This window comes from Scardinius erythrophthalmus (genome assembly GCF_964197995.2).
Source record: "Scardinius erythrophthalmus genome assembly, chromosome: 15".
Classification (NCBI taxonomy): Eukaryota; Metazoa; Chordata; class Actinopteri; order Cypriniformes; family Leuciscidae; genus Scardinius; species Scardinius erythrophthalmus.
The window spans coordinates 159899-304077 of NC_138235.1; the positions used below are offsets into that span (position 1 = coordinate 159899).

A 144179-nucleotide genomic window follows, 5' to 3' on the forward strand; every position below is an offset into this window, starting at 1 on the left:
ATTAGCAGGCTCTTCCAGCATTAGCAGGCTCTTCACTAGCCTCAGGCAGAGAGTGGAGGATACGTGTAACTCAGCATTAGCAGGCTCTTCCAGCATTAGCAGGCTCTTCCAGCATTAGCAGGCTCTTCCAGCATTAGCAGACTCTTCCAGCATTAGCAGTCTCTTCCAGCATTAGCAGGTTCTTCACTAGCCTCAGGCAGAGAGTGGAGAATACGTGTAACTCACAGCATTAGCAGTCTCTTCCAGCATTAGCAGGCTCTTCACTAGCCTCAGGCAGAGAGTGGAGGATACGTGTAAATCACAGCATTAGCAGGCTCTTCCAGCATTAGCAGGCTCTTCCAGCATTAGCAGACTCTTCCAGCATTAGCAGTCTCTTCCAGCATTAGCAGGCTCTTCACTAGCCTCAGGCAGAGAGTGGAGGATACGTGTAACTCAGCATTAGCAGGCTCTTCCAGCATTAGCAGGCTCTTCCAGCATTAGCAGGTTCTTCACTAGCCTCAGGCAGAGAGTGGAGAATACGTGTAACTCACAGCATTAGCAGGCTCTTCCAGCATTAGCAGGCTCTTCACTAGCCTCAGGCAGAGAGTGGAGGATACGTGTAACTCACAGCATTAGCAGGCTCTTCCAGCATTAACAGGCTCTTCCAGCATTAGCAGGCTCTTTCAGCATTAGCAGGCTCTTCCAGCATCAGCAGGCTCTTCCAGCATTAGCAGGTTCTTCACTAGCCTCAGGCAGAGAGTGGAGGATACGTGTAACTCACAGCATTAGCAGGCTCTTCCAGCATTAACAGGCTCTTTCAGCATTAGCAGGCTCTTCCAGCATCAGCAGGCTCTTCCAGCATTAGCAGGTTCTTCACTAGCCTCAGGCAGAGAGTGGAGGATACGTGTAACTCAGCATTAGCAGGCTCTTCCAGCATTAGCAGGCTCTTCCAGCATTAGCAGGCTCTTCACTAGCATCAGGCAGAGAGTGGAGGATACGTGTAACTCAGCATTAGCAGGCTCTTCCAGCATTAGCAGGCTCTTCCAGCATTAGCAGGCTCTTCCAGCATTAGCAGGTTCTTCACTAGCCTCAGGCAGAGAGTGGAGGATACGTGTAACTCAGCATTAGCAGGCTCTTCCAGCATTAGCAGGTTCTTCACTAGCCTCAGGCAGAGAGTGGAGGATACGTGTAACTCACAGCATTAGCAGGCTCTTCCAGCATTAGCAGGCTCTTCACTAGCCTCAGACAGAGAGTGGAGGATACGTGTAACTCAGCATTAGCAGGCTCTTCCAGCATTAGCAGGCTCTTCCAGCATTAGCAGGCTCTTCACTAGCCTCAGGCAGAGAGTGGAGGATACGTGTAACTCAGCATTAGCAGGCTCTTCCAGCATTAGCAGGCTCTTCCAGCATTAGCAGGCTCTTCACTAGCCTCAGACAGAGAGTGGAGGATACGTGTAACTCAGCATTAGCAGGCTCTTCCAGCATTAGCAGGCTCTTCCAGCATTAGCAGGCTCTTCCAGCATTAGCAGATTCTTCACTAGCCTCAGGCAGAGAGTGGAGGATACGTGTAACTCAGCATTAGCAGGCTCTTCCAGCATTAGCAGGCTCTTCACTAGCCTCAGGCAGAGAGTGGAGGATACGTGTAACTCACAGCATTAGCAGGCTCTTCCAGCATTAGCAGGCTCTTCCAGCATTAGCAGGCTCTTCCAGCATTAGCAGGTTCTTCACTAGCCTCAGGCAGAGAGTGGAGGATACGTGTAACTCACAGCATTGGCAGGCTCTTCCAGCATTAGCAGGCTCTTCCAGCATTAGCAGGTTCTTCACTAGCCTCAGGCAGAGAGTGGAGGATACGTGTAACTCACAGCATTAGCAGGCTCTTCCAGCATTAGCAGGCTCTTCACTAGCCTCAGACAGAGAGTGGAGGATACGTGTAACTCAGCATTAGCAGGCTCTTCCAGCATTAGCAGGCTCTTCCAGCATTAGCAGGTTCTTCACTAGCCTCAGGCAGAGAGTGGAGAATACGTGTAACTCAGCATTAGCAGACTCTTCCAGCATTAGCAGGTTCTTCACTAGCCTCAGGCAGAGAGTGGAGGATACGTGTAACTCAGCATTAGCAGACTCTTCCAGCATTAGCAGGTTCTTCACTAGCCTCAGGCAGAGAGTGGAGGATACGTGTAACTCACAGCATTAGCAGGCTCTTCCAGCATTAGCAGACTCTTCCAGCATTAGCAGACTCTTCCAGCATTAGCAGGTTCTTCACTAGCCTCAGGCAGAGAGTGGAGGATACGTGTAACTCAGCATTAGCAGGCTCTTCCAGCATTAGCAGGCTCTTCCAGCATTAGCAGGTTCTTCACTAGCCTCAGGCAGAGAGTGGAGGATACGTGTAACTCAGCATTAGCAGGCTCTTCCAGCATTAGCAGGCTCTTCCAGCATTAGCAGGCTCTTCACTAGCCTCAGGCAGAGAGTGGAGGATACGTGTAACTCAGCATTAGCAGGCTCTTCCAGCATTAGCAGGCTCTTCACTAGCCTCAGGCAGAGAGTGGAGGATACGTGTAACTCACAGCATTAGCAGACTCTTCCAGCATTAGCAGGTTCTTCACTAGCCTCAGGCAGAGAGTGGAGGATACGTGTAACTCAGCATTAGCAGACTCTTCCAGCATTAGCAGGTTCTTCACTAGCCTCAGGCAGAGAGTGGAGGATACGTGTAACTCACAGCATTAGCAGGCTCTTCCAGCATTAGCAGACTCTTCCAGCATTAGCAGGTTCTTCACTAGCCTCAGGCAGAGAGTGGAGAATACGTGTAACTCACAGCATTAGCAGGCTCTTCCAGCATTAGCAGGCTCTTCCAGCATTAGCAGGTTCTTCACTAGCCTCAGGCAGAGAGTGGAGAATACGTGTAACTCACAGCATTAGCAGGCTCTTCCAGCATTAGCAGACTCTTCCAGCATTAGCAGGTTCTTCACTAGCCTCAGGCAGAGAGTGGAGAATACGTGTAACTCACAGCATTAGCAGGCTCTTCCAGCATTAGCAGGCTCTTCCAGCATTAGCAGGTTCTTCACTAGCCTCAGGCAGAGAGTGGAGAATACGTGTAACTCACAGCATTAGCAGGCTCTTCCAGCATTAGCAGGCTCTTCCAGCATTAGCAGGCTCTTCACTAGCCTCAGGCAGAGAGTGGAGGATACGTGTAACTCAGCATTAGCAGGCTCTTCCAGCATTAGCAGGCTCTTCCAGCATTAGCAGGCTCTTCCAGCATTAGCAGGCTCTTCCAGCATTAGCAGACTCTTCCAGCATTAGCAGGTTCTTCACTAGCCTCAGGCAGAGAGTGGAGGATACGTGTAACTCACAGCATTAGCAGGCTCTTCCAGCATTAGCAGGCTCTTCACTAGCCTCAGGCAGAGAGTGGAGGATACGTGTAACTCAGCATTAGCAGGCTCTTCCAGCATTAGCAGGCTCTTCCAGCATTAGCAGGCTCTTCACTAGCATCAGGCAGAGAGTGGAGGATACGTGTAACTCAGCATTAGCAGGCTCTTCCAGCATTAGCAGGCTCTTCCAGCATTAGCAGGCTCTTCCAGCATTAGCAGGTTCTTCACTAGCCTCAGGCAGAGAGTGGAGGATACGTGTAACTCAGCATTAGCAGGCTCTTCCAGCATTAGCAGGTTCTTCACTAGCCTCAGGCAGAGAGTGGAGGATACGTGTAACTCACAGCATTAGCAGGCTCTTCCAGCATTAGCAGGCTCTTCACTAGCCTCAGACAGAGAGTGGAGGATACGTGTAACTCAGCATTAGCAGGCTCTTCCAGCATTAGCAGGCTCTTCCAGCATTAGCAGGCTCTTCACTAGCCTCAGGCAGAGAGTGGAGGATACGTGTAACTCACAGCATTAGCAGGCTCTTCCAGCATTAGCAGGCTCTTCACTAGCCTCAGACAGAGAGTGGAGGATACGTGTAACTCAGCATTAGCAGGCTCTTCCAGCATTAGCAGGCTCTTCCAGCATTAGCAGGCTCTTCCAGCATTAGCAGATTCTTCACTAGCCTCAGGCAGAGAGTGGAGGATACGTGTAACTCAGCATTAGCAGGCTCTTCCAGCATTAGCAGGCTCTTCCAGCATTAGCAGGCTCTTCACTAGCCTCAGACAGAGAGTGGAGGATACGTGTAACTCACAGCATTAGCAGGCTCTTCCAGCATTAGCAGGCTCTTCACTAGCCTCAGACAGAGAGTGGAGGATACGTGTAACTCAGCATTAGCAGGCTCTTCCAGCATTAGCAGGCTCTTCCAGCATTAGCAGGCTCTTCCAGCATTAGCAGATTCTTCACTAGCCTCAGGCAGAGAGTGGAGGATACGTGTAACTCAGCATTAGCAGGCTCTTCCAGCATTAGCAGGCTCTTCCAGCATTAGCAGGCTCTTCACTAGCCTCAGGCAGAGAGTGGAGGATACGTGTAACTCAGCATTAGCAGGCTCTTCACTAGCCTCAGGCAGAGAGTGGAGAATACGTGTAACTCACAGCATTAGCAGGCTCTTCCAGCATTAGCAGGCTCTTCCAGCATTAGCAGGCTCTTCACTAGCCTCAGGCAGAGAGTGGAGGATACGTGTAACTCACAGCATTAGCAGGCTCTTCCAGCATTAGCAGGCTCTTCCAGCATTAGCAGGTTCTTCACTAGCCTCAGGCAGAGAGTGGAGGATACGTGTAACTCAGCATTAGCCGGCTCTTCCAGCATTAGCAGACTCTTCCAGCATTAGCAGGCTCTTCCAGCATTAGCAGGCTCTTCACTAGCCTCAGGCAGAGAGTGGAGGATACGTGTAACTCACAGCATTAGCAGGCTCTTCCAGCATTAGCAGGCTCTTCACTAGCCTCAGGCAGAGAGTGGAGGATACGTGTAACTCACAGCATTAGCAGGCTCTTCCAGCATTAGCAGGCTCTTCCAGCATTAGCAGGCTCTTCCAGCATTAGCAGGCTCTTCCAGCATTAGCAGGCTCTTCACTAGCCTCAGGCAGAGAGTGGAGGATACGTGTAACTCACAGCATTAGCAGGCTCTTCCAGCATTAGCAGGCTCTTCCAGCATTAGCAGGCTCTTCCAGCATTAGCAGGCTCTTCCAGCATTAGCAGGCTCTTCACTAGCCTCAGGCAGAGAGTGGAGGATATGTGTAACTCAGCATTAGCAGGCTCTTCCAGCATTAGCAGGCTCTTCCAGCACTAGCAGGCTCTTCCAGCATTAGCAGGCTCTTCCAGCATTAGCAGGCTCTTCCAGCATTTGCAGGCTCTTCCAGCATTAGCAGGCTCTTCACTAGCCTCAGGCAGAGAGTGGAGGATACGTGTAACTCAGCATTAGCAGGCTCTTCCAGCATTAGCAGGCTCTTCCAGCATTAGCAAGCTCTTCCAGCATTAGCAGGCTCTTCCAGCATTAGCAGGTTCTTCACTAACCTCAGGCAGAGAGTGGAGGATACGTGTAACTCAACATTAGCAGGCTCTTCCAGCATTAGCAGGCTCTTCCAGCATTAGCAGGCTCTTCCAGCATTAGCAGGCTCTTCCAGCATTAGCAGGCTCTTCACTAGCCTCAGGCAGAGAGTGGAGGATACGTGTAACTCAGCATTAGCAGGCTCTTCCAGCATTAGCAGGCTCTTCCAGCATTAGCAGGCTCTTCCAGCATTAGCAGGCTCTTCACTAGCCTCAGGCAGAGAGTGGAGGATATGTGTAACTCAGCATTAGCAGGCTCTTCCAGCATTAGCAGACTCTTCCAGCATTAGCAGGCTCTTCCAGCATTAGCAGGCTCTTCCAGCATTAGCAGGCTCTTCCAGCATTAGCAGGCTCTTCCAGCATTAGCAGGCTCTTCACTAGCCTCAGGCAGAGAGTGGAGGATATGTGTAACTCAGCATTAGCAGGCTCTTCCAGCATTAGCAGGCTCTTCCAGCATTAGCAGGCTCTTCCAGCATTAGCAGGCTCTTCCAGCATTAGCAGGCTCTTCCAGCATTAGCAGGCTCTTCCAGCATTAGCAGGCTCTTCACTAGCCTCAGGCAGAGAGTGGAGGATACGTGTAACTCAGCATTAGCAGGCTCTTCCAGCATTAGCAGGCTCTTCCAGCATTAGCAGGCTCTTCCAGCATTAGCAGGTTCTTCACTAGCCTCAGGCAGAGAGTGGAGGATACGTGTAACTCACAGCATTAGCAGGCTCTTCCAGCATTAGCAGGTTCTTCACTAGCCTCAGGCAGAGAGTGGAGGATACGTGTAACTCACAGCATTAGCAGGCTCTTCCACCATTAGCAGACTCTTCCAGCATTAGCAGGCTCTTCACTAGCCTCAGGCAGAGAGTGGAGGATACGTGTAACTCAGCATTAGCAGGCTCTTCCAGCATTAGCAGGCTCTTCCAGCATTAGCAGGCTCTTCACTAGCCTCAGGCAGAGAGTGGAGGATACGTGTAACTCACAGCATTAGCAGGCTCTTCCAGCATTAGCAGGCTCTTCACTAGCCTCAGACAGAGAGTGGAGGATACGTGTAACTCAGCATTAGCAGGCTCTTCCAGCATTAGCAGGCTCTTTCAGCATTAGCAGGCTCTTCCAGCATTAGCAGGCTCTTCACTAGCCTCAGGCAGAGAGTGGAGGATACGTGTAACTCACAGCATTAGCAGGCTCTTCCAGCATTAGCAGGTTCTTCACTAGCCTCAGGCAGAGAGTGGAGGATACGTGTAACTCAGCATTAGCAGGCTCTTCCAGCATTAGCAGGTTCTTCACTAGCCTCAGACAGAGAGTGGAGGATACGTGTAACTCACAGCATTAGCAGGCTCTTCCAGCATTAGCAGGCTCTTCCAGCATTAGCAGGCTCTTCCAGCATTAGCAGGCTCTTCACTAGCCTCAGGCAGAGAGTGGAGAATACGTGTAACTCAGCATTAGCAGGCTCTTCCAGCATTAGCAGGCTCTTCCAGCATTAGCAGGCTCTTCACTAGCCTCAGGCAGAGAGTGGAGAATACGTGTAACTCACAGCATTAGCAGGCTCTTCCAGCATTAGCAGGCTCTTCCAGCATTAGCAGGCTCTTCACTAGCCTCAGGCAGAGAGTGGAGGATACGTGTAACTCAGCATTAGCAGGCTCTTCCAGCATTAGAAGGCTCTTCCAGCATTAGCAGGTTCTTCACTAGCCTCAGGCAGAGAGTGGAGAATACGTGTAACTCACAGCATTAGCAGGCTCTTCCAGCATTAGCAGGTTCTTCACTAACCTCAGGCAGAGAGTGGAGAATACGTGTAACTCACAGCATTAGCAGGCTCTTCCAGCATTAGCAGGCTCTTCCAGCATTAGCAGGTTCTTCACTAGCCTCAGGCAGAGAGTGGAGGATACGTGTAACTCAGCATTAGCAGGCTCTTCCAGCATTAGCAGACTCTTCCAGCATTAGCAGGCTCTTCCAGCATTAGCAGGCTCTTCCAGCATTAGCAGGCTCTTCACTAGCCTCAGGCAGAGAGTGGAGGATACGTGTAACTCACAGCATTAGCAGGCTCTTCCAGCATTAGCAGGCTCTTCCAGCATTAGCAGGTACTTCCAGCATTAGCAGGCTCTTCCAGCATTAGCAGGTTCTTCACTAACCTCAGGCAGAGAGTGGAGGATACGTGTAACTCACAGCATTAGCAGGCTCTTCCAGCATTAGCAGGCTCTTCCAGCATTAGCAGGTACTTCCAGCATTAGCAGGCTCTTCCAGCATTAGCAGGCTCTTCACTAGCCTCAGGCAGAGAGTGGAGGATACGTGTAACTCACAGCATTAGCAGGCTCTTCCAGCATTAGCAGGTTCTTCACTAGCCTCAGGCAGAGAGTGGAGGATACGTGTAACTCACAGCATTAGCAGGCTCTTCCAGCATTAGCAGGCTCTTCACTAGCCTCAGGCAGAGAGTGGAGGATACGTGTAACTCACAGCATTAGCCGGCTCTTCCAGCATTAGCAGACTCTTCCAGCATTAGCAGGCTCTTCCAGCATTAACAGGCTCTTCCAGCATTAGCAGGCTCTTCCAGCATTAGCAGGTTCTTCACTAGCCTCAGGCAGAGAGTGGAGGATACGTGTAACTCAGCATTAGCCGGCTCTTCCAGCATTAGCAGACTCTTCCAGCATTAGCAGGCTCTTCCAGCATTAGCAGGCTCTTCCAGCATTAGCAGGCTCTTCCAGCATTAGCAGGCTCTTCCAGCATTAGCAGGCTCTCCACTAGCCTCAGGCAGAGAGTGGAGGATACGTGTAACTCACAGCATTAGCAGGCTCTTCCAGCATTAGCAGGCTCTTCCAGCATTAGCAGGCTCTTCACTAGCCTCAGACAGAGAGTGGAGGATACGTGTAACTCAGCATTAGCAGGCTCTTCCAGCATTAGCAGGCTCTTCCAGCATTAGCAGGCTCTTCCAGCATTAGCAGGCTCTTCCAGCATTAGCAGGCTCTTCCAGCATTAGCAGGTTCTTCACTAGCCTCAGGCAGAGAGTGGAGGATACGTGTAACTCACAGCATTAGCAGGCTCTTCCAGCATTAGCAGGCTCTTCCAGCATTAGCCGGTTCTTCACTAGCCTCAGGCAGAGAGTGGAGGATACGTGTAACTCACAGCATTAGCAGGTTCTTCCAGCATTAGCAGGCTCTTCCAGCATTAGCAGGTTCTTCACTAGCCTCAGGCAGAGAGTGGAGGATACGTGTAACTCACAGCATTAGCAGGCTCTTCCAGCATTAGCAGGCTCTTCCAGCATTAGCAGGCTCTTCCAGCATTAGCAGGCTCTTCCAGCTGTACACACTTACAGGGTTCAAGCAGAGAAGAGGTTGATGGACAGCTGTGACTGCGAGTGAACTGCAAAAACACAATTCCCACACTTGTATATTCACCACACACTGTAAGGTTTCACTCGTGCTCATTTCCACAATAGAACTGCAATTCAACAGACTCACGGTGCAAACAACGGCTTACACCCGCAATCCAGCTGAAATCTCCCGTCTCTGTCTCTCTCTCTCTCTCTCTCTTTCCCTCTTCTCTCTCTCCCGCGGCCTCCCTCTGCATCTGCGGCCGCGGCCGCTCACGTGCTGCGTGCCCCACATGTCCTCTCCACTCATGCCCTCTTTTCTCACACCGAAATGCCTTTTTATATCCATTATTAAGACACGCGTCCCAATTGCTGATCACCTCCCTCATCTCTCACAGCTGAAACTCGTTTCTCCCTTCACGACCATCACGCGAACACAGGAACCGGCCCGGTGTCCCACCGGAAATGCTCCGACAGGGAAACGCCCCCTCAAGAAAAAAACGTTCCGCCTGCCTTTTCGTCACCCCGTGACAATGACATAAATAATCCATTTTAACCTTGTTTCTATTAGCGGCTAAAAAGAAAACACTGTTGGTGTGTCCTCATACACTTAGTGCGCATGACCGGTGACCTATGCAAAATCGGAATTAGGAGAACGCTTACTCTACAACGTCACAGATTTTAAGCTGTACTGAAACCCCTGGAAATAAGTGACTGCCTCCGCTGGACAGGCTGCCTCTGCCTTGCATGCTACGGCCTTTCTGCAAGTCCACCAGGCCAAAACACTAAAGAGCAGCACGAGGGTATTTCTGAGCCGGGGTTGATGCAGGAACTGCAGTACAGTCACAGCGCGGGTCCTTGGCCAGACGATGTCCACCTTGGTGGAATGGGCTGGGGCGCTATATGCCACAGGCACGTAGTCTCAGGCTCCTAGACAGGACCTTGACTGCAGTGACATATCAACTGCCTCGTGCTGACAGCAGTTCTGCTGGCTCTGCTCCGGTTTTGACCGTTGCTGCAGGACAAGCACATATTGGTTCAGACAGACAACACTGCAACGGGTGGTCTACATTCACGTAGCAAGAACCAAATCTTCTATACTGTAATTTTAAAAATGATAACTGATACTGTTTCAGAATGAAGTGTTTAAGCTTGTGTTTCTGTTTTTAAAATTATATAAAGCATCATTACAGATGTTACACATGCCAAATATTAAGTTTTATGTTGTTGTAAATTTAATTGTTGTTAATACTGTGATAGTTGCAGTAGTTTAAACAACTTTCTGAAAGAACTGAATCAGGCTAGTTATTGTTATATATCACAATAGTTATTGTTAACAATGTCTGACGGAGAAGATCATCAGCTCTCTTTGATTTTTATTTTTATTTTTTTTTGGTGGGGGTAATATGTTTCTCTGTACTGTTGGCACCTGCACCGAGAGGATTATTTTGTAAATCTACTTATCGAATAAAAGTTCTACTTCATTTACTTTTAAAATACATCAAAACAAAATATGATGTAACTGACCCCTGAATAATGAGCAGCAGCTATTGCATCAGTGCCTTCACTGTGTGTTTAGATGTGTTGCTTTCACACCTCTAATGAATAGATCATCTCTGCATTCAGCACAGGTGTTAACAGCACCCTGAGGTGCACATTTACTCAACAGCAAACCATAATGGCTATAATTGGTCTTCACAGTTCACTGTAGCTGTAATGAATAACCTCAGATTGCTTATTATCAGGAGTAAATGAGAAACTTGCCATTGCATGTTTGACAAATCAACAGCTTCAAAGAAACAGACAAGTGACCAATCCTAAGTCACAACTTCACTTCATGCATTCTACCAGCGCTGCTTCGTACTGTTTCTTTCCTTTTTCTGCTGTGTAACAACAAAAGGAATATGCACCACCCAATGGTCAAAGTTGACACAATGAACCTTAGATGGCACGAGCCGAAAAAAAATATATTGTTACAACCCTGCAACTAAAAAGGGAGACTTCATGCAACAATTCTAAATGAAACATTTATTTTAATGACATAATGTTGCAATAGGAGAGAAAGAGTTACCGAGGTGGTGGTAGTGCAATGGATAAGACACATGCCTTTGGTGTGAGAGACCCGGGTTCGAATCCACTGTGAGACACCAATGTGTCCCTGAGCAAGACACTTAACCCCTAGTTGCTCCAGAGGCGTGCAACCTCTGACATATATAGCAATTGTAAGTCGCTTTGGATAAAAGCGTCAGCTAAATGAATAAATGTAAATGTAAATACCGAATAAGCTACTGAAAGAGATGCTTCCTGAGGTCATAGATCCTCTCCTTAATATCATTAATTCCTCTTTGTCACAAGGATATGTATCGAAAACGTTTAAGCTGGCTATTATTAAAGGTGGGATCAGTCAGTCTGTCTTCTGTGCAGTGCAGCTGTGTCCGGTGACCGCTACCTATTGGAAGGGGGATCCTTGTCTCTCCTCTAAGGCCTGTAAGTTTTCGTCCATTCTCACGGGCAAGGCTTACAAAGCCTGTGGGCAAGCCACTTCCCTGCATGCCATGGCGTTGCTGCAGGTCCACCAGGCCAAGGCACTCATGCACATGCACAAGGTTAGCACAGCAACCGACCTCACCCTTCGGGGCATGAAGGTTGCAGCTCACGCTATCGGTCTGGCAATGTCTACCTTAGTGGTTCAGGAGCGCCATCTCTGGCTCAACCTGAATGAAGGGCCTCTTAACCCTTTAGGCGCCAGAGGTTTTTTCCTAAAACGTTCGATTTTGACATCTTAATTTCAAAAGGCTATATCTTAAAAGTGATAAAAAGTCTCTTGTTTAAATGATAAAATGCAGCACTTCTTTCCCCAAAAAATGTCCCTCACCTTCTGAATGCTATATTGCACAATACTGAATGCTCAGGTAAATAGTAAGTAGTAAACAAATTGTGTAAATCATTACTAATAAATGGTAGAAACAAACCGAATGCATGTAGCGGTTGGCCTTTTGCTGTAGAGATTTTCCATTTACTACATAGAGTAGGCACTCTGATTCCATGTATGGGGCACATATATATTATTCATATGACACACAAACACAAGTAGACAAGACCTGTTTAGTTCAAAAGCTCACTTGCACAGATCATGAGTGAGATGACGAGACAAGACGAGAGACAATGTTAGTATATATTTTTTTCTATTTGTGGTTTTGTTGATTTTTTTCGGTTGTTTTTTTTTTTTAGCTGACAAAGACGCACACATCACAAGGACATGAACACATAAAAAAGAACACTACTAAATGGTCAGGGAAATAGATAGTAAATCAACAGTGTAAATCATTACTAATAAATGGCAGACAAAAAAAAAAGAATTTATGTTGGAGGGCTTTTTCTGTAGAGATAATGACTCCCTATCCATCCAGGTGACATTTCTTGTTGTGTTTCATGGTGTGGTCTTGCGATAGACCAGGGTTTCTCAACCGGTGGGTCGCGACCCACAAGTGGGTCGTTGATAATTCTATAGTGGGTCGCAAGACTTCTGTGTTCACTAGCACAGCTATGGGCTTCACAATAGTCTCATTGCAATAGACTACGTTTACATGCAACAAAATAATCCGTTAGTAAACGCATTGGCGGCTCAGTCGGACTAAAAAGCCTTAATGTAAACACATAATCATAAACGCGCACAGATTGAAATAAAAGTTGTGCATGTAAACAGCCCTCCAACGAACCTGATTTTCGAATGTCGTACTTCATTATTGCCGTGGCTTCTAACGCTGTATTCAGGGTGCGATTTGTGAGAAAAAATGGATGGATGATTTGAAACATTTTCATAAAAATAAATCATGAGAACATGAACTTCATCACTGCATTTGCAGGAATTGTAAAATATGTTTTCTTATTAACTCATGAAGTAATAAAAAGCAATATTTTTACTTAAAAACTTTTACTTTAAAAAACATGCAAGAATTAAATCTCCCTCCCAGTACCCTGGATAGTGCCACTCGGCTAGACATGTCAAAACACTTATTTATGAATGGCAAAATTAAATGGCCCAGTTTTACTGCTGCTGTTAAAGTAATAACGTTAACTTTACATCGCGATGCTGAGCTACAGTGAAATTATAGAAAAGACAGATGCATAATCTCATGTTTCGCCCATAGACTGTAAAAAAATAGGTTTCGCTTCATTCGCGCGAACTGGACGCGTCCGCGCCGCGCTAAACCAGGCTTCATTCGCTCCGCAGGACCTCTAGACGCGCGTAAACGCGTCTTTACATTGAATTGAAATCACTCGCGCCAGACGCTCAAGAGTGAGTGAGTAATCAAATAACATTTGCTTTAGCCTCAATTGAGTGAAACACCTAATGTGTAACTTCTCAATGGTGTTACTGGGACACTAACTCTGCTTGTCATCATAGAAGCAGAAAATCAGATTGTGATGTTTATTCCCGCTTCAGTAATATGCTGAATATGCTGCCTTCCAGCTATATCAGAGCCAGCCAAAGTAGCGCATTTTAAAATTTTTTTTTACTTTAATCAAACCACGGATCCGTGATAAGTTTTGTGATCCGGATTCCGTCTCGCCACTAGTGTCTCAAGTGTCACATTAACGTGAGTAAAAAAAAAATCAGTTTGCCTCATAGTCTATCTATTGAAAATGTTTCTGTGTTTTTGTGAAATTAATTATAATAAACATATAGGCCTATGGAGTAGTAGCCTATAGATCTAAGAGGCATTTCAGTTATTGAATTATTTCCAGCCTTAGTGGGTCGTATGACTGGCATAAAAAAAAAAAAGTGGGTCGCAGTAGGCAAAAGGTTGAGAACCCCTGCGATAGACTATGCATAATAGCCCCTCTGCCCCGTGTCACACCGCCTCTTCTCCTGCTACGAGCAGCAGCGCGGGCGCGGCCAGGTCTGCCTCGCGCGCGCGCCGAGTGTGCACAGCTCGAACTACTGTCATTGTCATTGCGACTCCCCACCCTGCCTCCACGTTGCCCCCTAACTGTCCTATGAATACTTCGACCTCGTCTAACATACCCAGTGGCATTAGACATAGTCTCCACCACAATACTGTCGCCGCGATTGCGGAGAGGCACACGGTCACCATGGCTAGCGCGGTAAAAATCTCCCGCCTCGTTCCCCACAACACTAACACGCCTGCTAACTTCGCGATGAACACTCCGACCCCGGGAAACATTGTTCCCACCACTGACATCGGGCAAAGGACCATCTATATTGGGCAAAGGATTCACCGTTTGTGCTTGGTGTAGGGCTATACTTTCACTTTCAGAATCACCGTCATTTTCTGAAGGCAGATAACGTTATTCCCTTTCAGAATCAGGGTCCGCGAATAGAAGACACAACACTTCATTGCGGGTAAACTTTATTGATGCCATTAGATAATAATAATAATAATAATCTAATGCAAATACTCGCTGATGTTGACAATATTGCTCTGATAAAATGACTCACTCGTGCACTAGCTCCGCTTTTGTTCACACTGATTCAATGCGCTCTTGCTCGAAGATTTTGTATAGAAGCATGACGTTTTTTTGAGTCGGGGATGAAGTATGACATGTCTGCCAACTAGTGGAGGGGAGGTCGAACAAAATTTGACACCCTATTTGACAAAATCGGCCGTTTTATTCAGTGCCGCATCTTGTCGAGTAAACTCGACTGTGGCGCCTAGAGGGTTAACCCCCTGGGGTCGACGGTATCGCTTTTTTTCAGTTCAGTTCAAAAGAAATTAATTTTGCTCTGTGGACTTCGATATTACAAGCAAGTTTCATACATCAATCGATTCTGTTAAATGTGTATTATTTTTGTGTATACTGACAATAAAAACAAAGTGTTGTGCTTTTTGCCAAATAAAGAAAAATAAACACGAAGCGAGTTCTGCCTTCTCTCTGTCAGTGAAGTCCATTCTGAAACGCGTCCGAAAATGAACAATAACTCAGCGAATACTCAATCAATCAGGCATACAGACACACAGGCATGAAGCTTGAATTCTCTTTGTTTAAATGAAGTAATTTATATAAAAAACAAATATTCTCATCTTGTGAAATCTGTATTAAAAGAGAGCGATCCCAGTCGACCTCATTAGAGCTCATTCAAATGTAATGTGGCCCGCCCACTGAGAGCGCGCGCCATTCAAACGCAAATGACTGAGGCAAACCTGTGAACGCCCCCATATCAGCTCGAGAAAACACACGTTTATTCAGATCATTACTTGTTTACACCGTCTCGCAGCGCTGTGAGGAATAATAATAATGGAAAAGGTCCCTCAGAAGTGTGGGTATATCGAGGAGCGAGCTGTCCCTCAGAAGTGTGGGTATATCGAGGAGCGAGCTGAGGAATACTAGTACGTTTTTTTCCTTCTCACGTGAATCGGGTTTCTGTTTATGAATGAATGAACGGCAGAGATGCGCGCTGTTTACCACAGCTCGCAAAAAGACAGTTAAAATTTAAATTGCGTGTGTGAATGAATGATGATGTTTTAGCAAACTATTGCTATACTGAGATGAGTAAAAATCGACTGAAATATGTTGAAATAAAATGTAGGCTATTTGTATAAGCAACTATTAAACTGCAAATTAACATTATGCCCTATATTTCATAAAAACAACGTTACAGTCAGGCGAAATATGAAAGATAACATTTTGTTGACTAGTCTAGATTTGGGTCCAGTTTTTACTGTATATACTGCCACATCAAATAAGCTTTTGTTTAGCAATTTCTATATATATATATATACTATCTTTGTCAAAAATAAAGTCATCAACTAAGATGTTAGCTGTTCCAATATTGACTATATTCAAACTAATGAATACATAGATAAAATGTAGGCCTATAATATATTTTTTTTTACAAAGAAAGAGTACACTTGAAATATTGTTGAAATTGTAATTATTGTTGTAATTGTAACCTTTTTAATAAAATAGCAAAACATATTTACAAGATAGATGTAAGAGAAATCTTAAATGGTCAATATAAGTCTTCTAAATATATCTTTTGTCCTTGTATTGTGGCTCAGTCAGTGTCACACCTGAATGAATGGCTCATTATTATGCAGAGTGGGTGTTGACACTACATCAAAAACCTGTGGTGAGTATCAGTCAACAAACACGGTGAGTCATGTCATCTCCTCTTATTGTCACCTGCACCTCATGTAACATGTATAGCATAGCCTTCTCTGCCAGCACAGGTTTTACATGTGATAAATGCAGGGAGATAGTTAGGCTGGCGGAGAAGATTTCAGAACTAGAAACACGCATCCAAACTTTAATCGAGGTTAATTGTAAGAGTGCAAGGGCTTTAGATACGGCTTTGGATGCGACTAGCTTAGTGACCTCTGTACATAACACGGTTCCGGCTGTAGAGCCCTCGCAGCAGGGCAAATGGGTGATGGTGAGACGCTGTAGTCGCGGGTCAAAACACCGCTCTTCCGTTCCGATTACAACATCAAACAGATTCTCCCCACTCAGTGAAACACCCACTGTGAATCCTGTTGATTGTGCCCTAGTTATTGGCGATTCTATTACACGGAATGTGAAAATAGAGACATCAGCCACCATAGTCACATGTTTACCGGGAGCCAGAGCGCTTGACATCAAAGCAAATTTAAAAGTGCTGGCTAATGCTAATCGTAAATTCTCTAAGATTATTATTCACGTCGGCACTAATGATGTTCGACATCGCCAGTCGGAGATCACCAAAATTAACATTAAAGAGGTGTGTGAATTTGCAAGTACGATGTCAAGGACTGTAATTTGCTCTGGCCCCCTTCCTGTTCGCAGGAGGAGTGATGATATAGTTAGTAGATTGACCTCACTCAATGGCTGGCTGTCTAAGTGGTGTCCCCAAAATAATATAGAATTCATAGACAATTGGAAAAGTTTTTGGGGCAGACCTGACCTGTTGAAAAGAGATGGTATTCATCCCTCCTGGGATGGTGCTGCTCTTCTCTCTAGTAATATGGCACATTGTCTTAGAGCTCAAACATGACAATCTGGGGCTCAGGTCAGGAAGCAGACAGACTGGCTAAACCGACCGTCTGCTAGCGACCTCGCGTCACCAAGGTCAGATAAATCCCATCACATAGAGCCTCTTTCACCTAGCTATCATCATATAGAGACTGTGTCTGTTCCCCGAATGAGGACATATAAAAAACTCCTAAACCCATTCAAGGGTAAAAATTTTATTGATGTTCAACAAATAAAAAACAGATATAATACAGATGAGCAAATGATAAAGCTTGGGTTGCTGAATATTCAATCTCTTTCTTCAAAAGCACTTATTGTTAATGATATGATTACAGACTATAATCTAGATGTGCTGTGTTTGACAGAAACTTGGCTAAAACCAGACAATTATATTACTTTAAATGAGACCACCCCGCAAGATTACTGTTATAAACATGAACCTCGTCTGAAAGGCAAAGGGGGAGGAGTTGCTGTAATTTATAATAATATTTTCAGAATTGCTGAGAAGAGTTGTTTTAAACATAATTCTTTTGAAGTGTTGTTGCTAAATGAAACACTATCTAATGTAAATGATAAATCACGTTTAAAATTTGTGCTGGCAACTGTATACAGGCCACCAGGGCACCATACAGACTTTATCAAAGAATTTGCTGATTTTTTATCAGAGTTAGTACTGGCTGCAGATAAAGTCCTAATTGTTGGTGATTTTAATATACATGTGGATAACAAAAAAGATGCGCTGGCATTGTCATTTAAAGACATTCTGAACTCTATTGGAGTTAGACAACACGTGTCAGGACCTACTCATCGTCGTAATCATACTCTAGATCTGATATTATCACATGGAATAGATGTTGATGCTGTTGAGATGCTGCAGCAGAGCGATGACATCTCAGATCATTATCTAGTCTCGTGTAATTTGCATTTAGCCAAGGCTGCAAAGCCGACTCCGTGTTTCAAATATGTTAGACCTATCAATTCTGCCACTAAAGATTGCTTTATTAATAATCTTCCTAATCAGTTTCATCATCTCAGCATCCCGGATAGTTTAGAAGAACTCGATATTGAGACAGAAACTATTAACTCTCTCTTTTCCAGCACTTTAGACACAGTTGCTCCGTTGCGCTTAAAGAAGATTAAAGACAATAGTCCAACGCCGTGGTACAACGAGCACACTCGGGCCCTTAAGAGAGCAGCCATAAAAATGGAGCGCAACTGGAAGAAAACACAACTAGAGGTATTTCGCATTTCATGGAAGGAGAGCTCAATTACTTAGAGAGGCTTTAAAAGCTGCTAGATCTGCTTATTTTTCAACCCTATTAGCAGAAAATAAACATAATCCTAGGTATTTATTTGAAACGGTGGCTAAACTAACGAAAAATAAAGCTTCAAGCACCGAAGTTTCCAAGCAGCACAGCAGTAATGATTTTATGAACTTATTCACTTATAAGATTGATAATATCAGGGAGAAAATTATAACTATGCAGCCGTCTACTACAGTATCGCATCAGGCAGTGCATTGTAGTCTCCCGGAGGAAAAATTTGATTCGTTCGTTGCTATAGGAGAGGAAGAATTTACTAAACTCATTAAATCATCTAAATCTACAACATGTATGTTAGACCCTATACCGACTAAGCTACTGAAAGAGATGCTTCCAGAGGTCACAGATCCTCTTCTTAATATCATTAATTCGTCTTTGTCTCTAGGATACGTACCAAAAACCTTTAAGCTGGCTATGATTAAACTGCATGTTAAAAAACAGCAACTTGATCCTACAGAATTAGTCAATTACAGGCCGATCTCGAATCTACCTTTTCTGTCAAAGATATTAGAAAAGGCGGTATCCTCACAACTGTGTTCCTTTCTAGAAAGAAATGATATCTGTGAGGATTTCCAGTCAGGATTTAGACCGTACCATAGTACCGAAACAGCTCTCGTTAGAGTCACACATGATTTGCTCTTATCATCCGATCGTGGTTGTATCTCGCTATTAGTGTTACTCGATCTTAGTGCTGCATTTGACACTATCGACCACAACATTCTTTTAAATAGACTCGAAAACTATGTTGGCATTAGTGGAACTGCATTAGCATGGTTTAAATCATACTTATCTGACCGTTATCAGTTTGTAGCAGTAAATGAAGAGATGTCTTATCAATCACAAGTTCAGTATGGCGTGCCACAAGGCTCAGTACTAGGACCGCTGCTGTTCACTCTGTACATGCTACCCTTAGGAGATATCATTAGGAAGCATGGAATTAGTTTTCACTGTTATGCTGATGATACTGATGGCACTGGCTGCCTATTAAACATCGTATAAATTTTAAAATATTGCTGATTACTTACAAAGCCCTGAATGGTTTAGCTCCGCAGTACTTGAGCGAGCTCTTAACGCATTATAGTCCTTCACGTCTATTGCGATCTCAAAATTCCGGCCAGTTGATAATACCTAGAATATCAAAATCGACTGCTGGCGGTAGATCCTTCTCCTATTTAGCACCAAAACTCTGGAACAGTCTTCCTACCATTGTCCGGGAAGCAGACACATTCTGTCAAAGCAAGATTAAAGACACATCTCTTTGACCTAGCATTCAAATAATACATTATAGACTTCTATAATTCAGTGTTAGGCTGCATAGATTAGGTCAGCCGGAACCGGGAACACTTCCCATAAATCCTGATGTACTCGTTACATCATGAGAAGAATGGCATCTACGCTTATTTCAGTGTTTTTGTTTATCCCGATGTTTTCCCGCAGCCTGCCGGATCCAGGCCGTATCCAGATCTGATGAAGGACCTTCGCCTGGACCGATGACAACGCAGTGCTGAAGTGCCAACTAGTCTCTCCCTATGGAGGATCCCACTACCACTCTACAGATAAAGCGTTGTCGGGAAACTCAATTCGCGTACCTACCCCAAATTGATAAAATAAAATTCTTTATCAAAATTTATAAGGAAAGACCAGTACTTTGTTTAGGCTTGGCTTGTAGGGAATTCCAAACCTGTGTACATTTATTCAAACGCACATAACTACAGAACCAATTCCTAATGCGCATGTGAACGCCATCAGCGTTTCTCACAGGTCTGCGTTTAAAGTCTGTGTAGAGAGAATGGTGTCGTCTTAGCGGCCCCTAATTTAATAACAAATGATCGTTGCCACGGAAGCAAATCAATCAAAACTAACTTTAGCTGGAAAATAACTTTATTAAAGAACCGCTATAAAGCCAAAACAATCTGTTACCTTAAATTATACGTTTATCTCTGTAAAGCTGCTTTGAAACAATCTACATTGTTAAAAGCGCTATATAAATGAAGATGACTTGACTAAATGTAATTGTTATTACATTGGGACATTGTGAGTAAAAAAGAAATGGAATAATTTACAATTCTCATAAACTTATATTTTATTCACAATAGAATATAGATAACATATCAAATGTTGAAAGTGAGAAATTTTGAATGTCATGCCAAATATTGGCTCATTTTGGATTTCATGAGAGCCACACATTCCAAAAAAGTTGGGACAGGTAGCAATAAGAGGCCGGAAAAGTTAAATGTACATATAAGGAACAGCTGGAGGACCAATTTGCAACTTATTAGGTCAATTGGCAACATGATTGGGTATAAAAAGAGCCTCTCAGAGTGGCAGTGTCTCTCAGAAGTCAAGATGGGCAGAGGATCACCAATTCCCCCAATGCTGCAGCCAAAAATAGTGGAGCAATATCAGAAAGGAGTTTCTCAGAGAAAAATTGCAAAGGGTTTGAAGTTATCATCATCTACAGTGCATAATATAATCCAAAGATTCAGAGAATCTGGAACAATGACTTCCGGTGTAGCGCTGAAGCAGATGGCTGCTTGAACTAACGTCTCCAGACCGGTCGATTGTAATCCCCTGGAAAATACACGTAGGAAGTTAAAAACAAGCTTAAGTTTAACATGGAAGGGGAGAAGCAAAAAAGGGTTAAAAATAAAGCAGGCTCCAAACGGGAAAAAGGAGAAACAACCGAAGATATGGATGGCGGCGAAGACGGTAATGGAAATAATGGCGAGGCCGGGAAAGTAAGCGAAGCAGTAGCAAGCTCTGGAATACAGACTATTCGAGACGAAATACGAGCGTTTAGAGCGGACTTCAAAAATTATATGGGTGCATTTCGACTCTCACTTCGGGATGATATGCGGAATGAGTTGAACGAGCTTAGAGAAGAAATTAATCAGAAATTTAAAGACTTCTCAGGCGAACTGCAAACCACGAACAACAGAGTGAGGGAAGCTGAACAACGCGTCGCAGACATGGAAGAATGGAATGTAGCGGCAAGTGACGCACTCCTTGAAGTGTTGGAGAATCAAGATGCTCTGCAAACAAAGTTAACCGACATAGAAGCTCGCTCTAGACGGAACAACCTCCGCATTTACGGAGTCCCGGAGGGATCCGAGGGAAGCAACCCACTAGAGTTTGTGACGAGGCTTATAAAGTCGGAGCTTGGCCTGTTGTCCACGGAAACGGAGATTGGAATACAGCGCTGCCACAGAGCACTCGCGCCAAAGCCTCCCCGCGACGCACCACCCAGATCGCTGGTTCTTTGCTTCCAAGAGTTTAGAGTTAAAGAACAAGTACTGCACACAGCATGGAAAAAGAAAGAAGTTCGATTCGAAGGAAAGAGGATATATTTCGACTCGGACTACCCTCCAGAGATACTGAAAAAGAGGAAGGAATATGTGGGGATTTTAAAGGATCTCAAAGCCAAGGGGATTCGATTCCAAACCCCATACCCGGCAAAGCTGAGAGTTTTCTTTGAAAATGGTACCCAAACTTACGAGAATGCAGCAGAAGCAGTTAAAGACTTGAAGAAGAAAGGATTCTCGTTTGATAATTTCAAGGAGCCTGAACCAAAACAGCGGAGACTTGCAACGTGGGAAAGAGCAGGTGCAAACCGACGCCGCCAAGCAACCGTAGATCAAGAACGGATACGGGAGAAGTTACGAAGTTTTCACCGTGTCACTCCGGGATTAACTGATGATAATATTGATGCGTGATATTCGCATAAAATCAACGGGAATTGATTTTCTGATTAGGATGTCTGCAGCAGGAGCCATAAACCTTTAAGACAGCACATCCAGATGAGCGATATTGTGCAGTAGCCTGTTATTAAGGTAGACCCATAAAGCTCTTTTAGACCATCTAAAGTTAATCCCGAGAAACGTTTACAAGTCTTAAATAAAGGGTTAATATTCCGTTAATGTATCTCCTTTCTAATTTATTATAGGTTAAATATTATTATTCCCCCCCCCTTTTTTTTTTTTTTTTTTTGTGAGCCTGCCTGAGTTGAATCTTTAAACCGGTTAAGTGGGGTCAGCTAGAAATTGCATCGAATATCTAGAGAGAGTATCTTCTTTTGCACTGATGAGAGGCCCTTGACGGACACAAGGATTTCCTCTCAAATTGAGGATCTAATTTAAACCTCGGACTTGGAAGTCTTTTTTATTTTCATTTTATTTTACTGTTCTCTTTGTTAAGATGGTTCGTACATTGTTCGCTCTGTTTATTATGTTGTCATGGGTGATGTTATACAAAGTTATACGAATTGAAACAAGTAAATGCATGGTCAGGAATATAAAATAATTACACTTAATGTCAATGGGCTACATAATCCGATTAAAAGGAGTAGAATTATTGCAAAAATGAAACGAGAAAGAATACAAGTAATTTTTTGGCAAGAGACCCATTTATCTCCACCAGAACATGATAAACTAAAGAAACTGGGTTTTCAAAATACTTATTACTCATCCCATAAATCAGGACGAAGGAGGGGTGTGGCTATCTTGATTCCTAATATAGTGAATTTTGAATTTAAATCTGAACTTAAAGATAAAGAGGGAAGATATATCTTAGTTAAAGGTAAATTAAAGATAAAGAGGGAAGATATATCTTAGTTAAAGGTAAATTAGATCATAAAGAAGTAACGTTACTTAATGTATATGCTCCACCAGGAGACACTAAATCCTTTTTTAAGAAAATATTTGATTTAATAGCCACAGAATCCTATGGAACCCTTATATTTGGTGGAGATTTAAATGTGCAACTTCAGCCTGGACTAGACACGACTAATCCTTCCAAAAAGAAAAACTCAAATACTAAAATGGTTCAAAGAATGCTTAAAGAACTGGGTTTGATGGATATATGGAGAGAATTACACCCAAGGGAAAAGCAATTTACATTTTATTCTGCAAGCCATTATATGTACTCAAGAATTGATTATCTATTTATGTATAACTCAGATAGACATAAAATTAGAAATTGTAATATTGGTGCTAGAGATGTATCAGATCACTCAGGGGTATACCTTACTCTACATCTAGATAATCAACAGAAAAATACACTTTGGAGACTTAATACGAGTATCTTGAATGATACAGTGATACAGAAGCAGATCGAGAGTGAATTTGAAATGTATCTCCAATGCAATGATAATGGGGAAGTATCTCCAAGTACTCTGTGGGATGCTGCAAAGGCTGTAATTCGAGGCAGAATTATTGCCCTAACTGTTTTTCGTAAAAAAGAGAAACAAAAAAGATTATTAGCTTTACAGGAGGAAATGAAAAACTTGGAGATCAGACACAGCAAACAGAGAGATCCACAGATACTGATTCGGTTAAGAAAAGTTAAACAAGACCTAAATGGGATTTATGATGAGTAAATAGAGAGACAGATCAAATTTGCTAAACAAAGGTATTATGAAACAGGACCTAAAGCAATGAAACTTCTATCCTGGAGGATAAAGAAACAACAGGCAAAAAATACAATTTATAAAATTAGAAACACTAAAACCCAAAAGGTATGAAATAGATTAAAAGATATTCAAAAATCTTTTGAATTATACTACAAGGATTTATATACTCAACCACATAGGGCCGATACTCCAACTATTAAAAGATTTTTGGATTCTTTAGATCTTCCATCAATAGGGGAACAACAGAATAGAACAGGGGTTCTCAACCTTTTGCCTACTGCGACCCACTTTTTTTTTTTTATGCCAGTCATACGACCCACTAAGGCTGGAAATAATTCAATAACTGAAATGCCTCTTAGATCTATAGGCTACTACTCCATAGGCCTATATGTTTATTATAATTAATTTCACAAAAACACAGAAACATTTTCAATAGATAGACTATGAGGCAAACTGATTTTTTTTTTACTCACGTTAATGTGACACTTGAGACACTAGTGGCGAGACGGAATCCGGATCACAAAACTTATCACGGATCCGTGGTTTGATTAAAGTAAAAAAAAATTTTAAAATGCGCTACTTTGGCTGGCTCTGATATAGCTGGAAGGCAGCATATTCAGCATATTACTGAAGCGGGAATAAACATCACAATCTGATTTTCTGCTTCTATGATGACAAGCAGAGTTAGTGTCCCAGTAACACCATTGAGAAGTTACACATTAGGTGTTTCACTCAATTGAGGCTAAAGCAAATGTTATTTGATTACTCACTCACTCTTGAGCGTCTGGCGCGAGTGATTTCAATTCAATGTAAAGACGCGTTTACGCGCGTCTAGAGGTCCTGCGGAGCGAATGAAGCCTGGTTTAGCGCGGCGCGGACGCGTCCAGTTCGCGCGAATGAAGCGAAACCTATTTTTTTACAGTCTATGGGCGAAACATGAGATTATGCATCTGTCTTTTCTATAATTTCACTGTAGCTCAGCATCGCGATGTAAAGTTAACGTTATTACTTTAACAGCAGCAGTAAAACTGGGCCATTTAATTTTGCCATTCATAAATAAGTGTTTTGACATGTCTAGCCGAGTGGCACTATCCAGGGTACTGGGAGGGAGATTTAATTCTTGCATGTTTTTTAAAGTAAAAGTTTTTAAGTAAAAATATTGCTTTTTATTACTTCATGAGTTAATAAGAAAACATATTTTACAATTCCTGCAAATGCAGTGATGAAGTTCATGTTCTCATGATTTATTTTTATGAAAATGTTTCAAATCATCCATCCATTTTTTCTCACAAATCGCACCCTGAATACAGCGTTAGAAGCCACGGCAATAATGAAGTACGACATTCGAAAATCAGGTTCGTTGGAGGGCTGTTTACATGCACAACTTTTATTTCAATCTGTGCGCGTTTATGATTATGTGTTTACATTAAGGCTTTTTAGTCCGACTGAGCCGCCAATGCGTTTACTAACGGATTATTTTGTTGCATGTAAACGTAGTCTATTGCAATGAGACTATTGTGAAGCCCATAGCTGTGCTAGTGAACACAGAAGTCTTGCGACCCACTATAGAATTATCAACGACCCACTTGTGGGTCGCGACCCACCGGTTGAGAAACCCTGGAATAGAATACTGCGGGCTGAAATAACAATAGAAGAATTAAATTGGGCCATATCAAAACTGAAAGCAAACAAGGCACCAGGCACAGATGGTTATCCGTCTGAATGGTACAAAACATTTAGATCCCAAGTAACACCTATATTGCTTAACTGCTTTAATCATGTATTAAGAATAGGTGAAACCCCTCAGTCATGGAGAGAAGCGGTAATTTCAGTTATTCCAAAGGAAGGGAAAGATAAGGAGGAATGCAGTTCATATAGACCGATATCAGTCCTAAATGTGGATTATAAATTATTTGCTTCAATCTTATCTAAGAGATTAGAGGTTATTATCCCTGAGTTAGTGGATCTTGATCAAACTGGCTTTATACAAAACAGGCAAACGCAGGATAATATAAGGAGAGCATTGCAAGTAATGAGTCATGTTGTAACAGAAAATATAAGCACAATGTTGATGAGTCTAGATGCTGAGAAAGCTTTCGACTCTGTTGGATGGGATTACTTGTATCAAGTATTGGCAAGATTCGGGTTTAATGATCATTTTATTCAATGCATTAAAGCATTATACTCCTCACCAGTAGCTAGGATAAAAATTAACGGTCACTTGTCTGAAATAATTCATTTGGAAAGAGGAACACGTCAGGGATGCCCCTTAAGTCCGGCTCTATTTGCCCTGTTCATTGAGCCTTTGGCTCAAGCAATAAGAGAGGATTCAGAGATAAAAGGGATCTCGATTAGGGGAGATGAACATAAGATCTGTATGTATGCAGATGATGTCCTATTGTTTCTGACTAATCTAAAGTCGAGTATTCCTAAATTGATGACCCTTTTAAAAACATATAATTTATATTCTGGGTATAAAATAAATATACAAAAAACTCAAACCCTTATTTATAATTTTAGACCTAATCTGCATATTAAAAGACAATATGATTTCAATTGGAAATCTCGGTCAATAAAATATTTGGGGATAACTCTAACAAAAGATATATCGAAACTCTTTGAAAGTAATTATGGTCCTATTAATAAGGAGGTAAAATCTGATATTTCTAAATGGACCCTGCTCCCATTAGATATGAGTAATCGAATAGAAATAATTAAAATGAACATACTACCACGGATACTGTATCTTTTTCAATCATTGCCTCTGGAAGTATTGCAAAAACAATTTAATGAATGGGATGGTATGATTTCAAGGTTTGTCTGGAATGGTAGAAAACCTAGAATAAAGTTTAAAACATTGCAGTTGACAAAAGAAAAAGGAGGGAGAGCTCTACCATGTCTTCAAGACTATTATTATGCTGCTCAATTGAAACCCTTAGTAAATTGGTGTATTCCAAGCTATGAATCAAGATGGAAAACCCTAGAAGTTTCACAGACAGATACACCTATACAGTCGTTACTTGGAAATAAAAAACTAGCTGAAAGGAGCTATAACAGATTGAGTACTTGGACTGTATTTTCATTGAGGGTATGGTTCAGAGTATTGAAGAAATTGCAATTAAAGGATAAAACTGGAGTTTTAAGTTGGATAGCATTTGACCCAGGTTTTGAGCCAGCTAGGGTAGATGAGAGATTTAAACAGTGGGTTTGGAGAGGTATCACATCTTACTGTTCAGTCATCTCTAATGGGAAATTACAGAGTTATCAGACACTTTCAAATACATTTGGACTAGAAAAGCAGGATTTTTATAGATATTTGCAGGTCAGAGATTATTTTAACAAAAAAATTAAAAGGACATTGCCGGAAGATCATAATCTTATTACAATATTCTCAAATGCGTACACATTAAAAGATAATAAAAAGCTGGTTTCAAGATTGTATGGAAGTGTGCAAGCTTCCAAGAATCATTCATCAGTATACATTAAACAAAAATGGGAGAAGGAGTCTGACTCACAAATAACAGATGAAGACTGGACAGATATATGTGTGATACAGGCAAATACCACAAACTCAAGATCCTGGAGGGAATTTGGATGGAAGAATTTAGTACGATTTTTTATAACTCCCAAATTAACAGCACTTCATACAGGCTCACAGAGCCGTGGCTATTGCTGGAGGCAATGTGAAACCCCGATGGCTAATCACTATCATATTTTATGGGCATGCCCAAAAATACAATTATTTTGGCAAGGAGTAGTGGCAGAGATTGGGAAAATATTAGGAGTAGAGGTTGATTTTTCATTCACTACTATATATTTAGGTAAAATACCAGGAAATATTTTAGACAAGGATAAATATTTATTAAAAATATTGTTAGCAAGCAGTAGGAAAGCAATAACCCGTAAATGGTTGCAGGTTGACCCCCCAACTAAGGATCAATGGCTAGGGATCGTAAACGAAATATACAGTATGGAGAGACTTACATTTATACTAAGGCTCAAATTTGACAAATGTAAAAAGTTGTGGGAGAAATGGCTTATGTATGTAAACCATTGAGGAAAGTGTGATATTGTATATCAAGATGTTAAAATTATTTTGTGATACTGTCTGATATTGTAACATCCATGATAACTTTGTGCTCTTTGTTCCAATAAAAAAAAAGTAAAAAAAAAAAAAAAGAATCTGGAACAATCTTTGTGCGTAAGGGTCAAGGCTGGAAAACCATACTGGATGCCCGTGATCTTCGGGCCCTTAGACGGCACTGCATCACATACAGGAATGCTACTGTAATGGAAATCACAACATGGACGACACCATTCTCTCTACACAGACTTTAAACGCGAGCCTGTGATAAACGCTGATGGTGTTCACATGTGCATAAGAATTGGTTCTATAGTTATGTGTGTTTTAACATATGTGCGCAGGTTTGTAATTCCCTACAGACCAAGCCTAAACAAAGTACTGGTCTTTCCTTACAAATTTTGATACAGAATTTTATTTTATTTTGTCACACCTGACCATAACAGTATCATAAAAGCCGCTTACACATGCCAAATATCTAGATTTATGTTATTGTAAATTTAATTGGTGTTAATACTGTGATAGTTGCAGTAGTTTAAACAACACTTTCTGAGAGAACTGAATCAGGCTGCCACAAGAGCTATTGTTAACAATGTCTGACGGAGAAGATCATCAGCTCTCTTTGATTTTTTAAAGGGGACATATCATGCTAAATCCAATTTTTTAGCCCTTAAATGCATTTTGTTGTATATTTGGAGTGTTTAGAAGTACAGAAAAGTTGAAATTATTCTCTTCAGGTGCTTCGTTGATATCTTTATATTCTGTCTTGGTCATATTTTTCAACCTGTTCCGATTTTTCTGTTCTCTATGACGTTTTTTGAACAATTACGTCACAGTATTTGCAGCGGAACTGCCAAATAAGGACATTGACTTCCGGCCCAACACTTCGAGCAATCCGCCATTTTTATTTCTCGCTGCAATTTTGTAGTCCAAGCTCAAGGATGCAGAAGTTACGAGGGGGTAAGTTAAAATGTTCGGTTGTTGGATGTAGTAACCCACACGCTTAGACCGTCTAATGTAGATGAACTGCAGTGCTTGTGACAGGACGCATGTTTAACTGAAAGAACGAGCAGAGAGAGAGAGACCCGGTCGCGCCCGCGCTCTCTCTCGGAGCCAGGCGAAAGTGTAAACAAGACTTCACCGTCTCCAAACTAGACGCTGTCTTGCTCTCTCTCCCTCGCACATATTAATCAAAATAAATCGACACGGTGGTAAAAGGTCGGAAGACCAAAGTTTCATGTGTAAATACAGTAACAAACCATTGCGATACAATTTGTTCTGCAGGTTCGTCGTCTTCATTTTCATCTCGCTCCGGCTCTGGCTCGAACATGTAAGGCTGGCTGGACAAGTCTTCCGTTGTTTACATTTTGTTAATAACGTGTAAATAAATTTTTTTTGTGCTGCTAGATAATCGTATCTCTGCTATCAAACTACAAAAATGGCCGAACGGGGTGGAGTTGAACCGAGTGTCCCCGCTGCAAACTGGAGAGGGGGCGGGGGGGGGGTATGAAGTGTCTCAATTGTATTTAAAGAGACCGCACCAAAACGAGTTGCTCTCAGACGCACATCAGAAAAGGGGTAGAAAAGGGGCCTGTGGAGCTATAATAATGAGGAATTCAGACCCAAGCATTGCAGTTCCGCTTTATATGGACCACAAATGTATGATTTATATGTAAAAAGGAACGATTTAAAAGCATGATATGTCTCCTTTAATATGTTTCTCTGTACTGTTGGCACCTACACCGAGAGGATTGTTTTATATATCTACTTTTCAAATAAAAGTTCTACTTCATTTACTTTTAAAATACATCAAAACAAAATATGATGTAACTGACCCCTGAATAATGAGCAGCAGCTATTGCATCAGTGCCTTCACTGTGTGTTTGGATGTGTTGCTTTCACACCTCTAATGAATAGATCATCTCTGCATTCAGCACAGGTGTTAACAGCACCCTGAGGTGCACATTTACCCAACAGAAAACCATAATGGCTATAATTGGACTTCAGAGTTTACTGTGGCTGTAATGAATAACCTCAGATGACTTATTATCAGGAGTAAATGAGAAACTTGCCATTGCATATTTGACAAATCAACAGCTTCAAAAAAACTACTTTGTCAATAATAATGTCCTGAATGTGCAGGTTAAAAGATAAAACCAGGTCTAATGTATGGCCCAACCTATGAGTTGGCCCTTTGACCCACTGTGTCAGAACAAAAGAATCAGTCATATTTACAAACTCTCTGGAAACCACATCCTGCCAACAGCACATCAATCTCCAACAATTAAAAAACAGTTGAATTGTGTAATCAACCTACTCACAAAATCAGAAATTCAGAAAATTCATTCACAAAATCCTTATTTGGCTTTGGAGAACGATACACAAGCGCCACCAGCACAGGATTTGTAAACATTATCTGAAATGTTTGTAGCTCAAAGCTATTATAAAGTTCTTCTTCATCTTTAAAAATAGACATAAGGCCCCCACCTCGACCAGTTAACCGAGGGGAATTATATTAGGAGTAACCCAATGGTAAAAGTTCAGCCATTGGAGTGAGATCTCCTACCTTTAACCAAGTTTCCAACAGAAAAAGGAAATCCAACTTAAATCGTTGAGCATGAAAGTTTTGTTTCCCACGGGGCGAACATTAAGTAAAGCCATTTGCATTGTGGCATTTTCTTTGATTATTTGCCGCTCGCAGTGAACGGAGTGAAGATTCCGCAGCTCAACGCCTCTCGTACAGACTCGTGACCATCCCATTTGTCTCACAAAGGCCGGGCCTTCAGGAACTATCGGGGTGAATCGCCAGATAAATAAAGCCAGATCCCTTAAAATCATTTTTAAAAGCAGCATCCACAGTCGCCTGCATCGTCAGCAGTTGAGTCCGATCATAAATAAATAATGAAGATGCATATTGAGTACAATAGGTTATCAGCAACAATAACAAAACAAAAACAAATGGAGCAGGTAGATGGCATGCCATGACCACCGGCGCCATCTTTTTCATATGCATAGAAGCCAGTCAATACTGTAAGCCCTGCTTGAAGTGTCGGCTTGCTGTGCCATTCCCCTCCTATGGACTGGATACGTGCGCCATTCCTGCTCCAGTAGAGTTCCTCTTTAACCGTACCCTGTTGAGTTCCTCCACACCCTTTGGCAACGGACGTGACAGAGCATCCAATGCCAGGCCTAACACTCATATGCACTGGTGGAACCTGTGCTAAGCTGAGTCCCATATGTTGTGATCTCTATGATCCCATATGTGTATTCTTCCACGCAGAGATGGGGGACTCGAGTCACATGACTTGACTCGAGTCAGACTCGAGTCGCAAATTTAAGGACTTGAGACTTGCTTGACTAAATTAAGAAAATGACTTGACTTGACTTTGACTTGAGACCCAATGACTCGAGACTTGACTTGACTTGAACTGTGTGACTCGAGAATGACTTGATATACATTTTTATATAAATCATCGCAACATCAATTGATGAACAAAATGAAAGCAACGGAACCATTGACGCCAGTCATCAGATTCTGCGCGATTGCGTGACGCTGCACAAGCCCAGAAAAAACATACATCGCGGTGAGCGCGCTAATACAAAAACATCTCCCAGCATCGTTTCTTTTTGGATATAAACACTAGAAATTGACCATATTCATACAAGAAGATTTGCTGTACGCATGATAACAGGCAAGGGTTATCGGACGACCATCACAACCTCAAACAGTCGAACTTCATTCACCAACCACGTCTAAAATTTAATTGACTATCTATCACGTTAATTTGACTATCTTTAAATCTAGAGAGAATATTGGTCAAAACAGCATGCCTCTTTATACACAATTATGTTTTCAAATGTACCTTAATGTTGACAATATTCAAATGATAATTAATGATGGCATATGTTTTGTATAATATTTGCCACATTTATTTCAAATCATGCTTTAAAGCCATATATGTCGTTCTTTTCAATGACAAAAAGCAACACAGAAAACTGTTAATGTTTTGTCGTGTTTTATGTTTCTCTTAAAGGGGAGGTAAAATGCTCATTTTCACTCAATCTCCTGTTAATCTTGAGTACCTATAGAGTAGTATTGCATCCTTCATATCACCAAAAAGTCTTTAGTTTTTTTATATTTATAAAAGAAAGATAGGCTGTACCGAGTCTTTCCGGAAAAAAACGAGCGTCTGGAGGCGGGCCGTGTGGGCGAAGCTAGAGCCATAGAGCTACGCTGTGCTGACGCGCTGATAGCTAACAACAACACACAGAGACATTTGAGATTTGTTTTACTCACTGCCTGCGACCGCGAACCTTTATCATTGTGACTGCTCGATCCTTAAGTATTAGACGATCTGCAAATCCGTCGATCTGGGCTTTGTTTATAAAACATCCTTCGTCAAAATGCAGGGAACAAACAGTTTTACACAACTCATTTTTGCTCCGGAAAAACCATATGCATCCACTGTTCCTAACGCTGGGTTCTTTTGGGAAGCTGAACACGGTAAGCTTTCCCTCACATCCAAAAACACACTTTGGAGACACTATGCAGCGCTGCCGATGATTTCCTGTTGAAGCGCGTTGATGTGCGCGGTCTCGCTCTCCTCTGGTCGACGTGTGCGCGGGCGCGCTTTTCCGGGAGAAATGCTCATAAAAGGAGTTCCACTCTGGTCTACGTCATTAGATCCACGATCGAAAAAAATCAGCCGAAACTTGTACCAACCCGGAAGTAAGATTTTCGGCACAGAAATTCTCCGTTATTCGTCCAAATTATTTTTTAAAAACTTTAGCCATGTTAAGCATGAGAATCCATCTCTTTAACACTGTAAACAAATCTGAATACATGAAACACCATTGTACCCCCCCTTTAAAGCAGGGTTAGATGTTATCAGGGGGTTGGGGGCAAAATGCCATCAGAATTACTGTAATATGCACCCAAAATTCAAAATGTGGTGGAAAAATTGCCCTAGTAGTTATTTTTATAATTATAACTTAAGATATTAAAAAATATTTCCAGAATATTGGCGCGATTGCAAATGTGATAATGATTTTATAAAACAGTTCAGTAAACAAAGAGTGAATATTGTGATGTGACATTTTAGACATAATATTCCAAATATTCTCTATTTTTGCTCTATTTCTCCAATGACAATAGTTCCAAACAAGCCACAGAAAGAGTTATGCGTATTTGTGATTCAGTGACCTAGTTGCTTAGTTCCAGAACGAATCTGCCGTTTTGAACAAATCAGTTGAAAGAATGCTTCTATGACTCGTACATTAAGACAGTGATTTGCCGCCACCTTTTGGCGGTTTTAACTTCATAATTAAAAATATATAACTTATTTAAAGGGGATGCCAGTTTGAAGAATGCCATTTGGTGGCATAGGAACCATTATACTTGAATTGTGAATTGTTTAATACCTTTTAATGGTCTTCTGCAATGTTTGAGGCATATTTATTTTTTCACACTTTAATGCTGGCCTAATTTCAGTTACATTTACATTTTAGGCTATGTAGTTTGAAATTTTATTTATTTTTTAGATTTTTATTGTAGTAACCACTCAGCTGTATGTGAAAATGCATATTTAAAAAAAAATGTTGCAAATAAAACAATGGTCCACAACTTCTGTAGTTTTAACTTATTTCAATATATAAATTCAGTGAAATCATCAAACGTTTGTATGACTTGCCAGTGACTTGTGACCCAAGCTACTTGACTTGACTTGCTTGACATAAAGCAGTGACTTGACTTGACTTGCTTTTCACAAAATTGACTTGGACTTGCTTGAGACTCGAAGGTTAAGACTTGAGACTTGCTTGTGACTTGCACGTGTGACTTACTCCCACCTCTGCTTCCACGGTACGGCTCCCTACGGCGAGCCCGTGACTTTCCCTTGGCAGAGCCCACTCCACCTTCGCTGACTGGTCTCATCCCTGTTATAGGCTGGAGCCACCTCAGTGACATTTCATATGTTGTACTGCCCGGTAACAGGAGATGGGGACTCAAGTTTGAGACTTGGACTCGAGTGCGACTTAAGTCGCACACACAGTGACTTCAGACTCGACCCCAAGCTTACGATGAATGGCACAGCAGCCAGCGGCCGGTGCAGTCGACATGTTTGTTGTCCTCGCTGTTATTCCCCTCCCTCCGTTACCTATAACCTGCCTACGTAACACGTGAAGTACTACATAACTGCTGCACGCGGCCACACATGAGAGGACAACAAACATGTCGACTGCACTGGCCGCTGGCTGCTGTGCCATTCATCGTAAGCTTGGGGTTTAACCTCTTAACCAGCACCGGCCCGCGGGCGGGCCGTGGGCGTGGCTATAATTTTATTAAATTTTTTTAATAACAAATATTCAACTGACTATCATAAACTATACATCATTTGAAAGCTAAAACACTCAAGAATCATGTTCTTAACCTGTTTTTGCAATCAGTACACCAGAGAGGAAAGGGTTAAGTGAAATGTTGAAGGACTCTTCAAAATGCATCCCACTTTTTAATCCAAAACAACGAAAAAATAGGGAAAAATATGAAATATCCTCCTTTGTTTGCATGTGCGTTTTCGAAATAGAGTTCGCGTCATGTTCATTTTCAGTGAAATATCGATTCTAAACCGTATTCCAACTCTCAAAAGCCAGCTCTCCCCCGTAGTTTAGCTCTCCCGGATCAAATAAGACATTCCACTTCTCTCTCCTTCAATCACAGGCTTTGTTATTGACCAAAACAGTAAGTCAGCGCCTGACAGGCTCCGCGCGCTGTCAATCACGCACCTGGGTTTTCGACTGGATAAAAGCCTGGATAAAGCTAGCCAATGTGTATGAGTGAAGTTTGAGTGACAGGAGTATTAGCCAACTAAAATCGATTGCTGTGATTGACAGTTCTCAAGCAGATTTGTCAAATACTAGTGCGCAATGTTGTAACACCTGATTTTAAAATAATGTTTTTGATGTTATAGGGGTGGTGTGGCGCAGTGGATAAGACACATGCCTTTGGTGTGAGAGACCAGGGTTTGAATCCACTGTGAGACACCAATGTGTCCCTGAGCAAGACACTTAATGACCATAATATGCTATAGCACATTAGTTGGCTAGATAAAAAGAGCTATAGAGAGTATTTTGCTAAATGTGTACTAGCCTATATTAGCCTACGTATTTATTATATTTTTACTTGATGTATTTTATTTAACTTTTACTAGAGTTATTATAATAAAATAAATAAAACGCATTATATTTAATTTGAGTTATTTTTAACCTTAAGTAATACTACCAGCTGATAGGGCTCTCTGTTTACATCATTAGGTGAGATTTTTTTTTTCTTGAGAAAAATTAACGCCTATCTTGTGTAGGCTACTAGCCTGGCTAACGTCAGACCACTTTCTCTTTGAGACGTGGTCTGGGAACCACATGTGCATTTTCTCGTATTTGAGCGACAGATATTCAACAAAGAAGAAGACGACGATGGGTCAGAGATTTGTGTGTACACCGGAGTCCTGCACGGGTCCGATTTTGTAAATCCGCACCCGCCTGTACCCGCACTGTTTAAAACCGCACCCGACCCGTTTTCCGTCAACAGCACTAATTAAAATCCTGACCAGGCCAGCTTAAAATAGAACCGACCACCCGACCCGCACCCGAAATAAAATCAGTTTAGACTAACATCACATTATAGACACACTTACAAAAATGTTTATTGCCAGGTCATACAGAAGTTATTACACAACAATTAACAGCCGAAGCTGTCAAAAGGCCGGTACATGAAGAACATGGCTAACGTTACCACAAAACTGAGTAGCCTTGTCACATTTTACCAATCGAACAGACGCGGCTACAACACTATATGCTGCGCAATTTCGTCTAGCTAGCCTACATTTGACCATTTTGGGTTCAAACACGCCCTGCACACCACACATACTGTACTTAACAGTGTTAAATATGAAAAATACCGTTCGATAGAACTGCTTTCTTACCACAGTTTCTGCGTGCTCCGGGATGAAGTTCCACATTTGCAGCTATCCAACATGAAAATGTTTGCAGCAAAGCCTTTCACAATATTTTCTTCACATAACTGCGAATTTCTCCCACACACTAGACTTTATTTTTGATGACGTATTGTCGACAACTTTACAATCTCCACTAGCTATTCTTTTCTTCAACTCCTCAGCATCTATCTCGACAACTGGAAGCAGATCGCGCGCGCGCGCGTATGTGAAGAATTTTTTAAAAGTGAAAGTAGCCTAGGTAACGTTATAGATCCTGGGAGGGCGTGGCGCGTGGGCACAAATAAACTGATGATGTTGATTTTAAATTATTTTATCAACTTGAAATACAGGCATATTTTTGTAGATGTGTTCCTAAAAATATGCATATATTTTTACGTCTCATGTTAGATCCATAGATATAAACAAACTGCTTCGGTGTGTCGCATAGATGTCGTCATCGTCTTGCTGCTCCCTCCCCGTTCTGTGATTGGTTCCCTATTTGAGGCGAAAATCTGGTCCATGGAAGCCAGACTAGCCTAGCAGCGTGAATAAAATCGGGCTGCGCAGAAGGCAGGATGGGGAAACCCAGGCTAGAAGGCTACCTTGCTTGTGTCAAGCAATAATAACAAAACGTAGCTTACCAGATATTGTACCATGTAAACATTGTAACATGTTGCCACTAAACCTAATAAAATTCAGTTTAGTTACTAAACTGTTTTGACAATCACAATACACTTATGACAATAACCATTGTTATTGCTTATAAATTTAATAGTATATTTTTATAATAGTATATTTCACATCATTTGGTTTGTTGCAATAGTGTTTTGCATTTAGCTACAATGTGATGTTTTGCAGTTTTGCACTAAATAGGAGTATGTCAATTTTAGTACTGTAAGGTATAACATTTTCGATATTTGGTCTTATATGGCTCCACAGAGCCAGCACAATAGGAGCCAAGGCCTTTCATTATAATTCAGCGACAGACAAGGGAGTCCTTTTTCTTCAGAACCTCAATTTCTGGTCTGTACTGTACTGTATGTTCATGCTACAAGGCAAAATACAGATATTAACTTAAAAGAAAAGCATTCTTGGTGTTTTTGTCATGTTGCAATAGCCTGTTTACAACTGATTATATACCAAAATCAAAGCTGATACTGTATGCTAATAAATAAAGGTCATAATAACATATTACATGCTTTGAATACCTTATATATAGCTATGCAGTGTTCTAAGCAGCCTGGATGGGTCGCTGTACGTGATGCAACACTTATAACCACAAGAGACTTGAGACTTGACTTGGACTCTAGCTCAAAGACTTGAGACTTGACTTGGACTTTAGCTCAGAGACTTGAGACTTGACTTGGACTCTAGCTCAAAGACTTGAGACTTGACTTGGACTCTAGCTCAGAGACTTGAGACTTGACTTGGACTCTAGCTCAAAGACTTGAGACTTGACTTTGACTCTAGCTCAAAGACTTGAGACTTGACTTGGATTCTAGCTCAGAGACTTGAGACTTGACTTGGACTCTAGCTCAGAGACTTGAGACTTGACTTGGACTCTAGCTCAGAGACTTGAGACTTGACTTGGACTCAAGCTCAGAGTCTTGAGACTTGACTTGGACTCTAGCTCAGAGACTTGAGACTTGACTTGGACTCTAGCTCAGAGACTTGAGACTTGACTTGGACTCTAGCTCAAAGACTTGAGACTTGACTTGGACTCTAGCTCAGAGACTTGAGACTTGACTTGGACTCTAGCTCAAAGACTTGAGACTTGACTTGGACTCTAGCTCAGAGACTTGAGACTTGACTTGGACTCTAGCTCAGAGACTTGAGACTTGACTTGGACTCTAGCTCAGAGACTTGAGACTTGACTTGGACTCTAGCTCAGAGACTTGAGACTTGACTTGGACTCGAGCTCAGAGACTTGAGACTTGACTTGGACTAGAGCTCAGAGACTTGAGACTTGACTTGGACTCGAGCTCAAAGACTTGAGACTTGACTTGGACTCGAGCTCAAAGACTTGAGACTTGACTTTGACTCTAGCTCAAAGACTTGAGACTTGACTTGGACTCTAGCTCAGAGACTTGAGACTTGACTTGGACTCTAGCTCAGAGACTTGAGACTTGACTTGGACTCTAGCTCACAGACTTGAGACTTGACTTGGACTCTAGCTCAGAGACTTGAGACTTGACTTGGACTCTAGCTCAAAGACTTGAGACTTGACTTGGACTCTAGCTCAGAGACTTGAGACTTGACTTGGACTCTAGCTCAAAGACTTGAGACTTGACTTGGACTCTAGCTCAGAGACTTGAGACTTGACTTGGACTCTAGCTCAGAGACTTGAGACTTGACTTGGACTCTAGCTCAGAGACTTGAGACTTGACTTGGACTCTAGCTCAGAGACTTGAGACTTGACTTGGACTCTAGCTCAGAGACTTAAGACTTGACTTGGACTCGAGCTCAGAGACTTGAGACTTGACTTGGACTCGAGCTCAAAGACTTGAGACTTGACTTGGACTCGAGCTCAGAGACTTGAGACTTGACTTGGACTCGAGCTCAGAGACTTGAGACTTGACTTGGACTCTAGCTCAGAGACTTGAGACTTGACTTGGACTCTAGCTCAAAGACTTGAGACTTGACTTGGACTCTAGCTCAAAGACTTGAGACTTGACTTGGACTCTAGCTCAGAGACTTGAGACTTGACTTGGACTCTAGCTCAGAGACTTGAGACTTGACTTGGACTCTAGCTCAGAGACTTGAGACTTGACTTGGACTCTAGCTCAGAGACTTGAGACTTGACTTGGACTCTAGCTCAGAGACTTGAGACTTGACTTGGACTCTAGGTCAGAGACTTGAGACTTGACTTGGACTCTAGCTCAAAGACTTGAGACTTGACTTGGACTCTAGCTCAGAGACTTGAGACTTGACTTGGACTCTAGCTCAAAGACTTGAGACTTGACTTGGACTCTAGCTCAGAGACTTGAGACTTGACTTGGACTCTAGCTCAGAGACTTGAGACTTGACTTGGACTCTAGCTCAGAGACTTGCCCGGTAATGCCCAGTCCATATGTGTACATATGTGTGGCCTCCGCAGCGTCTCCCTTTCCACCGAAATGGCACGCTTTCCCAGTGTTATCCAAGTCTGACTGAGTGGGTCTTGCGGAACAGCATTGACTTCCCTGGCCTGAGCCCTGTCCCATCTCCACCTCAATAATGCGAAAGTGAAAGTCAGTAGGGGAAGGGCAAACTCTGTTTACATGGCTGCAGCGCTGCACGCGACCGGTGTAGCAGTCGATTCTGTTCCCTACCAGAATTCCTGTTCCCTTTACGCAATCATACTACAGTACAAATCATGCGTAGTTGCCCAGTTACCATACGTTCCATCAGAACTGAATACGAGCAAGAAGCACAACTGAATGTATGGGATGCCAAAAGGTTAAAAAAGGATTGTATTTTTTCCCGAAATTTAAGCTTTTTTTTTTTTTTATTAGAAGCGAGTTTTTCCCAATCTGTCAATTCAATCCAGATTATTTCTTTTCAAATTTAAAACAATAAAAAAATAAAAAAAATAAAAAATAAACAATAATATGATGAACTCTTTTTCTCATGTGTATTTTGGTGACATAACATTTACATTTTGGCTTCGTTCCCTCCTTGCATGGTTTTGTACTTGTACTAAACATGTGCTAAACAAATAAACTAAACTAAACTAAACTACATTTTGTATACTGTTTACAAAGTTGTATATCATAAACCTGTCATCTCTGATGTTTTGCAATCTTTATAAATAATAATAAGACCATAATATGAGGCATTGAGTTTGGACATAAACACGGTCAGATAAGGCAATTTGTATGCAATTTGCAAAATTCAACTGAATATATTCAGACATAATACAAAAACTACAACAAGTGCATCTTGAACAAGTGCAAGATTAATTAGTAATAGTTAAGGTGATTGAGTGCTGTATTTCAGTGTTTTACTTCTTTGAGTATATATATTTTAATAAAGACCCTTTTATTCCCAGTCCTTCATATAGCCTGTGAGTTTGTTTGTTTGTTTTTTTTTTTTTTTTTGGGGGGGGGGGGGGGGGGTTCTTTCAGGTCAGAGCAACTGCCCCTCAAAATTCCTGTGCACGTCCCTGCATGCCAATGTGCATTGGCTCGTTTTATCAATATTCGTAGATGACAGGCTCCCTAAGCGTGATCCCAATCAGTACGGTACGTCCAACTACATCTCTGTTCCCTCCTTCAGGGAACAAGGGTTACATACCTAACAGAGAGGTTCTTACCAGAACCAGGAAGTATGACCATATTATCCCGGTTCTGTCAACACTGCATTGGCTCCCTATTAAATATCATATAAATTTTTAAATATTGCTGATTACTTACAAATAAATTGTTTTAATGGCACTAAATGGTTTAGAGCCCCAGTACATGAGTGAGCTCTTAACTTAACATTATAGTCATTCACCTCTATTGTAATCTCAAAGTTATGGCCAGCTGATAATACCTAGAATATCAAAATCGACTGCTGACGGTAGATCCCTTTTTTTATTTAGCACCTAAACTCTGGAACAGTCTTCCTAACATTGTCCGGGAAGCTGAAACACTCTGTCAGTTTAAATCTAGACTAAAAACACATCTCTTTAACCTGGCATACACATAGAGCATTATACATTCCTATTATTCAAATCAGTTAAATGATTATTAGGCTGCATATATTATGCCCGGCTGCATATATGAACACTTCCTATAACACCTTATGTACTTGGTACATCATACGAAGAATGGCATCTACGCTAATGTTAGTCTTTCTGTTTATTACGAGGTTTACTGCAATAAGCTGGTTCCGGGCCGTATACCGATCAGATGGTGGATCTGCATGTAGCCCCGTCGCCACGAGTTGATGATTGATTGGACTCTGTAGATGAGCTCTTCTTTGGCGACTTCGGGTTGAGGAGGTATGTCAGCTTCACCAGGTTCTGTGTGAGGAGGAGACAAAGGTTCAGAATAGGGTTTCAGGAGGGAAACGTGAAAGGATGGTGATATATGATATACGACGTTGTTGAGCTGCCTCTGGATGGTACATGGACCTATGTCCATGTTGCTTCCTGCTCAGCTACTGTTCGGACGCTCTTGCTTACTGCTCCGCGCTTTGCTCTATTGCTTTTACATTTTATCTCCTATATTTTTATATTTTATTTCCTTTTATCACCTACTTTTAACTTCAGCAAACCAGCACAGTGCTCATACGACAAAGTTTGGATTTCTACAAAAACGCAGAATTCTTTTACCCGACCAGCTTACATTCTGGGAAAGGAAAACACACTGCCTACAAGGATAAGAGAAAATGCCTCTTCTGGTTCAAGAATCTACTTGCTGCACTAACTGCCACAGACTTTTACAAAGGATTGCAGTTCTTGAAACAAAGTTACTTACGGGACCACCAAACCAGACGGAGGACACAACAGAGCTTCGTCATGGACACCCTCAGCATACAGCCGGTGAGTCCCATGAAACTTGTGCTCCTCGACAGGTAGAGAAACAAGCCGATTGACTTACAAATCGATGGCACAAACAGGGAGCGAGACCCAAAGGCACTCGAGACATCAGATTGTCACAAGCATCACATATTACCACAGTAGCATCCTCTACCCCAGATACAGCTCTGACAAGGACTGCAAACACTGGTCTACTACCACCGCCTATACATCTTGAGAACAGATTTGAAGTTCTAATGAATATAAATGAGGAATCCCCAAACATGATGAATGTGATCGAACACAGATTGAATGAGCCAGTAGCTAACACTGATGCTAACTGGGGCTCAAGGTCGAGCAGACAGCGGCACTCATCTCAGAGCGCAGCCGGGCCCAGGACTTTGATAGTGGGGGACTCCATAATCAGAAACATTAGCAGCAGGGATATAACTACGTGCTGCCTTCCACAAGCAACAACTTCTGATGTAAACAGGGAACTTCAGAACATTCTGATGAAACATAAGACTCCAAATCGACTCATAATTCATGTGGGGAAGAATGATATTCATAAAAAGCAGTCAGAACTCCTTAAGAAGGATTTCAATGAACTTTTTGAAACACTTAAAAGACTGAAAGTTCAAACATTCATCAGTGGACCACTCCCAGCAAGAGGAGCAAACAGGTTTTCACGGCTGCTTGGGCTAAATACATGGCTACAAAAATCCTGCAATATAAAAGGAGTAAACTTCATCGACAACTTTAATCTTTTCTGGAGTCAGAGACAACTGTTTCATCGGGATGGCCGTCACCCAAACAAACTGGGTTCAAGAGTGTTAAAGGACAATATCTACTTCTCCCTCAATCATCCTTCTGCAGTGTGTGCCAATCCACTCAATCTGAACGGCACACACACACCTGGACACAGTATGAATGACCACGGGACTTCACTTCAGCAGCAAAATGGACATGCGGTTGACATATCACGGACTCAATCTCAGCTAAACCCTGCCCACAGAGCTCACCACAGACAGACATATCAGAACTGCTCCAGGATTTAGCACCCAAGGACGACTTCCTGGAAAACAGTCAGGGAAGCCAGGACAGCATATCACAGCCTCCAATAACACCAGAGCAACATCCCCTTTCACCAGACACATTATCCCTCTCTCCAGCGTCGCCACTTCTGTGTTTCTCACAGAAAATGGAAGAACTAGTGTATGCTGGAACCAAACTATCCCACTCTTTTACTGGAAGCCCCCAGATACCAACCAGAAAACGGCAGGCACCTCAACCACCCGCACCAAAGACTGCACCAAAGCCTGCGGGCCCAGCTCGCCCTCCTCCTCCTCCTGTGAGAGCTCTTCGGCCTCTGCCACAACGCCAGGGCCCACACCCCCCTCCATCTGCTCTAGGTGAACCAAAAACAACTGATACCAGCTCTCAGTGATGTGTGTCGGGTCCCCGCTCTGATAACAGTAACTCTGTCAAATGTTTACAGAACAAGCAGGGACCCAGTGTGCCTGTATCTTTCTCTATTGCTGTTCTATTACAAGATAGAAAGTCTAAGGCCTTCAATAGCCGTACGGCAAACCCAACTAATCTGCTGCCTGTTACACGTCAAACTAAGATTGATGTGGGGACAAAAAGTAAGACTGTTAAGTTAGCACTTTTAAACATTCGTTCACTTAAAAATAAATCACTTCTAGTCAACGACTTAATAACCACAAACAACCTGGATTTTATGCTCCTAAATGAAACTTGGCTACACGACAGCTTTAGTGCAACAATCCTCAATGAAGCAGCCCCTCCTAACTTTACTTTTATGAGTGTCTCCAGAGCTGGAAGGAGAGGTGGGGGTCTAGCTGCTCTTTTTAAAGATATCTATCAATGTAAGCAAATATCATTTGGGAATTACCCGTCTTTCGAAGATCTGGGTATTGTGTTAAAAGGTGCCCCAAGCATTTTACTTATCATTATTTACAGGCCTCCAAAATACTCTCCAGCCTTTGCTGAGGACTTTACAGAGCTGTTATTAACAATTACTAGAGCCCGACCGATATATCGGCGGGCCGATATTATCGGCCGATATTAGGCATTTTCCTAACTATCGGTATCGGCATTTATAACGGCCGATAAATTAATATTTAAAAAAATGCAGCGTGCAGTGATTTATGTAAGGATGGCGCTGTCAATAAAGCAACTAAAAGCTGTTACAAAGAACTGGCAAAAGTGGCAAAAAAATAACAGCGTGTCTGGTGTAGTGTTAAAGCTCATTCTGCTACAGTACAACATCAAGCAATATTCCAATAATTTATGTAATTATAACACTTTATATAGGGCCATTTTGCATTAAAAGTAGCCAGATGGAGACACGACACGTTCAGAATTAATACACTTTTAGTAAACTACAGAACAGCACGAGCGAGAAGCGGCACACCTCACGCGGGCAGAGAATGCGTCCGAGAATGGACACTGTTAGTGATATAAAATGCACACACACAGGTCTGTTAAATTAAGCAATACTTTTAAGGTAGTCTAATATTTTTCTGACTAACAAAATTACTGACACAGTAAAGGGTAGATTTAAATAAAGAAAAACGAAATTTAAATAAAGAAAAACGAAATATAAATAAAGAAATTAAACGAAATTTAAATAAAGAAAAACGAAATTTAAATAAAGAAATTAAACGAAATTTAAATAAAAGAAATTAAACGAAATTTAAATAAAGAAAAACGGAATTTAAATAAAGAAAAACGAAATTTAAATAAAGAAATTAAACGAAATTTAAATAAAGAAAAACGAAATTTAAATAAAGAAAAACGAAATTTAAATAAAGAAAAACGAAATTTAAATAAAGAAAAACGAAATTTAAATAAAGAAAAACGAAATTAAGTTAAATTAAAAAACGAGATTAATTTAGATTGATAATAACGGGTAAAAAGGCTAATATATTTTGTTTCTATTATTCTATTTTCCACAATGTCAAAGCAACACAGCTTAATCCAAAACACAAGCTCAGACATGCACTTCCTCCATACAAACTCCGCTGTCCTGCGCTCTTGCCAGAGAAGACTCCAGTTGCTGGAACACGTGCGCGTCGACCGGTTCTATTTCTCGCATGCATGCGTTTTCCGCGTGGCTCGAGCCACGCCAGTGAGACGCGTGTCTCACGCAGGCAGTTTGCAAACTCCAACCTGTTAACATGGGAGCCGAAATAAAAACGGCCATGCCACGCTGTCAGTGTGTCAGTGTCTTATTCAATCAAATGCGAACCGTTTCGCGGGGGATCCCAGATGTGAAAAAAAAAAATAATATTTGAATGTCAAATTTTCAAATCGAATACCAACCCACCGAACGAATATTCGAATATTCGGGTCCAGCCCTAGTTTCACGTTTAGTACATTTTGCTTACTACTTATTTTAAATAGTATAAAACTACTGTACATATGTAATTATAAACGTTTTCATTATGATATTATTAATTTTACTTTACTAAAAAGATCTGAGTTCTTCCTCCACTGGTAGATATTAGAGAAATTAAGATTAAAAATAGAAGAGTATTTATAATATAATATAATATAAAATGCAATGCAAACTAGTTTGGTTACAGCTCAAATTCTCATTCTATCATTCACCCTGCCTCCATTAAATATCTTTGTCACACAAGTGTTTAATCACCACATTTGAGTTATCATTGCAAAACGTTTATATACTGTATTTATTCTGTTTATACTGTGTATTCTATATACAGTACCCATCAAAAGTTTGTACACACCAATTGGAAAGTGTGTCCAAACTTACTGTACTATAATACACATAAATAATATTGCTACCGTATTATAATATACACATAAATAATATCGGCCGATATATCGGTATCTGTTTTTTTTTTTATCGGTATCGGCGCCCAAAAATCCATATCGGTCGGGCTCTAACAATTACCTCAGAGTTTGACTGTTTTGCCATTGCTGGAGATTTTAACATCCACATAGATAGTGCAGCAAACAATATGGCAAAAGAAATCAAAACTGTTTTAAAAACTTTTGATCTGACTCAGCATGTTCATGGACCCACACACAATCATGGACACACTCTAGATTTACTGATCAGTAAGGGTCTAAACATTTCATCGATTGCTATTACGGATGTAACGCTGTCTGATCATTTCTGTATTTTCTCTGATATATTGATTTCTCCTGCCACTGAATCTAGATCTGTGTCTGTCAAGAAGAGGTGCTTAAACGAGAACACTAGTGTACTATTTATGAAGGCTATATCCTTAACACCAAGCATATCTGCAGACTCTGTTGATTTTCTCCTTGATTCTTTTAACTCAAAAGTTAAAGGTATAATTGATGATATTGCTCCTGTGAAAGTCAGGAAGAAGAGTGGCAGACAAAAAGCACCTTGGAGAAACTCAACAGCAGTGCAAGATATGAAAAGACAATGCAGAAAAGCAGAGCGCATGTGGCGGAAGACAAAACTTGTAGTCCATTATAACATCTACAAAGACAGCCTTCATGCTTTCAATATGGAACTAGGCAAAGCTAGACAGACTTTCTTCTCAAATATTATAAACAGCAATTTAAACAACACACGCACATTTTTGCTACTGTAGAGAGACTGACAAATCCCCCAAGCCAGATTCCCAGTGAAATGCTCTCAGACAACAAGTGCAGTGAGTTTGCTTCTTTCTTTTCTGAGAAAATCAATAATATTAGAAAGGTGATCAGCACATCCTTGAGTTGCTCTGGGGTCAGACAGATCAGACCACCTGAGAAAGTAGTTACTATGTCTGATTTCAAAGAAATTGATGGCAAAATTTTGGAAGAAACCGTACAGCACCTTAAAACATCAACATGCGCCCTCGACACACTTCCCACATCTTTTTTCAAAAGTGTGTTAAACAGTTTAGAAGCAGATCTTCTAGAAGTGGTAAATGCCTCACTTCTCTCTGGGAGTTTTCCAAACTCCCTGAAAACTGCAGTTGTCAAGCCCCTCCTGAAAAAGAGCAATCTGGATAAGACCATATTAAGCAACTATAGGCCGATCTCAAATCTTCCTTTCATAGGCAAGATTATTGAAAAAGTTGTCTTCAATCAGCTGAACAAATTCTTATGCTTGAATGGATACTTTGACCATTTTCAATCTGGTTTCCGACCGCACCACAGCACAGAGACAGCACTCATAAAGATAATACACGATATTCGCTTAAATACTGATTCAGGCAAATTATCGGTGCTGGTATTACTCGACCTCAGTGCTGCATTTGACACTGTCGATCATAACATACTTCTGGACAGGCTGGAAAACTGGGTGGGGCTTTCTGGGATAGTCCTAAAATGGTTCAGGTCATACTTAGATGGGAGAGGTTATTATGTGAGTATAGGAGACCATAAGTCTGAGTGGACATCCAGGACTAACCCTAGGGGTAAAACAACTAAAAATCAAGTCAGGAATCTTGGTGTGACACTAGAGTCAGACCTTAGCTTCAGTAGTCATGTCAAAGCAATAACTAAATCAGCATACTATCATCTGAAAAATATTGCAAGAATTAGATGCTTTGTTTCCAGACAAGACTTAGAGAAACTTGTGCATGCTTTCATCACCAGCAGGGTGGATTATTGTTATGGACTCCTCACTGGCCTTCCCAAAAAGACCATAAGACAGTTGCAGCTCATACAGAACGCTGCCGCCAGGATTCTGAGCAGAACCAGAAAATATGAACATATCACACCAGTCCTCAGGTCTTTACACTGGCTCCCAGTTAAATTTAGGATAGATTTTAAAGTATTACTACGGGTATATAAATCATTCAATGGCCTAGGACCTCAATATATTGCAGATATGCTCACTGAATATAAACCCAACAGATCACTCAGATCATTAGGATCATATCAGCTAGAAATACCAAGAGTTCACTCTAAGCATGGCGAATCTGCTTTTAGCTATTATGCCAGCCGCAGCTGGAACCAGCTTCCAGAGGAGATCAGATGTGCTCCTACTGTAGTCACATTCAAATCCAGACTCAAAACACTTCTGTTTAGCTATGCATTTACTGAATGAGCACTGTGCCACTGTTCGTCCGACTGTTTGTACTGTACTGTATTTTATTTTTCTAAACTGTTTTAATTATTCTTATATCCTTTTATTATATACCTTATATTATTTTTATTATTTAATTTCTTCTATGTAAAGCACTTTGAATTGCCATTGTGTATGAAATGTGCTATATAAATAAACTTGCCTTGCCTTGCCTTGCCTATGTAGCGGGGACTCAGCTTTCGGCAGGGCAGGCGAAGACGGATATCTCAAGTGGATGACCATACTTTTTGTCCAGGTTGATACTGTGGTGTCTCAGATCTTCAAGCGTTGGCTTGAGCTGTGTGTCTTCGCACTGCCTGCTGTAGATGTACATGAGCTGAGTCCCACACCCTCTCGCTCTGATCGAACCAGTGGTTAACAGCTGGAACCTCAGATGCACTGATGGGCAGTAACGCGTTAGAAGTAACGCGTTACTGTAATCCGATTACTTTATTCAAGTAACGAGTAAAGTAAGGGATTACAATTGCAAAAACAGTAATTGGATTACTGTTACTTCCCCGATAGCAAGCTGCGTTACTGCGTTATACTGCGAGACTGTCTCGTGACGCGAGTCGTGACTCGTGAGTGACAAATGACATGAGCGCCGCAAAGTCAGTGGTAAACACTATGGCAGGCGATCACGTTCAAAAGTCTTTAAACAAAACGTGTGAATTTTGACGCACCAACACGCACCGTTTGTCCGTGTTCAGACGTCATGTTTATTCAATGGTAAACCGGTATGCACGTATGCAAACATCAGACGTTATATTTGTTCATGAGGGATAATGCATTTGTACGTTGTGAGTGATGTCAGTCTTATGTCATGATTTGTCATGCCTTTTTAAGTTGTTCGTTTAACGTTCTTTCTCAAGGTAGAAAAGTCAACAGCTTAAACGATGGTTCTTAGAATGGCTCTTTTATTTTAGCAAACTGCCAAAAAACCTTTTCAGACTGTGTGGAGCTGAACCAAGAAAAGCTTAAGATTGCATGGAGCTGATAAGCATGAATGGCAGAAGAAAAAGACTGCAATTAAATAACAAAACAAGAGAAAATTATTTAATGCAAGCAATAAAAAACTGCACACATCAGCTGTGGAATAAAAGAAAAGAAATGCATGATCAACTAGATTAAGGCAAACTCCTGTCTTAATGTAAACCCTGTCCACCACCCCCAAAGGTTTCACAAAGGTATTCTTGCCACTGTAACTTATGGCTTCCTAAAGACAGGTTTATGCGTAAATAAATGAATAATAATAAAAAATATATACCAGGGTTCAACATTTAAACCTTTTCATTTGTCCTTTTCATTTGTCCCTCGGTCGGTCATTCACTTGTCAGTAAAAACATTTGTTTGAACAGGAAAAAAAAATAGTTTTTTTTTTGTGTGTTGTAAATATAATTTATTCCGAATCAGTATTCTCATTAGTTCAGTCAGCTTTAACATACATAAATCGGCATATTTATATTTTAACCTTTATAAAGGGCATTTTTCCCTAATCGTTTGCTTCATCTTTCATTTAAAATTATTAAATTTGATCAATAAATTAAAATAGAATGATAAGATGATAACGGGCTGTTACCAATCAAATTAAACTGCATTAAATAATGTAATGAGATTATTTAAAATATTTTTTGAATATACAAATAAGAAATATTATTTGTGCATAGAAATAATATTTATAAACCGCCAGTAGGTGGCGGCAGGCGACCATCTTAATGAGTGAGTCATTGATGCAATGTGGATAAAGTTAAAATACTGAAGCTAATAAAACAAGTTTTAAAAAAGAATGTTTCATTTGATTCAATTTTAGATGATGGAATATGCAGAAAGAATAGAATTAGGCTGAAATGTCTATTGCTTTATAGTGTATTCATTTCGTGCATCATGTTTTTGAAAAGTAACTAGTAAAGTAACTAGTAAAGTAACTAATTACTTTTGAAAATAAGTAATCAGTAAAGTAACTGGATTACTTTCTTGGAGAAGTAATCAGTAACTAATTACTAAGTAACTTGACCAACACTGCTCAGGTGACTCGCCGGACCAGGGAAACAGGGGAGGTTGATATCCGAGGACACACTGAAACGGGAGTAAGCCCGGTGGTAGACTGGCGAAGAGAATTCTGAGCATACTCCGCCCAGGGAAGGAACCGACTCCAGCTGTTCTGGTGCTGGTGGCAGTATGACCTCAAGTACCTCCCGATCTCTTGGATATTACGCTCAGTCTGGCCATTGGTCTGAGGATGATAACCGGAAGATAAACTGATGGAGACTCAGAGGAGCTTGAAGAAGTCTTTCCAGACACGGGAGGTAAACTGAGAACCTCGGTCGGATACAATATCTTCAGGAAAGCCAAAATGACGGAAGACATTGTGGAAAAGTGTTTGGCTGCTTCGAAGGCTGTAGGCAGACTCTTTAGAGGGATACATTTGCAGACATTAGAAAATCGGTCGACAATGACGAAAATGCAGGTATTGGATTCAGAGGGTGGAAGGTCGGTCATGTCAATTCCCAGGTGCCTGGGAACCAGTTTGCCTGCTGGCAGTCAATGGGGGGTGTTGTTGATGGCACAGACTGAGCAGCCCTTGAGATATCAGGAGATGTCGTGGGTCATAGAGGGCCACCAGGATTGAGACGATGAGCTTCTCTGAGATATTCAAGGTTTCTATAGTCGGTGATTAGATAGACAATGACAAATCGATGAAGGAAATCTCAAAATATCTAGTTCATGTACCCCTGGAAGACTGAAGGAGCATTGGACAGACCATAGGGCATGAGCCAGTATTCATAGTGCCCAGAGGGTGTTACGAAGGCCGTCTTCCATTCGTCACCTTTGCGGGTACAAATTAAGTTATAGGCGCTTTGCAGATCCAACTTGGAGAACACGCAGGCCCCACGTAGCTGTTCCAGGGCAGAGGGAACCAGAGGAAGAGGATAACTGTACTTGATGGTCTTTGAGTTAAAAGTCCGGTAATCAATGCATAGCTGCAAGCCTCCACCCTTCTTCGCCACAAAAAAGAAACTGGAAGTGGAAGGAGACGTTGAGGGACAAATTAAATCCTGTTGAAATGCTTCCTTGATGTAAGCCGGTAGGTGACGTTGTTGAGCTGCCTCTGGATGGTAAATGGACCTATGTAGCGGGGACTACCGACTTTCCTTGATTCCTCCATGGCCTTCTGTTCCAGGATGGACAGAGGATAGATTTGACCCTTGGGTAGAGTCGCCCCAGGTAGCAGGTCTATAGCACAGTCCCATGGCTGATGTGGTGGTAATTCCGTTGCCAACCGCTTGCTGAACCCATCCTGGAGCGCCCGGTATTCAGTAGGAATCTCCATCTTCTTATCAGAATCAGGACTCTCAATCGAGGTGGAATTCAAGGCGATGGACGACGTTTCTGAACAGAACTGAAGGAGGAAGAGGAACTTTGATCACAGGCGTTAAGCAGGCTAGGTGACAGGATTTGCCCCACTGAAGAATCTCACCAGTATTCCAGTTGATTAGCGGTTCATGTTGGAGTATCCACGGGCATCCCAGGATGATGTCTGCAGTGGGTCCTTCCAACACCAAGAACAAGATCTCCTCGGAATGAAGGCAGCCGATGCGGAGCATCATGGTGGGGGAGAAGTGACAGATGCGACCACGACCCAGCGGCTTACCCAGGATGGTGTGAATCTCTAGATTCTGGGGACAGGGTTTTCTCTTGACATTGAGCCTTTGTAGGAGGTTGTGGGAGATGAAGTTACTCGCTGAGCTGGAATCGATGAGAGCTTGTGCTGGAACAGTTGAACGGGATGTTACAAGGGTTACTGTGGTACGGGTCAGAGATGCAATTTTCTTAGAAAGTTGGATGGTACTCACTGCCGGGCGTGGAGGTCGAATGGGACAGTTGGAGATAATGTGTCCTTCTCCCCCACAGTACAGACATAGATGATTTAATCACCTCCTTTGACGCTCTGCCGGTGTAAGATGGTAACTATCTACCTGAATGGGTTCTGGTGTTGGAAGGGCGGTAGATGGTACTAGAGGCGGAGGATGCAAAGCGGGTTGGAATAATGAACAAACAGAAAGTCGTTGGGAAACTCAGATGTATTTCTGGATGAAGTTCTCTAATCCCATATTATCATCATGAACAACCATTAGTTGACGAATCTCAGGATCTAAACCTTGACGATAGGCTGTGAGAAGAGCCGTTTCATTCAATCCACTTGCCACGGCAAGTGTATGCAACTGCAAGGCATAAGAACTCAGAGTTTTTATCTTGTTGAAGGTGAAAAAGTTGATCATGGACGGATGGAGTGGACGTGGTTTGACCGAAGACGTCTTTGAAATGCCTTAGAAATGGAGACAATGAATTAGTAATGGGAACTTCGGCTTGCCATAGCGATTGAGCCCACTGAAGAGCACGACCGGAGAGGAGTGAGATCACAAAAGCAATGCACGCTCGATCAGTGGTGTAAAGATGAGTTTGTATCTCGAAGTGTAGGTTGCACTGTAGAATAAACCCACTGCAATCCTCCGCCTCGCCGCAGTATGTCGCTGGTCGGGCCATGGAACTGGCAGAGGCAGCAGATGAAGAAGTGGTGGGTGGTGGAGAAAGTGCATGACAAACGGCATTCACCGGGAAGCAGACACACTCTGTCAGTTCAAAGCTAGACTAAAAACACATCTCTTTGACCTAGCATACACATAACACATTTTAGACTTCTATAATTCAATGTTAGGCTGCATAGATTAGCATGCATAGAATGGCGTCTATGCAAATATTAGTCTCTCTGTTTATCCCGAGGTTCACTGCAGTCCGCCGGATCCAGGCCGTATCCAGATCTGGTGAAGGACATGCGCCTGGACGCGACGACAACGCAGTCCTGAAGTGTCAACTAGGCTCTTCCCTATGAAGGCCTCCCTCCTCTCCCTTTACCTCTCTACAGATAAAGCGTTGTCGGGATAATTCCGGTTCGCGTGGCTACGTGGAAGCTATAAAAATTCTGCATTAAAAATTTTAAGGCCAGACAAATAGTTTGTTGAGGGTTGGTTTGTAGGGAAGGACTACACGCCTGCGCACATATATTCAAACGTGAGTCCCTATAGACTGAACTCGTAATACGCATGTGCACGCCATCAGCGTTCTCACGGGTTCGCGTTTTAACTTTAAGTTAATAACTAATGATCGTTGCGATGGAAGTGAATCAATCAAACTAACTTTAGCTGGACAATAACTTTATTCTAGAGCTGCTATAAAGTCAAAACAATCTCTGTTACTTTAATTTCCTATTATCAATGTAAAGCTGCTTTGGAACAATCTACATTGTTAAAAGCGATATATAAATGAAGATGACTTGACTTGACCAATTCAGCTAATGGATCCGTGACAGTGGTGTGTACCCATATGTTCAATTCAATTGCTTTTTCACTGTTCAGTATAAAGATTATTTCACCATTTTTGATAATGTGTTCTGTATATGGGACAGTTATTGCCCACCTATTACATTGCAATAGTTAATTTACAGGGTAAACTGGAAGGGTTATGGACAGCTCAAGCATTCTTGAGTTCCAACAGATGACATAACCCCTCTATTTCTGGACCCCATTCCTAATTCACAGAAATCATCTTAACCACACCAAGGGACCCCTCAGATGAGTTCCAGGAGCCACTCAAAGGAAGGTGTCACGGGAACACACGGAAAAATAGGTAGATCCAAAATGCAGCATATTTATTATCAGGGCAATCCAATTTGTAGTCATCCAGGCAAGGTTCAAAATCCATGATAGCCATCCAAAACACAAAACAATAAACAGGCAAAACAGAGCGGAAACAGAGCGGAAACAGACCTCAAAAGTGTAGTGACAATATATGACGACTCCGTGACAAGGACTAAAACAGACAGGGTATTTATACACAGAAACTAAACAATGTAATGGAAAACAGATGCGTGCAATGATGAGTGATGAGAACAGACAAAGGATCGTGGGAACTGCAGTTCCAGAATGAATGGTGACAGTAAGGGAGAGAGACCTCTAGTGGACACCCGGGGAAACACAAACCAGACACTGTGACAGAAGGGTGATCTACAGTGGCTGATTACTGATTACAGCAAAAACCACCACACGTGTGTACAGTTCAGTTCCACCTGTGCTTTGCTTTCATGTGGAAATAATTAATACCAAAACAGCGAAGAAATGAAGCAAAAAACAAAACAAAAATGTATCAAGTTTTGAAAAATGTAAGAGAATTCTAATCTGGACAAGAAATTAATTGCATTTCAAAGCTAATGTTCAACAAAAAAAATATTTTAAATAATAATTAATTAATAAAAAATAAAAAATGTTACATCATCAGTGGGCAGTAGATGGGTGGGCCGTCTGATCCAGACACTGTATGGGCCCTATTTTAACGATCTGAAACGCAAGTGTCAAAGCGCAAAGCGCAAGTAACTTTGTGGGCGGGTCTTGGCGCTGTTGCTATTTTCCCGGCGGGATAAATGACTCTTGCGCCAGGCGCAAATCTAAAATGGGTTGGTCTGAAGTAGATTCATTATTCATAGGTGTGGTTTGGGCGTAACGTGAAATAAACCAATCAGAGCGTCATCTCACATTCCCTTTCAGAGCAGGCGCGCTTGTTCTGAAGCGGATTCCTATTATAACGGCGGATTTGCCAGGCGCGCGCCAGGATCGGTTCACAGCCGAGGAGACCGACGTTCTCGTCAGGGACGTTGGGGATGGAGAAACCCACCCAAGTTAACTTCGGTTAAAAAGGCGTATGATAATTTGGGTAAATGTGTAAGCTAGATGTATGCTTTTATGATAAATTGTCTATCTATTGTCTGTCTATCTATCTATCTATCTATCTATCTATCTATCTATCTATCTATCTATCTATCTATCTATCGTAATAATGTATGATTTGCAAAAATGAAAACTGCTGCTTCTGTGTAGATGAGAGAATCAAAGTGTATGCGCGTTGTGCACACGCTACATTGATTATGGCCAAGCATGCGCCCTTAAAATAGCATATGAATAACATGAGCAACGCGCCACTGACTTTAAACTATTTTTTCCTGGTTAGTGGCGCAATTGTTTTCTAAACCTGCAAAATAGCATGAAGGAACGTTTGCGCCGGAACACGACTCCTCTTTGCGCTGAACCGCCCAGGGAGCGCAAATTCATTCATTAGTTTAGCGACGTGCTTCTGTGGAGGGAAAAGCGCGCTTTGCGCGGGTGCAAAATAGGAATGATACATGCGTCGGTGTACAAAGTCAATTGCGCTGGGTGCAAGATAGGGCCCTATAAATTATATGACAAGAAAGAGAGCAGAACAACAGGAGGAGACTCACTCATGGCCAATGAGACAGAGTATCATGAGACTTTTTACTGCTTTCCTGGCATCAACTCATCATGTATCAACTCTCCAGACATGAATACATTATTATGCATGTGTTTTTTTCATTGCTGTCAGCATGGACTGCGTATCTGAACCTGCTGGTGATCATCTCTATCTCTCACTTCAAGATGCTTCACACTCCAACAAACCTGATTATTCTCTCTCTGGCTGTGGCTGATATGCTTTTTGGACTTTTTATAATGCCCATAGAGGCCATCATACATATTGAGGCTTATTGTTGGTCCTTAGGAGAAACTTTGTGTAGTCTGTATCTTTTAGCCTTTACATTTCTCTCCACAGCAGCTCTCAGTAGTTTAGTTTTAATTGCTGTTGATCGTTATGTGGCTGTGTGTTACCCTTTAAACTACCCACAGAAAATAACCACAACTAAAACTTTAATAACCATCTGTCTGAGTTGGGTTTTTTCATTTTCTTATTCTCTTTCAGTTATAATTGTGTATAAATATTTTAACATCAATTCATCCACAGCCGAAGTGTGTTATGGATATTGTGCTGTTTATGGGGGAATTCCCTTGTTTATCGTTGATGCGACAATTACTTTTATTTTTCCATGTATCATATGCCTAACTTTATATATGAGGATTTTCTATGTAGTACATCAGCATGTGAGTTATAAACTCTATGATGAAGGGTGGTAAATGTGTAACAGAAGGTTCATTGAAGAGGAAATCTGAGAGTAAAGCTACTCTGACATTAGGAATCATTGTGGTAGTTTATATGGTTTCCTATGTTCCATACTATACCAGTTTTACATTTGCAAGCTCTGACATAACCAGAATTATTTTATCATGGATGTGGAACCTAAACCAAGGTTTGGATCCTCTGATCTATGCTATATTTTATCCCTGGTTTAAAAAGACAGTTAAACACATCTTAACTCTGAAGATATTTCAGCCAGGATCCTCTCTGGTCAATATTTTTACAGAATAGAATAGAATAGAATGAGGCATTTATATAGCACTTTCATATGTACTACTGAACACCCAAAGCACTTTACAATCATATCAGGGGATCTCTCCTCAACCACTGGGATGATGTGAAGGCAGCCACAGTACAACGGCCCCAGTGCGCTCACCACACACCAGTTATAGTGGAGAGAGGAGAGAGAGTGATAGAGCCAGTTCAATTACAGAGCATCAATTGTAATAAAACTGGTAAAGCTGTCACTCATAAAGGATATGATTATCTTTGTAGGATTTATATTTGTAATTTACACTACATGTATCTTTGTTTTATTTCAGAGAGTATGTTTTCTGCATTTGATGTTCAATTTGAACAATTAATTAAACTGAAATTAGTTCATAAATTGTATTAAATTAGCTCATTAAATAAACTAAATGGTAAATGTAGATATTATGTGCTTTATGCTTAATCACTTTCATCAGTCATGTTGCATCTGTGTTATCAAAAACATAATGACAAAAAAGGGACAGTCATACAGAACTAAACTCGGTAAAAAAGTGATGTCCTCTAACTTTCAACTGCTTTTATTTCCAGAAAATGTCTTAATGTATAAATATTGGAATAGAATAGAATATTAGCTTCCATAAAAAGATTCAACAACATAAACATAAAATAAACAAGTTCCGCAGACATTTGACTGAAAGAAATGGAACAATGAGTCCCTGAACAATATGAAAATAAGCCGTCATATGTGGTGTAGCCAGGAGCTGCTGTAAGTCCCACAGATCATCCTCATGGACTGCAGCAGACTGGCCTTTTCTGTTGAGTTGGGTTCTTAAGATAATAATAAAGACATAGCTGGACGGATTCACATAGTATAATTTTTTTATTCACTGGCAAACTACGTAGCCATCCCACCCTGTATACAGCTGCCACACCGTTATACAGCTGACTAGTGCCCTGGCAGTGTAACAATATTATAGATCACACCAAGTCAAGTCATCTTCATTTATATAGCGCTTTTAACAATGTAGATTGTTTCAAAGCAGCTTTACAGAGATAAACATATAATTTAAGGTAACAGAGATTGTTTTGGCTTTATAGCGGTTCTTTAATAAAGTTATATTCCATCTAAAGTTAGTTTTGATTGATTCGCTTCCGTCGCAATGATCATTTGTTATTAAATTAGGGGCCGCTAAGACGACACCATTCTCTCTACACAGACTTTAAACGCAGACCTGTGAGAAACGCTGATGGCGTTCACATGCGCATTTAGAATGGGTTCTATAGTTATGAGCGTTTGAATATACGTGCGCAGGTTTGGAATTCCCTACAAGCCAAGCCTAAACAAACTGATACCTTTTAAAATTTGATATAGAATTGTATTTTATTTTGTCGCTTCGGGGTAGGAATGCGATACGAATTTCCCCGACAACGCCTTATCTGTAGAGTGGTAGAGGGATCCTCCATAGGGAGAGACTAGTTGGCACTTCAGCACTGCGTTGTCATCGGTCCAGGCGAAGGTCCTTCGTCAGATCTGGATACGGCCTGGATCCGGCAGGCTGCGGGAAAACCTCGGGATAAACACAGACACTAAAATTAGCATAGATGCCATTCTTCTCATGATGTAATGAGTACATCAGGATTTGTGGGAAGTGTTCCCAGTTCCGGCTGATCTAATCTATGCAGCCTAACATTAAATTATAGAAGTCTATAATGTATTATGTGAATGCTAGGTCAAAGAGATGTGTCTTTAATCTAGCTTTGAACTGACAGAGTGTGTCTGCTTCCCGGACAATGGTAGGAAGACTGTTCCAGAGTTTTGCTGCTAAATAGGAAAAAGATCTCCCGCCAACAGTCGATTTAGATATTCTAGGTATTATCAACTGGCCGAAATTTTGAGATCGCAATAGACGTGACGGACTATAATGCGTTAAGAGCTCGCTCAAGTACTGCGGAGCTAAACCATTCAGTGCTTTGTAAGTGATCAGCAATATTTAAAAATTGATGCTATGTTTAATAGGGAGCCAGTGCAGTGTTGACAGAACCGGGCTAATATGGTCATCCTTCCTGGTTCTGGTAAGAACTCGAGCTGCTGCGTTTTGGACCAGCTGTAGTTTGTTTATTAAGCGTGCAGGGCAACCACCCAGTAGAGCATTACAATAATCTAGCCTTGAGGTCATGAACGCATGAACTAACTGTTCCGCATTTGTCAATGAGAGCATATGGCGTAATTTAGATATATTTTTAAGATGGAAAAATGCGGTTTTATAGATGCTAGACAAGTGACTTTCAAATGAAAGATTGGTATCAAAGAGCACACCCAGGTTCCTAACCGACGACGAAGACTTAACAGAGCAGCCATCGAGTGTTAGACAGTATTCTAGGTTATTACGTGAGGAAGTTTTTTGTCCAATAATTAGAATCTCTGTTTTTTCAGAATTTAGAAGTAGGAAATTACGAGTCATCCAATTTTTTATATCCGCTATGCATTCCGTTAATTTTGTGAATTTATAAGTTTCGTTAGGTTTTGAAGAAATATAGAGCTGAGTATCGTCAGCATAACAGTGGAAGCTAATTCCGTGTTTCCTAATTATATCTCCTAAGGGTAGCATGTACAGAGTGAACAGCAGCGGTCCTAGCACTGAGCCTTGTGGTACGCCATACTGAACTTGTGATCGATGAGACATCTCTTCATTTACTGCTACAAACTGATAACAGTCTGGGGCCGTATTCACAAAGTTTTTTAAGGCTAAAAGTAGCTCCTAACTGGCGAATTTAGGAGCAACTCCTAAAAATAATGGGCGTGTCACTCGTAACTTTAGGACTCCAAATTTTTTTCACTAAGAGTAATTCACGAAGCATTTTAGCCCTAAAAGTAGCACCTAAGCCTGGGACCGCTTAAAAGAAGTTGAGAGGACTCCTAACTCACTAAGACCTGTTCACAAACCGCTGTTGTGGCATTTCACGCTGCAATGTTCTGAAATGCGGCGGCTACAGGAGCTTCCAATCGCGAGGGAACAATTTTGCATTGTAGGCATAACTAGGGATGAAATAACGCCACAAACAACAACCAAAACTAGGCTACTCATTGCTAGGCTACTCGCATGTAAACCAATTGTAACGTATCATTGTGGATCAAATTAAAATGTTCTTCTCTTTGCAAACGTAGGCAGAGGCATATAGTGACAGATTAATTCAATAATGTTGCAAAGATATTGCATCAATCCATATGTTTCATTAGGCTACTAGGCTATTTGTTTTGCCTTACTCTTTATTCATTTAGACTATTTATTCAGTTATTCATCATCTTCCGTCCTTCGCACTACTTGTGTAGCGCACGCATTCTCAGACCTGTCACTTGTCACTCATCATCGTAGGGGAGGAGTTTGGAATCATTCCCACGTTACAATCATCAGCCAATCAAGGTGGTCGCTTCAGTCAAGCTCGTGCATGAGTAATGACGTCATCCATAGCAACGAAGACTCACTTAGTTTAGGAGTTGTCATTTTTCTTTACTAAGAGTAGGTCTGAAAGGCGTTGTGAATAACTTTTAAGAGAAAACTCCTAGCTAAAATCTTTTAGTGCGATTTAGTAGTACTCCTAGTGGTAAGATAAAATGCTTTGTGAATACGGCCCCAGATAAGTACGATTTAAACCATGCTAGTGCATTTCCACTAATGCCAACATAATGTTCGAGTCTATTTAAAAGAATGTTATTGTCAATGGTGTCAAACGCAGCACTAAGATCGAGTAACACTAATAGCGAGATACAACCACGATCGGATGATAAGAGCAGATCATGTGTGACTCTAATGAGAGCCGTCTCAGTACTATGGTATGGTCTAAATCCGGACTGGAAATCCTCACAGATATCATTTCTTTCAAGAAAGGAACACAGTTGTGAGGATACTGCCTTTTCTAATATCTTTGACAGAAAAGGTAGATTCGAGATCGGCCTGTAATTGACTAATTCTGTAGGATCAAGTTGCTGTTTTTTAACAAGCGGTTTAATCATAGCCAGTGTTTGTTGGAGATTTAAAGTTTGTTTTTTGTTTTGAACATTTCTTACTGTTTGAAGTGGATTAAGCTTGCTGGTTACGTTATCCCACCCCGTATCTTGTCATGAACTTCATATCATTATGGATACTGTTCTGCTGCATGGCATTTGTGCCTGGGAACAACTGCTGGACGGATCGACAAGAAGTGCTCATCTATACACATGAGGATTTGTTGTCACTACGCTTTGCTGGCGAGTCCTCATCCGTAAATCTACCAGAGAACTGTAGCGCTATCAGACGGCATGACAGATGGCCGGAAAGGCCGAAGAAAGAGAAGAAAAAACAGGGTTCAAGAGGAGGTGTGAGACATCGACTTTTGAAACGTCAGAGCAGATTTCCTCTACCCGTCATAACCTTATCAAATGTGCGTTCGGTAAGCAACAAATTAGACGAACTTATTCTAAGAGCTGAACATGATCGCGAGTTTAGAAAGAGCAATCTTGTCTGCCTTACAGAAACATGGCTTAAAAATCACCACTCAACCCCGTACTTAAGGGGATATTCAACAATAAGAGCGGACAGAGACGAGCGTTGCTCATTTAAATCCATTGGTGACGGTATGTGTGTGTTTGTTGATAACAGCTGGGCCACACAGTACAGTGTACGGGAGGAAGTGTGCACGTCGGACTTTGAGATTTTAGACCATTTTATCTCCCACGGGAATTTGGCCAGATTACGGTCATATTCACCTATGTACCTGTTCCTAATTTCATGGCAGCAGGGGAGAGAATAGCGAAAAACTACAATGATGCTCTCACTCGCTGTTACGGCCGTTGGCCTTTCTGGTCGTTCTCCTGCCCCTCCTCTCTTTCAGGCCTGATTGCTGTCACCTGGGAAGTTGGCGTTTAAATAGGAGCTTCTCTGCTGCATTGATCTCTCTCTCTTCCTGCTCGGGTCTGGTGTTTCAAGGCTCGAACGCTGCTCGTCCGTGTTCACGCCTCGCTCGGGACGCCAGGATTTTACACGGATGCACATTTAAGTTTATTTAAGTTTGTCTTTTAGTTTTACACTCAACACTTGCACTCGCACAAAACAATACATCCATGCACCTTCCCTGCACTACTGATACTGACGTTCACACTCCATATTTGGTTCTGTTGTTTAAATTTGTGTTTTATACACAATAAATTTATGTTTTGCACCGTTTGTTTGTGGCATGGTCTCCTATCTGTTGTTATGGCTCTGAGTTAGTCATAACACTCGCTCTGCAGATCAACCTGTTTAAATTCTTGGGGATTTTAATTCATGTGATTTATTGGAATACTTGCCTACTCTCCAGCAGTATGTGGAATGTTCCACCCGTCTAAACCGGACTATTGATCGCTGCTATGGTAATATTCCCAACGCCTATAAAGCAGTATGTAGACCCCCCCTTGGGAAATCTGACCATAATGTAATACATCTTCTACCCAAATATAAGACTGTAGTGAAGAGGACAAAGCCTATTGTTAAGCAAATACAGGTGTGGACTGATAGGAGTAAAGAGCAACTAATTGACTGCTTTGAAGAAACCAATTGGGACATTTTCTTTCAATCTTGTCATGATGCTGATGAGCTCACAGATACCATTACGTCATATATTAAGTTTTGTGAAGACACTGTGTCTGAAACTAAAACTGTTAAATTTTTTCCAGATAACAAGCCTTGGGTATCGAAAAAGCTGAAAAGCTGTCTCAATGAAAAGAAGGTTGCCTTTTGTTCTGGTAATACAGATTTACTGTGTGAGAAAAGGAGACAGTTAAGGGGAGACATTTTTAAAGCAAAAATTGATTATAAAAATAAGATAGAGGGAAAATTCTTAACTGGTGATATAAGATAGGCTTGGGAGGGATTAAATAGATGAATGGGTAGGCCAAATAAAAAGGATGATAATTGTGTAAGTAAAAGCTTTATTAATGATTTAAATAACTTTTATTGTAGATTTGACTCTGTGGAAAGTAAGACTGAATGTGATGAGATATGTAATAATCTCCCTGCAGAAACATCAATAGTTATCACTGAGGCCGATGTCATGGCAAGCCTTGGCAAACTAAGGCCAAATAAGACCACTGGCCCAGATGGTTTAAAAGCATGCCTTCTTAAAGACTATGCTCCTCAACTAAAAGGAGTTTTTGCAAGGTTGTTCCAATTACTTTTGGACACAGGTAAAGTGCCAAAATTATGGAAGTACTCAGTAATTAGGCCTGTGGCAAAAAAGCCAAGGGCGAGTATGCCAAATGACTTCCGGCCCATTGCAATAACTTCTATATTGTGTAAAACTATGGAACGTGTTTTAACTAATCATTAGGGCTGTAACGATACGCGATATGAAATCGAAATCGCGACACTCAGATCCACGATCCACGCGGTTGCCGTCCGTCAATCCGTTCCAGTTGCGGTGCGTATACAGCAGTGCAGCAATCGTTTCCGCAACGAGTCTATTTCTGCTGTGCTGCACGCGCTGATTTAAAGTGACAGCGCATGGTTCGTGGTCAAAATGGAAACAGATTGACAATAAATGCGAGTAATTAAATAAAATGTAGTAATCTCACCATAAATGTATTTAATTAAATAATAAAAATTTTTTTTTACTTTAAGGCTGGGGAAAGCAAGAAAAACACAATTTACCTCAACTTGGAAGGTTTGATTGGTGGTTTGCAGCACAGGCAGTAAGCCTCAGTTACCTCAGTGTGAAACAGTAGTCATTTAATTTACTTTGTAAATGTAAGAGAACTTGATTGAAGGAGAATTTTCAACATGCTCGAATCATCACCACAATGGAGTTTAGTCCTGTTCTGTTTAGTTCTGCTATTTATTTATTTTATATATGGCTATTTATATTGTTAATAATTTGCATAGTTAATCTTGTTCTTTGGTGTTCAGTTTATAAAGTTTTTACAAATGTTAGTTAATAAAAAATATTGTTTTAATAAAAATCATCCCCCCCCCCCAAAAAAAAAAAATCGTGATACGAACCGAATCGTGATACGAACCGAATCGTGGGTTTGGTGTATCGTTACAGCCCTACTAATCATCTAACTTCGACTGCCGCCTCTAGGTTAGATTCACTTCAGTTTGCATATAAGAGTAACAGAGGTACAGATTATGCTGTACTGACACTGCTTAATACAGTTACAAAACATCTCATGCATCCCAAAGCATATGTCAGGGTTTTATTCGTGGATTTTTGCTCGGCTTTTAATTCAATGAAGACACATATTCTCTTAATGAGACTGGTTGATCTTGATGTTAATACAGGTTTAGTCCACTGGATTAGAAATTTTCTTTCTTGCCGTACACAGAGGGTCTGTGTTCGAGGGACTGTGTCTGATATGCTAACTTTAAGTACAGGTTGCCCACAAGGCTGTGTCCTTTCCCCTGTGCTCTTTTCTCTTTTTACTAACGAGTTTACGATTAAAGAAGAACATTTTAGATTATTCAAATATGCTGATGATATGGCCTTAGTGGGCCTATTGGACAAAACTAATTCTTTACATGATGTTGCCTATTTGGCTCACATTATGGCCCCGGAGAATTGGTGTCACCTTAGCCAACTAGAAATTAACGTGGCAAAGACAAATTAATTGATTATTTGCCCAAAAGTAGATATGTCAATCCAGCCAATTTCCCTTGTGTGTCAACAATTTGAAATTTTTTAGAAGTTTAAATATTTAGGCTCAATTCTTGATTCACACATGAATTTTGTTGATAATTCAGACCACCTTTTTAAAAAGTGTTCGCAACGTTTATTTCTTCTTAGACTTAGTGGCCTTGGAGTAAGTCAGCATATTTTAGAACTTGTGTACAAATCCATAGTAGAGAGTGTACTAACTTTTCATCTCACAGCCTGGTATGATCATTTAAATTGCAGATCTAAGAACAAACTTGCCAGAATTGTGACAATGGCAAGCAGAATAGTTGGCAGACAACAGAGGACATTAGTACAGCTCTATGCTGAAAGGGCGAAGAAGAAGGCAAGGACTATTCTTGCAGATAGTTCTCATCCTCTCTTCAGTCATTTTGAGCCCATGAAATCGGGTAGAGGCTATAGAATCCCTATAGCAAATAAAAATGTGTTTGAGAGGTCTTTTATTCCAAATGCTGTTAAAATTCTCAACTCTGCAAGTAACTGATAATCCAAATGATTATAGCATTAATTGTGATTATTTATTTATTTATTATGAAATGTCTGTTTTATGTCTCTGTTTCTTATTATTGTTTGTATATTTATTTGAATGGCTGGTGAGCCAAAGACAATTTTCCACCTCGGTGAACAATAAAGATATTACAATTATATTTAAAACTTGATTTTTTAGTGGTTTTGAAAATATTACTATAAATTACAGCAACACCTCCCCCTTTGCGTTTCAGACGAGGTTCATGTTTATAACAGTAATCTTGTCAAACACAGCACATCTAGGTTATTATCTGAAATCATATCATTAACAACAAGTGCTTTTGAAGTAAGCGATCAAATATTCAGCAACCCAAGCTTTAGCATTTGCTCATCTGTATTATAGCTGTTTTTTATTTGTTGAACATCAATTACATTTTTAACCTTAGATGGGTTTGGACGTTTTTTGGATTTCCAAATTCGGGGAACAGACACAGTCTCTATATGATGATATCTAGGTGAAAGAGGCTCTATGTGATGGGATTTATCTGACCTGGGTGACGCGAGGCCGCTAGCAGGCGGTCGGTTTAGCCAGTCTGTCTGCTTCCTGACCTGAGCCCCAGATTGTCATGTTTGAGCTCTAAGACTATGAGCCATATTACTAGAGAGAAGAGCAGCACCATCCCAGGAGGGATGAATACCATCTCTTTTCAACAGGTCAGGTTTGCCCAAAAAACTTTTCCAATTGTCTATGAATTCTATATTATTTTGCGGACACCACTTAGACAGCCAGCGGTTCTGTCACCGGGGTGACGAATATAGGAGAGGCGGAACCTTTAATCGCGGCCGAGGTTTCCGAAGGGAAGTATTTCCGGTGTGGGACCTAGAAGACTCTGGTTCCAGGAACTCCGGGCAAAGACGGAGAATTATTAATGAATAATTCAAAACAGGTGCAGGAGAGAGTGAACACAACAGCGATTGGGACACATTGTCATTTGGAGAAGGATAAAAGGGTATCATATTTTCAACTGGAGGTTGTTGACCGCGGGTGTTTATAGCACCGTTGCCGCGTGGTGTTTTGTCTGTTGTGTCTTTCCAATCGGCGGTGTTCAGCGGTCGGGTGCTCGGGCGACCCTATGCTCTGGATGGGATAGCGATCGGAGGACGGGGAAACGGGCGAAATTGGAGGTGTGGAGATCGAATTGGAAGAGTGAAGAGGAGAACCATTGTGGATGAGAGATAAGTGCGGTCTATGTTTGGATTACGATATGAGGAATATCTTGGAGAATGTGATGAGACTTCATGGCATGTAAAATTGTCTTTTTGGAGAAGGTTTTAAAGTCCCACGCTTCATTGGGGAAATCAAGGAGACTGTAGTGATGCACAGTGGACCAGATCCCACGCCAACACCCTATTCTGTGAGTGATGAGACTTTGCAGTGCTGTATATTGATATAATCACATGTGATGATATGTGTGGGTTACAGTGGAACACAAGTGAAAGTGTATTGCGGCGGCATTGGGGAATCTGTCCTGGCTGTGTAAACATCGTCTGTATTTGTGTCTGCTTGAGGCCTATGAAGGAAGTCAACTAGTGTTAAAATACCTTACCTTCTCTCTGTCCGCCTGAGCCCTGTGAAGAGAGCCAGCTCCGCTGTTGAATCCTTACCTCTCTCTGTCCGCCTGAGCCCTGTGAAGAGAGCCAGCTCCGCTGTTGAATCCTTACCTTCTCTCTGTCCGCCTGAGCCCTGTGAAGAGAGCCAGCTCCGCTGTTGAATCCTTACCTCTCTCTGTCCACCTGAGCCCTGTGAAGAGAGTCAGTCTTGCTGTGAAATCCTCACCTTCTCTCTGTCCGCCTGAGCCCTGTGAAGAGAGCCAGCTCCGCTGTTGAATCCTTACCTCTCTCTGTCCACCTGAGCCCTGTGAAGAGAGCCAGCTCCGCTGTTGAATCCTTACCCCTCTCTGTCCACCTGAGCCCTGTGAAGAGAGTCAGTCTTGCTGTGAAATCCTCACCTTCTCTCTGTCCGCCTGAGCCCTGTTAAGAAAGCCAGCTCCGCTGTTGAATCCTTACCTCTCTCTGTCCACCTGAGTCCTGTGAAGAGAGTCAGTCTTACTGTGAAATCCTTACCTCTCTCTGTCCACCTGAGCCCTGTTAAGAGAGTCAGTCTTGCTGTGAAATCCTCACCTTCTCTCTGTCCGCCTGAGCCCTGTGAAGAGAGCCAGCTCCGCTGTTGAATCCTTACCTCTCTCTGTCCACCTGAGTCCTGTGAAGAGAGTCAGTCTTACTGTGAAATCCTTACCATCTCTCTGTCCGCCTGAGCCCTGTGAAGAGAGCCAGCTCCGCTGTTGAATCCTTACCTCTCTCTGTCCACCTGAGTCCTGTGAAGAGAGTCAGTCTTACTGTGAAATCCTTACCTTCTCTCTGTCCGCCTGAGCCCTGTGAAGAGAGTCAGTCTTGCTGTGAAATCCTCACCTTCTCTCTGTCCGCCTGAGCCCTGTTAAGAAAGCCAGCTCCGCTGTTGAATCCTTACCTCTCTCTGTCCACCTGAGTCCTGTGAAGAGAGTCAGTCTTGCTGTGAAATCCTTACCTTCTCTCTCTGTCCGCCTGAGCCCTGTGAAGAGAGTCAGTCTTACTGTGAAATCCCTACCTTCTCTCTGTCCGCCTGAGCCCTGTGAAGAGAGCCAGCTCCGCTGTTGAATCCTTACCTCTCTCTGTCCACCTGAGCCTTGTGAAGAGAGTCAGTCTTACCGTAAAGTTGCTCACCTTCTCTCTGCCTGCCTGAGCCCTGTGAAGAGAGCCAGTCCTACTGTGAAGTTCCTTACTTCCTCTCTGTCCTGAGAGCTGGCCCCGCTGTGAAATCATTGCTTCCCCTGTCCAAGCTCTGTGAGGGGGGGAGGAAGGTCCGTGGGGCACAACTGTCCGACAAGTAAGGTCCTTCCTGGGCTTTGTGGGATACTACCGACATTTCATCAAAGGCTTTTCGGGGATTGCCAAGCCCTTGAATCGACTCCTTGAAGGCACCGGACGCTCCCGACCCCGGGGATCTCCCTCCGTGAACTGGGACTCAGCATGCGAATCTGCATTTCGAGAGCTCAAGCGCGAACTCCTGCAGGCTCCGATCCTAGCGTATGCTGATTTTACTCAGCCGTTTATTTTATACACTGACGCGAGCAATGCAGGGCTGGGAGCCGTACTAGTACAACGACAGCAGGGAGTTGAGAGAGTCATTGCATACACCAGCCGGAGTCTTCATCCAGCCGAATGGAATGCCTCCAACTACAGTTCTTTCAAAATAGAACTTCTGGCAATGAAGTGGGCGATGATGGAAAAATTCAAAGATTACCTGTGGGGAGCGAAGGTGATGGTGGTGACCGATAACAACCCTTTGGTCCATCTACAGACAGCCAAGTTGGGAGCGGTGGAACAGCGTTGGGTGGCCCAGCTGGCCAATTACGATTACCAGCTTCAATATCGGCCTGGTAGAGAGCGGAAGCACTGTCCTAACCCTAACTTCCTGTGACCAAAGAGAGTGGTCAAATGTCGTCCCCTACTTCCAAGCCTGAGGAAGGATTGTTGGTGGGAGTGGTGGAAGCCCCCGGAATCCGGTTGGATGGAGTGCCCACTGGCTGGGGGTGGGATCTAGGCCGGTGGAAAGAACTATCTCATGTGTAACCCCTGTAAACACACACAGGTGTCTGATGAACATGTAACTCAGTTAGGACAGGTATCTCATGTGTAACCCCTGTACACACACACACAGGTGTCTGATGAACATGTAACTCAGTTAGGACAGGTATCTCATGTGTAACCCCTGTAAACACACACAGGTGTCTGATGAACATGTAACTCAGTTAGGACAGGTATCTCATGTGTAACCCCTGTACACACACACAGGTATCTGATGAACATGTAACTCAGTTAGGACAGGTATCTCATGTGTAACCCCTGTAAACACACACACAGGTGTCTGATGAACATGTGACTCAGTTAGGACAGGTATCTCATGTGTAACCCCTGTACACACACACAGGTGTCTGATAAACATGTGACTCAGTTAGGACAGGTATCTCATGTGTAACCCCTGTAAACACACACACAAGTGTCTGATGAACATGTGACTCAGTTAGGACAGGTATCTCATGAAAAACCCCTGTAAACACACACAGGTGTCTGATGAACATGTGACTCAGTTAGGACAGGTATCTCATGTGTAACCCCTGTACAAACACACACAGGTGTCTGATGAACATGTAACTCAGTTAGGACAGGTATCTCATGTGTAACCCCTGTAAACACACACAGGTGTCTGATGAACATGTAACTCAGTTAGGACAGGTATCTCATGTGTAACCCCTGTACACACACACAGGTGTCTGATGAACATGTAACTCAGTTAGGACAGGTATCTCATGTGTAACCCCTGTAAACACACACATGTGTCTGATGAACATGTGACTCAGTTAGGACAGGTATCTGATGTGTAACCCCTGTAAACACACACAGGTGTCTGATGAACATGTGACGCAGTTAGGACAGGTATCTCATGTGTAACCCCTGTACACACACACAGGTGTCTGATGAACATGTAACTCAGTTAGGACAGGTATCTCATGTGTAACCCCTGTAAACACACACAGGTATCTGATGAACATGTAACTCAGTTAGGACAGGTATCTCATGTGTAACCCCTGTAAACAGACACAGGTGTCTGATGAACATGTAACTCAGTTAGGACAGGTATCTCATGTGTAACCCCTGTAAACACACACATGTGTCTGATGAACATGTGACTCAGTTAGGACAGGTATCTCATGTGTAACCCCTGTAAACACACACAGGTGTCTGATGAACATGTGACGCAGTTAGGACAGGTATCTCATGTGTAACCCCTGTACACACACACAGGTGTCTGATGAACATGTGACTCAGTTAGGACAGGTATCTCATGTGTAACCCCTGTACACACACACAGGTGTCTGATGAACATGTGACTCAGTTAGGACAGGTATCTCATGTGTAACCCCTGTATACACACACAGGTGTCTGATGAACATGTAACTCAGTTAGGACAGGTATCTCATGTGTAACCCCTGTACAAACACACAGGTATCTGATGAACATGTAACTCAGTTAGGACAGGTATCTCATGTGAAACCCCTGTAAACACACACACAGGTGTCTGATGAACATGTAACTCAGTTAGGACAGGTATCTCATGTGTAACCCCTGTAAACACACACAGGTGTCTGATGAACATGTAACTCAGTTAGGACAGGTATCTCATGTGTAACCCCTGTACAAACTCACAGGTGTCTGATGAACATGTAACTCAGTTAGGACAGGTATCTCATGTGTAACCCCTGTACACACACACAGGTGTCTGATGAACATGTAACTCAGTTAGGACAGGTATCTCATGTGTAACCCCTGTACACACACACAGGTGTCTGATGAACATGTAACTCAGTTAGGACAGGTATCTCATGTGTAACCCCTGTACACACACACAGGTATCTGATGAACATGTAACTTAGTAAGGACAGGTATCTCATGTGTAACCCCTGTAAACACACACAGGTGTCTGATGAACATGTGACTCAGTTAGGACAGGTATCTCATGTGTAACCCCTGTACAAACACACAGGTATCTGATGAACATGTAACTCAGTTAGGACAGGTATCTCATGTGTAACCCCTGTAAACACACACAGGTGTCTGATGAACATGTAACTCAGTTAGGACAGGTATCTCATGTGTAACCCCTGTACAAACACACAGGTATCTGATGAACATGTAACTCAGTTAGGACAGGTATCTCATGTGTAACCCCTGTACAAACTCACAGGTGTCTGATGAACATGTAACTCAGTTAGGACAGCTATCTCATGTGTAACCCCTGTACACACACACAGGTGTCTGATGAACATGTAACTCAGTTAGGACAGGTATCTCATGTGTAACCCCTGTACAAACTCACAGGTGTCTGATGAACATGTAACTCAGTTAGGACAGGTATCTCATGTGAAACCCCTGTTAACACACACAGGTATCTGATGAACATGTAACTCAGTTAGGACAGGTATCTCATGTGTAACCCCTGTACACACACACAGGTGTCTGATAAACATGTAACTCAGTTAGGACAGGTATCTATGCAGCCTAACATTAAATTATAGAAGTCTATAATGTATTATGTGAAAGCTAGGTCAAAGAGATGTGTCTTTAATCTGGCTTTGAACTGACAGAGTGTGTCTGCTTCCCGGACAATGGTAGGAAGACTGTTCCAGAGTTTTGGTGCTAAATAGGAAAAGGATCTGCCGCCAGCAGTCGATTTTGATATTCTAGGTATTATCAACTGGCCGAAATTTTGAGATCGCAATAGACGTGACGGACTATAATGCGTTAAGAGCTCGCTCAAGTACTGCGGAGCTAAACCATTCAGTGCTTTGTAAGTGATCAGCAATATTTTAAAATTGATGCGATGTTTAATAGGGAGCCAATGCAGTTTTGACAGAACCGGGCTAATATGGTCATACTTCCTGGTTCTGGTAAGAACTCGAGCTGCTGCGTTTTGGACCAGCTGTAATTTGTTTATTAAGCGTGCAGGACAACCACCCAGTAGAGCATTACAATAATCTAGCCTTGAGGTCATGAACGCATGAACTAACTGTTCCGCATTTGTCACTGAGAGCATATGGCGTAATTTAGATATATTTTTAAGATGGAAAAATGCGGTTTTACAGATACTAGACACGTGACTTTCAAATGAAAGATTGGTATCAAAGAGCACACCCAGGTTCCTAACCGACGACGAAGACTTAACAGAGCAGCCATCAAGTGTTAGACAGTATTCTTGGTTATTACATGAGGAAGTTTTTTGTCCAATAATTAGAATCTCTGTTTTTTCAGAATTTAGAAGTAGGAAATTACAAGTCATCCAATTTTTTATATCCGCTATGCATTCCGTTAATTTTGTGAATTGATAAGTTTCGTTAGGTTTTGAAGAAATATAGAGCTGAGTATCATCAGCATAACAGTGAAAGCTAATGCCATGTTTCCTAATGATATCTCCTAAGGGTAGCATGTACAGAGTGAACAGCAGTGGTCCTAGTACTGAGCCTTGTGGTACGCCATACTGAACTTGTGATCGATGAGACATCTCATCATTTACTGCTACAAACTGATAACGGTCAGATAAGTATGATTTAATCCATGCTAGTGCAATTCCCGTAATGCCAACATAATGTTCTAATCTATTTAAAAGAACGTTGTGGTCAATGGTGTCAAACGCAGCACTAAGATCGAGTAACACTAATAGCGAGATACAACCACGATCGGATGATAAGAGCAAATCATTTGTGACTCTAACGAGAGCTGTCTCGGTACTATGGTACGGTCTAAATCCTGACTGGAAATCCTCGCAGATATCATTTCTTTCAAGAAAGGAACACAGTTGTGAGGATACTGCCTTTTCTAATATCTTTGACAGAAAAGGTAGATTCGAGATCGGCCTGTAATTGACTAATTCTGTAGGATCAAGTTGCGTTTTTTTAACAAGCGGTTTAATCATAGCCAGCTTAAAGTTTTTTGGTACGTATCCTAGAGACAAAGACGAATTAATGATATTAAGAAGAGGATCTATGACCTCTGGAAGTATTTCTTTCAGTAGCTTAGTCGGTATAGGGTCTAACATACATGTTGTAGATTTAGATGATTTAATGAGTTTAGTAAATTCTTCCTCTCCTATAGCAACGAATGAATCAAATTTTTCCTCAGGGAGACTACAATGCACTGCCTGATGCGATACTGTAGTAGACGGTTGCATAGTTATAATTTTGTCCCTGATATTATCAATCTTATAATTGAAGAAGTTCATAAAGTCATTACTGCTGTGTTGCTTGGAAACTTCTGGGCTTGAAGCTTTATTTTTCGTTAGTTTAGCCACCGTTTCAAATAAATACCTAGGATTATGTTTATTTTCTTCTAATAGGGTTGAAAAATAAGCAGATCTAGCAGCTTTTAAAGCCTCTCTGTAAGTAATTGAGCTCTCCTTCCATGGAATGCGAAATACCTCTAGTTTTGTTTTCTTCCAGTTGCGCTCCATTTTTCTAGCTGCTCTCTTAAGGGCCCGAGTGTGCTCGTTGTACCACGGCGTTGGACTATTTTCTTTAATCTTCTTTAAGCGCAACGGAGCAACTGTGTCTAAAGTGCTGGAAAAGAGAGAGTTAAACGTTTCTGTTGTAATATCTAGTTCTTCTAAGCTATCTGAGATGCTGAGATGATGAAACTGATTAGGAAGATTATTAATAAAGCAATCTTTAGTAGCAGAAGTGATAGGTCTCACATATTTGAAACACGGAGTCGGCTTTGCAGCCTTGGCTAAATGCAAATTACACGAGACAAGGTAATGATCTGAGATGTCATCGCTCTGCTGCAGAATTTCAACGGCATCAACATCTATTCCGTGTGATAATATTAGATCTAGAGTATGATTACGACGATGAGTAGGTCCTGACACGTGTTGTCTAACTCCAATTGAATTTACAATGTCTTTAAATGCCAATCCCAATGCATATTTTTCATTATCGATGTGTATATTAAAATCACCAACAATTAGTACTTTATCTGCAGTCAATATTAATTCTGATAGAAAGTCCGCAAATTCTTTGATAAAGTCTGTATGGTGCCCTGGTGGCCTGTATACAGTAGCCAGCACAAATCTCAAACGTGATTTATCGTTTACACTATATATTTTTACATTAAGCACCAATGCTTCAAAAGAATTATATTTAAAACTTGATTTCTTAGTGGTTTTGAAGATATTACTATAAATTACAGCAACACCACCCCCTTTGCGTTTCGGACGAGGCTCATGTTTATAACAGTAATCTTGCGGGGTGGACTCATTTAAAGTAATGTGCTGTGTTTGACAGAAACCTGGCTAAAACCAAACGATTACATCTAGGTTATTATCTGAAATCATATCGTTAACAACGAGTGCTTTTGAAGTAAGCGATCGAATATTCAGCAACCCAAGCTTTAGCATTTGCTCATCTGTATTATAGCTGTTTTTTATTTGTTGAACATCAATTAAATTTTTAACCTTAGATGGGTTTAAATGTTTTTTGGATTTCCAAATTCGGGGAACAGACACAGTCTCTATATGATGATAGCTAGGTGAAAGAGGCTCTATGTGATGGGATTTATCTGACCTTGGTGACGCGAGGCCGCTAGCAGATGGTCGGTTTAGCCAGTCTGTCTGCTTCCTGACCTGAGCCCCAGATTGTCATGTTTGAGCTCTAAGACTATGAGCCATATTACTAGAGAGAAGAGCAGCACCATCCCAGGAGGGATGAATACCATCTCTTTTCAACAGGTCAGGTTTGCCCCAAAAACTTTTCCAATTGTCTATGAATTCTATATTATTAAGCGGACACCACCGAGACAGCCAACCGTTAAGCGAACATAATCTACTAACTATCTCATCACTCCTGTGAACAGGAAGGGGGCCAGAGCAAATTACAGTCCTTGACATCATACTTGCAAGTTCACACACCTCTTTAATATTAATTTTGGTGATCTCCGACTGGCGGAGTCGAACATCATTAGTGCCGACATGAATAATGATCTTAGAGAATTTACGATTAGCATTAGCCAGCACTTTTAAATTTGCTTTGATGTCAGGCGCTCTGGCTCCCGGCAAACATGTGACTATGGTGGCTGGTGTCTCTATTTTCACGTTCCGTGTGATAGAATCGCCAATAACTAGCGCACAATCATTCTCAGTGGGTGTTTCACTGAGCGGGGCAAATCGATTTGTTATGGTAATCGGAACGGAAGAGTGGTTTTTAGATCCGCGATTAGAGCGATCCCTCACTGTCACCCATTTGCCCGGCTGCGCAGGCTCTACTTCAGCCGGAACCACGCCATGTAAAGTGTTCACTATTCTATGCGCATCCAAAACATCTAAAGCACTAGCACTCTTACTATCCTCAATTAAAGTTTGGATGCGTGTTTCTAATTCTGAAATCTTCTCTGTCAACCTAACTGTCTCCTTACATTTATCACATATAAATCCTATATTGTCGACAGAGAAGGCTATACTAAACATGTGACATGAAGTGCAAGTGACAATAACAGGACAAGACATTACTCACCGTGTTTGTTGACTGATTCTTACTCACCTGAGCTTTTTATGAACTCAAAGGCGCGGACGCGCGAGAGAAAAATAAATAAATAAAAATAGCTGAGCGCACGCGTGGCGCGTTAACAGGCTAGCGAATTACTAGCGTTTTGTGCTAGTAGTACTAATAACAAAAGCTAGCGATGTCAGGTTAATCTGAGATGTTGGGTAAAATGTAGTAGTATAAACAACTAGAAATAGTAGTAAAATGATGGTTCAAAACAAAGAAATATAAGGCTAAGACGGAGCTTACAGCACCGAAGCACACAAACACACTCACAGCAGGCAGCGAGGCAGACAGGAGCAATCGATCGGCAGACAGCAATCAATTTTGGACTTGGAGAATGAGAGAGCAAAGGTGTCTGATGAACATGTGACTCAGTTAGGACAGGTATCTCATGTGTAACCCCTGTACACACACACAGGTGTCTGATGAACATGTGACTCAGTTAGGACAGGTATCTCATGTGTAACCCCTGTACACACACACAGGTGTCTGATGAACATGTGACTCAGTTAGGACAACAGTCTTAAAGAGCGTCTTTTGATCTTTTTTGATTATATGTTAGCTCGATTTTATAATGCGCGGCTAGCTCTAACAATTGCTCTTTGGTCATTTCCTCTAACAATTCCTCAGACGGGGTCTGAGAAAATGTCTCAATCACATCGGTCGCCATAATTACCAATAATCACGCTTACAAAACACACACTCAGCAAATATTACGCACGCACACACACACAAAAAAAACGAAATCAGGGTTTATTTATAGAACCTAAACCATCCATTTAAATTAAATAAACCCTAGTCTTCAGTTGGCCCAAGACCGGGTACTTACGCACTAAATCCCGCAAGTTTGGGAAGACGACCAATTGCCGAGTCGCCCCCCAAACCTCGGATGTGCCCCCGAGACAACTGCTCTAAGCCCCGAGCCAACCAAAAATAACAAACTAAAATAACAAACTACGTGCCCAAAGACACGCACTAAACCTACCCGGAAGGTTTGTTCTTTAAATACTCCCAACAAATTATGTTATAGAGCCTGACTAATTAATGGAGCGTTCCAACTTTTCAATTTACAAATAGGAGGATGATATACAAACATAATCAATTCAAATATCCTAACTTTTACCCTCCTTCAAAGACGTTTTTAAATCATACGCTCTAATCCAAACACAAATTTAGTTCGACGAGCCCCCAATTGTTACGCCCTTAAAAGGGAGCAACAATGAAGGAGGAGAAAAACGTTTACGGCGGTTACAAGACTCTTTTTATTTTCACATTCTTCATCAAAACGACTGTCTCTCAAGTTCTCGCAATACGCCGCAACGCCGATCAACATCTCGGTCCTGGCCAGGGATCGATGTGGCAGAATGGAACGCCCCTGGGAACACCAAACAGGAAGCTTTTATTGACAGGCACACCTGTGCACCGGTGCACCCAATCCACCTGATTACCTCAGCACACCTGTAGAAGGAGCAAAACACACCCGGACACAGCAAAAGATGACAATACAAAGTATACAGCCGTGACAGTAACTCAGTTAGGACAGGTATCTCATGTGAAACCCCTGTACACACACAGGTGTCTGATGAACATGTAACTCAGTTAGGACAGGTATCTCATGTGTAACCCCTGTACACACACAGGTGTCTGATGAACATGTAACTCAGTTAGGACAGGTATCTCGTGTGTAACCCCTGTACACACACACACAGGTATCTGATGAACATGTAACTCAGTAAGGACAGGTATCTCATGTGTAACCCCTGTAAACACACACACAGGTGTCTGATGAACATGTAACTCAGTTAGGACAGGTATCTCATGTGAAACCCCTGTAAACACACACAGGTATCTGATGAACATGTAACTCAGTTAGGACAGGTATCTCATGTGAAACCCCTGTAAACACACACAGGTGTCTGATGAACATGTAACTCAGTTAGGACAGGTATCTCATGTGTAACCCCTGTAAACACACACACAGGTGTCTGATGAACATGTAACTCAGTTAGGACAGGTATCTCATGTGAAACCCCTGTAAACACACACAGGTATCTGATGAACATGTAACTCAGTTAGGACAGGTATCTCATGTGAAACCCCTGTAAACACACACAGGTGTCTGATGAACATGTAACTCAGTTAGGACAGGTATCTCATGTGTAACCCCTGTACACACACAGGTGTCTGATGAACATGTAACTCAGTTAGGACAGGTATCTCGTGTGTAACCCCTGTACACACACACACAGGTATCTGATGAACATGTAACTCAGTAAGGACAGGTATCTCATGTGTAACCCCTGTAAACACACACACAGGTGTCTGATGAACATGTAACTCAGTTAGGACAGGTATCTCATGTGAAACCCCTGTAAACACACACAGGTATCTGATGAACATGTAACTCAGTTAGGACAGGTATCTCATGTGTAACCCCTGTAAACACACACAGGTGTCTGATGAACATGTAACTCAGTTAGGACAGGTATCTCATGTGTAACCCCTGTACACACACACAGGTGTCTGATGAACATGTGACTCAGTTAGGACAGGTATCTCACATGTAACCCCTGTAAACACACACAGGTGTCTGATGAACATGTAACTCAGTTAGGACAGGTATCTCATGTGTAACCCCTGTAAACACACACAGGTGTCTGATGAACATGTGACTCAGTTAGGACAGGTATCTCATGTGTAACCCCTGTAAACACACACAGGTGTCTGATGAACATGTAACTCAGTTAGGACAGGTATCTCATGTGTAACCCCTGTAAACACACACAGGTGTCTGATGAACATGTAACTCAGTTAGGACAGGTATCTCATGTGTAACCCCTGTAAACACACACAGGTATCTGATGAACATGTAACTCAGTTAGGACAGGTATCTCACGTGTAACCCCTGTAAACACACACAGGTGTCTGATGAACATGTAACTCAGTTAGGACAGGTATCTCATGTGTAACCCCTGTAAACACACACAGGTGTCTGATGAACATGTAACTCAGTTAGGACAGGTATCTCATGTGTAACCCCTGTACACACACACAGGTGTCTGATGAACATGTGACTCAGTTAGGACAGGTATCTCACATGTAACCCCTGTAAACACACACAGGTGTCTGATGAACATGTAACTCAGTTAGGACAGGTATCTCATGTGTAACCCCTTGTAAACACACACAGGTATCTGATGAACATGTAACTCAGTTAGGACAGGTATCTCATGTGTAACCCCTGTAAACACACACAGGTGTCTGATGAACATGTGACTCAGTTAGGACAGGTATCTCATGTGTAACCCCTGTAAACACACACAGGTATCTGATGAACATGTAACTCAGTTAGGACAGGTATCTCATGTGTAACCCCTGTAAACACACACAGGTGTCTGATAAACATGTAACTCAGTTAGGACAGGTATCTCATGTGTAACCCCTGTAAACACACACAGGTGTCTGATGAACATGTGACTCAGTTAGGACAGGTATCTCATGTGTAACCCCTGTAAACACACACAGGTATCTGATGAACATGTAACTCAGTTAGGACAGGTATCTCATGTGTAACCCCTGTAAACACACACAGGTGTCTGATAAACATGTAACTCAGTTAGGACAGGTATCTCATGTGTAACCCCTGTAAACACACACAGGTATCTGATGAACATGTAACTCAGTTAGGACAGGTATCTCATGTGTAACCCCTGTAAACACACACAGGTGTCTGATGAACATGTAACTCAGTTAGGACAGGTATCTCATGTGTAACCCCTGTAAACACACACAGGTGTCTGATGAACATGTGACTCAGTTAGGACAGGTATCTCATGTGTAACCCCTGTAAACACACACAGGTATCTGATGAACATGTAACTCAGTTAGGACAGGTATCTCATGTGTAACCCCTGTAAACACACACAGGTGTCTGATAAACATGTAACTCAGTTAGGACAGGTATCTCATGTGTAACCCCTGTAAACACACACACAGGTATCTGATGAACATGTAACGCAGTTAGGACAGGTATTTAATGTGTAACCCCTGTAAACACACACAGGTGTCTGATGAACATGTAACTCAGTTAGGACAGGTATCTCATGTGTAACCCCTGTAAACACACACAGGTGTCTGATGAACATGTAACTCAGTTAGGACAGGTATCTCATGTGTAACCCCTGTACACACACACAGGTATCTGATGAACATGTAACTCAGTTAGGACAGGTATCTCATGTGTAACCCCTGTACACACACACAGGTGTCTGATAAACATGTAACTCAGTTAGGACAGGTATCTCATGTGTAACCCCTGTACACACACGCACAGGTGTCTGATGAACATGTAACTCAGTTAGGACAGGTATTTAATGTGTAACCCCTGTAAACACACACAGGTGTCTGATGAACATGTAACTCAGTTAGGACAGGTATCTCATGTGTAACCCCTGTAAACACACACAGGTGTCTGATGAACATGTAACTCAGTTAGGACAGGTATCTCATGTGTAACCCCTGTACACACACACAGGTATCTGATGAACATGTAACTCAGTTAGGACAGGTATCTCACGTGTAACCCCTGTAAACACACACAGGTGTCTGATGAACATGTAACGCAGTTAGGACAGGTATTTAATGTGTAACCCCTGTAAACACACACAGGTGTCTGATGCACATGTGACTCAGTTAGGACAGGTATCTCATGTGTAACCCCTGTAAACACACACACAGGTATCTGATGAACATGTAACTCAGTTAGGACAGGTATCTCATGTGTAACCCCTGTAAACACACACAGGTGTCTGATGAACATGTGACTCAGTTAGGACAAGTATCTCATGTGTAACCCCTGTAAACACACACAGGTGTCTGATGCACATGTGACTCAGTTAGGACAGGTATCTCATGTGTAACCCCTGTACACACACACAGGTGTCTGATGAACATGTGACTCAGTTAGGACAGGTATCTCATGTGTAACCCCTGTAAACACACACAGGTGTCTGATGAACATGTGACTCAGTTAGGACAAGTATCTCATGTGTAACCCCTGTACACACACACAGGTATCTGATGAACATGTGACTCAGTTAGGACAGGTATCTCATGTGTAACCCCTGTACACACACAGGTGTCTGATGCACATGTAACTCAGTTAGGACAAGTATCTCATGTGTAACCCCTGTAAACACACACAGGTGTCTGATGAACATGTGACTCAGTTAGGACAAGTATCTCATGTGTAACCCCTGTAAACACACACAGGTGTCTGATGCACATGTGACTCAGTTAGGACAGGTATCTCACATGTAACCCCTGTACACACACACAGGTGTCTGATGAACATGTAACTCAGTTAGGACAGGTATCTCATGTGTAACCCCTGTACACACACAGGTATCTGATGAACATGTGACTCAGTTAGGACAGGTATCTCATGTGTAACCCCTGTAAACACACACAGGTGTCTGATGAACATGTGACTCAGTTAGGACAAGTATCTCATGTGTAACCCCTGTACACACACACAGGTATCTGATGAACATGTGACTCAGTTAGGACAGGTATCTCATGTGTAACCCCTGTACACACACAGGTGTCTGATGCACATGTAACTCAGTTAGGACAAGTATCTCATGTGTAACCCCTGTAAACACACACAGGTGTCTGATGAACATGTAACTCAGTTAGGACAAGTATCTCATGTGTAACCCCTGTAAACACACACAGGTGTCTGATGAACATGTGACTCAGTTAGGACAGGTATCTCATGTGTAACCCCTGTACACACACACAGGTATCTGATGAACATGTGACTCAGTTAGGACAGGTATCTCATGTGTAACCCCTGTACACACACACAGGTGTCTGATGAACATGTGACTCAGTTAGGACAAGTATCTCATGTGTAACCCCTGTACACACACACAGGTGTCTGATGCACATGTAACTCAGTTAGGACAAGTATCTCATGTGTAACCCCTGTAAACACACACAGGTATCTGATGAACATGTGACTCAGTTAGGACAGGTATCTCATGTGTAACCCCTGTACACACACACAGGTGTCTGATGAACATGTAACTCAGTTAGGACAGGTATCTCATGTGTAACCCCTGTAAACACACACAGGTATCTGATGAACATGTAACTCAGTTAGGACAAGTATCTCATGTGTAACCCCTGTAAACACACACAGGTATCTGATGAACATGTAACTCAGTTAGGACAGGTATCTCATGTGTAACCCCTGTACACACACACAGGTATCTGATGAACATGTAACTCAGTTAGGACAAGTATCTCATGTGTAACCCCTGTACACACACACAGGTATCTGATGAACATGTAACTCAGTTAGGACAAGTATCTCATGTGTAACCCCTGTACACACACAGGTGTCTGATGAACATGTAACTCAGTTAGGACAAGTATCTCATGTGTAACCCCTGTACACACACACAGGTATCTGATGAACATGTGACTCAGTTAGGACAGGTATCTCATGTGTAACCCCTGTACACACACAGGTGTCTGATGCACATGTAACTCAGTTAGGACAAGTATCTCATGTGTAACCCCTGTACACACACACAGGTATCTGATGAACATGTGACTCAGTTAGGACAGGTATCTCATGTGTAACCCCTGTACACACACAGGTGTCTGATGCACATGTAACTCAGTTAGGACAAGTATCTCATGTGTAACCCCTGTACACACACACAGGTATCTGATGAACATGTGACTCAGTTAGGACAGGTATCTCATGTGTAACCCCTGTACACACACAGGTGTCTGATGCACATGTAACTCAGTTAGGACAAGTATCTCATGTGTAACCCCTGTAAACACACACAGGTGTCTGATGAACATGTAACTCAGTTAGGACAAGTATCTCATGTGTAACCCCTGTAAACACACACAGGTGTCTGATGAACATGTGACTCAGTTAGGACAGGTATCTCATGTGTAACCCCTGTACACACACACAGGTGTCTGATGAACATGTGACTCAGTTAGGACAAGTATCTCATGTGTAACCCCTGTACACACACACAGGTATCTGATGAACATGTGACTCAGTTAGGACAGGTATCTCATGTGTAACCCCTGTACACACACGCACAGGTGTCTGATGAACATGTGACTCAGTTAGGACAGGTATCTCATGTGTAACCCCTGTAAACACACACAGGTATCTGATGAACATGTAACTCAGTTAGGACAGGTATCTCATGTGTAACCCCTGTACACACACAGGTGTCTGATGCACATGTAACTCAGTTAGGACAAGTATCTCATGTGTAACCCCTGTACACACACACAGGTATCTGATGAACATGTGACTCAGTTAGGACAGGTATCTCATGTGTAACCCCTGTAAACACACACAGGTGTCTGATGAACATGTGACTCAGTTAGGACAAGTATCTCATGTGTAACCCCTGTACACACACACAGGTATCTGATGAACATGTGACTCAGTTAGGACAGGTATCTCATGTGTAACCCCTGTACACACACACAGGTGTCTGATGAACATGTAACTCAGTTAGGACAGGTATCTCATGTGTAACCCCTGTAAACACACACAGGTGTCTGATGAACATGTGACTCAGTTAGGACAAGTATCTCATGTGTAACCCCTGTACACACACACAGGTATCTGATGAACATGTGACTCAGTTAGGACAGGTATCTCATGTGTAACCCCTGTACACACACAGGTGTCTGATGCACATGTAACTCAGTTAGGACAAGTATCTCATGTGTAACCCCTGTAAACACACACAGGTGTCTGATGAACATGTAACTCAGTTAGGACAAGTATCTCATGTGTAACCCCTGTAAACACACACAGGTGTCTGATGAACATGTGACTCAGTTAGGACAGGTATCTCATGTGTAACCCCTGTACACACACACAGGTGTCTGATGAACATGTGACTCAGTTAGGACAAGTATCTCATGTGTAACCCCTGTACACACACACAGGTATCTGATGAACATGTGACTCAGTTAGGACAGGTATCTCATGTGTAACCCCTGTAAACACACACAGGTATCTGATGAACATGTGACTCAGTTAGGACAGGTATCTCATGTGTAACCCCTGTACACACACACAGGTGTCTGATGAACATGTGACTCAGTTAGGACAAGTATCTCATGTGTAACCCCTGTACACACACACAGGTATCTGATGAACATGTGACTCAGTTAGGACAGGTATCTCATGTGTAACCCCTGTACACACACACAGGTGTCTGATGAACATGTAACTCAGTTAGGACAGGTATCTCATGTGAAACCCCTGTACACACACACAGGTGTCTGATGAACATGTAACTCAGTTAGGACAGGTATCTCATGTGTAACCCCTGTACACACACACAGGTGTCTGATGAACATGTAACTCAGTTAGGACAGGTATCTCATGTGTAACCCCTGTACACACACACAGGTGTCTGATGAACATGTAACTCAGTTAGGACAGGTATCTCATGTGTAACCCCTGTACACACACACAGGTATCTCATGTGTAACCCCTGTAAACACACACAGGTATCTGATGAACATGTAACTCAGTTAGGACAGGTATCTCATGTGTAACCCCTGTACACACACACAGGTATCTCATGTGTAACCCCTGTACACACACACAGGTATCTCATGTGTAACCCCTGTAAACACACACAGGTATCCAGTGGTGTAGTGGTAAAAAAAGAGGTGGGTAAACTATAAATTCTGGTGGACCACGACGTGGTCACCCGGTAAGGTGGGCCACTGCCTACCGGTGTATGTGTGTCCTGATGACATCGCTATAGGCTATCATTTGATGGTACTACCAAGGGTATCACTGGTTGTTTCCTCATCATAGGTCACACAATCACTTTTTCAATTCATACATTAATCTAAGTTCTTGTTAAAGAGACTCAAAAAGGAGTAATATGGTTGAAATCTATAAAGTTTACTAAATGAAAAAACAGAGAAAACAAAAATATTTAAGAGAGATCGAGAGGGAGGCTTATATCCAGGGCTTCCAATGCAATGCACTTGTGCATAATGATTAGGGACTTGGGATCATTTTCATAGTCGATTAATCTGTTGAATATTTCCTCAATTAATTGATTAGTTGTTTGGTCTATCAGAAAAATGTGGATCAGTGTTTCCCTGTAGAGGGAAAAGTCTTTAAAGGGACAGTTCACCCAAAAATGAAAATTCTGTCATCATTTACTCTTCCTCAAGTTGTTCCAAACCTGTATGATTTCCTTTTTTTCTGCTAAACACAAAAGAAGATATTTTAAAGAAGGTTGGTAATTAAACAGTTGCTGGTCCCCATTGACATCCATAGTATTTTTTTTTCTCTACTATGGAAGTCAATGGAGTCCATCAGTCGTTTGGTTACCGACTTTCTTCAAAATATCTTCTTTTGTGTTCAGCAGAAGAAAGAAACTCATACAGGTTTGGAACAACTTGAGGGAGAGTAAATGATGACAGAATTTTCATTTTTGGGTGAACTATCCCTTTAACCTGTTGCAGGCTTGATTCCCTCTGAATATCTTGTACAGTTGGGTTTCGACATGCTCCCTACATTAAACCAGCTGCCTGTAATGAATAAAAAAAATGTAAAAAAAATTTTTGCATCGTTTTAATGATTTCCTGTTGCGGCTGCGATCAAGTTTCATTCTCGCGCAGCTTGTTTAGTAACTTCACGAGCGTGTGTTTTCTACGTGTGCGCGCCGTTCTCTTTGTTCCGCGCGCGCGTGTGTGTGTATGTGTCGCCGCGCTGCGCTCTCTGCTCAATGTTCTGCTCCGTGTTTGCGCTGCACGTTCTGCTCTGTCGTTAACGGCCCAAATGCTCGAATCATGTACTGATCGGCGATCACGCACTGGAAAAGCAAAGTCCGCTCAAATAACGTGCAATTTAGAGGTGGATAAACGCAATGTAGAGGTGGATAAACGCACTTTGGAGGTGGGCAAACGCTATTTCCGAATTTTGGGAGGTGCGTAAACGGCGTTTACGTGCGTTTAGCCTCCACTACATCCCTGCAGGTATCTGATGAACATGTAACTCAGTTAGGACAGGTATCTCATGTGTAACCCCTGTAAACACACACAGGTATCTGATGAACATGTAACTCAGTTAGGACAGGTATCTCATGTGTAACCCCTGTACACACACACAGGTATCTCATGTGTAACCCCTGTAAACACACACAGGTGTCTGATGAACATGTGACTCAGTTAGGACAGGTATCTCATGTGTAACCCCTGTAAACACACACAGGTATCTGATGAACATGTAACTCAGTTAGGACAGGTATCTCATGTGAAACCCCTGTACACACACACAGGTGTCTGATGAACATGTAACTCAGTTAGGACAGGTATCTCATGTGTAACCCCTGTACACACACACAGGTATCTGATGAACATGTGACTCATTTAGGACAGGTATCTCATGTGTAACCCCTGTACACACACACAGGTGTCTGATGAACATGTGACTCAGTTAGGACAGGTATCTCATGTGTAACCCCTGTACACACACACACAGGTGTCTGATGAACATGTGACTCAGTTAGGACAGGTATCTCATGTGTAACCCCTGTACACACACACAGGTGTCTGATGAACATGTAACTCAGTTAGGACAGGTATCTCATGTGAAACCCCTGTAAACACACACAGGTATCTGATGAACATGTGACTCAGTTAGGACAGGTATCTCATGTGTAACCCCTGTACACACACACAGGTGTCTGATGAACATGTGACTCAGTTAGGACAGGTATCTCATGTGTAACCCCTGTACACACACACAGGTGTCTGATGAACATGTGACTCAGTTAGGACAGGTATCTCATGTGTAACCCCTGTAAACACACACAGGTGTCTGATGCACATGTAACTCAGTTAGGACAGGTATCTCATGTGTAACCCCTGTAAACACACACAGGTATCTGATGAACATGTGACTCAGTTAGGACAGGTATCTCATGTGTAACCCCTGTACACACAAACAGGTGTCTGATGAACATGTTACTCAGTTAGGACAGGTATCTCATGTGTAACCCCTGTACACACACACAGGTATCTGATGAACATGTGACTCAGTTAGGACAGGTATCTCATGTGTAACCCCTGTAAACACACACACAGGTGTCTGATGAACATGTGACTCAGTTAGGACAGGTATCTCATGTGTAACCCCTGTAAACACACACAGGTGTCTGATGAACATGTGACTCAGTTAGGACAGGTATCTCATGTGTAACCCCTGTAAACACACACACAGGTGTCTGATGAACATGTGACTCAGTTAGGACAGGTATCTCATGTGTAACCCCTGTAAACACACACAGGTGTCTGATGAACATGTGACTCAGTTAGGACAGGTATCTCATGTGTAACCCCTGTACACACACACAGGTGTCTGATGAACATGTAACTCAGTTAGGACAGGTATCTCATGTGTAACCCCTGTAAACACACACAGGTGTCTGATGAACATGTAATATGTCATTTTAATAACTGACCGTACATTTCATTAATTATCTGTCTTTGTATTATAGGTTTATAAGAATCATGCAATTATCAGTGAAAACAAGTGCAGCTTTTTTATACTGTATTACATTAATAGATTTCTGGGGTGACAAATATTTCTGGTCAGTAGAGAAAGGTTAAGTTCATCCACTCTTACTACTATACACAACACAGTTTATTTTATTTCGGTTTCTTTTATATTTTTGTTAAAAATGTGACCGTGGATCCTGGTGTATTCCAGTATTTCAGATTGTTTTAATGGCGCGATCGTTTATTTTATATTAGCGTGACTTTGAAATAATTTTCTTTGACATGACATAAATAATCAATTTTAACCTTGTTTCTATTAGTGGCACAAAAGAAAACACTGTTGGTGTGTCCTCATACACTTATTGCGCATGACCGGTGACCTATGCAAATTCGTAATTAGCAGAACGCTTACTCTACAACGTCACAATTTTTACGCTGTACGGAAACCCCTGGAAATAAGTGACTGCCTCCGCTGGACAGGCTGTCTCTGCCTTGCATGCTACGGCCTTTCTGCAAGTCCACCAGGCCAAAACACTAAAAGAGCAGCATGAGGGTAGTTCTGAGCCGGGGTTGGTGCAGGAACTGCAGTACAGTCACAGCGCGGGTCCTCGGCCAGACGATGTCCACCTTGGTGGAATGGGCTGGGGCACTATATGCCACGGGCACGTAGTCTCGGGCTCCTGGACAGGACCTTGACTGCAGTGACATATCAACTGCCTCGTGTTGCCAGCAGTTCTGCTGGCTCTGCGCCGGTTTTGACCGTTGCTGCAGGACAAGCAAATATAGGTTCGGACAGACAACACTGCAACGGCTGGTCTACATTCACGTCACAAGTACCATAACAGTATCATAACAGCCGCTATGAGCCAAATCTTCTATACTGTCATTTTAAAAATGTCAACTGATACTGTTTCAGAACGAAGTGTTTTAGCTTGTGTTTCTGTTTTTAAAATGATATAAAGCATCATTACAGATATTACACATGCTATTAAGTTTTATGTTGTTGTAAATTGAATTGTTAATACTGTGATAGTTGCAGTAGTTTAAACAACACTTTCTGAGAGAACTGAATCAGGCTGCCACAAGGGCTATTGGTAACAATGTCTGAATGAGTACATCATTAGCTCTCTTTTATTTATTTTTTGTGGGTGGGGGTAATATAGGTAATGTGTTTCTCTGTACTGTTGGCACCTGCACCGAGAGGATTTCTTTGTATATCTACTTGTCGAATAAAAGTTCTACTTCATTTACTTTTAAAATACATCAAAGCAAAATATGATGTAACTGACCCCTGAATAATGAGCAGCAGCTATTGCATCAGTACATTCACTGTGTTTAGATGTGTTGCTTTCACACCTCTAATGAATAGATCATCTCTGCATTCAGCACAGGTGTTAACAGCACCCTGAGGTGCACATTTACTCAACAGAAAACCATAATGCTATAATTGGTCTGCAGAGTTTACTGTGGGCTGTAATGAATAACCTCAGATGACTTATTATCAGGAGTAAATGAGAAACTTGTCATTCCATGTTTGACAAATCAACAGCTTCAAAGAAACAGACAAGTGACCAATCCTAAGTTGCGACTTCACTTCATGCATTCTACCAGCACTGCTTCCTACTGTTTCCTTCCTTTTTCTGCTGTGTAACAACAAAAGGTATATGCGCCACCCAATGGTCAAAGTTGACACAATGAATCTTAGATGGCACGAGTAGAAAAAATATATATTGTTACAACCCTGCAACTAAAAAAGGGAGACTTCATGCAACAATTATAAATTAAACAATTATTTTAATGACATATGCGCATGAGCTCAAACGTTTAAAAAAATAAATAAAAATTATTCGTTGCAATAGGAGAGGAAGAATTGTCTAAACTTGTTAACGCTTTAGGCGCCAAGGTTTTTTTTTTTGAAAAATGCTGGATTTTGACATCAAAATTTCAAAAGCTTTTGGCTTGAAAGGGCTTAAAGATAGAGGTCTACTGTAAATTAGAAAAATGTTTGGGATGACTAAAAGTTTATGTGGGGTGTTAACCCTCTGAGGTCGACAAACGCGTGGGCGCGTTTTGCTGGATTTTCTCCACATTGTAGCACTATAAACTTAAATTACTCCGGCATTTATGGTCATACAGAAAAAAGAAATATAAAAAAAGAATCTGTGATATTTCTACTTTTGTATGTGTCCACTTACAATCAAATCAAAACATTGTGCTTTTGTAAAATAAAGAAAATAAACAGGGTGTGCGTTCTGCCTCTCCGTCGCGGTGAACTTTTTTTTCTTGAGCACGTCTATAAACTGAAACAAAACTCAGCGAATACTTGTCACACATTTATGAGCCATACACCTTTATAAACATTTAAGTGTGTACTTTTAAATGATCGGGTTCAAAACGAAAACAAATATTTTCTGTTTAAGTAATTTGTATAAAACCAACAAGATGTCCAGCTTCTCAAACGCTTGCTCATTAAAGGGGTCATATAATGGTACATGCACTTTTACAAGTTGATTGTACTGAAATGTGTGTTGGCAGTGCCTGTACACAACCATCATAAAATGATAAAAATCCATCCAGTGTTTTTTTTTAATCTCCTTATATGTTTGACTCTCACTGAAATCAAGCCGTTCGACCGTGTGACGTCACACGGTCGGACGCCCCTCCCACGATTGTGATTGACAGCTGCAGCGTTTCAACACAGACCCGCCCTCGCTCATGAGCGAGCTGTCAATCATAGTCCGCGCGTCATTGTTGATACCCTCACTGGAGCGCTGTCTATGAGCATAATGGCGTCTGCGATTGTTCTTTGGTGTAATAAGGAACACAGCAGTCATTTGGATGTTCCTAAATCCGAGCCGTTGAAGATGCAGTGGCTGAGTTTTGTTTTTGAAGGGATATGCCCAAAGGATTGACGCGGGGATTCCCTCACGGGGATTCCCCACGATCGTCTGCGCTTTCCTGTTTGCGTGAATGATTTCACACCAGACAGCTTTACAAACGAGAAAAAACGGATCGGTACCAACGTGTTCCTGCTGAACCTCCAGAAGTGAGTGTGATGTTTTATTAACCTTTATATTAATATTTATATTAATCTTTGCAAATTTGCAAACCTTGCTGCACGCTTCATGATGAATGCATCTAAGGTTTACACTCCGGATACATTACGGCATGTTTTCTATGTACGACGTTCTCAATATAATTCATAATCCCACGTTTATAATGAACAACGCGTGGTTATTGTGTTAGAAACGGTGTACGCACAGAGCAGAGGGGCGGGGTGAGCAAAGATCATTATCATTTAAAGACACATGCACTGAAACGGAGTGCTGAAAACAGAGCTGTTTTTGAGCAGGTGAAATTAGTGTTTTTTTACAATACTAATGAGAATTTTTAATTAAAGTATATTACAAACTTTTAATTTAGACCCTAAAGAATCATATTAGCTTGTACAAAAATGGCATTATATGACCCCTTTAAAGTTAATTTGGCCACGCCCACTCGCGCAAAAGATATTCACATGCAAATCTCCACATGGAACGCGAACGCGCTCGTTACCTCAACAACAAAACACCAAAACACTTCACTTCACTTTTTGGTCGAGTTTGAAAGACGCGCCTGAGCTTACATTGGATTTAGGCTACCTCAGAAGAAGAAGAACGCGATTTGAAGACAAGAAAGATTTAAGGTAAGAAATTCTTACATGTTTGTTATTGTTGCATAAATGTCACATTGCAGTTGAACTGTTGCTAGATATATGGGGAATATTATAATATTTAGACCCGTGTTTACTGTTAGGCCTACTGTGTTTGTGGATATCTGGTCAAACGTAGATATGTATATGGTAACCATAATGTTTTATATTTGAGCGCGATCGCGTTTGAATGTATCAGATTTAGCAGCACGATCGCGTTTGAATGTATCAGATTTTGCAGCGCGATCGCGTTTGAATGTATCAGATTTTGCAGCGCGATCGCGTTTGAATGTATCATTTGAAAATTTGAAAAGCAAAACACACCAAACGGCTTCATGTTTTTACTATTATCTCATTTCATATCGTTATAACGAATGGAAACATTTGAAAAAACATGATAATCAATATATTTTTCTCTAGCTTGGTTGTTACTGAAATATTTTGGAAGATTTATACTGCTATCTATTGTTATTATTATTTTACCCAGCACTGCGCATAGCTTATGCCTACAAGGCACAACAAACCTGGTGTTCATTATATTATATGTTGTTGGAAACATTTGTGTGTGTGTGTGTGTGTGTGTGTGTGTGTGTGTATTTTATGAACTTTAAAAAGCAATTTTAACCAGAAAAATCTAATATTTATTTCCAAAATCGTGCAGGCCTTTCTCTTGATATCAGTATGTTCACTTTTTTTTCAGGGCCCAGATGCCACTGAGTCCTGCCGACTTCAACATTCACATGAGTCTCTGGAACATGAACATGGTAAAGTGAAAATCAAACACCTTGGAAATGAAAGGTATGTACAATGTTTTTAGGAATGGCACAAAGGTCTCTGTCTTTCAATAAGTGCTTTTTTGCCATTTGTTGTGTCTATTTGGATTATGTTGTGTAAATAAATCCAAACAATTTAAAAGCCATTCTTTTTTAAATCTCCTCATTTACAGTATTGTGCAAGGTTGCTCAGAATGATAGGGGCCTGATAGCTCCTAATAGGGCCGTTAGGGGAGGTTCTTTGTCTTTCTCAGGTGAGAAAAGCCATACATATTAATGAGCTCTCGCATAAGGCTTATTCACACAAAACACGTCGTAAAAATTTTAAATCAATATATTGTCTTCTCTGAATGAGCAGTCAGGGTGATTTTTACATAGTTTTGCAGCAAATATTCTAGGCTACGTCATACAATTTTCAAAAGTCTTGTGAAGAAATAATCAGTAGGGGTTTCATGGCCTTATTTCAGTGAGAATTTTTTTTTGTATTTTCACAAACCACGCATAAATGTCATTATCTCAAAACTACAAACTTTTACATACATGCTGTTGATATATTATTGTAGCAGAGTTTGTGCTGAATACAGTGTAATTAGACTTTAGCCATGGAAATGTCGCAAGTAACAGAAATAACCAGAAATGTCAGAGCATGTCAGAACACCTCCAGGACCAGAAAACAGCTCAGACCTCAGAGGGTTAATATACTCATCTAATTTGCATATTATGACATCACCATGGGGCGACCCTCTTGAATTTCATAATATTCAGGAAATAGTAGATATTGAACTTAGGTTTGAACTTATTTGCATGTTTTATTTTATTTTTTTTATCCTCATTCCAAATGTTGAGAAAAGAGGAAACCAACAATAACAGGTGCAAGTACTAAAATATTACTATACTATATAGTAGTAAAACGCATGTGAACAGTAGCCTACTTTTTGATCAGTTCATCAGTAATATTCAGGAAATAGTAGATATTGAATTGATGTTGGAATTTATTTACATGCTTTTTTTTATTTTATTTTTTTTTATCCTCATTCCAAATGATCGGAAAAGAGGAAACCAACAATAACAGGAGAAAGCACTAAATTATTACTATATTACAATACTTTGCCGAGAGAAGCGCGCGCGGCACCATTGCACGGCAAAGATGTACCGGGAGAAGCGAGGGCGACACCATTGCGCGGCAAAGAAGAACCATTCTGCCATTCCGGGAGAAGCGCGATCATTAGACGGCCGATCGTCATTTCCAAAAGGCCCCTTCAGAGTCAGAATCAGCGAATAACATTTGCAACACATCCTCACGGTACAAGTTTTTATTAGCCATTTGACAATTTTCTCTCACTAATCTCACAATTTACTCAGATGCTCTGAACTGAACTGCTTCCGCATCAATGACACGATCGCTCACTTGCTCTGCTGTTTCCTCCAACACTTTGAATAAGAACATGATGTCATTTTGGTCTTGAATCGAAGTATTACATGTCTGCCATCTAGTGGTAGGGAATAAAAATGAGATATTACACCATATTAGGATCTACAGCCTGTTTTATCAAGTATGACGTCTTGTCGCAATTTTGCGACTTTGGCGCTTAGAGGGTTAACCCTCTGGGGTCTAAGGTGTTTTTGGGGTCCTTGAGATGTTCTGACATGCCCTGACATTTGTGCTTTTTTCAGTTGCTTATAAACATATTAATGGCAAAAAAATACACACTATTTAGCACAAACAGGGCTACCATAATATGTGAGCAACAAGAATGTACATGTCTGCATTTTTGAGAGAATAATGTTTATGCATGGTTTGTCACGATCCACACAGGGAAACAGAGAGATCCAATATGCAGTAGTATATTTTATTGGGCAAATCCAAAATCGTATCCAGTCCAGGCAGAGGTCAATATCCAATAGAGCAATCCAACAAAAACAGGTACAAGACAACAGCAAGAACAGAACTTGGAAGTGGTGTGATACAAACAAGGACTCCGTGACACATACTAAAACAGACAGGGTATATATACACAGGGAAATAACAATGCTAATGGGGAACAGGCTGAGTGCAATGATCAGTGATAAGGGGCAGCTGAGTGCAATGAAAAGACAAGGATCATGGGGGATGTAGTTCAAGAGTGTGATGGACACCGTGGGGAAGGAGGACATCTAGTGGTGACCCAAGGAACATAAACCAGACACTGTGACATAACCCCCCCTCTACGGAGCGGCTACCAGACGCTCCAAGACCCAGAAACACAAACAAAACCAGAGTCAAGGAGGGAGGTGGAACGGTGGAGGATCAGGGGGTGGGATGGGGGGCCAGGTCCATGGAGGGGAACAGGAACAGGGGGTGATGGCTTAGCCGGCGGCCAGGGCGAAGCAGACAGTTCATCGGCCGGCCAGGGTGAAGCAGACGATAGTCCATCGGGTGGCCTGGGCGGAGCAGGCTGTGCAGACGGCCAGGGCAGAAACATGAGTCCATCAGGCGGCCAGGGCAGAGCAGACAGTCCCTCGGGCGGCCAGGACAGAGGAGACTTTCCCTCGGGCGGCCAGGACAGAGGAGACTTTCCCTCGGGCGGCCAGGGAGGAGACTTTCCCTCGGGCGGCCAGGGAGGAGACTTTCCCTCGGGCGGCCAGGGCGGAGACTTTCCCTCGGGCGGCCAGGGCGGAGACTTTCCCTCGGGCGGCCAGGGCGGAGACTTTCCCTCGGGCGGCCAGGGCGGAGACTTTCCCTCGGGCGGCCAGGGCGGAGACTTTCCCTCGGGCGGCCAGGGCGGAGACTTTCCCTCGGGCGGCCAGGGCGGAGACTTTCCCTCGGGCGGCCAGGGCGGAGACTCTCCCTCGGGCGGCCAGGGCAGAGACGACCCCTCAGGCGGCCACGTCGGAGCAGAAGACAGTCCATCGGGCGGCCACGGCGGAGCAGAAGACAGTCCATCGGGTGGCCACGGCGGAGCAGAAGACAGTCCATCGGGCGGCCACGGCGGAGACGACCCCTCCGGCGGCCATGGCTCAGGAACTGGAACAGACACCACCGGCTCAGGAACTGGAACTGGCACCAACGGCTCAGGCACTGGAACTGCCACCAACGGCTCAGGCACTGGAACTGGAACTGGCACCACCAACTCAGGAACAGGAACAGGCACCACCGACTCAGGCACTGGAACTGGCACCACCGGCTCAGGCACTGGAACTGGCACCACCGGCTCAGGCACTGGAACTGGCACCACCGGCTCAGGCACTGGAACTGGCACCACCGGCTCAGGCACTGGAACTGGCACCACCGGCTCCGGCTCAGGAACAGACACCACCGGCTCCGGCTCAGGAACAGACACCGGCTCCGGCTCAGGAACAGACACCGGCTCCGGCTCAGGAACAGACACCGGCTCCGGCTCAGGAACAGACACCGGCTCCGGCTCAGGAACAGACACCGGCTCCGGCTCAGGAACAGACACCGGCTCCGGCTCAGGAACAGACACCGGCTCCGGCTCAGGAACAGACACCGGCTCCGGCTCAGGAACAGACACCGGCTCCGGCTCAGGAACAGACACCGGCTCCGGCTCAGGAACAGACACCGGCTCCGGCTCAGGAACAGACACCGGCTCCGGCTCAGGAACAGACACCGGCTCCGGCTCAGGAACAGACACCGGCTCCGGCTCAGGAACAGACACCGGCTCCGGCTCAGGAACAGACACCGGCTCCGGCTCAGGAACAGACACCGGCTCCGGCTCAGGAACAGACACCGGCTCCGGCTCAGGAACAGACACCGGCTCCGGCTCAGGAACAGACACCGGCTCCGGCTCAGGAACAGACACCGGCTCCGGCTCAGGAACAGACACCGGCTCCGGCTCAGGAACAGACACCGGCTCCGGCTCAGGAACAGACACCGGCTCCGGCTCAGGAACAGACACCGGCTCCGGCTCAGGAACAGACACCGGCTCCGGCTCAGGAACAGACACCGGCTCCGGCTCAGGAACAGACACCGGCTCCGGCTCAGGAACAGACACCGGCTCCGGCTCAGGAACAGACACCGGCTCCGGCTCAGGAACAGACACTGGCTCCGGCTCAGGAACAGACACTGGCTCCGGCTCAGGAACAGACACTACCGGCTCAAGTTCAGACACAGGCTCGACGTCGGCAATCTTGTCTGAAGACACAGGCTCGGCAGACGTGACGTGAACAGTCTCTGTGGCGGCCATCTTGTCCGAAGACACAGGCTCGGCAGGCGTGACGTGAACAGGCTCGGCGGCGGCCATCTTGTCCGAAGACACAGGCTCGGCAGGCGTGACGTGAACAGGCTCGGCGGTGGCCATCTTGTCCGAAGACACAGGCTCGGCAGACGTGCCATGGACAGTCTTGGCACTCTCCAGGATCTGATGTAGTCTTTCGAAGTAATCCAACAGAGTTTCAGCTGCTCTGTCTATCTCAGACTGCACGGGGACCTCCGAGACTGGGACCACCGGAACTGGGACCACCGGAACTGGGACCACCGGAACTGGGACCACCGGAACAATCATGGAGGAGGTCTTCCTTCTCCTCCTCTGTTTCTGATGGCAATGTGCCGGTTCTGAGCTGGGCGGAATCAGTGGCGGATGGGGCTCTGGGCTGGACCTCATCAACCCAGAGTCGAAGGGGGGCCATGGTGGAGAGTGGTGTTGAACACCCTCTCGCCCATCCACTCCTCTGCGACCTCCCCGGGTCCCACGAAAAATCACCAGTCGGGTTCCCTCAAATAATCTTCTCCTCTCCTGTTCAGTGGCTGGGGAAGAGAGGTTTGAATACATACCGCTGGATCAAGATGTGACGGAGTCCTTCTGTCACGATCCACACAGGGAAACAGAGAGATCCAATATGCAGTAGTATATTTTATTGGGCAAATCCAAAATCGTATCCAGTCCAGGCAGAGGTCAATATCCAATAGAGCAATCCAACAAAAACAGGTACAAGACAACAGCAAGAACAGAACTTGGAAGTGGTGTGATACAAACAAGGACTCCGTGACACATACTAAAACAGACAGGGTATATATACACAGGGAAATAACAATGCTAATGGGGAACAGGCTGAGTGCAATGATCAGTGATAAGGGGCAGCTGAGTGCAATGAAAAGACAAGGATCATGGGGGATGTAGTTCAAGAGTGTGATGGACACCGTGGGGAAGGAGGACATCTAATGGTGACCCAAGGAACATAAACCAGACACTGTGACATGGTTATTGAAAAAACTAAAAACTAAGGTTTCTGAAATAAGACCACAAAACACATACTAAATATGTGTCAATAAGACTTGTGACTAATGGATGTCATTGCCTAGTGTTTATTCTTTAAAATGATGTGAAAATCATCCTGCCTAATCATTCACATAACACAATACATTGATTTGAATTTTGCAAAGCACTTTCTGTTTGGAAAGGCAATATGCGGAGTGGGCGTCAACGATCATGCATATTTAGTGGTTCACACCTGAGGAGACAATGGGGCCTGCATACTTAATTAGCCATTCATTCAGGTGAGTCACTGAGCCACAAGAATGCAAGAGCAACAGTTGAAAGCATCTCAATTCTTTTTTATTTTTCCACATATTGTGCTTGCAATTTGGCCTATAATATCCAAGGAAAACATGTCTAGTAATTGTGCAGTTAATTCTCATACTGTATTTTCAGTTTTGGAATATTTATCCTCTCCCCAAATTTGTCACTAATAAAACACAATAAAAATTATTTAAAGAAAAGGCTTATATTTACCATTTAATAGTTTGTTTACATCTACCTTGTAAATATATTTTTTTATTAAAAAGGTTACAATTTCAACAACAATTCAAGTGTAATCTTTCTTTGTAAAAACTAAAGTATACATTTTATCATAGATATTTCAAAGTTAAGGATTTGATTGATTATTTGATAACTTTATTTTTGACAAAACATACTATATTTAACATGAGCAAATATTGGCAAACAAAAGCTTATTTGAGGTGGCAGATATTTTACAGTAAAAATTTATAATCTATCCAAAACTAATCAACGAAATGTTGTCTTTCATATGTCTGTAACATAGGTCTTTCGTTTTTATTATAAGAAATATAAATGTTAATTTGCAGTTTAATACGTTGCTTATACAAATACATTTTATTTCAACATATTTCAGTCGATTTTTACTCAGTATAGCAATACAGTTTGCTAAAACCGAAACATTCATTCACAAACAGAAACGCCTGACTGTAACGTTGTTTTTTTAAAATATTAGGGCATATAAATGTTAATTTTCGGTTTAATACGTTGCTTATACAAATAGCCTACATTTTATTTCAACATATTTCTGTCGATTTTTACTCAACTCAGTATAGCAATAGTTTGCTAAAACATCATCATTCATTCACACAGAGACGCAATTTAAATTTAAACTGTCTTTTTGCGAGCTGTGATAAACTTTCATACAACAGCTTTCATACAACAGCTCTAAAAAAAAAATAAAAAAAATGTAATTTGCCTTAAGGTGCATCTCTGCGGCTGCTGTTCATTCATTCACAGAAACGTGATTAACTTGAGAAGGAAAAAAAACGTACTACAGTATTCGGATCCTCTCTCCTCGCAATACCCGCACTCTGAGGTAGATTTTCCATTATTATTATTCCTCACAGCGCTGCCAGATGGTGTAAACACGTAGGCTACAATGATATAATTAAACTTGTGGTTTCTCGAGCTGATATGGGGGCGTTCACAGGTTTGCTTGGATTGCCTCAGTAATTTGCGTTTGAATAGCACGCGCTCTCCATGGGCGGGTTCACATTACATTTGAATGAGCTCTAATTAGCTCGACTGGAATCGCTCTCTTTTAATACAGATTTCACAAGATGAGAATATTTGTTTTTTATATAAATTACCTCATTTAAAAGAATAGAATTCAAGCTTCATGCCTGTGTGTCTGTATGCCTGTTTGACTGAGTATTCGCTGAGTTACAGTTCATTTTCGGACGCGTTTCAGAATGGTCTTCACTGACAGAGAGAAGGCAGAACTCGCATCACGTTTATTTTTCTTTATTTGGCAAAAAGCACAACACTTTGTTTTTATTGTGAGTATACACAAAAATAATACACATTTAACAGAATCGATTGATGTATGAAACTTGCTTGTAATATCAAAGTCCACAGAGCAAAATTAATTTCTTTTGAACTGAACTGAAAAAAAGCGAGCCTATCGCGCCTGTGCGATTGTCGACCTCAGGGGGTTAAATCATCTAAATCAACAACACGTATGTTAGACCCTATACCGAATAAGCTATTGAAAGAGATGCTTCCTGAGGTCAAATATCCTCTCCTTAATATCATTGATTCCTCTTTCTCACTAGGATATGTACCGAAAACATTTTAGCTGGCTATTATTAAAGGTAAGATCAGTCGGCCTGTCATCCGTGCAGTGCAGCTGTGTCTGGTGACCGCTACCTATTGGAAGGGGGATCCTCGTCTCCCCTCTAAGGCCTGTAAGTTTTCGTCCGTTTAAATCAATTTGACTTCCGGTGGCGCTGCTCTGTAGCACCCTGGGCGAGTGCTGTTGTTGGTTTTAAGTGTTTGTGGTGTTTTGTTTTTAATTCACGTCTTAAGTGTTTTGTGCTTGGGACCATATGTTGGAGCTGACAACTGCAAGCTTGCAGGATTGCGGGATTGTCAGTGGTCCAAAAAGAACTTAAACAACTCCTCACTAATGCGAGGGAAAAACACAGGCAAACAATGGAACAAAACTTCCAAACATTAAATACTAAAAAAACTTTGGGACACAATGAAATCAGTGACTGTTATCTGGAAGTGGAACCATTTAGCATCCAACGACTTTTCAGCAAAGTACATACGGTGGCCTCCCAGCCTTTCTGCTCAAAAGTTGTGCCGAAGAACTAACAATGGCATGGTTCCCTATTTTCCAACAGTTGTTATATAGTCACACTGTCCCAGCTCTGTGGAAGAAATCAGTTATAACTCCACTGCCTAAAAAAACAGGCGCCTCAGAGAATAATGACTTTTGTCCCATAGCTCTAACCTTGACTGGAATGAAATGTTTTGAAAAATTTGTTGTGTCTATACTCATGAAGGATGTAGAGTCAAAGCTAGATGTGTACCAGTTTGCCTATAAGCAAGAACGCAGCACTGATGAGGCAATCCTTTGCATCTCGCACTTTATTTCTAAGCACCTTGAATTTCTTAAATCAAGTTTTATGTAACAAAGTTCGGGAGGAGCATGTTCAGGTAATCATCCAATCAGCACAAGAAGAAGCCAGTATAAATAAAGCCTTCACTTACCTCCTGTCTCATGACAATTTCTCAGCATTGGACTCCGCCTTCGTGCCGTCATGTCCGAGTTAGAGCTCTTCCCCTCCGACAATGAGTCTTTCATCACGGAGGTGTCTCCATCGCAAACCGCCAATCCAGCGACCTTTTCCTCTCCAGCAGCCAACAACAACACTGAGCCTCCATCCTCAAACAGGGGACGCCTGCCCTCCAGATCCTCTCCGCATTCTCCAAGACGCAGAAGACTCCCCTCACCACCGCCAGTGAGGAACTCATCATCTTCCTCATCGTCTTCCTCCGCGCCTTTCCACCTTTCATCTCACCCAAACATCCCTCCCATAGGTAAGTGGACAGTTAAGGGGCTGAGACAAGCCTTAATTAATTTCCGATGCAAATTTTTCCCACAGGATGAAAAAAGCAGAATTGTTTAATTTATATGTCACTTTACAATCTACTCACCCTTCTGTTTCAGCTCCAATCCCATCGGCTCGAACGAGCAAGGCCCGCCGGGCCCCGATCGCTCGTCCTGCTGTGTCTACACCTTCCTCACAGGCAGCGCTGGGCCCCACGCCACGTCGTCGCAGACCTTCCGCTAGCCTGGGCCGCGCCCCGGAAACAGCCGCGGAAGGGCGCCAACCTTTTCCAGGTCAACTCCTCTCCTCAGCCCCTCCCACCGTGGTACCTCACGCTCCAGATCTCTGCAATTCCACTTTCACACACGATCCTCAAATATTTTTCTTCCCTTCTACTTCTTTCAGTTTTTCTCTTTTTTTTTTCAGTTTTCACCTCCTCCAGTGACGAATAACATCAGAGCTCAAATCCTCGCAGGTGCAGATGTAGATTTGGGTTCTCTCCTGTCCTTGTTTCCCCCAGCTGAGTCCAATCGCCAGTGGACTGTGGTGATATATCAGTTACTCAAAAAAATAACTCACCGGTTTCATCACGTACATTGTCACTGTCACATTGCCTTCAGCCGCTATACAGAAATCAAATGCTCGACTTTCCCCCATAGATGGCGCGAGCTAAACGATTATCTTGCTATCATAGCGGAGCTCGCGTTGTCTTATGGGGGTAGTCATTTTTATATGTACCACAAGTTGTTTTCTGCAAAATGCGCCATCCGCATTTCTCAATGGAATCAGTGTCCCTAATTGGGGAGCGTTGGACACTTAATCGCATCCAATTTTACAGACGGCACAGATTGTCCCAAACGCGAACTTCTCTCGCTGCTGGGCCACCTAAATTATGCTATGCGCATTATTCCACAGGGCCGCCCCTTTATCGCGCATCTTCTCGCCCTCACGTCATCCGTTCACGCGCTGGAAGATCTTCTGGCGAGTCCAAAAACGAGCTAAAATTATGGATTAATTTCCCTAACCAGTGGAATGGCTTAACTTGTTTTTATGACGACTTTATCTCTCTCCCCCTCGATATCAAACTGTTTACAGACGCAGCTCCCTCGATCGGCTTCGGCGGCTATTACCAAGGACGCTGGTTCGCGTCTCCCTGGCCCCCTCAGCTCCTAGGCACACCCCAGTCTTCAGCCTCCTCTGCCCTTTTTGAGCTCTACCCGATCGTTGTCACAGCTTCCCTATGGGGGAAAGAGTGGTCATCCAAATGCATCCAAATCCATTGCGACAACGAAGCAACCGTACACTGTATTAACAAAGGTAGTTCTCGCTCACCTGCGCTAATGCCACTCCTCAGACGCCTCAACTGGATCTCCGCATGTGACCAGTTCTTAATAACTGCAAAACACGTCCCAGGGGCTCAAAATCAAATCTTGCACCTGCAATAAATAACTCCCAAACGTCCTTTCTAATTAAGGGAATCCAAAGAACCCGCCCCACTCGCCCAGATACCAGACAACCGATCACAATCGATATACTCACCAGATGCATTTCATCACTCCGTCTTGGATACAACTCCACCAACACCGCCTATACATTAGAAGCAATGTTAATTCTAGCATTCTTCGGTTTCCTCCACTGCTCCAAACTGATCATCACTTCCTTATTCGACCCAAATATTCATCCTACAATTTCAGACTTACAGATCGTAGATAATAAAACCATATTATTCTTCATTAAACAAAGTAAAATTGGCAGAGCTAAAAAAGGTCACTTCGTATATATTTTCAATCTAAAAACTCCCATCCAACCATACCATGCTCTTTTTAACTACCTGCAGTACAAATGTCCACGTCCAAATCCCCACTCGACCCACTAGAGTTGAGGTACTCGAACTAGGACTCGACAATGGTGGACTCGGACCCAACACTACGACCCACTCTTCACTAACGACTCCAATCATCCAGCTACGAGATTCTGGTTCCAAAAGCACCTTAAAGCAGTCCTTAACCCTCTGGGGACCAAAAACGCGCCGGCGCGTTTTGCTCGTTTTTTTTTTTAGCAATGAAAAATAAACACAAAATGCTCTGTTAATTTTGATCTTTAATTTTCGTGTTATACATCAATCGATCCTGTTCAGTTTCTATTTTTTTTTTCTGTATACTCACAATAAAAATAAAGTGTTTTGCTTTTTGACAAATAAAGAAACTTTAACATGATGCGATTTCTGCCTTCTCTCTGTCAGTAAACTCCCATGTGAAACGCGTTCGAAAATGATCTATAACTCCACGAAAATTCAGTCAAACAGGCAAACAGACACACGGGCATAAAGCTTGAGATCGCATCTGTTAAATGAAGTCATTTATATAAAAAACAAATATTATCAGCTTCTGTAATCTGTATAAAAAGAGAGCGATTCCAGTCGAGCTCATTACGAGCTCATTGACTTTAATTCTTTCACGCCTACTCACGGAGCGCGCTATTCACAAGATAATGTGCTAAGCCATCTATGCAAAACAGGTAAACGCCCCCAAGCAAATGCATTAAACGCTTCAAGTTTCATCATTTCGTCACCTGCGCGTTGGGAAGATGACACGGTACACCGGTGCGGAAGCCCTTCAGTTCGTCCTGGATACTAGCGACGAAGAGTCCAGATTTTCATCAGAAGAGGAGCGCGACTACTCTGATGACGACCGTTTGTATTTTGAAGAGCGACTTGATCCAGCCGTGGATAGAATTTCGGATGAGTAAGTATTTATTCTTACTTGCATTAGTTGACAAGCTATTCAAAACATGAGCTTACATACGCTATTATACTGGGTGGACTTGCCATCCAGAGTACTGACATTTTATATCTACCTATATTCAACACGATCTAATGAAAGTGCATATCTATACCATGAATTTAATATCTCATACCATTTCAAAGTTAAAAATGTTTTTTTTTTTTTTTTTGTGTACATATGCTACACCCCTTGGTTAGGAAATTTGTATTTGTATGTGTAGCCTAAATGATATGTTTAGATCATTATGTATGAAAGATAGAATTTAGAAATTATTTTAGAAAGTAGGCCTAGTAGGTGTTTAGATTATATTTTGACTATATAAATGCTGCCTCATTATCATTAACGATGCATGCTCGCAAATATCAGTTGTAAATGTGTGTAAATGTGCTGAAATGTGTAAATATACCCAGTTAATGAAGTGCACAAATGTGTTAGGCTAATGTTTGCGGTGTGCCTCTCCGGTAATGGCCCATTGACACGCATATAGGCTTATTGCACGCGTCTAAAATTATTTACATCAGTAATTCATTATAGACTTATGCTACTATAGTTATATTTATGTAATAATATTCTTCAACTTTTTTAAAAGGAATGTAGCTTCATCACTACCTCCGCCTGCAACTCGGAGTGCGCTTAGCAACACAGTCAGAAATCAGAAAGAGTAAGTACATATTTACCCACTATTTTACAGGTGTTAGTTCAATTTTGTTTATACTTAGTGTTAATAATATGAGCCTGTATGACTTTATTATTTATTTTTGGAGATTGGTTGATGTTACATATGTTTTGTAACTTTTTTTAAAAGGAATGTAGCTTGTTCACTCTCGCCTTCCACTGCAACGAGGACACGCAGCAACAAAAATCAAAAAGAGTAAGTACATATTTACCTACTATTTTACAGATGTTAGTTACATTTTGTTTATATACTTTGTGATGATACAAATGTAGCCTATATGTGCCTGTGTGGCTTTGCAACAAATGTGTTGTTATGCATGCACAAAATAACAATTATTGATTGGTAATGTTAATATAAAAAGTCACATATATGTAATATATGGTCACATTTGATTTGCTTAGAGCCCGCATCAACGGGGCATAAGCATTTACTGTGAGATACCTGCCTTTACTTTTGTTTTTACAAAATTACAACAAAACAGATTGAAAAACAAAACATTTGAATCTCCTCATTCTTTGTTCAGGCTGCCTCACTGATGGCCCATTAACACTTGGGGGAGCGTCTATGTCACACCTCTGGTCTGAATCTCATTAATATTGATGACCCATTACCACTCCCACGCATAAACCTCTTCTGACAAAAAACTGTTTTACAATGTTTAAATCAATGTAGTGTTTCATGTGAACAATCAGGCAGGATGATTTTCACATAATTTTGAAGCTAGAACTCAAAGCGACAACATCAATTAGTCAAAAGTCTTGTGGACACATATTTATTATGTGTTTTGTGTTCTTAAATCAGCAACTTTCATTTTATTTTTTTCCAATAACCACGCATAAACATTATTCTCTTAAAAATACAAACATCTACATACACGTTGCTCACATATTATGGTAGCCCTGTTTGTGCTATATAGAGTGAATTTACACCTTTGCCATTAACATGTTTATAAATAACTGAAAAAAGCACAAATATCAAGGCATGTCAGAACATCTCAAGGACCCCAAAAACAGCTTGGTCCCCAGAGGGTTAACAAATCCAGCGTCTCAGCAGATAAATTCTCTAGCCACTCATTCCGTATCGGAGCAGCTACCACAGCTGCACAAAAAGGTCTCTCCCAACAACAAATCAAAACCCTCGGTCGCTGGTCATCGAATGCCTTCAAAACCTATATCAGATCCAGCCATTTTCACATCAGAAATGCTCACCAAGCCCTAACTAATTAGTTTGTTTATCTCTATCCCCTGCTGCGCTTCATTTTTAGTTACATCCGTTACACCAAACCACTTCAGATTGCATCTGGGCTCGCCGCTTGCACGCTCGCTTAAAATTCATGGGAATCGTTTTTACAATCATATGCAGACTCCCCCATTTGCACGCTGCGATAGCTCACTCGTTCGAAGGTCGGGCTCCGTCCCCCTTCCGAAGCGCTGGTCGAGCCCTCCCGTTCAAATTGCAGTGAGAGCCTGCACGTCTTAGTCGTTGCCGGACGGCCGCGCTCGTGTCCCTAGGTGGGCTCACCCTTCGTCGGGCCGCGAGGTCTATTCCCTTGCCCCAGCCCCGTCGAAGCGGCGGTCAAGCCCTCCCGACTGAGTTCAGCGGGCGCCCTCCGTTCAACCTGGCGAGGCTTACCCGTCCAATGCCGTGAGCATATAAGTTCCCGTCGGACGCTGCGAGAGCCCTCCTGGGTGAACGGTTAAACTCGTTCACAAATTCACGCTTGCATAATTCTTGCGTCATCGAGCTGTCAGTTCAACTGCAGAACGGGCTCATCTGTCCGATGCTGTGAGCATCCAAGTTCCCGTTGGACGTTGCGAGAGCCTTCCCAGTCGAATAGGCAAGCTTGTTCCTTGGTAAATACATACCCTTCACTTTTGGGGGAGATAAATTCTACGCCTGCTGTCCAGCGTTCATCTGGCCTTTTTGGGGGAGTACTCTAGGGTCGGGCCGAATTCCGAGCTCGGAGCCCTCCCCCCGGACAGCAAAGCCAAATATGCATTATAATATTACATCAGATTTCATTAACATGTGAACTCGTGAAATGAAGTTTTATGTAACAAAGTTTGGGAGGAGCATGTTCAGGTAATCATCCAATCAGCACAAGAAGCAGCCAGTATAAATAAAGCCTTCCCTTACCTCCTGTATCATGACAATTTCTCAGCATTCCACCACCACCGCATCACCTCACCCCGGCTGGGTCTGCTCATAGATACCATGGTCTATACATTCATAGGGGGGAGTACTCTGGGGTCGGGCCGAATTCGGAATTCGGGCCCCCCAGACAGCAAACCAAATACGCATTATAATATTACATCAGATTTCATTAACATGTGAACTCGTGAATTAAATGGTTTTATTATTTTTTAACTAACAGGGCACAGCAAGTGAAGGTCAATAGGAAGCTATCGGAGATCAAATACTGTAACACAGGAGTTCTTCAGGGCTGTGTTGTATCACCAATACTCTTCACATTGTACACCAATGACTGCAGTAATGTATACTCTAACAACTATTTCACGAATTCACACGTACATGAAATCCAATGTAGTATTTATGCGTATTTGGCTTGCTGTCCAGAGGGCTCTGAGCTCGGAATTTTGCCTGAACTCAGAGTACTCCCCCTATACTGGGGTAGACCCAGCTGAGTGTGAGGTGATGGGGTGGTGGAGGGATGCTGAGAAACTTGTCATGAGACAGAAGGTGAGGAAAAGCTTTATTTATACCGGCTTCCTCTTGAGCTGATTGGTTGATTACCTGAACGTGCTCCTCCCGAACTTTGTTACATAAAACTTCATATAATGAAATTTGCTGATGATACCGCGATCCTGAGCCTTTTCTACAAGGATGCAGACTCCTCTGTGTACCAAGACGAAAAAGACACATTCGTTAAATGGTGCGACACCAACCATCTAATATTAAACATTCAAAAAACAAAGGAGATGGTCTTCGATCCGAGGCAAGTTCCAGACCATGAGCCAGTGGTCATTAAAAACCAAGAAGTAACTCAGGTTTCCTCATACATATATTAAGGTGTCCACATCGACAGTCTTCTTTGCTGGAATACACGTTGACAACCTGTGCAACAAACTGCAGCAGAGGCTTTATTTTCTACGGCACCTAAGCTACACCTACACCTAAGCTACATCTATGGTGTGAGCAGTCAGATCATGATGATCTTCAACCATGCAATATTGGAGAATGTCATTCAGATATGGAATTAGTGCATGGTTCAGCTACTTAACAGTTAAGCTGAAAAACAAGCTTGCCAACATGCACAAAACAGCCATTAAAATTATAGGGAGGAGAGACTATGAGCCTATACAGAGCCTGTATGATCAGACAATTATGAAACAGGCTATGAAAATTAAATCAGACCCTCAACGCCCCTCTTCCCTGAATACAAAACCCTGCCATCAGGAAGAAGACTCTGTGTACCAAAATTTAAAACTTATCACCTAAAATGATAATTTGTGCCAGCCTCCATTAAGCTGCTGAACGATGTGAAATAGAGCTGTGTACAATAAATATGTGAGCACTACAGCACTTTACTTATGATCCCGGTGCAATAGGGCAACGTGCAATAAACATACTAGCACCTTAGCTTATGCACTTTTCACAAATTTCCACACTAGCACTTTAGCACTTGCACTTTAATCCATGGAACTGTGTTGTCAACAATGCCCTTTTTTTCTGTTTTTTTTTGTGTGTGTTTTTTTTTCTTGTGAAGTACAATATGTCAATGCTTCTCAGGTTCTTGTTGATGTGTTTTGTGATTTGTGATGTCTTTTGTGATGTTTTTTTTATGAAGCAACTCTGCACTGTGCCCAAGCAGAATTTCCCCTTGGGGACAATAAAGTTAACCTACCTACCTACCACACGGGCAAGACTTACAAAGCCTGTGGGCAAGCCACTTCCTCCCTGCATGCCATGGCGTTGCTGCAGGCCCACCAGGCCAAGGCACTCATGGACATGCACGAGGGTAGCCCAGACCGTGAGCTCATGGGTGAGCTCCGCACAGCAACCGACCTCACCCTTTGGGGCATGAAGGTTGCGGCTCAAGCTATCGGTCTGGCGATGTCTACCTTAGTGGTTCAGGAGCACCATCTCTGGCTTAACCTGGCCGATATGAGGGATGCCGACAAGACTCGGTTCCTGGACTCCCCCATTTCCCAGGTTGGGCTGTTTGGCGACGCGGTAAACAGATGGAGGCCATCTGGCACATCCCGCCCCGGCGGCCCGCTGCTGCTTCCACCTGTCTGGCGGTGGCAGATCCTCCGCCTGCTTGCCAACAAGGGCATCCTCCTATCACCGCCACCGTAGCAGCCTTCACCTAGGCCTCAATATGGAGCCGCCCAGCCCATTTCAGGCGCTGCCAAGCCAGGTGGCAAGCGCAAGCACAAGCGTTGGGAGATGGGCACTGCACCACTCCCTCCCCCAGAGAATGGGCTGGGCTGGGCCGGGCAGAGAATCTTTGTTTTGTTTCTGTTTGTGTTCCGCCATTGGTATTTGTTATTTCTTTGACCCAAATTGTCAAAGAAAGAGAAAATTCCTCTGTTCCTGGGTCCCAGGAGGGCCAGACCGGCGGTGTGCACCCTGTGAAGCCTTGCCACCCTCAGCCCCCTCTTGTATCGCCAGCCTTCAGCTGAGTGTGGTCCAATTACGCTCGGAGTTTAGCTTCTTCTTGGGCGCTGGCACCAGGTGCCTCGCTGAGAAATATTTGTAGAGCTGCAGGGCGGCACCAAACACTTTCGCTAGATTCTATAGCCTACGTGTCAAGCCGGTAGCTTCCCGTGTGTTCTCTTCGCATAGAAGCCAGTCAACACTGTAAGCCCTGCTTGATGTGTCGGCTTGATTCCCCTCCTATGGACTGGATACGTGCACCATTCCTGCTCCAGTAGAGCTCCTCTTTAGCCGAACCCTGTTGAGTTCCTCCACACCCTTTGGCAACGGATGTGGCGGAGCATCCAATGCTAGGCCTAACACTCGTATGCACTGGTGGAACCAGTCCCATATGTTGTGAATCCTATGGTGATCCCATATGTGTATTCCTCCACGGTACGGCTCCCTGCGGCGAGCCTGTGCCTTTCCCTTGGCAGAGCCCACTCCACCTTCGCTGACCAGTTTCCCCCCTGTTATAGGCTGGAGCCACCTCAGTGACATTTCATATGTTGTACTGCTCGGTAACGCCCAGTCCATATGTGTATGTCCACATGTTACCTCCCCACGGGCAGGGTGTGGCCTGCCTGTCCCATGTCCGCCTCAATAATGCTGGGGAATCAGGATGCTTTTGTCTAGGCACTGGAAGGTGACAGCACTAGCTGGCATTTTAATTGGGATTCCAATCAGTACACTACATCCGACTACATTGAACGTGACCGAACTGAAAGGGGATGTCTCGGTTACGTATGTAACCCTCATTCCCTGAAGGAGAGAACGGAGACGCAGACCCATCACCACATTGGCTGGACCACCGCTGACTCCGGGCTCAGCTCAGCTCCACAGCGAAAAACAAATGGTGCGTCCATCAACTTCATATTTATACCCGCGCCGCAGGTCGGAGTGTGAGATCAACCAATCAGTATGGTACATCCAACTACATCTCTGCTCCCTCCTTCAGGGAACGAGGGTTACATACCCAACAGAGAGGTTCTTACCAGAACCAGGAAATATGCCCATATTAACACTGCATTGGCTCCCTATTAAACATCGTCGAAATTTGAAAATATTGCTGATTACTTACAAAGCACGGTAACACTTTACTTGAAGGGGTGTGCATAAGACTGACATGACACCTTCACAATCATGACATGACAGATGTCATAAATATGAAGGAGGTCTTATGCATGTTTATGACAACAGTCATTAAGTGTCATTCGCTCAATTATGACATTTTTAATGCAAATATGACATTGTGTGAGATGTCTTTGTTATGACAACTTGATATAAACCAATTCATCATAACCTGTCAGTGTCTTTGTCATGACAACTTGACATTACCAAGACAACATAAATTGTAATAAATATGTGTGGTGTATATAGCAAATTAACTATCACACTTAAAGGGGGGGTACAATGGTGTTTCATGTATTCAGAGTTGTTGACAGTGTTAAAGAGATGGGTTCCCATGCTAAACATGGGCAAAGTTTTTAAAAAATATTTTGGACGAATAACGGAGAATTTATGTGCCGAAAATCTTACTTCCGGGTTGGTACAAGTTTCGGCTTTTTTTTTCTCGATTCGTGGATGTAATGACGTAGACCAGAGTGGAACTCCTTATACGAGCATTTCTCCCGGAAAATCTCGCCCGCGCACACGTCGACCAGTGGAGGGCGAGACCGCGCACATCAACAGGAAATCAATGGCAGCGCTGCATAGTGTCTCCAAAGTGTGTTTTTGGATGTGAGGGAAAGCTTATCATCATGTTCAGCTTCCCAAAGAACCCAGCGTTAGGAACAGTGGATGCGGATTGTTTTTTTCAGAGCAAAAACGAGTTGTGTAGCCTAAGACTGTTTTTTCCCTGCATTCGATGATGATTGTTTTATAAACAAAGCCCAGATCGACGGATTTGCAGATCGTCTAATGTTTAAGGATCGAGCAAGTCACAATGATAAACGTTTGCGGTCACAGACGGTGAGTAAACTGCTCAAATGTCTCTCTGTGTTGTTGTTAGCTATCAGCGCTATCAGCTATTAGCTTCACCCACACGCAGCCCCTATGCGCAGCCCACACGGCCCGCCTCCAGACGTTCGTTTTTTTTGCGGAAAAACTCAGTACAGCCGATCTGTCTTTTATAAACATAATAAACCTAAAGACTTTTTGGAGATATGAAGGATGCAATACTACTCTATAGGTGCTCAAGATTAACAGGAGATTGAGTGAAAATAAGGATTTAACCCCCCCTTTAAGAAACCACTTAGCTTTATGGGTTAACATTTCATTAAACTGTCAGGTGGTTGGTTTTGACATTGGCTGTCATGAAGGCATTATAACTGTGTCATGAATGTTTTTCTTGACCTCAACTACAGTGGTACAAATTTAATTTGTCATTAAAATGTTATAATGGCTTCATGACAGCCAATGTCAAAACCAACCACATGGCAGTTTAATGAAATGTTAACCCATAAAGCTAAGTGGTTTCTTAAGTTTCATAATTAATCTGCTATGTTATGTTTATGACATATTTATGACAGGTTTTGTTGTCTTAGTAAAGTCAAGTTGTCATAACAAAGACATCTCACACAATGTCATATTTGCATTAAAAATGTCTTAATTGAGCGAATGACACTTAATGACAGTTGTCATAAACATGCATAAAACCTCCTTCATATTCATGACATCTGCCATGTCACACACCCCTTCAAGTAATGTGTTACCCAAAGCACTAAATGGTTTAGCGCCCCAGTACATGAGGGAGCTCTTAACCCTCTGGAGTCTGAGCGGTTTTCTGGGCCCTGGAGGTGTTCTGACATGCTCTGACATTTGTGCTTTTTTCAGTTATTTATGAACATGTTAATGGCAAAGGTGTAAATTCACTCTATATAGCACAAACAGGGCTACCAAAATATGTGATCCCCATGCATGTATATTTTTGAATTTTTAAGAGAATAATGTTTATGCGTGGTTATTGAAAAAAAATAAAAATGAAAGTTGCTGAAATAAGACCACAAAACTAATAATAAAAACGTGTCAATAAGACTTTTGACTAATGGATGTTGTCGCTTTGAGTTCTGGCTTCAAAATTATGTGAAAATAGTCTTGCTTTATCGTTCACATAAAACAATACATTGATTTAAATTGATGTAAAACAGGTTTTGCTTGGAAAGCCAATATGAGAGGGGGGCGTGAACGAGGAGTGGTTTACACCTTAGAATACAATGTCCCACCCACTCTGCATAATTAGCCATTCATTCAGGTGTGAAACTGACTGAGCCACAATGCAAGGACAAAAGATATATTTAGAAGAAGACTTATATTGATGTCACGGAGTCACCAGTAACACCTGCCACACCATCAGAGTCCAATCACCCGACTCTGCCCGTCCGCTCGTTATCACCAGATTACTGAAGTCACCACACCTGCACCCGCTCATCACCACCACTTCATAAGCCCACACTTCCTTTCACTCTGTCTGGTCTCGTCAGAGAAACACTGACTCTATTCTCTGTACCATACTTTGACTCATCTGAATACCTGAACGTTTGATCATCCTGCTTACCTACCACCATCAGTCATCTGTGTCCAGTCAGTTCCTCCTGTGTCCACCCTTCGTCTGTACAGCAAGTATCCTCAAGTCTTCCTCATTACATCCCACTCAGTTCCACTATTCCTCTGCAAGCTTGTGTGATACCATCTCCTGTCTCCATATTTCTAATAAACATCTACTTATCTGCATTCCCTGTTGTCTCTCTCTTCTGTCCGTGACAATTGACCATTTAAGATTTTGCTTACATCTATCTTGTAAATATGTTTTGCTATTTTATTAAAAAGGTTACAGTTACAACAATAATTACAATTTCAACAATATTTCAAGTGTACTCTTTCTTTGTAAAAAAAAAAAAGATTATAGGCCTACATTTTATCTATGTATTTTTTTCACGAGGTGATGAAATTCCAGCTTTTTCCCTTGCAAGGCGGAACGAATGTTCGCCGCGATTGCCTTCCGCCGGACCCATAACAACGGAACACCGGGCTAGTTCCGGGTTAGCGCAAAATCCCCGCGAATGGGGTGAGTAGCCAAAATCGCCGGCAGCTGTGCACGAGGGGATTGAAGCCCCGCAATTGGGACACGTTGCCATTAGGGAAGGATAAAAGGAAGTAGTTTTGGGGACTGTGCACCGCAGAGGAAGCGTGAGCGGCGGAGAAGAGGAAGTGGGGCTGGCAAACGGGCACGGCATTGTGAGTTTGGGAGAAAGAGCACACTGACTCAACCGGATGGAGGAAATCGTCGGACAGTAGGATCGTTTGTGAGAGACTGTGAGTAGTTCAATCGATCTCCATCCTCTCTCTCTTGTCTATGGGACTCCCTGATGTGAATGCCAGGTCAGACAATGGGCGACGGCCATTTATATATGTATTTCCCACTGAGTGTTGAATTGCAGTGATGAAGTGATGTGATGCACTGTTTTGATGTGTGAACTTAAACCCGTTGGATGTCCATCACTTACCTGAGTTTTCTATCACGTTCTAAGACATAAGAAGAGGCTAACACTGTTGTACTCCACAGATATTTGAGTGTACTATCTGACAGCCCATAGTGAAGAAGGACACGTAGGTGAATGCTTAACCGACTGCTTTGCAGTAAAATCCTCCAGCCGTAAGTTCTCTGTCTGTCATTGTTGAAGAAGAGGATTACATGCCTGTATATTCACCTGTCTGCTTTGCAGTAAACTCCTCCCGCCGTAAGCTCTGTGTCTGCCAGCCCTTCAAGAGGAGTTCATACCCGAATACTCATCTGACTGCTTTGCAGTGAAGTTCCTCCAGCCGTAAGTTCTCTGTCTGTCATTACTGAAGAAGAGGATTACGTGCCTGTATATTCACCTGTCTGCTTTGCAGTAAACTCCTCCTGCCGTAAGCTCTGTGTCTGCCAGCCCTTCAAGAGGAGTTCATACCTGAATACTCACCTGACTGCTTTGCAGTGAAGCCCTTCAGCCGTAAGTTCTCTGTCTGTCACCTGCAGAAGAAGAGGATTACGTGCCTGTATATTCACCTGTCTGCTTTGCAGTAAACTCCTCCCGCCGTAAGCTCTGTGTCTGCCAGCCCTTCAAGAGGAGTTCATACCCGAATACTCATCTGACTGCTTTGCAGTGAAGTTCCTCCAGCCGTAAGTTCTCTGTCTGTCATTACTGAAGAAGAGGATTACGTGCCTGTATATTCACCTGTCTGCTTTGCAGTAAACTCCTCCTGCCGTAAGCTCTGTGTCTGCCAGCCCTTCAAGAGGAGTTCATACCTGAATACTCACCTGACTGCTTTGCAGTGAAGCCCTTCAGCCGTAAGTTCTCTGTCTGTCACCTGCAGAAGAAGAGGATTACGTGCCTGTATATTCACCTGTCTGCTTTGCAGTAAACTCCTCCCGCCGTAAGCTCTGTGTCTGCCAGCCCTTCAAGAGGAGTTCATACCTGAATACTCAACTGACTGCTTTGCAGTGAAGCCCTTCAGCCGTAAGTTCTCTGTCTGTCACCTGTAGAAGAGGAGGATTACGTGCCTGTATACTCACCTGTCTGCTTTGCAGTAAACTCCTCCCGCCGTAAGCTCTGTGTCTGCCAGCCCTTCAAGAGGAGTTCATACTTGAATACTCACCTGACTGCTTTGCAGTGAAGCCCTTCAGCCGTAAGTTCTCTGTCTGTCACCTGTAGAAGAGGAGGATTACGTGCCTGTATATTCACCTGTCTGCTTTGCAGTAAACTCCTCCCGCCGTAAGCTCTGTGTCTGCCAGCCCTTCAAGAGGAGTTCATACCTGAATACTCACCTGACTGCTTTGCAGTGAAGCCCTTCAGCCGTAAGTTCTCTGTCTGTCACCTTTAGAAGAGGAGGATTACGTGCCTGTATATTCACCTGTCTGTTTTGCAGTAAACTCCTCCTGCCGTAAGCTCTGTGTCTGCCGGCCCTTTAACCTGTTAAGCTGCAACCCCACTTTTGAAAAATCCCCAGAAATGACATACCCAAACTGAAACAGATACAGTTCATGAACCCTTTGCACTAAAAGCACAAGTATGATCTCATTTGAAAGCTGACACCTGGTAGTTTATTGTAAATGTAGAATTAATTATTGTCATAATGATTTTTTTTTTAAATAGCTTCAAAGTTTTGTAAAGTTATTAGAATTTTTTTTTATGAAACATATTAATGAAAATAAAATTGAAGTTGGCACTGGAGCAATCTAGAAATGCACTACAGCTAAAGCCACATGTCTGATCATGTTATATTTAAAATATGAAGATAATAAGTCTAAAACTCTGTATTTAGTTAAATGTTTTTCAAGATCATGTCATGACTTTATTTTGATTAGGCTACTCTAAAAATGCTACTGATGTTTAGTCATCGTCTAAGCATCCATTCAGTCTTTTGTCTCTATTGTTTTGTGGTGCAAACGAGCCCCATTCAGTCTCAGTCTCCCCCTGCACACATTCACACCTCTCCAGACTGGTTATGGCTCGAAATATGCATTTCTTTTGTCTGCATTATAGTTACTAACGACTGGCTATTCGCAGGCTATTCATAGGGTTTCAATCCCTAATTTATTTTATCAAAGTTCTCACTTCACATTTGAAGTGCACTAAATAGTGGTTAAATGCACTAAAACATATCAGTAAGCATTCTTATTTAGAACAAAATTCATAAAAGAATAACCCCTGGTGGCAGGTGCACCTGGGCTAGCTAGCATGTTAGCTTAGCACACCATCAATACACGACCATTTATGAGATTAAAACCATGTTTGTGCTCCAAACTTACTTCATAACGCAATCGAGTGTTTTAAATAATCTTCTGTGATATAATTTGGCTTCAGATAAAAAAAAAAATCAGACAGAAAACATTATTTATAGTTTTATGCACGATGATAAAGTCTATATCGATTAGCATTACATTATAAATATAATCTATTATTATGAAAATACCTGGCATGGCTTGAAGAACACAGGCAAATCAAATATCATAGCAAACATGTTTATTGTCTTCAAAACATCTTTTATCTGCATATTACAGCGGGATCTCTGTAGCTTTGTGTGTAGCAGTGACGTCCTGGAATGTCACATGATTATGGCTCTTCTTCATGTTCCATATATGGATTATTTTTTGTGCATATAGCGCCCTCAGGCTATTGGTATGAATTGAAAACCCTTCACATCTCAGTAAGAAGAGCTCACAGTGATTACATCGACACATTTGGGTATAAATTCAATAAATATTATTTCTGTCTTTAGAAATATGACGTGAATCTATGAGAATATATCAATATTTCTCCAAGTTTGCACATTTTTGAGCTAAAAGCCCTGAAGGACGTTGTTTTGTGTATCGCTGTCATGACGACAGCACGGGAGTTTTTTATGAATGAAAGCGGCTGACGCGCATAATTCATATTAAAGGTATTGACTCATTTTTTCATTTCATAACTCCTGACACAAATTAAGACATAACTGTCACTATAAGTTTCTCAGAATACACTAGTGGTCAAATACTGAAACTTGAGTATTATATCTTTTTAATGATGCATAGTTTGTCAAGGTATAACATTAAATCTGATAGTAACTTTGAACTATATAAATAAAAAAACGCTTCAGTGCGCCCACGCACTGGTGAAGCTTAACAGGTTAAGAGGAGTTCATACCCGAATACTCATCTGACTGCTTGTAATGGAAATTTAACATTTAGATGTGTTCTTTTACTTTTAAGACGTGTGTTCTTTTACACTTAGATGTGTTCTTTTACACTTAGATGTGTTTTTCTACATTTAGATGTGATCTTTTACTTTTAGATGTGTTTTTATTTCTAGATGTGTGTGTACAACTTGTATTAACATTGAACATTTATTTTTACTCATAAGCATTTAAAGAAATATAATCATATAAGCTAAAGCACATTAGTAAAGATATGTAATCAAGTTTTAGAAATGCATAAGTTAAGACAAGCTTGCAGAAACAAAATGTTCTGGGTTTTAGGGGAGACCAAGTAACAAAGAGACAATATGTACTTTAAGTGACCTTCTGGGCACTTCAAGTGTGAAAAATATGTGCGCAGCTTTGATAGAAATAGAGATAAGCAAAATGTGTGAATTTGAGCAGCAGCTAAAAACAGGAACCTGAAGCAGGCATGGTATTGTCCTGTCTAGATAGAATTTATGATAGGCAAGAAATCTTGAACAAAGATGTTTTCCTTTTAAGGTAAACAAGGCGATCTTTTGAGACAGATGCAGCCTATTTAGGGTGTGTTAAGAGTGTATAAGCTTGGCGGGGGAACTGACCCTTTGCCTTCTCATATCAGATGCTCTCTGTATGTGAATGCCAATTTCTTGCAAGAAATAAAAATTTTTTGATACTTTGACTTTTCAAAGGTTTTCGACTTGTCTCCTTCCTCCTAACTTTTCGAATAGAATTATTTCCACAACAAATGGCGACGAGGATGGGATCGCAAAGCTGATGACCTCCGTGGACACAATTGACTGATCATCCCAAAGACAAGAAGTCTCTGGCTCCGATACCCCAACGCTAAACTGCAAGGGACGGGAGAATTGTAGACACCACGGCAGGCCTAGGTGGACGCGATCCCGAATAAAAGAACCAAGCTGCAAAAGTACGGTGAGAGAAAAATTATTTATGTGGTAAATAAGAGAAAAAAAAAAGAAAGAGATTATTTGCGTATTGAATATTTTTCCTAAAAGGGTCAAGAGTTTGGAATAAGCCTGAAAGTAATTTCCAAACAGGGTTTGAGAATAAGCCTGATAGTAATTTCTCGAATGCCATGTGTTAATTACTTTCCCAAAAGCGCCAGAGTTTGAGAATAAGCCTGATAGTAATTTTCTCAACACCAGACGGGTGCTTGTTTGAAATAAGCCTGATAGTAATTTTCAAACATTACAGAGGCACTTGTTTGGGAAAGACCTACATCGACGGATGCAGGCATTTTTGAAAGTCCTATATTGACGGATTTAGGCAGGTGCGTGGTGGCCACGCCGGGGGAAAGGAATTAACACAGTGAATAGTACGTGGTGACCACGTGGGGAAAGATTTAAATACGCAAATATAAATACTGTTGAATAAAATAAATAAGATAAATGGGTAATGAAAATTCGAAGAGAGAGGAGGAACAGGTTGATTTCTCTAAGGATTCGTATAAAGTCATGGATAAAATAATGGGAACTTGGTATCATGCTTTTGTGCCGTTTTTGAAACATCAATATGGGTTTAACGGGGGTTTAAGTGTGTCACATTTGACTCAAACCAAAGTAAATTGGGTGACTCATATTGTCAAGAAAAAAGATAGAGAACGTTACAATAAATGTGGTGAAATCATAGTAAAATGGTTAGAAGAGGCAACACGCAGACAACAAAAACAAGTCTGTCGGGCCATCGCACCATTATACTCTGATATAGAAAGACAGGATGCACAAAGGAAAGCACTACAGAATCTTATAAATGACTGTTGTGGCATTGCTGACTCTTCTTCTCCCTTTTTCGGTCAATACGTAAAAATGACGGTGGAGGACGGGAATTATCCGGCTCGTCGCCCACCTGCTCTCAATCCTGCCCTGGAAGGAGCTGCTACGGGAGGAGCGCAAGCCAGCGCGCCAGCTGAACCGCCGCCCAGATATACTTCGACAGAGGAAGGAAAAGGTGACACATCGTCAACGCGCTCTGGGGCACCATATAAAGAAGGCAAGCGACAGAAATGCAGCAAAGACCTAGAAGAACTGTTAAACACAAACATGAAAGACTTAACTTTGCACTCACGAAGACATGCGACAAGAAAACTTAACCAAAGTTCGACCAGGTTTACAGACAGACGGCATCAAGCGCTGCGACCGAGCCTGCGAAACCAACGCAAGAAACAGCAGACTGATGATTCAGAAACAGAGATAAAGAGCGAAAGCAATGATGACGACGAAAGTCTCCAAAATTTGCAGGCACCGATGCTCGAAGTAGCCGGACCAGAGGGAGCAGTTCTGGTAATGCGGCCATGGACCCAAAAGGACCTGCACAAAGCCTCTGAACAACTGCCAAGCATCGAAATAGGTGGGGCAAGACTGGGTGCTGATTTAGCTGTTTTCTGCAAAGAATTCAGACCGACTCTTGGCGAATTGCGGAGACTAATGGTTTTGAAATATGGACCAGTGCAAATGGCTAAGTTGTCAGAACAATGGCCAGAAGATTCTCGTCTGAAACACACCAATTACGACGATCCGACCAACAACGACTACACAAAGAAAGTCACTGATATAATCACAGCTTTAAAGAAAGTATTTCCACGCACAATGGACATTCACCAAGTTCGTCAATGTACTCAAGGAAAAGATGAAACCACAGAAGCGTATTTCCTACGACTGAAAGAGTGCTTTGATCGACATGGTGGTATAGACAAACGAGAACCGCCAACGGATCCGGGTGCGGGACCTATGGGGTCTGATCCTTATGATGACTATTTAAGAACTTTGTTCATGGATGGACTGGACAAAGAAATTTCAAAAGCAATTGAAAGAAGCTGTGTTGGATGGCAACTGGCCCCCACAGCAGAAATCAGACGACATGCAAAACATCACGAGGGAATCATCAAGCAAAAAACAGCCAAAACCACCAAGCAAGAAAAAGATCTTTCTCTAGCTATGATGGCGATGCACATGAGCGAAAACAACAACCGCCAACCAAACTACTACCAACAAAACCAGAGAGGTGGTAGAGGAAGAGGCAGAGGACGCGGTCGTGGAAGAGGTCGACATTTTTCACAAAATCAACAACGTCCAGATCGAGACACTTGTTTCAATTGTGGACAGAAAGGACATTGGCGTGACGCATGTCCACAAGCAGCCTACAAAACAGAACAGGCAGATTGAGAGGAGGGGGGTGCGAGCAACGGGTTTCCTGTCTCTTCATCAGATAAGTATCATTTTCCTTTCGTTTCTGACTCTGCTCTCTGCAATGAAGAAGTGCTTGCTAATGTTTTCTATAAGGCTCATAATTCTTTACCTTTGATAGAAGTAAACGTTCTTGACAAGACATTATTATTTCTGCTCGATACAGGAGCCAGTAACTCGATAATTAAAGAAACAGAATTGACAAAACCCATTCCACTTTCTGGAAAAACAGCTTGTTCCAGAAGTGCAACGGGTCATGTGGTCACAGAACCATTCTCAACGCCGCTTGAGTGTTCAATTGATGAGAAGAAATTTGAGCATTGTTTTTTGATTACTCAGACATGTCCAGTTAATCTGATGGGTAGAGATTTGCTTTGTAACCTGGGTGTTTCTGTTCATTGTACTGCTGAAGGGCTCTCTGCTGACATGAGGATGCTGCATGCTGAGGCAGGGGAAACCCCTTTGTTTGTATATGAATGGCAAGTTTCTAACACGTGTCTGACCACAAAGGCTCATGACAGAGTGTTGCAGTCTTCTGAATTTATGAATGACACAGATTTGCACTGTACTTCACATGTCAGCACAGGTCCTGATGATGAATATGCGCAGCGTTGGTTTAATGTTGATGTTGAAAATGTAAAGACAGATTATCTGTATTGGACAAACCACTGGTGTGTTTTGAATGTGAAACTGACTGACAAACAGGCAATGTTTTATGACGTGGAAAATGCACAGCCTCATATATCGCTGGCCAAACCAGTGAAGGCTGAATGGCGTGACGCAGGTCCCTTCATGGTCAAGTGCCATGAACTGACCGACTGGGTCATAATAGATCAAAAAAGACTGATCTGCCAAAGTGAAAGTACCGGATGGTTCAAACAACCGTGTCATAAAACATTGAGAGGTTTGCGAGCAGTCACAGTGTTGGAAAAGGAAATGACTTTTGGCAGTCTGACCTTATCGCACCTCCCTGTCATCCCGGAGGGGTTGGAGGGAGTTCCGAGTTGTCTATGGGCTAAGGATAAATATGATGTGGGGCTGATTGCAGGTTGTGAGCCGATTCAAATTAAGCCTAAATCTGACTATAGGCCAAAGAAAATGCAGTATCCATTGAAAAAGGAAGCGATTGATGGCATTACTCCAGTATTTAATTCTTTGTTGGAAAAAGGGGTCATTGTTGAGTGTCCAGACTCACCTGTCCGCACACCTATTTTTCCAGTAAAGAAAATACGTGATTCAACTCAAGAGACAGAATATAGATTCGTTCAGGATCTTAAAGCTGTTAATGACGCAGTGCAAGCTAGAACGCCGAACGTTCAAAATCCTTACACGATCTTATCTCAGATTCCAGCTGACACCAAATGTTACACGCTGGTTGACATTGCGAATGCATTCTTTAGTGTTCCAGTACATCCTGACTCACAATTTTGGTTTGCATTTAATTTCAATGGTAAAGCGTACACCTTCACACGTTTATGTCAGGGTTTTTGTGAAAGTCCCACAATTTTCAGCGAAGCTTTAAAACGCAGTTTAGAAGATTTGGTACTTCCACCTGGCGTGGCTCTGTTGCAGTATGTTGATGACTTGTTACTTTGCTGTCCAAACGAACAAATCTGTAAGCAGGCTACCATCACATTGTTGACTTACTTGGCAGAGCGGGGCCACAAGGTCAACCCGAGTAAAGTAGCTGTAAATCAAACCAAAGTTACCTTTTTAGGCAAAGCAAGGCAAGGCAAGGCAAGTTTATTTATATAGCACATTTCATACACAATGGTAATTCAAAGTGCTTTACATACTATTAAAAATAATCAGAAGAAATAAGAATATACAAAACAGTTTAAAATAAAGAAACGAGAAAGAACTAAAAATAATTAAAACAGTTTAGAATAAAGAACAGTTTAAAATAAAGAAACAAGAAAGAACTAAAAATAATTAAAACAGTTTAGAATAAAGACTAAAATAAGACACAGGATAAACAGTCGGACAAACAGTGACACAGTGCTCATTCATTAAATGCAAAGCTAAACAGATGTGTTTTGAGTCTGGATTTGAATGTGACTACTGTAGGAGCACATCTGATCTCCTCTGGAAGCTGGTTCCAGCTGCGGCTGGCATAATAGCTAAAAGCAGACTCTCCTTGCTTAGAGTGAACTCTTGGAACTTCTAGCTGATGTGATCCTAATGATCTGAGTAATCTGTTGGGTTTGTATTCCGTGAGCATATCTGCAATGTATTGAGGTCCTAGGCCATTAAATTTAAAAATTAAATTAAATTTATATACTAGTAATAATACTTTAAAATCAATCCTATAAGTAACTGGCAGCCAGTGTAATGACCTGAGGACTGGTGTGATGTGTTCATATTTTCTGGTTCTGCTAAGAATCCTGGCTGCAGCGTTCTGTATGAGCTGCAAATGTCTTATGGTCTTTTTGGGAAGGCCAGTGAGGAGTCCATTACAATAATCCACCCTGCTGGTGATGAAAGCATGCACTAGTTTTTCTAAGTCTTGACTGGAAACAAAGCATCTAATTCTTGCAATATTTTTCAGATGATAGTATGCTGATTTAGTTATTGCTTTGACATGACTATTGAAACTAAGGTCTGACTCCAAAGACACACCAAGATTCTTGACCTGATTTTTAGTTGTTTGACCTTTAGAGTGAAGGTATGCGTTCACCTTGAGAACTTCATCTTTGTTTCCAAACACAATGATTTCAGTTTTGTCTTTGTTTAACTGTAGAAAGTTTTGGCACATCCAGCTGTTGACTTCATCAATGCATTGAAGCAGAGAGTCAATGGGGCTGTAATCGTTAGGCGATAGGGCTAAGTAGAGCTGTGTGTCGTCTGCATAGCTGTGGTAAGAGATTTGGTTCTTTCTCATTATTTGGCTCATTGGGAGCATATACAGGTTGAACAGGAGTGGCGCAAGAATTGAGCCTTGAGGGACTCCGCATGTCATGGGCGTCCACTCAGACTTATGGTCACCTATACTCACATAATAACCTCTCCCATCTAAGTATGACCTGAACCATTTTAGAACTGTCCCAGAAAACCCCACCCAGTTTTCCAGCCTGTCTAGAAGTTGACTTTTAGGTCACGTGTTAACAGCAAATGGGAAGTCATTATCTGACAAAAGAGTCACTGCCATACAAAACATTCCTAAACCGATCACAAAGAAGCAAATGATGTCATTTTTAGGAATGACCTCATATTGCAGAACCTTCATTCCTAGCTACAGCGAAAAGGAAGGGCCTCTGTCAGCGTTAATTTATGGTCAGGAAATGGCAGCCTCTGCTAAACTGACATGGACCGCAGAGGCAGAGAGAGCTTTTTGTGAAATGAAACAGGCATTGATGAGTTCTCCTACCCTTGGCCTTCCGAATCCAGATAAAAATTTTATACAGACAGTAGCTGAAAAAGACGGATACATGTCTTCTGTCTTATTACAGGAACATGGAGGAAGGCAAAGAGCAGTGGCATATTTTTCCACAAAGTTAGACGCAGTAGCAAGAGGGCTTCCGGCTTGTCTAAGAGCTGTGGCCGCAGCTGAAAGAGCTGTGGTAGCCTCTAGAGATTTCGTGGGTTTCAGTGATTTAACACTGCTAGTGCCACATGCTGTGTCACTGATTTTATTAGAACAAAAGACTTCTCACTTATCTGCAGCACGGTGGCTGAGATATAACTTTGTGCTGTTGGAAATGCCTAACGTTACTGTTAAACGTTGTAATGTTTTGAATCCTGCGACCTTACTCCCAACGGAGCAAGACGGAGAGCCGGTCTGTTGTGTTTCAGCCTTGGAACAGATATGTAGTCCAAGACCAGACTTGACAGACGAGGCTTTACCTAACAGTGACATGATTCTTTATGTTGATGGGTCTTCAAGCAGGGATGACCTGGGAAAGAACAGAGCTGGATATGCAGTAGTTTCATTAACTGAGGTTTTGGAACAACAACCACTGCCGTCACATTTTTCTGCACAAGCTGCTGAACTAGTTGCTCTGACTGCAGCATGCAAATTGGCAAGTGGCCAACGTGTTACAATTTATACCGACTCAAGGTATGCTTTTGGCGTTGTACACGACTTTGGCTCGTTATGGAGACATCGAAAGTTTCTGAAAGCAGATGGCAAGCCGATATTGAATCATCTACTTGTAAGTGAATTGTTGGATGCTTTGCTGTTGCCAAAAGAAGTGGCAGTTTGCAAGTGCCAGGCTCATACTTCGGGTAGTGATGATGTTTCTAAAGGAAACAGATCAGCAGATTTAGCTGCAAAGGCTGCGGCTCTGCTTCCTGTTCAGATAACTATAGCAGCACGTCTGACTGAGGAACTAGGTGATGTAGAAGCGATGCAGCAGCACGCCTCTGCTGATGACAAGCGTAAATGGAGGGAGGCAGGCTGTGTGTATGAGAATGGACAGTGGTGGGGCCCCAACAATAAACCATGTTTACCTTCTCATTTCTTTCAGGCATATGCAAAACTGACGCATGGATTGGACCACACTTCCAAAACGGCAATGTTTTCTATTATGCAAAATAACTGGTTTACTAAAGGTTTTTCCACAGTGGCAGCAGATTTTTGCAGCAGATGTCTGATTTGCGGAACTAACAATGTTGGCAGGGGTCAGGCAATGAGACAGGCGGGGCATCCCAGGCCACCAAGACCATTCTCACATGTAATGCTTGATTATATTGAATTGACACAATCAGACAAAAAGAAATACTGCATAGTTGCAGTGGATATTTTTTCAGGATGGATTGAGGCCATGCCAACAGCAAAAGCAGATGCACAAGGGGTGGCAAAATTACTCCTACAAGAAATTGTCACACGTTGGGGCATTCCTGAAAAATTATCGAGTGATAATGGCTCACATTTTGTAAACAGTGCAATTTCTGCAGTTGAAGCATTCCTGGGTACTCCCTGGAAGCATTTTTGCTCCTATCATCCGGAATCAGCCGGATCGGTAGAGAGACAGAACCAAGCTCTGAAAAACAAACTGGTAAAAATTTGTGATGAAACTGGGCTTTCATGGCCAAAGGCCTTGCCCATTGCATTGACTTATATGAGAATGAGAAAGAGGGGGCGAGCACAACTCTCACCATTCGAGATTCTGTTTGCTCGTCCACCTCACATGGGCTGGGAACCACAAAATCCTAGACCACTGCCTGACACCACACTTTGTGAACATGACATGCTGCAATATTGTGTTGAACTGGATAAGGTGTTCTGTGATATCTCAAAACAGGTCCAGGCAGCAGCTCCAGAGCCAGCTGAGACAGCCCTGCACAGCATCAGGCCAGGAGATTTCGTGCTGATAAAGGATCTGAGGCGGAAACACTGGAGAGCAAAGAGGTGGCAGGGGCCATTTCAGGTTTTGCTGACAACTCACACTGCGGTGAAAGTCGAGGAGAGGGCTCCGTGGATCCATGGGACGCACTGTCGAAAAGTGCCAGCTCCTGCGGTAGCTGCAACGGAAGAAGAATCCCATTCACAGCCGACGAGTGCCTAACAGGGGTCAAGCTAAGCACAGCTGCGTGTCATCCTGTAGGTTACCAACTCGAAAACCATCAGCATTGGAGAGAGGACGAATCAATCGTAGAGGACGATTCAGCAATCCTAAGAGTAATTCGTACCGTGTCAAGACCTTTGTGGTGTTTTGACGGCGTGGGCATTGCAGTGCACTGTCTAATAATATCTACCAGACCTGCCCTGAGACCAACAATACATAGAGAAACAGGACTTATATCATTTTCACAAGAACATTTTCTTGCCTGGCGAGGTTGCACTGTGTGGCAATATGTTACTAAATCTTATCCTCTTAACTAGCCTGGCCATAGGCCTAGCACAGGATGGTAGCATAGAGGTAAACATGACAAAGGGTAAAGGGAGTAAGATAATTATAATATGTGATCCTATTTCAGCAGCAGGACCTGGGTATAATCCAGACCGTTTGAACAAATGGGGAAAAGCCATGTATTTTTGTAAGGATCCATGTGGATGGCAAGATGTGTACGGAGGTAATCAGGATGCTATCAGTGAGGGTCTATTAACCAAGGCAGGGTACAGCTCATCTGATGGTCATAACAATAGGATGATGTCAGATCTTATAAAATTTGAAGAAATCACTGAGAATTTTAAAACCAAACTGAAAGTCACTTTGTCAACAGGAGATGATGGCGCAACTCAGTGGGGAGGAAAATTTTTCTGTGCGTGGTGGACCTCAGGTACTGACACTTATGTTCCAATAGAAATTACAATGGTAGATCCGCCACCAAAAACCCATAGTCTGTCTGAACTAATAACTCATACTAGCATACCTGAAGAAGAGGATGCTGAATTAGAAAGACAGTTTAATTTGCATCATGAAGACACAACTATTACACATAGTAGAATACAATGTGAGGGCAACAGAGCATGCATGTTAAGTTTACTTCAACGACAAGCTTTAGCTATTAATCAATCATGTTGGTGGTGTCTGCGAATGGATAGGACCTGGAGGGTCCATCCATTGCGATCGGCTAATTTAGGAGAATTACTTGGATTAATTCCGTGTGCTATGTGGAAATTACTGAATGAAGCGAATCCTGACAAAATCAAACCAATGCCTCCAAAGGGGGTCGCGTGTCAGAACCCATCAGAACACAGTACTAGGGATTTTGACAATGTATGGGCAGTAAAACCACAATTAGGCGATGTGTGTCTATGTAAATTAGAATTCCAACGAGGGGCAATAATGACTGGTACATCTCACTGTAAAACTACGGTAACGATGAATAATAACAAATGTATAACCTCGGATGGTACATTTATTACATGTCCAGGTGACGACGATGATCTCAGAGAAACAACGGCTGGAACAGTATGGGTCTGCGGTCAAACTGCTTTCCACACCCTTCCTAAGAAATGGATGGGGTGCTGTTATCCAGGACTTTTAGATGTAGGAACGGAAGTTTATTTTAATAAAGAGAATGAAGACGATAAGCAAACCTCCATGAGACAAAAAAGAAGTTTAGCTGATGAGAAAATACCTCGAATGTTTCAAGGTACCAAACTTTGGGACCCTTGGACGAGCAGAATATCAATGACAGGGTGGTCTTTCCTTATCGGGGGAGGCACTGCTGCTAGCTTGCTAAAAATAAATGGCTTAGCCTGGCAGGTTTTACGCTTAGCAAACGAGACTGAAGATGCGTTAGGGCAACTGAACACTGAACTTAGAGGAATTCGCACAGCCGTCATTCAACACAGACTTCTTTTGGACATGCTTACGTCAGAACGAGGGGGCGTATGCAAAATGTTAGGGACCTCCTATTGTTTCAATTTGCCTGACGTCTATCAAAATGTAACAGACATAATAGAGCATATGAAAGTGGCCGTAGCCACTCCAGGAGACATGTCATATTCACTGGATGAGTGGTTTTCAAGCCTGCAGGGGTGGACAAAATGGGTGATAAGTACAGTTTTGCCAATAGCATGTTTAATTTTGATTTTGATTTTGATGATCCCATGTTTTATGAATTGTATTTCTGCAATCACTGCTAAGGCAGTGTCTACCACGATGGTTAGAATGACTGCAGGGGAATATGTCACAATGATACGTAGGGCACCAGAGATTGAAGTTGAGGTAACAGTGCCTGAGGATGAGGGATACGAGAACGAGAATGTGCATGAGTTTGACTAAGAAATGAAATAACCATGGGAAAAATTTACTTGTTGTAAATTAATGATGTTTTATAAACAAAGTTCGGGAGGAGCACATTCAAATAATCAATCCAATCTACTCGTCATCAAACAATTATGTCTACCCTAATCAGCATGACAAGAAGTATATATATATCCACTCTGTCAACTCACCTAATATTCCGTGACAGTTTTCCAGCATTTGGTCCCGCCCATTTGTCGTAATGTCAGAGATCGAAGTCGAACTCTTCCCGTCTGATGACGATGCCCTCGCTACCCAGGATCCATCGCAGTTTCCCAGCACTGCAACGAGCTCCCAGGCTCAACAGGACACCGCAGCTGAACCTCCAGCTACACAGCGAGGCCGCCGGCCTAGCCGAGCCGCTTCCCGTACCCCGAGGCGCCGTGGCTTGCCCTCACCTCCACCATCAAGATTGCCACCACCTTCTCCAGCTTCTTCCTACACTTCAGCACAACCGACCATTCCGGCTATAGAAAAATGGACAGTTTTGGGATTGAGACAAGCGCTAATCAGCGCTGATGTTCATTTTTCCAGGAGAATGAATAAAGCACAATTGTACAACCTGTATGTTTCACTCCAGTCTGCTTTCCCGTCTCCAAAATCCACTCCATCTGCAAAATCCGGAAGAAAGGCACGTTCCCAGTTAACTCCTACTCCCTCTCGCGCAGGGCCTAGTTTTCCGCGAGCGTCAGGCCGCAGTAGGCCTTCTGCTAGCCTGAGCCGCGCCCCAGATTCAGCCGCCGCTGCCAGGCCCCAGTCTCCTCTCCGCTCCGCCGAGCTACAGACCGCAGCTTTCTCCAGCTCCGCGCCCCCCGTCTCAACGCCATTTCTAATTGAGACAGGCGGTAGTGTGAGTATGCTTCCAATGGCGCAGGCTCAGCCACCATATAATTTTCCTGTCTCTTTTTCCAACCCGTTCCCCTGTCAGTGGCCTGCAGCCCCACCTCCAGACTCTAGCGCGAGGCTGCCTCAGCTAGAGTCGCAGGCCCAGACACCATTTCTACCTCCCCAGCTCCCTTCCCTTCCCACTTTTTCTGTTCCTCCACAAGCTCCAGGGGTCGACCCAAGTGTGAGGTTGCCTCCACAAACGGCCCCGGCCCCGGGGACTTTTCCTCCTAACACTTTTCCTCAAAATCGTTCTCCTTTCACTTTGTTTTCCGCAACGCCGATGCCCATCCCGCCGAACGCTACAGCTATGGAACCGCCCCCTGTTGCCAGTAACATCAGAGCTCAGATCCTCACAGGTGCGGACATTGATTTATCTTCCCTTCTCTCTTTACTTCCTCCCCCCGTGTCAAACCGTCAAATCGACTGCGGCGATTTTGAAGTAACCCTCAAAAACCCAGTTAATAATTCATCCCGCATTCTTTCGTTCTCTGAATTCGCTATTGCTTTCAGCCGTTATAGCGAAATAATTTGTGCCGCACTACCCCACAGGAGAAGAGAGTTAAATGATTATCTCGCGATAATCGCGGAACTCGCGCTTTCATACGGAGGAACCCATTTTTACACTTACCATAAATTGTTCTCTGCAAAGTGCGCCGTCCGAGTAGCCCAGTGGAACCAGTGCCCTTACTGGGGCGCTCTAGACACGGAGCTACACAATAGAGTGTTCCTAGGTTGCCGTAACATATCCTGCGCGGTTTGCAGATCCGTTTCTCACTCCACCACAGCTTGTCCCTTGATTAACCCTCCTCCCCGCCCAGATCCATCACCAGCTGAAAAATCAACCAGTTACGTCCCACGGCCAGCAAACATCAATTTCAACGACTCCGATTCCAAAAGAAGAAATTTCTCATCCAACAGTCAAGTTTGCAATAACTTCAACTCAGGACGTTGCATTCGTCAACGCTGCCGTTATTTGCATGTTTGCAGCTATTGTGGCGGCGCTCATGCCCGCACTATATGCCCTGTTAAAAGGTCCGTAAATAAAGATTCAAAAAATTACTTGTCGACTCCTGTGAATATTTCTCGTCTGTCTTCTGAATTGTCCCACCACCCCAACACTGATTTTACCAACTATTTACTGTCGGGTCTCGAGCACGGTTTCAAACCTGGCGTTGAAAGCCTCCCCACTCAAAGTATCATATGCGATAATCTCCAGTCCGCGCTCGCTGAACCCGACGCAGTCGACATCCTGATTAAAAAAGAAATCGAATCAGGCTTTATGATTGGTCCTTTCAACAATCCTCCTTTCGAGTGTTTCCGCATCAGCCCCATCGGGGTGGCGACCAGGAAATTTTCAGGCAAAAAACGCTTAATAATCGATCTCTCAGCCCCACACAATTCCGCGTTTCCAAGCATAAACAGCCTTATTTCGCTGGAACAATTTTCTCTTAATTACCACACCATCGATCAAGCCATATCCTTGATTAAAGACGCAGGTTACAGCGCTTGGCTTGCTAAAGTCGACATCACATCTGCTTTTAAAGTGATGCCCATTCACCCAGATTCATGGCATTTGTTCGGCGTACGCTGGCAAGGAAAATTTTACTTCGCTGTCCGTTTAACTTTTGGATGCAAAAGCAGCCCCAAGATTTTTGACATGCTATCAGAAGCAATTTGTTGGATTCTTTCCAATAACTACTCAATACCCTACTTAATTCACCTATTAGATGATTTCCTAATCATCTCACCGCCTGACCTTGTCCCAGCCACGCATCTTCTCACAGTCCAAAAAGTCTTCGCTGAGCTCGGGATTCCAATCGCCCAAGATAAAACTCTGGGTCCAGCGACATCCATCGAATTTTTGGGCATTAATTTGGACTCAGTTAACTTCCAGGCCTCACTACCTAAGGAGAAAATCGACAGGATTATTCTGGTCACATCCGCCCTCCTAGAAAATCCACATTGTTCCAAACGAGAGCTACTTTCTCTACTCGGCCACCTAAACTTTGCGATGCGCATCATCCCGCAAGGCCGCCCTTTCATCTCACATCTCCTCTTCCTCGCATCATCAGTGCACGCGTTAGAGGACCAAATCTCCCTAACTACTTCATGTTGCAATGAGCTCAGTTTATGGATAACTTTCCTTAAATCAATGGAACGGCCTGTCTTTTTTCTATAATGATCTGATTTCTCTCCCTGAGGATATCCAATTGTTTACTGACGCAGCTCCCTCCATTGGTTTCGGAGGGTATTACCAAGGCCGTTGGTTCGCATCTACATGGCCCACCCAGCTGTTAGACTCACCGCAGTCACTAACATCCTCAGCGCTGTTCGAGTTGTATCCTCTAGTGGTAGCAGCTTTCCTGTGGGGAAAAGAATGGTCAACTAACAGCATAATGGTGCACTGCGACAACGAAGCAACTGTGCATTGCATCAATAAAGGCCGCTCAAATTCCCCCGCACTAATGCCTCTCCTGAGACGCCTCATTTGGATCGCAGCTTGCGATCAATTCATTTTAACTGCCAAACATGTTCCAGGTTCCAGAAATCAAATAGCTGACTCTCTCTCTCGTTTTGCTTTCCAGAAATTCAGGCTGCTGGCACCAGATGCGGACCCTTTTCCAACCCCAGTACCTCACTATTCAGAGCTGATATTCCCATAAACCACCCATTGAAACCACTTCTCGATGCCTCTCTTAACTCCATTCTTCAAGCCGTTTCAACCAGCACCCTCCACTCCTACTTAACTGCATGGAAGTGTTTTCAGTCTTTTCACTTCATATACAAGCTGCCTTTTCCAAATTTTTCTCTGCTCACCATCACTTCATTCATAACCTATCTCAACAGCATCAAGAACCTCAAAGCCGGCTCCATCAAGGGTTATCTAAGCGGAATCCAATTCTTCCACAAACTCCTTTTTGGTTCACCCTCCACAGAGATAGCAAATTCTCAGACATCAATGCTCATCAAAGGTATTCAAAAAACCCAACCCACCCGCCCAGATGCCAGGAAACCTATAACGTTAGACATACTCACTAAATGCATCTCCACCCTCCGCAGAGGTTACCATTCCACCAACACAGCCCGCACACTGGACGCAATGTTCATTTTGGCTTTTTTTGGCTTTCTAAGATGCTCAGAACTCACCATAACTTCCAGCTTCAACCCAAAAATCCACCCCACAACAACAGATCTATCAGTGCTAGACAACGAAACCATCTCCTACTTCATTAAGCAAAGTAAGACAGATCAAACCAGGAAAGGCCATTTCATATATATTTTCAATCTCTCATCACCAATCCAACCATACCAAACTCTCTCAGCCTACTTGCTTTTCAGGAATTCACAGTCTAAATCCCCTTCTGACCCACTTTTCGCAGACGACTCCAACCGCCCTGTTACACGTTTCTGGTTCCAAAAACACCTTAAATCTGTTTTGCTCCTTTCAGGCATCCCAGCAGACCACTTTTCCAGCCATTCTTTTCGCATAGGCGCAGCAACAACAGCTGCTCAAAAAGGCCTCTCTCAGCAGCAGATCCAATCACTTGGCCGTTGGTCATCGGACGCCTTCAAAAGTTACATCCGCTCAAACCGCTTCCATATCAAAGAAGCCCAACGAACCCTCATCAGCTAAATTCTTTTACAACTCCTCATTCACGTTGAAGCAAGTCATTCCCAACACCACAGCAGCATCATCTTCCTCCATTGGGAGCCCATTTTTTCCACCCAACTGGCTCTAGTTAGTTAAAAAACAAGCTAATCAAGTCTACCTCAGCAGATCTACTCCACTCCCGCAGAAGTTCCGTCACTCCGTCCAAACTTATTCCACTTCTGCAGCAGTGTCTTTTACTCCGCTCCCGCAGGAGCTCCATTACTCCATCTAAAATTGCTCCACTGCCGCAGCAGTGTCATCTACTCCGCTCCCGCAGGAGCTCCATTACTCCATCTAAACTTGCTCCACTGCCGCAGCAGTGTCATCTACTCCGCTCCCGCAGGAGCTCCATTACTCCATCTAAACTTGCTCCACTGCCGCAGCAGTGTCATCTACTCCGCTCCCGCAGGAGCTCCATTACTCCATCTAAACTTGCTCCACTGCCGCAGCAGTGTCATCTACTCCGCTCCCGCAGGAGCTCCATTACTCCATCTAAACTTGCTCCACTGCCGCAGCAGTGTCATCTACTCCGCTCCCGCAGGAGCTCCATTACTCCATCTAAACTTGCTCCACTGCCGCAGCAGTGTCATCTACTCCGCTCCTGCAGGAGCTCCATTACTCCATCTAAACTTGCTCCACTGCCGCAGCAGTGTCATCTACTCCGCTCCCGCAGGAGCTCCATTACTCCATCTAAACTAGCTCCACTGCCGCAGCAGTGTCATCTACTCCGCTCCCGCAGGAGCTCCATTACTTCATCTAAACTCGCTCCACTGCCGCAGCAGTGTCATCTACTCCGCTCCCGCAGGAGCTCCATTACTCCATCTAAACTTGCTCCACTGCCGCAGCAGTGTCATCTACTCCGCTCCCGCAGGAGCTCCATTACTCCATCTAAACTTGCTCCACTGCCGCAGCAGTGTCATCTACTCCGCTCCCGCAGGAGCTCCATTACTCCATCTAAACTTGCTCCACTGCCGCAGCAGTGTCATCTACTCCGCTCCCGCAGGAGCTCCATTACTCCATCTAAACTTGCTCCACTGCCGCAGCAGTGTCATCTACTCCGCTCCCGCAGGAGCTCCATTACTTCATCTAAACTTGCTCCACTGCCGCAGCAGTGTCATCTACTCCGCTCCCGCAGGAGCTCCATTACTCCATCTAAACTTGCTCCACTGCCGCAGCAGTGTCATCTACTCCGCTCCCGCAGGAGCTCCATTACTCCATCTAAACTAGCTCCACTGCCGCAGCAGTGTCATCTACTCCGCTCCCGCAGGAGCTCCATTACTCCATCTAAACTAGCTCCACTGCCGCAGCAGTGTCATCTACTCCGCTCCCGCAGGAGCTCCATTACTTCATCTAAATTTGCTCCACTGCCGCAGCAGCGTTATCTACTCCGCTCCCGCAGGAGCTCCATTACTCTACTCCACTTCCGCAGAAGTACATCACATATGACCATCCCCAGCCTACCACCTTAGAGGCACACCCATCCGACGCCATGCTAGCTTTGCACTCTGCAAGTTTGGGGGGTCACTAACATCATGGCGGCTGTCCGGCTTTTATTTGCAGCTTTTGGGGGGAGTACTCTGGGTTCGGGCCGAATACCGAGCCCGGAGCCCTCTCCTCGGACAGCACGCCAAATACGCATCTATTTCTATCTGACTTATTTGTAAGTGTGAACTAGTGAAATGATGTTTTATAAACAAAGTTCGGGAGGAGCACATTCAAATAATCAATCCAATCTACTCGTCATCAAACAATTATGTCTACCCTAATCAGCATGACAAGAAGTATATATATATCCACTCTGTCAACTCACCTAATATTCCGTGACAGTTTTCCAGCATCCCTCCACCACCCCGACTCCTCACTCTTGGCTCAATCTTTTACAGCCAGGAATACGGGGGGAGTACTCTGGGTTCGGGCCGAATACCGAGCCCGGAGCCCTCTCCTCGGACAGCACGCCAAATACGCATCTATTTCTATCTGACTTATTTGTAAGTGTGAACTAGTGAACTATGATTATGGAGAAGTAAATGTCAAATTTTGTGTATGTTCTTTGAATGAACATGGGGTGGAATGTAATGGAAATTTAACATTTAGATGTGTTCTTTTACTTTTAAGACGTGTGTTCTTTTACACTTAGATGTGTTCTTTTACACTTAGATGTGTTTTTCTACATTTAGATGTGATCTTTTACTTTTAGATGTGTTTTTATTTCTAGATGTGTGTGTACAACTTGTATTAACATTGAACATTTATTTTTACTCATAAGCATTTAAAGAAATATAATCATATAAGCTAAAGCACATTAGTAAAGATATGTAATCAAGTTTTAGAAATGCATAAGTTAAGACAAGCTTGCAGAAACAAAATGTTCTGGGTTTTAGGGGAGACCAAGTAACAAAGAGGCAATGTGTACTTCAAGTAACAAAGAGACAATATATACTTTAAGTGACCTTCTGGGCACCTCAAGTGTGAAAAATATGTGCGCAGCTTTGATAGAAATAGAGATAAGCAAAATGTGTGAATTTGAGCAGCTGCTAAAAACAGGAACCTGAAGCAGGCATGGTATTGTCCTGTCTAGATAGAATTTATGATAGGCAAGAAATCTTGAACAAAGATGTTTTACTTTTAAGGTAAACAAGGTGATCTTTTGAGACAGATGCAGCCTATTTAGGGTGTGTTAAGAGTGTATAAGCTTGGCGGGGGAACTGACCCTTTGCCTTCTCATATCAGATGCTCTCTGTATGTGAATGCCAATTTCTTGCAAGAAATAAACATTTTTTGATACTTTGACTTTTCAAAGGTTTTCGACTTGTCTCCTTCCTCCTAACTTTTCGAATAGAATTATTTCCACAACACTGCTCTGCAGTGAAGTTCCTCCAGCCGTAAGTTCTCTGTCTGTCATTACTGAAGAAGAGGATTACGTGCCTGTATATTCACCTGTCTGCTTTGCAGTAAACTCCTCCCGCCGTAAGCTCTGTGTCTGCCAGCCCTTCAAGAGGAGTTCATACCTGAATACTCATCTGACTGCTCTGCAGTGAAGTTCCTCCAGCCGTAAGTTCTCTGTCTGTCATTACTGAAGAAGAGGATTACGTGCCAGTATATTCACCTGTCTGCTTTGCAGTAAACTCCTCCCGCCGTAAGCTCTGTGTCTGCCAGCCCTTCAAGAGGAGTTCATACCTGAATACTCACCTGACTGCTTTGCAGTGAAGCCCTTCAGCCGTAAGTTCTCTGTCTGTCACCTGCAGAAGAAGAGGATTACGTGCCTGTATATTCACCTGTCTGCTTTGCAGTAAACTCCACCCGCCGTAAGCTCTGTGTCTGCCGGCATACCTGAAAACTCACCTGACTGCTTTGCAGTGAAGTTAATCCAGCCGTAAGTTCTCTGTCTGTCATTACTGAAGAAGAGGATTACGTGCCAGTATATTCACCTGTCTGCTTTGCAGTAAACTCCTCCCGCCGTAAGCTCTGTGTCTGCCAGCCCTTCAAGAGGAGTTCATACCCGAATACTCACCTGACTGCTTTGCAGTGAAGCCCCTCAACCGTAAGTTCTCTGTCTGTCATTACTGAAGAAGAGGATTACGTGCCTGTATATTCACCTGTTTGCTTTGCAGTGAAGCCCTCCAGCCAAGAGGAGGATTACGTGCCTGTACACTCATCTGGCTGCTCTACAGCGAGATTCTCTGCCTGTCATCTGCAGAAGAAGAGGAGTACGTACCCGAAACACGCACCTGAACGGTCCTACAGCAGCCTCCTCTCAGTCATGAGCCCCGACTCGTCCCTTCCATCGGAGGACAGCGAAGCTATTCACCAGAGCACCCCCCCCCCTACATTGTACTCTGTGGGCCTCCGGCGGGTCCGCAGGACGGAACGACCCTGCCCAGAAGACTCATCATTTTAGATCCCCTTTATCTATTTTTATATTTAATAAAATACTGTTACTTGAAGCCTTGTTGTCTGTCATCCTTGCCTGGCCTCTGTCCAACTCCCCAAGGGTGGTACGGGTCTTAGGGGTGGGTGCAGCCTGATTGGCCCGCCCCGACCTGTGACATAATTTGGCGTAGTCGGCAGGATTCCACCTTGGGTTGAGTAGACAGAGGCGGAGCAATGGCAGACGAAGATGCACCGGTCGATCACCCACATGTCATGCCCGTCTTTATGGGAGCCCCATGGGCCCAAAAGTATGGAGGACCAGGTTCAGAACTCAGCTTGTTGGCGTGGAAAACTCAAGTGGTGTACTTAGTGGGCCTCCAAGGACTAAACGCTACACAGAAGACCCAGTTCATCTTAAATTCACTCAAAGGCGACGCCAGGAGAGAAGTACAAGCGACCACAGCCCAGGCTATCTTTAAATTTCTAACGGGGCAGTACGGAGACGCAACTCCTGCAGCTGTCCTCCGGACGCAATTCTTTAATTGCAAGCAGGGACCTCGGCAGACCATACGTGCCTTTGCTTTGCAACTGCGAGAACAATTGTTTCGGCTGAAGAAGAGGCAGGACCATGGGCTTGGAGAAGGAGAGGCCCTCCTAAAGGACCAGTTTCTTTTGGGGTTGCAAGATGGCCCAATATGCCAGAGCCTCTGAATACAACTTCGCCGCAATTCTACTCTGACGTTTGACGAGCTACGCCAGGAAGCTCTGGCCCTCGAACAGGAACATGCAGATACCTCAGATCCCTCCCACTGTATGGCCACCAATGCTGCCAGTAATCCCCTGCCTCCTGCTCCGCCCGACTGGAAACAGGCCTTACGAGAAGAGCTGAGAAGAGATGTCCGTGATCAGATGACAGAGCTGTCTAAAACTTTCCTAGAAGAATTATGCCGAGTCGATTCCCAGAGCGACGTCCACCCCGGTCATCCGGTCTCCGTTTCCAATGGGACGAACAAGGACGTCCCATTTGCAATGGCTGTGGTGAACCAGGATTGCAGGGTTTTTTTTTTAGAGTCTCCGGCCACTGTGGGTCAATTGGTCGGGACACCCCAAATTGACCCCTCTCCATTGGCGGCCAGGAACTGTCTAGTCGGGCGCTGCCCCCTCGTGGTGGTTCAAGTCAATGGGACCGAAGTCCAATGCCTCCTGGATACCGGTTCCCAGGTCACGCTGTTCTCCGAAAGCCTGTCTCGGGAGTTATTTGGGGTCCAGGGCCATTTGGCCGCAGATGCCCCTTGGTTAACCCTGCGTGGGGCAAACGGTTTGGACATTCCGTATGTGGGCTATCTGGTCACAGACCAGGGGCCTCATGTACAAAGACTTGCGTTGAATTCATACTAAAACATTGCGTACGGACAAAGCTGTAAATGTGCGTACGCACAAAAAAACCCAGATGTATGAATCTCTGCGTACGAAGGATCCCACGCATATTCTCTTCGTACATCCCAGTTAACGTAAAATTGAGCGCACATGCACGAGCACAATGCCCCACCCTGTCTCCTCCCTTAATTTAATTAATTTAAATATGGTAATGAGTCCACTTTGGCAAAAGAAAGCAGTAAGAAAATGGCGGCAAGAAACGAAACTTTACAGAAAGTGAATTGGAGGTGCTACTATCGGAGGTAGAAACGAACTGTGGTGTCTCAACTGTGGTACAGTTGAGACATCCATTTTTAATGATGTAAAGGTAACTAACCATTCATTGTAAATATAAAAAATAAAGACAAATAAAGAAAATAACAATTGGGCAACATTTTTGTTTATTCCTCCATTTATATTCATTCATTTTATTTAAATTAGCACTGGTTAAAATGTATAAAGCAGGAACAAGATATGTAACAATATTTATTAATAATACACAGTTTAAATATCACAAATATCAAATTCTATTTTCATTTGCGTCCTATGCTGGCTAATTACGACGTTTAACCTGTTATCATAACACTGAACAACTAAACAGTGTGTTTCCTAATAGAACTCTATCGGAACTCTATACTAGATATGGGTCTCAACTATCCCCCGCTGGCCACCTCGCACATTTCTCTAAATTTTGCAATTACCTTGCATGATACAATACCATGAAATATGGCAGCTTTTAGGGCACAGAATAACGTTTGTGGTGATACCAGTTACGTTTAACAGTCACATAAGGATAATAATCTATTCATTGTGTAGAGTGCATGGTGAAGTGAACGTCATATCTTAGGAACGTCATTTTCCCGATATCTTTGGATCGGAGATGCGTCCGTTGTTCAAATTTCCCACGATCAAAGAGGACACTAATATGCACGTGCACAGCAAAAAATCATAACTTGTGCTTATTGTCAACTGTACACATGTCTCAACTGTACACCGTCCACCCTAAATGACCTTAAAAAGAAATGGTCTGATATAAAGGTGGACATTAAACCAAAGCTGTCATTGACATAGACTAAGGGTTGTATCAGTTTGCATGCTTTTATATGTTCTTACTTAATTGCATAATTGATAGAAAATATTTCCATAAGGCTTATGTGACAATATATGTCAATTATTTTATAAATTGCAAATTTATAGCAATGCTTAGACTTGTAGAACAATTCGTTGTGTAATGTTTGCAACTTCACTTCATTGCCTGTAAGAGTCGCCAACGGACAAAAACAATGAGAAATGTACGTACGCCAGACATGAAATTGGCGTGGAGGAACGCACATTCTCGCGTTAATTTCACTGTTAGTACATACGACCGTGAGCGTGAAAGCTGGCGTACGCAAAGTTTTTGTGCGTGCGCAAGATTGATACATGAGGCCCCTGGAGGTTCATGGGACTCTTGTGCCTCAAAAGGGAGTTGTGATCGTACGGGATACATGTCTGGGAGCTCACCGTGCCCTATTGGGGATGAACGTCATTACGGACTGCTGGGAGGAGTTGTTTAAAGCGAGACCCACCCCTTCGGCTCCGAGGGAGGAAAAACCGGAATGGGACCGGATCGTGGCTGATTGTCGCCGGGTCCGCATGGCTGATGCCCAACAGAATCGAGAGAGTGTGGGGAGAGTGATGTGTCGCTACGCACTGTCAGTCCCGGCCCAGAGCGAGGCCATTATCTGGGCCCGCCTTCCTGCCCAGCTTCACGGGTCCCAGGAATGGATCCTGGTGGAGCCTCACTCAGACTGCCAGGCTGTGGAAGTGGCCCGGGGATTGGTTTCTGTCCGCCGGGGTCGGGTTGCCGTAAGACTGAGAAACACGAATCCCTATGCAGTGGATCTGCATCGACACCAACGTCTAGCTCGGGTTACCATGGTAAGCCCCCAACAAGTTCACGAGGAAGGAGAGTTTTGATTCTGCCAGGTGGGTCCAATGGTAGTGGAGGTGGCCTTGGCACAGACCGAATCCCCTGCAAGCAGAAAGGAGGAAGCGCTGCCGGCCCACCTTGCAGGAGAGTCCTTACAAGGTGACGGGTTGGAAGAAGGGCAGGCGAAGCAACTGAAGACTAAAATTTCATCTTTAATATAATTTCATTATTTTATTATTAAATATTATGTATCTGTACTATTATTCTTTATTAATATTCATAATCAGTTGTATTATCTTATAGAGTTATGAGTTTAATGTGTGCATGACAGTCTGAGTGCATGAGAGACTATAGATAGCATGGGTGCATGTGAAGATCATATGTCAGAGACGGAGGGTGACAGAGAGATGTACTGTATACTGTAACGTTTCCAACTGATGCAGATGTAAACAACAGATAGTTTCTTAATATGGAAGTGAATTGTGCCATGTGTTCGTATGACATATATGTTCCATTTTTAAGCTCAAGCAACAGAGTTTGTTACCATGAATGGAAGTCGCTCAGTGATGTATATAAGCTCTGTCTTATTGCACAACTTCAGAGAACGCATAGACCTGGCATGAATGTAACATCTTCTGAAAGTTTCTCTCCTGACATATAAGAATAAAAATTCTTCTTGGCAAGATAACTGGTGTCCGGCCCTGTGAATCTAATAATAAGGGGAAAGACTAAATTTAAATCTACACAACTCCGGGACTTCCTGGTGAGATGGAAGCATCTCTTCTCCGCACATGATGAGGATTATGGGCGGACTGACATCGTAAAGCACCAGATCCCTACTGGGTATGCCCCTCCGAGCCGGGAATGCTACCATCCCGTACCCCCGACTCTGTATACTGAGGTTCGTGCCCTCCTACGAGGGATGCTGGAGAAGGGGGTTATCCGAGAGAGCAGCAGCCTGTGGGTAGCACCGATCGTCCTCGTTTGGAAGAAGACCTGAGCATGGCGATTCTGCGTTGATTATCGGAAGCTGAACCATGTTTCCAAACGAGACGCCTTCCCCCTGCCGCGGGTCGAGGACTCCCTGACCAGCCTCACTCGGGCCGCCTGGTATTCTACCTTAGACTTGGCTAGCGGTTACTGGCAAGTTCAAGTGGAGGAAGGAGACCGGGAAAAGACTGCCTTCACCACCTCCTTTGGCCTCTTTGAGTGGGAGCGCATGCCGTTTGGGTTGTGTAACGCTCCCGCTACCTTCCAACAGCTTATGCAGCGCTGCTTGGGAGGCCAGCTTATGGACACCATGCTCGTCTACTTAGACGATGTTATTGTGTACTCTCCCGACTTTGAGTCTCACCTCCGACACCTGGAGCAAGTATTCCAGTCCTTGGAACGGTACGGATTAAAGTTACAGGCTGAGAAGTGCCAGTTGCTCAGGAAAGAGGTAAAGTTCCTGGGCCATCGAGTCAGTGCGGCTGGGATTGCGGTGGACCCCGAGAAGGTGTCGGCCGTCCAGGAGTGGACCGCACCGAGGACGGTGCGTCAGGTGAGATCCTTCCTGGGATTCGTGGGATACTATCGGCGGTTCATCAAGGACTTTGCCAAGATCGCTAAACCCCTGAACCAGCTGCTTGGAGGCTCGGGGCGGACCCGGGGTTGTGGGTCCCCTACCATCTCGTGGGACCCCGCCTATGAGTTGGCCTTTCAGAAGCTAAAACAAGAGCTGCTCCAAGCCCCGACCTTGGCCTATGCTGACTTCTCCCAGCCCTTTACGCTCTACATGGACGCCAGTTGGGGGCCGTACTAGCCCAAAGGCAACAGGGGGAAGAGAGGGTCATTGCCTATGCAAGCAGGAGTCTGCACCCAGCCGAACGTAACGACGCTAACTACAGCTCTTTCAAGCTTGAACTCCTCGCTATGAAGTGGGCCGTCAGCGAGAAGTTCAAGGATTATCTGTGGGGAGCGAAGGTAGTCTTGGTTACGGACAACAACCCGCTGGTCCATCTCCAAACTGCAAAACTGGGAGCCGTCGAGCAGCGATGGGTGGTGCAGCTGGCCAACTATAACTATCACCTTCAGTACCGGCCAGGTAAGGAGCATACCAATGCCGACGTACTGTCTCGGCTCCCTGAGGGTAAACCCTTGAGATCTACTTCGCCTCGGAATGTAGCCCCGAAGGAAGGACTTATGGTGGGGATCGTAGAGGCCCCTGGGCTCCGAAGGGAAGGAGTTCCCTTGAGTTGGGGTTGGGACCCCCAACGGTGAAAGAACCGACAGGCAGAGGACCCGGTTTTGACCCAGATACGAGACTGGCTGCAGCGAGGGACTTGGCCAGAAGGGGGAGCACGGCACGGGCAACCCCGAGGGGTGAAGCAGCTCCTGGGACAACGGGAGAGACTCTTCCTTAACCCTCTGGAGTCTGAGCGGTTTTCTGGGCCCTTGAGATGTTCTGACATGCCCTGACATTTGTGCTTTTTTCAGTTGCTTATAAACATATTAATGGCAAAGGTGTAAATTCACTCTATAAAGCACAAACAGGGCTACCATAATATGTGAGCCACGTGTATGTACATGTTTTAATTTTTGAGAGAATAATGTTTATGCGTGGATATTGAAAAAACTAAAAACTAAAATTTCTGAAATAAGGCCACAAAACACATAGTAAATATGTGTCAATAAGACTTTTGACCAATGGATGTCGTCGCCTATAGTTTTTTCTTCAAAATTATGTGAAAATAGTCTTGCTTTATCGTTCAAATAAAACCATACATTGATTTAAATTGATGTAAAACAGGTTTTGCTTGGAAAGCCAATATGCGAGGAGGCGTGAACGAGGAGTGGTTTTCACCTGAATTACCACCCACTCTGCATAATGACTCTGTATAATGATGAGCCATTCACACAGGTGTGAAACTGGCTGAGCCACAATGCTTGGACAAAAAATATTTAGAAGAAGACTTATATTGACCATTTAAGATTTTGCTTACATCTATCTTGTACATATGTTGTGCTATTTTATTAAAAAGGTAATAAAAAACAATAATTACAATTTCAACAATATTTCAAGTGTACTCTTTCTTTGTAAAAAAAAAGAGAAAGATTATAGGCCTACATTTTATCTATGTATTCATTACTTTGAATATAGCCAACATTGGAACAGCTAACATCTTAGTTGATGACTTTATTTTTGACAAAAATATTAGGCTATTTTATATATAGAAATTGCTAAACAAAAGCTTATTTGACGAGGCAGTATATTCTACAGTAAAAACTGTACCCAAATCTACTAAACAAAATGTTGTCTTTCATATTTCGCCTGACTGTAAAGTTGTTTTCATGAAATATTAGGGCATATAAATGTTAATTTGCAGTTTACGTTGCTTATACAAATAGCCAACATTTTATTTCAACATATTTCAGTCGATTTTTACTCATCTCAGTATAGCAATACAGTTTGCTAAAACATCATTATTCGTTGACGATAGGCTTATTTACTTTAAATCCAGGAAAGTTGTTAATGAAAAAATTATTAAAATTAAGATACAATTGATACAAAACGAAATTCGTTTTAAAGAAAGGATTTGTACTTTTTGTTTTGAGGTCTCTGTGAAAGTTTGAAAGTCTTTTAGTGTTTTTTTTTAGAGCTCGCGTCCATAATGGAGAAAAAACAGAGCGCATGCCGTTCATTCGTCAATAAACAGAAACCCGAGAAGGAAAAACTTACTAGTATTCCTCAGCTCGTATTCCTCGTATTCCTCATTATTCCTCACAGCGCTGCAAGACGGTGTAAGCAAGTAATGTTCTGAATAAACTTGTGTTTTGGTTTTCTCGAGCTGATGGGGGCGTTCACAGGATTGCGCGGATTACCTCAGCCATTTGCGTTTGAATAGCGTGCGCTCTCCGTGGGCGGAGTCACATTACATTTGAATTAGCTCTAATTAGGTCGACTGGAATCGCTCTCTTTTAATACAGATTTCACAAGATGAGAATATTTGTTTTTTATATAAATTACTTCATTTAAAAGAAGAGATTTCAAGCTGCATAAAGACATATATCACGTGTATGTGTGAGAAGTATTCACTGAGTTATGGTTCATTTTCGGACGCGTTTCAGAATGGACTACACGGACAGAGAGAAGGCAGAACTCGCTTCGTGTTTATTTTTCTTTATTTGTCGAAAAGCACAACACTATGTTTTTATTGTGAGTATACACAAAAATAATACACATTTAACAGAATCGATTGATGTATAGAACTCCTATGAAAAATCAAAGTCAACAGAGTATTCATGAGTTTCTTTTACACTGATAAAAAAAAAGCGTGCTGGTATCGCCGGCGATACCGTCGACCTCAGGGGGTTAAGGAGGGAGTCGTCTGTCGAATGTTACAGGACCCAGCACTGGGGGAGGAGGTATGTCAAATAGTGGTGCCTGAAGATCAATCCCAAGCTCTGCTCCAAGCTTATCACAACCACCTGGGACATCAAGGGCAGGAGAGGACGACCTCATTGGTGCGGAGACACTTTTACTGGCCTGGAATGGAGAAGGCAGTAAGGATGTTCATTTCACAGTGCCCGTGCTGCATCCTCTTCAAGACCCGGAGAGAGGTACGAGCCCCACTGGCCCCCATTCAAGCTAAAGCCCCACTACATATGGTGGCGATGGACTACCTGACGTTAGGTCGGCCCACTGACCTCATCCAAAACATCCTCGTAGTAACAGATCTCTTTACGAAGTACGCGTGGGCCATTCCAACTAGAGATCAGACTGCAACCACCACTGCCAGTGCCCTTTGGGAGAATGTGTTCCAGCCCTTTGGATGTCCAGAAATCCTTCACTCGGATCAAGGTCCCAACTTTGAGTCCCGGGTCATCAGAGAGTTGTGTCAGCTGTACGGGTGCAAGAAGACCCACACCACGCCGTACCACCCCCAAGGGAATGGAGGGTGTGAACGATTCAACCAGACCCTGTTGGGTCTGCTGGGGACGTTGGAGGTGGAACAACAGGGTAATTGGATGGCAAGTCTCCCGGCCGTAGTCCAGGCCTATAATAACAGCGTGCATAGCACTACTGGATATGCTCCGACGTACCTGATTTTCGGACGGCACGTACGGTTACCCACGGACTTACTTTTGGGATCCAGCCCCGCAGAGGAGGGGACCAGCCTAACGGAATGGGTGAGCAGCCACCACCAGCGCCTCCACCTTGCTTATGAGCAGGTTTCCGCCCGAATCGAACGAGCTGCGCAGAAGAACAAAAGATTATACGATCGGACAGCTCGTGAGGCTCCCCTGCTGCCGGGAGAAAGGGTCCTGGTCAAGGACAGTCGGCGCCAGGGAAAGGGAAAGTTGAGTGACCGTTGGGAGCCCCGACCTTACGTGGTCCAACGACAACCCCGACCTGACCAGCCCGTGTACGTCCTTCGCCCTGAAGGAGGAACCGGCCCAGAACGGGTATTGCATCGGAACCTGATCTGCCCTTGCTCCAACTACCCAAGGCCTGTAGACACCATCATCCCCACCGAAGAAAGAGCCCACCGAACCCCGATGATAGGTTGGGCAGTGGGGGTATGTCACGAGGTGACCAAATTCCAGCTTTTTCCCTTGCAAGGCAGAACTAATGTTCGCCGCCATTGCCTCCCGCCGGACCCATAACAACGGAACACCGGGCTAGTTCCGGGTTAGCGCAAAATCCCCGCGAATGGGGTGAGTAGCCAAAATTGCCGGCAGCTGTGCACGAGGGGATTGAAGCCCCGCAATTGGGACATGTTGCCATTAGGGGAGGATAAAAGGAAGTAGTTTTGGGGACTGTGCACCGCAGAGGAAGCGTGAGCGGCGGAGAAGAGGAAGTGGGGCTGGCAAACGGGCACGGCATTGTGAGTTTGGGAGAAAGAGCACACTGACTCAACCGGAAGGAGGAAATCGTCGGACAGTAGGATCGTTTGTGAGAGACTGTGAGTAGTTCAATCGATCTCCATCCTCTCTCTCTTGTCTATGGGACTCCCTGATGTGAATGCCAGGTCAGAAAATGGGCGACGGCCATTTATATATATATTTCCCACTGAGTGTTGAATTGCAGTGATGAAATGATGTGATGCACTGTTTTGATGTGTGAACTTAAACCCGATGGATGTCCATCACTTACCTGAGTTTTCTATCACGTTCTAAGACGTAAGAAGAGGCTAACACTGTTGTACTCCACAGATATTTGAGTGTACTATCTGACAGCCCATAGTGAAGGAGGACACGTAGGTGAATGCTTAACCGACTGCTTTGCAGTAAAAAACTCTGGAACAGTCTTCCTACCATTGTCCGGGAAGCAGACACACTGTCAGTTTAAAGCCAGATTAAAGACACATCTCTTTGACCTAGCATTTACTTAATACATTATAGACTTCTATAATTTAATGTTAGGCTGCATAGATTAGGTCAGCCGGAACTGGGAACACTTCCCATAAATCCAGATGTACTCGTTACATCATGAGAAGAATGGCATCTACGCTAATTTTATCTGTTGTCTGATCTTTTATCTAGATCTGTTTATCTAATTTGTCTGTGTTTATCCCGAGGTTTTCCTGCAGCCTGCCGGATCCAGGCCGTATCCAGATCTGATGAAGGACCTTCGCCTGGACCCGATGACAACTCAGTGCTGAAGTGCCAACTAGTCTCTCCCTATGGAGGATCCCTTTACCACTCTACAGATAAGGCGTTGTCGGGAAATTTCGTTTCGCGTTCCTACACCAAAGCAACAAATATGTAGCGACAATGACTGACATAAGGTCACATGCTGTTCAAATTAGTATATCCTGTCTCCAAACACATCTTTTTTTGTACTTACGGGTTAATAATCACCCCACAACCAAATTGCCCCATGGGGGACAATAAAGCTAAACTAAACACAAAGACCAATTCGCCAGCGCCGGTCTGACTGACTTCCCCCCATTTCAGCGTGGAACCCTGGTGATTTTATAACTGCGTGACGAGCTTCAAAGACATTCTTTGAAATGTTACACACACACACACACACAAAACACACTCGTGGACTTTGAAACACACATTCCCACACATACAAGTCACTAAATGTTGATATGTATTCCTATGTTTCTTTCAAGTGTCGTCATGTGCCATAACGGAAACACTGACAATTTTATTGTATGTTTAATCAAGCTTTATTTGTGTATAATGATGCATATGAATGTATCTCTATGTTGCTATCTATGTCACTATTCGTTTTTGGTGTTGTTCTAATCCTCGTCGCGAGACGAAGGAGATTTTTGGTAAGGGACTGTGATAAACGTTATGGTTCCATGCATTTTAATACCCCGAGCATAATATCATATTTTGCCCCCTCGTGATTCCACACGTG

General features: G+C 42.9%; 1 pseudogene across 1 annotated transcript; it reads left to right on the plus strand.

Annotated features, from left to right (window-relative positions):
• Positions 1–54373: 54373 nt before the first annotated feature.
• Positions 54374–55381, plus strand: LOC308702729 (trace amine-associated receptor 13c-like; annotated as a pseudogene). The gene has a single exon. The product of its transcript is annotated as a trace amine-associated receptor 13c-like (transcript).
• The last annotated feature ends 88798 nt before the right edge of the window (positions 55382–144179 follow it).